At 39.7% G+C, this 144,179-nt stretch overlaps 3 protein-coding genes across 4 annotated transcripts in view; 1 reads left to right on the top strand and 2 right to left on the bottom strand.

Moving 5' to 3' along the window:
• Positions 1–27,956: 27,956 nt before the first annotated feature.
• On the bottom strand, positions 27,957–43,237 carry pdcd7 (programmed cell death 7). The gene is made up of 5 exons (XM_028472918.1): positions 42,251–43,237; positions 36,040–36,178; positions 33,871–34,101; positions 29,517–29,604; positions 27,957–29,137 (listed from the first exon to the last, which is right to left on the bottom strand). The coding sequence occupies exons 1-5, from the start codon at positions 43,019–43,021 to the stop codon at positions 29,005–29,007; spliced, it is 1,362 nt and encodes a 453-aa protein (XP_028328719.1). The 5' UTR covers positions 43,022–43,237; the 3' UTR covers positions 27,957–29,004.
• A 27,284-nt stretch (positions 43,238–70,521) lies between these two features.
• On the top strand, positions 70,522–138,454 carry spg21 (SPG21 abhydrolase domain containing, maspardin). Of its 2 annotated transcripts, XM_028435903.1 has the most exons (9): positions 70,522–70,662; positions 70,747–70,809; positions 77,760–77,921; positions 97,081–97,161; positions 123,009–123,154; positions 123,251–123,359; positions 136,563–136,670; positions 136,750–136,890; positions 137,596–138,454. In XM_028435903.1, the coding sequence occupies exons 2-9, from the start codon at positions 70,747–70,749 to the stop codon at positions 137,704–137,706; spliced, it is 921 nt and encodes a 306-aa protein (XP_028291704.1). In that variant the 5' UTR covers positions 70,522–70,662; the 3' UTR covers positions 137,707–138,454. The 2 variants fall into 2 exon arrangements, with proteins under 2 accessions (XP_028291704.1, XP_028291714.1); XM_028435913.1 differs by lacking the exon at positions 97,081–97,161.
• Positions 138,455–141,136: 2,682 nt separating this feature from the next.
• The window catches only part of LOC114458646 (uncharacterized), a 4,300-nt gene continuing 1,257 nt past the window's right edge, over positions 141,137–144,179 (bottom strand). The window contains exon 2 of the mRNA XM_028441064.1: positions 141,137–141,432. Coding sequence (XP_028296865.1) covers positions 141,415–141,432 — 18 coding nt within the window. The 3' untranslated portion in view covers positions 141,137–141,414. The remainder of the gene's footprint in view (positions 141,433–144,179) is intronic.

Genomic DNA, 144,179 nt, shown 5'->3' with positions numbered 1-144,179 from the left:
CAGTTTGGGCCCTCTGAAGTGATTTTAAACATTGCAACTTGAAACTTTAAGAGAACAATAAAATTTTTTAGTATAGCCAAAAACAGCTTCAACATGCTGAGAAAACATCATTTTGGGCCCTCTGAAGTGATTTTAAACATTGCAACTTGAAACTTTTAGAGAACAACTAAATTTTTTACTATGGCCAAAAACAGCTTCAACACGCTGAGAAAACATCAGTTTGGGCCCTCTGAAGTAATTTTTAACATTGCAACTTGAAACTTTAGGAGAACAACTACATTTTTTAGTGTGGCCAAAAACAGCTTCAAGACGCTGAGAAAATGTCAGTTTGGGCCCTCTGAAGTGATTTTTAACATTGTAACTTGAAACTTTTAGAGAACAACTAAATTTTTTAGTATGGCCAAAAACAGATTCAACATGCTGAGAAAACGTCAGTTTGGGCCCTCTGAAGTGATTTTTAACATTGCAACTTGAAACTTTAAGAGAACTACTAAATTTTTTAGTATGACCAAAAACAGCTTCAACACGCTTAGAAAACGTCAGTTTGGGCCCTCTGAAGCGATTTTTAACATTGCAACTTGAAACTTTAAGAGAACAACTAAATTTTTTAGTATGGCCAAAAACAGCTTCAACACGCTGAGAAAACATCAGTTTGGGCCCTCTGAAGTGATTTTTAACATTGCAACTTGAAACTTTAAGAGAACAACTAAATTTTTTAGTATGGCCAAAAACAGCTTCAACACGCTGAGAAAACATCAGTTTGGGCCCTCTGAAGTGATTTTTAACATTGCAACTAGAAACTTTAAGAGAACAATAAAAAATTTTAGTATAGCCAAAAACAGCTTCAACATGCTGAGAAAACATCATTTTGGGCCCTCTGAAGTGATTTCAAACAATGCAACTTGAAACTTTTAGAGAACAACTAAATTTTTTAGCATGGCCACAAACAGCTTTAACACGCTGAGAAAACGTCAGTTTGGGCCCTCTGAAGTGATTTTTAACATTGCAACTTGAAACTTTAAGAGAACTACTAAATTTTTTAGTGTTGCCAAAAAAAGCTTCAACACACTGAGAAAACGTCAGTTTTTTGCCCTCTGAAGTGATTTTAAACATTGCAACTTAAAACTTTAAGAGAACTACTAAATTTTTTAGTATGGCCAAAAACAGCTTCAACACGCTGAGAAAACATCAGTTTGGGCCCTCTGAAGTGATTTTAAACATTGCAACTTGAAACTTTAAGAGAACAACTAAATTTTTTAGTATGGCCAAAAACAGCTTCAACACGCTGAGAAAACGTCAGTTTGGGCCCTCTGAAGTGATTTTTAACATTGCAACTTGAAACTTTAAGAGAAGCTCTAAATTTTTAACTATGGCCTAAAACAGCTTCAACACGCTGAGAAAACGTCAGTTTGGGCCCTCTGAAGTGATTTTTAACATTGCAACTTGGAACTTTAAGAGAACAACTAAATTTTCAACTATGGCCTAAAACAGCTTCAACACGCTGAGAAAACGTCAGTTTGGGCCCTCTGAAGTGATTTTTAACATTGCAACTTGAAACTTTAAGAGAAACTCTAAATTTTTAACTATGGCCTAAAACAGCTTCAACACGCTGAGAAAACGTCAGTTTGGGCCCTCTGAAGTGATTTTTAACATTGCAACTTGAAACTTTAAGAGAAACTCTAAATTTTTAACTATGGCCAAAAACAGCTTCAACACGCTGAGAAAACGTCAGTTTGGGCCCTCTGAAGTGATTTTTAACATTGCAACTTGAAACTTTAAGAGAAACTCTAAATTTTTAACTATGGCCTAAAACAGCTTCAACACGCTGAGAAAACATCAGTTTGGGCCCTCTGAAGTGATTTTTAACATTGCAACTTGAAACTTTAAGAGAACAACTAAAATTTTAAGTATGGCCTAAAACAGCTTCAACACGCTGAGAAAACGTCAGTTTGGGCCCTCTGAAGTGATTTTTAACATTGCAACTTGAAACTTTTAGAGAACAACTAAATTTTTTAGTATGGCCAAAAACAGCTTCAACACGCTGAGAAAACGTCAGTTTGGGCTCTCTGAAGTGATTTTTAACATTGCAACTTGAAACTTTAAGAGAACGACTAAATTTTTTAGTATGGCCAAAAACAGCTTCAACACGCTGAGAAAACGTCAGTTTGGGCTCTCTGAAGAGATTTTTTACAATGCAACTTGAAAATTTAAGAGAACAACTAAATTTTTTAGTGTGACCAAAAACAACTTCAACACGTTGAGAAAACGTCAGTTTGGGTTCTATGAAGCGATTTTTAACATTGCAACTTGAAACGTTAAGAGAACCACTAAATTTTTTAGTATGGCCAAAAACAGCTTCAACACGCTTAGAAAACGTCAGTTTGGGCCCTCTGAAGTGATTTTTAACATTGCAACTTGAAACTTTAAGAGAACAACTAAATTTTTTAGTATGGCCAAAAACAGCTTCAACACGCTGAGAAAACATCAGTTTGGGCCCTCTGAAGTGATTTTTAACATTGCAACTTGAAACTTTAAGAGAACAACTAAATTTTTTAGTATGGCCAAAAACAGCTTCAACACGCTGAGAAAACATCAGTTTGGGCCCTCTGAAGTGATTTTTAACATTGCAACTAGAAACTTTAAGAGAACAATAAAAAATTTTAGTATAGCCAAAAACAGCTTCAACATGCTGAGAAAACATCATTTTGGGCCCTCTGAAGTGATTTCAAACAATGCAACTTGAAACTTTTAGAGAACAACTAAATTTTTTAGCATGGCCACAAACAGCTTTAACACGCTGAGAAAACGTCAGTTTGGGCCCTCTGAAGTGATTTTTAACATTGCAACTTGAAACTTTAAGAGAACTACTAAATTTTTTAGTGTTGCCAAAAAAAGCTTCAACACGCTGAGAAAACGTCAATTTTGTTCCCTCTGAAGTGATTTTTAACATTGCAACTTAAAACTTTAAGAGAACAACTAAATTTTTTAGTATGGCCAAAAACAGCTTCAACACGCTGAGAAAACATCAGTTTGGGCCCTCTGAAGTGATTTTAAACATTGCAACTTGAAACTTTAAGAGAACAACTAAATTTTTTCGTGTGGCCAAAAACAGCTTCAACACGCTGAGAAAACGTCAGTTTGGGCCCTCTGAAGTGATTTTTAACATTGCAACTTGAAACTTTAGGAGAACAACTACATTTTTTAGTGTGGCCAAAAACAGCTTCAAGACGCTGAGAAAACGTCAGTTTGGGCCCTCTGAAGTGATTTTTAACATTGCAACTTGAAACTTTTAGAGAACAACTAAATTTTTTAGTATGACCAAAAAAAGCTTTAACATGCTGAGAAAACGTCAGTTTGGGCCCTCTGAAGTGATTTTAAACATTGCAACTTGAAACTTTAAGAGAACAACTAAATTTTTTAGTATGGCCAAAAATAGCTTCAACACGCTGAGAAAACGTCAGTTTGGGCCCTCTTGAAGTAATTTTTAACATTGCAACTTGAAACTTTAGGAGAATAACTACATTTTTTAGTGTGGCCAAAAACAGCTTCAAGACGCTGAGAAAACGTCAGTTTGGGCCCTCTGAAGTGATTTTTAACATTGTAACTTGAAACTTTTAGAGAACAACTAAATTTTTTAGTATGGCCAAAAACAGATTCAACATGCTGAGAAAACGTCAGTTTGGGCCCTCTGAAGTGATTTTTAACATTGCAACTTGAAACTTTAAGAGAACAATAAAATTTTTTAGTATAGCCAAAAACAGCTTCAACATGCTGAGAAAACATCATTTTGGGCCCTCTGAAGTGATTTTAAACATTGCAACTTGAAACTTTTAGAGAACAACTAAATTTTTTACTATGGCCAAAAACAGCTTCAACACGCTGAGAAAACATCAGTTTGGGCCCTCTGAAGTAATTTTTAACATTGCAACTTGAAACTTTAGGAGAACAACTACATTTTTTAGTGTGGCCAAAAACAGCTTCAAGACGCTGAGAAAATGTCAGTTTGGGCCCTCTGAAGTGATTTTTAACATTGTAACTTGAAACTTTTAGAGAACAACTAAATTTTTTAGTATGGCCAAAAACAGATTCAACATGCTGAGAAAACGTCAGTTTGGGCCCTCTGAAGTGATTTTTAACATTGCAACTTGAAACTTTAAGAGAACTACTAAATTTTTTAGTGTTGCCAAAAACAGCTTCAACACGCTGAGAAAATGTCAGTTTAGGCCCTCTGAAGTGATTTTTAACATTGCAACTTGAAACTTTAAGAGAACAACTAAATTTTTTAGTATGGCCAAAAACAGCTTCAACACGCTGAGAAAACGTCAGTTTGGGCTCTCTGAAGTGATTTTTAACATTGCAACTTGAAACTTTTAGAGAACAACTAAATTTTTTAGTATGGCCAAAAACAGCTTCAACACGCTGAGAAAAAGTCAGTTTGGGCCCTCTGAAGTGATTTTAAACATTGCAACTTGAAACTTTTAGAGAACAACTAAATTTTTTAGTATGGCCAAAAACAGATTCAACATGCTGAGAAAACGTCAGTTTGGGCCCTCTGAAGTGATTTTAAACATTGCAACTTGAAACTTTTAGAGAACAACTAAATTTTTTAGTATGGCCAAAAACAGCTTCAACACGCTGAGAAAACTTCATTTTAGGCCCTCTGAAGTGATTTTTAACATTGCAACTTAAAACTTTAAGAGAATAACTAAATTTTTTAGTGTGGCCAAAAACAGCTTCAACACGCTGACAAAACGTCAGTTTGGGCCCTCTGAAGTGATTTTTAACATTGCAACTTGAAACTTTAGGAGAACAACTACATTTTTTAGTGTGGCCAAAAACAGCTTCAAGACGCTGAGAAAACGTCAGTTTGGGCCCTCTGAAGTGATTTTTTACATTGCAACTTGAAACTTTTAGAGAACAACTAAATTTTTTAGTATGACCAAAAAAAGCTTCAACATGCTGAGAAAACGTCAGTTTGGGCCCTCTGAAGTAATTTTAAACATTGCAACTTGAAACTTTAAGAGAACAACTAAATTTTTTAGTATGGCCAAAAACAGCTTCAACACGCTGAGAAAACGTCAGTTTGGGCCCTCTGAAGTAATTTTTAACATTGCAACTTGAAACTTTAGGAGAACAACTACATTTTTTAGTGTGGCCAAAAACAGCTTCAAGACGCTGAGAAAACGTCAGTTTGGGCCCTCTGAAGTGATTTTTAACATTGCAACTTGAAACTTTAAGAGAACTACTAAATTTTTTAGTGTTGCCAAAAACAGCTTCAACACGCTGAGAAAACGTCATTTTAGGCCCTCTGAAGTGATTTTTAACATTGCAACTTAAAACTTTAAGAGAACAACTAAATTTTTTAGTGTGGCCAAAAACAGCTTCAACACGCTGAGAAAACGTCAGTTTGGGCCCTCTGAAGTGATTTTTAACATTGCAACTTGAAACTTTAGGAGAACAACTACATTTTTTAGTGTGGCCAAAAACAGCTTCAAGACGCTGAGAAAACGTCAGTTTGGGCCCTCTGAAGTGATTTTTAACATTGCAACTTGAAACTTTTAGAGAACAACTAAATTTTTTAGTATGACCAAAAAAAGCTTCAACATGCTGAGAAAACGTCAGTTTGGGCCCTCTGAAGTGATTTTAAACATTGGAACTTGAAACTTTTAGAGAACAACTAAATTTTTTACTATGGCCAAAAACAGCTTCAACATGCTGAGAAAACGTCATTTTGGGCCCTCTGAAGTGATTTTTAACATTGCAACTTGAAACTTTTAGAGAACAACTACATTTTTTAGTATGACCAAAAAAAGCTTCAACATGCTGAGAAAACATCAGTTTGGGCCCTCTGAAGTGATTTTAAACATTGCAACTTGAAACTTTAAGAGAACAACTAAATTTTTTAGTATGGCCAAAAACAGCTTCAACACGGTGAGAAAACGTCAGTTTGGGCCCTCTGAAGTAATTTTTAACATTGCAACTTGAAACTTTAGGAGAACAACTACATTTTTTAGTGTGGCCAAAAACAGCTTCAAGACGCTGAGAAAACGTCAGTTTGGGCCCTCTGAAGTGATTTTTAACATTGCAACTTGAAACTTTAAGAGAACTACTAAATTTTTTAGTGTTGCCAAAAACAGCTTCAACACGCTGAGAAAACGTCAGTTTGGGCCCTCTGAAGTGATTTTAATCATTGCATCTTGAAACTTTTAGAGAACAACTAAATTTTTTAGTATGGCCAAAAACAGCTTCAACACGCTGAGAAAACGTCAGTTTGGGCCCTCTGAAGTGATTTTTAACATTGCAACTTGAAACTTTAAGAGAACAACTTTATTTTTTACTATGGGCTAAAACAGCTTCAAGACGCTGAGAAATCATTAGTTTGGGCCCTCTGAAGAGATTTTTTACAATGCAACTTGAAACTTTAAGAGAACAACTAAATTTTTTAGTGTGACCAAAAACAACTTCAACACGTTGAGAAAACGTCAGTTTGGGTTTCATGAAGCGATTTTTAACATTGCAATTTGAAACGTTAAGAGAACCACTAAATTTTTTAGTATGACCAAAAACAGCTTCAACACGCTGAGAAAACGTCAGCTTGGGCCCTCTGAAGCGATTTTTAACATTGCAACTTGAAACTTTAAGAGAACAACTAAATTTTTTAGTATAGCCAAAAACAGCTTCAACACGCTGAGAAAACGTCATTTTGGGCCCTCTGAAGTGATTTTTAACATTGCAACTTAAAACTTTAAGAGAACAACTAAATTTTTTAGTGTGGCCAAAAACAGCTTCAACACGCTGAGAAAACGTCAGTTTGGGCCCTCTGAAGTGATTTTTAACATTGCAACTTGAAACTTTTAGAGAACAACTAAATTTTTTAGTATGACCAAAAAAAGCTTCAACATGCTGAGAAAACGTCAGTTTGGGCCCTCTGAAGTGATTTTAAACATTGCAACTTGAAACTTTTAGAGAACAACTACATTTTTTACTATGGCCAAAAACAGCTTCAACATGCTGAGAAAACATCAGTTTGGGCCCTCTGAAGTAATTTTTAACATTGCAACTTGAAACTTTAAGAGAACAACTAAATTTTTTAGTATGGCCAAAAACAGATTCAACATGCTGAGAAAACGTCAGTTTGGGCCCTCTGAAGTGATTTTTAACATTGCAACTTGAAACTTTAAGAGAACTACTAAATTTTTTAGTGTTGCCAAAAACAGCTTCAACACGCTGAGAAAACGTCATTTTGGGCCCTCTGAAGTGATTTTTAACATTGCAACTTGAAACTTTAAGAGAACAACTAAATTTTTTAGTATGGCCAAAAACAGCTTCAACACGCTGAGAAAACGTCAGTTTGGGCCCTCTGAAGTAATTTTTAACATTGCAACTTGAAACTTTAGGAGAAGAACTACATTTTTTAGTGTGGCCAAAAACAGCTTCAAGACGCTGAGAAAACGTCAGTTTGGGCCCTCTGAAGTGATTTTTAACATTGCAACTTGAAACTTTAAGAGAACTACTAAATTTTTTAGTGTTGCCAAAAACAGCTTCAACACGCTGAGAAAACGTCAGTTTGGGCCCTCTGAAGTGATTTTAATCATTGCAACTTGAAACTTTTAGAGAACAACTAAATTTTTTAGTATGGCCAAAAACAGCTTCAACACGCTGAGAAAACGTCAGTTTGGGCCCTCTGAAGTGATTTTTAACATTGCAACTTGAAACTTTAAGAGAACAACTTTATTTTTTACTATGGGCTAAAACAGCTTCAAGACGCTGAGAAATCATCAGTTTGGGCCCTCTGAAGAGATTTTTTACAATGCAACTTGAAACTTTAAGAGAACAACTAAATTTTTTAGTGTGACCAAAAACAACTTCAACACGTTGAGAAAACGTCAGTTTGGGTTTCATGAAGCGATTTTTAACATTGCAATTTGAAACGTTAAGAGAACCACTAAATTTTTTAGTATGACCAAAAACAGCTTCAACACGATGAGAAAACGTCAGTTTGGGCCCTCTGAAGTGATTTTTAACATTGCAACTTAAAACTTTAAGAGAACAACTAAATTTTTTAGTGTGGCCAAAAACAGCTTCAACACGCTGAGAAAACGTCAGTTTGGGCCCTCTGAAGTGATTTTTAACATTGCAACTTGAAACTTTTAGAGAACAACTAAATTTTTTAGTATGACCAAAAAAAGCTTCAACATGCTGAGAAAACGTCAGTTTGGGCCCTCTGAAGTAATTTTAAACATTGCAACTTGAAACTTTAAGAGAACAACTAAATTTTTTAGTATGGCCAAAAACAGCTTCAACACGCTGAGAAAACGTCAGTTTGGGCCCTCTGAAGTGATTTTTAACATTGCAACTTGAAACTTTAAGAGAACAACTAAATTTTTTAGTATGGCCAAAAACAGCTTCAACACGCTGAGAAAACGTCAGTTTGGGCTCTCTGAAGTGATTTTTAACATTGCAACTTGAAACTTTTAGAGAACAACTAAATTTTTTAGTATGGCCAAAAACAGCTTCAACACGCTGAGAAAAAGTAAGTTTGGGCCCTCTGAAGTAATTTTAAACATTGCAACTTAAAACTTTAAGAGAACAACTAAATTTTTTAGTGTGGCCAAAAACAGCTTCAACACGCTGAGAAAACGTCAGTTTGGGCCCTCTGAAGTGATTTTTAACATTGCAACTTGAAACTTTTAGAGAACAACTAAATTTTTTACTATGACCAAAAAAAGCTTCAACATGCTGAGAAAACGTCAGTTTGGGCCCTCTGAAGTAATTTTAAACATTGCAACTTGAAACTTTAAGAGAACAACTAAATTTTTTAGTATGGCCAAAAACAGCTTCAACACGCTGAGAAAACGTCAGTTTGGGCCCTCTGAAGTAATTTTTAACATTGCAACTTGAAATTTTAGGAGAACAACTACATTTTTTAGTGTGGCCAAAAACAGCTTCAAGACGCTGAGAAAACGTCAGTTTGGGCCCTCTGAAGTGATTTTTAACATTGTAACTTGAAACTTTTAGAGAACAACTAAATTTTTTAGTATGGCCAAAAACAGCTTCAACACGCTGAGAAAACGTCAGTTTGGGCCCTCTGAAGTGATTTTTAACATTGCAACTTGAAACTTTAAGAGAACAACTAAATTTTTTAGTATGGCCAAAAACAGCTTCAACACGCTGAGAAAACGTCAGTTTGGGCTCTCTGAAGTGATTTTTAACATTGCAACTTGAAACTTTTAGAGAACAACTAAATTTTTTAGTATGGCCAAAAACAGCTTCAACACGCTGAGAAAAAGTAAGTTTGGGCCCTCTGAAGTAATTTTAAACATTGCAACTTGAAACTTTTAGAGAACAACTAAATTTTTTAGTATGGCCAAAAACAGCTTCAACACGCTGAGAAAACGTCAGTTTGGGCCCTCTGAAGTGATTTTTAACATTGCAACTTGAAACTTTAAGAGAACAACTTTATTTTTTACTATGGGCTAAAACAGCTTCAAGACGCTGAGAAATCATCAGTTTGGGCCCTCTGCAGAGATTCTTTACAATGCAACTTGAAACTTTAAGAGAACAACTAAATTTTTTAGTGTGACCAAAAACAACTTCAACACGTTGAGAAAACGTCAGTTTGGGTTTCATGAAGCGATTTTTAACATTGCAACTTGAAACTTTAAGAGAACAACTAAATTTTTTAGTATAGCCAAAAACAGCTTTTACAGGCTGAGAAAAAATCAGTTTGGGCCCTCTGAAGTGATTTTTAGCATTGCAGCTTGAAACTTTAAAAAAACAACTTAATTCTCTATTAAGGCCTAAAACAGCTTTTACAGGCTGAGAAAACATCAGTTTGGGAGACTTGAATTGATTTTTAGAATTGCAGCCGGAAACTTTAGGAGAACAACTTAATTTGAATGCAGCGTGTGTGCGGAAAAAGGAAAAAGATTTAAAAAAAGAAGATGATGTTTACAAACAAGTAACTACGGTTGCATGATTTTTTTTGGTTTGGAGTTGGTTGTTTCAAATTGAGTTATTCAAAGTGAAGAGTTTTGGTCTGTTTGAATAGAAATTGTTTCTGAAATGAGGTTTGCATGGAGCACTGGTTTGTTTGGCTTTGTTAGATTATTCAAAAAGAAAAAAATTACCCTCCAAACACTGCCTTTTTCAAAACGGTGTTGATGTTGTTCAAATCATTGTGCTATTGTTATTTTTAAGATTTCTGTACTTTAATCTAGATATATCTTCCATTTATGTATCTATATTAGGATAACTACTTAACATCAGAAAGATGAATACATAAATTGTGAGAATAAAATAGTCATGGACAGATTCAATGAAAATGTGGTTAAATTATGAATTGCTTTGATACCTAATGAGAAGAATGATGGTCTGATGATTTGGGATGAGCTTGTATTCTGGGTGAGTATGTTTGTGGGTGGATTTGAAGTAAGTGGGGGTGTTTAGTGACTGCTACAGGGGGTAATGAAAAGAAATGAGCTGAGGAAGTTTATGTAACAGAGATGTGGATAGGCTAACTGGTGATGAAAACAACCTGCCATGAAGAAAGTTGGAATACTCTAAAATTGTATATATTCACAAATCACAATTTGTAAAAATAAATAAATTACCAAATAAATAAATATATCACAAAAGGCTAAAGATTGCAGCAAAAGGGAAATGTTGTTAAAACCCAGAGATTAGTATTTTAGTAGGTTGTTCGCTGCATGAGTGTAAAAACAAATAAAAATTCTGTCCTTTGACCTGAAATTTAGTAAATTTTAAAAGCTGTGTGCATAAAATGTAGAAATGTCCCTTTATTCTTTCCATTCTTTTCCTCAATCTATATTAACATACTAACCTCTTCACTGATACTGTTGGAAAGAAAAAGAACGTTTGGTTTACATGTTTAAATGTTTCAAATGTTTAAAAGTTAAATTTTTGGAGGTTTGACACCTCCAACAAAATGTCCACCAGAGAAATCACTGAGCACCTGAAAGGCTCTGGGGAGGACTTGAGTATATTGAATGATATCAGGAGCTGCTCAATGGAACAGCTCGTCTGTGGAAGTTGTATTTGTGTCTGTGGTGTTGTGTTTTTGTTTTTACTATCTGGAAGCATACCCAGAAAAGCAGGAACAGAAAAGGAGGAGCCAAGAGCGCCAAACCCGTGAGTACGAGAAGAGACACTTGAAGACTGTAAGAACAGGTGATTTACATTATGTGAAAGACACGACCACCACATTTAGATTGTTTGTGATGTTATAAGTTGTTCTGAAAATGACAATGAGTTACCTAGAAAATTATTTGTACATGTAATATACACAATGATGGAATATCTGACATCACTTAGTGGTAACTTGTGGGAGTTCTGGTTTTAGATAGATATATTATTTTACTGTAAATCAGACATAACATCAGAAATGCACTGCAGAATGAAATTATGTTGCATTTAGCCCCAACAAAAAGTGGTTGGATAAGTAAGAATAAAAGGAATAAAAAGGATTTAAAATAACACCAGGTGTCACGGCAAATTTGCGGTTGACCTAATTTGGAGACATGATTTATTGCTCTGGTTGAATGATGGAGTCCAGTCGAAGCGTGATGATTTTATAAAAAAAAGGATTTATTATAAACTAAATGAAAAAGAGTACAAAAGAAGAAGTGTCCCATCCTGTTGGGAGTAAAGGCGGCCAGGTACTAAGCAGGATGGTTCAAAAGGTCTTGTGTCTGGCTCAGGATATACATGACTGACCAACAGTTTCACAGTTTTAGCTTTACATAGACATGAGAAAAAGTCCCAACCCTGAAAGAAAGAAAAGGATGGAGTCAGATGCTCCCAACAGTGGAAACGTTGGAGGATAGGTTGGCGCCACTGTTATCTGTCCTTGATAGTGTGTGTGCGTGTATATCTGCATGTGAGTTTGAGTTTGGCCTTCAGCAGAGACTGTGAGTTGCACTGTGGATACAATACGATCTGTACTGTTTAATCTAACATGACTCTATTAAAAAGTGCAAAGAGTAATGCAGTCATCATGTGTTAAAACATGACAAATTGTACACATGAACACACATTTGACGATATGATGATGAATATAATAATTGCCATAACATTCCCCACTTTTGGTCGCCATCAACGACCAAATCAAGAAACAAAATTATTATATTCTAGTAGAATAACCTTGGATCCACCTTTGCTGTCTGTCAGGGTAAACCATTAGCATCTTTATTGTCATACATTGGATATATTCTTCTTTTGTGAGACAGAGACATATCTGAGAGATTAAGAAAAATGTGGAAATAAGCCTTAAAAACTTCATCATTATTATCAATGGCATGAATCATCAAAAATCAACCTCTACCACTATCTAGATAAGCAAAAATCATCATTTACATCAAGGACATCACTCATGTTCATTGACTGAGTTCGGTGGCCCCGTTGGTGACTGGGGTTACCAATAGCTAAAAGATAAGTGGAACCATGGTTAGATTCACCGCACTTGATTGACGGCATCATGAGTGAAGAACCTTGAGTGTTTTCCGCAACCACAGCAGAAGGGTTTGTGACTGTATTCTTGCAGCCAGGTGTGAGGTTGTCCACCCTCCACCTAGCTATAAGCCTAAAGCAAATGAAGAACAAAATCCCACGTCGGCGGGGTCCTCAGGGCTTGGTCTAGGCTCTTGTTCTAGAGCGCTTTTTCAACAGAGCGTGTGTCTCGTGAAAAAGAAAATCAGCTCTTGTGATCCCACAAGGCAAGCGAACGCTTCTTTGTGCACCGCACCTGAGAAATCAGCTTAGACGGTGTAGTTGTTATTACGCCGCCTCACTCAGTGGCCTTGTCGGTTCCCCCTTCGTTGTTTGGTCAGCCTCCGTCTCAGCATCAGCTGGTGTCGGCAATCAGCTGCTTGGATCCATGTCGCCCGCTGCGCGACCTTCACTGCCGTGTGGGTCGTCAGCTGAACGCGGAAAGGGTCGGTCCACCTCCGGTCGGTCCACCTCCGGTCGGTCCACCTTCGGTCGGTCCACCTCCGGTCGGCATTGTAGATGATCACGAAGTCATTAGGCCAAATATCGTGTAGATGATCGAGTGTTGTCAGAGGAAGGGTAGTCTCCACACACCTCGCAACCTCTCTTGGGATCGGTTGGTACCTAAACAGAAGAAAAAAGGGGAAAACAAAACCAAAACAAAACAAAAATAAATAAATAAATAAATAAATAATCAAAGAAATTAAAAAATTTCAAAAGAAATTTAAAAAAAATAAAATAAAATAAAACTAGTTCAAAAAGAAGGGGTGTTAGGGTTAGTTAACTAACTAAATGAATAGTTAGTATTGCTTTGGCACTCAGTTATAGCTTCCAGGAACGCAGAGACAGGCCAGAGGTCAGGATCTGAGAGCTTTTCAGATCCTAAAAGGTGCTGTTGCACAATCACACAATGGTTAGGTGTGGGTTAGTGAGCTTTTAGCCATGCCGAGCTCAAAGTTATCTGTAGCCCATTCACACGTGAGTGGGAAAATATGAGGCTGAAAGAAAAGCAGGAAGTATTAATTTGATTCTCCTTTCCTGGAGCAAGGAGAAGCGTAGCTGGAGTTGCAGTGATTCTCAAACTGTGGTACGTCTACTACCAGTGGTACGCTGATACCTGGTGAGAAGCAACGATTTGAGAACCACTGTTAACAAGGGCATGCAAGTCGGACGGAGAAGGACATGCAAGTCAGACGGAAAAGTGTGGAGCGTGACAACATGTCTTCCCAAGATGAATGCATACAATTGGGAGACATGGAGATGTGAGAAAGCCAAATAAGTTTAACCAAATCAATAAATAATGTTATTTATTTATTTAAATTGTATGTTTTGTTTTTCTTTGCTATCACTTATTTATGAAGGAGAAATCTTATTGTATCCTTTATTTATTCCAAATAATGTTAACACTCCACACCTAATAACATAACCTAATTATTTTATAGAGCTGAATGTGTCAATTCATTTATTTCTAAATTGGTGGCAAAAGTGTCTCCTATTCTGTGTCCGAACCAGAGTTAAGCAAGATTATTGGCCCTTTTAAGGTTAGACAGAATTAAAGTTAAGTTGAGTCGAACAATCATATTGTCTTTTGCTCTCTGCATTTATCTCATTTGTAGGAGTGATGAGCCATAGCACGTAGTTTGGAGAGCTTCCTTAAACGCTCGGAAGTTACTTAACTTTAAACTATCTCATTTATATCAATCAATTATTAAGAATTTCAAGAGGACCCTCTTTTTTTCTCAGGCGACCCAGATTGGGCCACCAACCCAATAATGATTAATTTTACTCTTAAAAATGTCTAAACCCAGTGAAAGTGTTTTGTGGCCCTGCACGCTAGTGCTGGTGGGGGAAGAAAAGGGTCGGAGGGTTTTGAGGTATATAATTTTCCTATAATAAAATATAAATCAAAACTCAGAGAGTCGTTGGCCCTCTCCCTTCCCTTTTTTTTTTTTTTTACACAAGAATACATTTGGATTCTTAAAACCATATGATAAATATCATTGGAAAATCACTTATCTGATCATTTTGGATGTGTCTCCGTTTTCCTCTCTCTTGTGTCCGCCTGCTTTTGTGCCCTCCAGCCTCCTCAACCTCCTCCTCCTCAGCCATAAAGGTCAAAGCCAGGGTCGACTGTACGCTCCTTTTGGAAATTTGAAGATTTGTCCTTACTTTCGCAGTTGGATTGGAAGTCTCTGTAGTCTCTGGAATAGATATTATGTTAGAAAATTCACAATATGTCATATTGTCACGTGTCTATTTCATTCTATTTCCCCTTTGCTTCCCAGTTATAGTTATGGACAATACTTCCCTTTAATTCTCATCCTTCATCAAAAGAGGCAGTGACCAGGCATGACGGCTGTAGGAGGCAGGATCAGAGTCGAAAAGGCGGTGGCATTTTCTGTTTGGAAACACTCAGAAACAGAAAAACAGGAAAACATTAAGACTTAGATGAATCATTTAAAATATCCATTTTCTTTTGTTGGATTTGATTCGTCTCCTTTGAATATACAGCCAGCGACCTGTATATTGGAAAAAGCAACACAATAACAATAACTAAGACGGAGACATAGACAAGTGTACACAACAACGAGTATACACATACAACAACAAAAACATGGACACTGAACATGAACAGTAAGGTCAGTCAAGATCAAAGCAAGTCATTCCACTGAAAGTGGTATTATACATGAAAAATGTCGTTTGGTGTTTTTAAACACCCAGAAAAATAACCTTTAAAACCTGGTAAACCATTTAGAAGGCCCAAAGCCAAAAATCATAATTCCATTAACAAGCAGCAATGAAATCTGAGCACCCCACTACATAATTGGCAAAAACAGGGAGAAGATCTAGTGCCTCAAAACCCAGGAGGAAAGGAAGGTATAACAGAGGAACATGCGTAGTCAAACAGCCATTCATCAATCAATCACTCAATGACACGTCCACTGGCACATTCGGACTCAACGCGTTTCTCTCAGGCATACGTAACGTGTCATCATTCAGTCACTCATGCACCGCACACGTTCATGCCTCAATTTTCACGTCCATGCATTCACAAGGTTTCGCTGCGCAGTGTCTAAGTAGAATACAGGCCTTATCTAAACCCACCAGCGGCGATGGCCAGTCCACCTCCTCTCTCGGGGTCAATGAGCTCTTATTGCCCCCCATGCTTGGCAACCTTTTAGCATTGATTAATTGCTTTTCACTGGTATCCAACCCAAATAGGTAACTTTTTACAACATTCTTCATCTGATTAATAAGAGGTGCACCTTGTTATGGCAAAATTATTAGTTATGCCTAATAATATATTTACTCATATATTTTAATCCTTAAGCCTTGGGTTGTAACTTTCCATTGCGTTATTTTTATTTCTTCAACTTTGCTTCTAGCTCTGGGTCAGGCCGCCTCTTCAAAAGCACTTGATGTCTTCCCAAAACAATACTGAAATCTCACAAGGTCGAGACGCACAGGCACCCTCTGTGTACGCACTCACATGCTTACACACACTCACATAGTCACACATACACACCCCATACACATCCATTCACACACACAAACACATAAACGCACACACCTCCACTCCCATGACAACCAGCAGATACCAGAACTGGTTGTTTTGACCCAAAGAAGAAACTGTGTCTTTTCACTCTCTCCTATCACCTCCACCCTGTACTCTTTATCTCCTGGGGGGAGGAGGGAGGGGGACGAAGGGGGAATATACGTGTTGAGTTAGAACTGTGTTTCACTCTGTCATCGGACGTCCGCCCGGGCGGTCACTAATTTTGTCCATCTTTGTACTCCTTTTTACTTAGTTTTATAATAAACCTTTTTTAATAAAATCATCAATGCCTCGCCTGGACTCCATCACTCAACCAGAGCAATAAATCATGTCTCCAAATGAGGTCAACCGCAAATTTGCCGTGACAACCTCCATTCCACTTCCCCTTTGGGGGACGATTAACTTTGATTATTGCCCATAATTCTCCTCACGGTCCGTTCTGTGCTGATCAGGCACTTTACACTGGCCAGTGGTTCGGAACCCTGTCCGTAATAACACACACAGCTCAACTAAAGAGACGTTAACCACGGAGGAGCTCACTCTACCCAGCTATTAGGGAAAAAAATTAATTATTTTCCTCCAATAACGGGGAGCCTCTAGCACGCCCGCTAGAAACAAGCACAAGACAAACAGACGGTTCAACTAAAAGTCGCATAAAACAACTAAAGGAACCCCTCTCAATGGCTTATATTTCCAGACTTTCAGAGAAAAAAAAATCTGAACAACCGGAGACCACTCAACGTATACCTTCTAACAACCCTCACTCTAAGGGAACGTACAATATTAATATCGTAGACTGAGAAATTTGTTCAGACTGATATTCGGTTAACAAGCATGTATCAAATCAGGTGGACCACTATCCCCTGGCAAGACAGTATGACGCATGTTCAGCGAGTCAAGGATGGTGTCCGGGAGAGAGAAGCATTCCCCAGGAATGCCCCAGAAAGGAAAGACCCCCAAAGAGCAGTTCCCCAAGCAAGGTTTATCCTTTTACTGCACATTAAAAACCTCATGGTAACTAATAGGACAGTTTTCTCAGGAAAAATTTGGTACCCCCCCCCCTCTGTCCAGTGACTTCGGGCCGGCAAGACAGTCCGACGCTGTAAGGAGGAGGCGTGCAAATGAACTACGCTGCTTGTCGCAAGCAGCTTCAAAAGGGTAAGGATATAGATTGTTTACGAGGGAATCGGTCAAAAAAAAAAAAGGAATGTCAAAATGTAAACTTGGTTGAGGCTGCAGTCCTCAATCTCCATCTCAATTTTCCTGAAATTGAGTAAAAACAAAAGGGTAAAAGAAGAATCGTTCAGAAATAACAAAGAAGAAAAATGTGCGAGCTCAAAAAAAATCATGGCCAATAAAAAAAATAAAAAATAAAAACTTCAGCTCCAAAAACTGAGGCAGCACAACAGAGGGCTCTTTCTTCAACGGATGTAACCATATCTTGCATTGTGGGGGGCCTCCCCTCAACAAGAAAATAAAAGGAAAGAAAAGCAAACAAAAACAAAACCATTAGTAAAGCTATTTTCCTCCCTTTTGTTTGTCCTTCTCATAAAGGCAAAAACAGTGTCAATAAATGAGCAACATAATGAATAAAAGCAAAGATAAATGATGGGCACACATGGTCTCATGTGGCAAACAAAAGGGTTCTGTGTGAAGTTATGGTGGTCTTGTGTTTCAGCTCGTAGTTATGAACGTGAGTGTGTGACTATATGTTTGGTCTGTCTGCTTAGAGTGCACCTTCTTTTAAGTGTTTCTCAAAGCTTGTGAGAGAATAAATGAAAACAAAATAATCTAGCGTACAGTCAGAAAACAGAGGGGTTACAATTGTCCAATCGAAGGAGAAGCTTGTTGGCTATTTGCTAGTTGCCCCCCCCCTCGCCAAAGTTCAAGGCGAAAGTGATATAGCATTACCACCAAAGGCTGTGGTGGACTTCATGTGAACATGGCTTGGTATCCTTGTGGCTTTTGAAACGGTGTCTTTTTTTGGTGAAGGTGTTCCAGCAGACGTGTGATCAGAGTCTGCAGTTGCTGCCGCATCGTTCAGGCAGTAATCGTGGCGTTTAACCCGCAACTCATTGGTGGGGGAGTGTCCAACCAACTCCGACGCCCACAGGTTCTCAGTCTTTGATGATGAGGCAGGATGTGTTAATCCCAGCATTGGCCCATTCCATAGACGATGAAGAGTTGACTTGGGACTGAGCAAGTTCTTGTTGCAGCATTGCTTTGCTGAATGGGAGAGTTGAGTCCTTTGATAGTCGATTTCCTTCTGAAGCTTGGTCCTTTGAATGATGTTGACATTTCATTAGCATAAGGGTTGAAGGTGATTTCATTCATTAAGAGCTTTCACTGAAGATGTCGTTTCTTCAGGGAAAACCGCAAAGCCAACAGAAACTAACAATAAAATAACAGAAAAAATTATAATGATGATAACAGCAATATTAAAATAAAATTAAATTAAATACTCTAATCATCTGTGTGTGTGTTTGAGTGTGTGTTGCTCATAGGCATTTTAGAGTCGACCCAAGATATATCAAACATGAAATCAAATTAGATTTAAAATTAAAATAAAAAATAGGGTTTGTGTTGCAATGGGTTTGCACTATTCTGTAGGCAGAGGGAAAGGTGAGAAACCACAATGTTGTGGCACTAACGCTGTTAGTTTTGGGAATCTATGTATTAATAGCAGACCGTATTACAAGTATGTGGTGTCTTAATCATGTGACCTTTCACTAAACTGGCCAATGAGGGGTGCTAAGCCTGGATAAGGTCCAACAATGTGTGTATGTGTAAATCATCTCTCTGTGTGTCTCTCTCTCTCTGTGTGTGTCTATGTCTATCTCTCTGTCTGTGTGTCTCTCTCTCTCTCTCTCTCTCTCTCTTTGTGTGTGTAGGATGTCTGTGTGTGTGTGTGGGCGTGTGTCTCCCCGTGCGAGCAGGGACAACACACGTCGGTGCGTTCAGCAGAGAGAAAGCCAAAACACACAGAAGACAGAGAGCCGATCCAAAATGAAAGCATTAAAGCCAAACAAACAAAGGGAGAAATCCGATTCCATTCACAAATAAAAAATAAAAAACAAAGAATAAAAAAGGTAAAACTCACCGAAAGCTTGCCAGTTTCATGATCTGAGTTCACATCATACCAACACTGTATATGCGCATGCATATATTATTTGTTTATTGGATTCTTCTCATTTTCTATAAATAGTACTATCTTATCCAATAATATTTTCATCTGTCTGTTTGATCCCCATTATTAGTGTTTTACTCCCTGTGGTCTTCACGACAGTTTATTGGATTAGGTTAGGGTTGGGTTTTAATCTATTTTGATATCGGTACAGAGGTGAACTCGGTACATGGCACCGGGGTGTTTCGAAAACTTTGGTTGCCTGTCTATCCTATGGTCAGGACCTCACAGGCTGTCCGTGGAGATGCCTGAACAAAATCAAAGTAAATAATGACCGGCCATCCTAGATGCCTGAACAAAAACATCCGGAGCCTGAAGAAAAATATAGGGAACTTATAATATTTAAAAGCAAAGAACTTTAACCATTTGAGCCTTTCCCATGGCAGTCTATTCACTGCGTCGAAACACAGAACAGGTGAAGGAGGAGAGAACCTGCAGATTAAATGAATACAATATTTGACTGGTTACCTGTCTATCAACACAGAGCGAATATACATATATATATGTATATTACAAAATATATACATATATACAGTATATACATATTTACAAAAAAAAAAAAGCATATTCACCTTATTAGTCCGAATTGGTGTTTGATGATCAACTGATGATTCGTGGTCCAGTCTCTGTCCAGGAGGCAGACCACCGCGGGGCAGACTCGGAGTCCCATGCCAAAACCTGGCATTGGGTTTTAAGCGCGTCCGCTCTCCGGTACCGGTCCGCGGCAGAAGCCCCCCAGAGCAGAAGATGGATCCTGTTCGTGATCGCCAATTTGTCCCTGCAAATTTGCGGTTGACCTCATTTGGAGACATGATTTATTGCTCTGGTTGAATGATGGAGTCCAGTCGAAGCATGATGATTTTATAAAAAAAGGATTTATTATAAACCAAATGAAAAAGAGTACAAAAGAAGAAGTGTCCCATCCTGTTGGGAGTAAAGGCGGCCAGGTACTAAGCAGGATGGTTCAATAGGTCTTGTGTCCGGCTCAGAATATACATGACTGACCAACAGTTTCACAGTTTTAGCTTTATACAGATATGAGAAAAAGTCCCAACCCTGAAAGAAAGAAAGAAAAGGAGGGAGTCAGATGCTCCCAACAGTGGAAACGTTGGAGGATAGGTTGGCGCCACTGTTATCTGTCCTTGATAGTGTGTGTGCGTGTATATCTGCATGTGAGTTTGAGTTTGGCCTTCAGCAGAGACTGAGTCGCACTGTGGATACAATACGATCTGTACTGTTTAATCTAACATAACTCTGTTCAAAAGTCATCATGTATTGAAACATGACAAATTGTACACATGAACACACATTTGACAATATGATGATGAATATAATAATTGCCCTAACACAGGTTAGGAAGTTTATGAATAACGTCCAATTATTAGGAGGCGTAAACAGTAAATCCACTTCTTTAATGAACTTAGACATATGTAAACCCCTTTGGGACCAAATTTGTGTTTTTTCTATGAAAACACAAATAGATGATTGTATGAAGACATTTGACACTAATAAAGGTTCATAGACGACTATGGCTGAAATAAAAACAGGTTACAAATATTGTGAGGTGAAACACTACATGTTTTTTTGGTCCTCCAAATGGGAGGCCACCTGTGTATTTTTCTCTTTAAGTCTCCCCATAAAGGTTTATGTAGTGGGTTCAAGAGGGAGAAGGGGTGGAAGAAGAAGAGGTAGAAGGTCACCACCTATTGTGGAGAATCTCAGCCACTGATCCCATCTACATTGAGTCAATAGTCATCTCCAGGGGGCTGGATGATTAGAAATTAGTAGATCTAATCACGGAAGGTTTGGACACCACCATCTAAGGTAAACTGGACAAATTATGTTTGAAAATGGAAAATTTGAATAGTGGTGGGTTTATATCCCTCCACTCAGGGGGGATTAGGAGTCTTATGACAGCCTTAGAAGGCTAGTAAATCTAAAGAACTATGGGACATAACATGCCCTAGAAGTTGATTACAGAATAAAAGATATAAGATCATCATATGATAAAGACATAATGAGTTTATGATTTTGTACCTATCAGTGTTGTTTAATTAGAAGAAGGTTAATATTTTAGAAAATTATCTGTTATTGCAGTTAATTAAAGAATATTTACTGCTGGTTTAAAGCAAGACAAATTATTCATTAAACATATTATTCATTCATTAATTTGTATCTGTGTGTCTGATTTGTTGGATGAGTGTATAAGGGTTGTTTATTGTGGACTGAGTTTCTTAATGTTGTCCTTGTGATGATCATTGTCTTTCTGCTTGTTTGTTTTTGTGATGTTAATGAGATAAAAAAGAAAATAATTGTAAATAAGGCAGATGAGAAACAGAATAATTAGGAGATATGATGATGTCAGCATAGAAATGGATTAATGGATTAAACAGAAAAAGAACAAAACAACACCCAGTTAACTACAAATTGCTAGAGGATCAAAATGAAAAATAAAAAAGGGATCTTTGTACATTTCCAGAAAAGGGAGAGCTAATTTTATGAGTTAACAGTTAATTTTGTTTGAAAACAGTTTAATTATGATCAAATTAGGTGTAAATGGTTGTGACATTTAATAGAAGACAGCAAAAGGCATTTAATTTATTAGATGAAAAATTATTGGAATTAAAAATACTATTGAGAACAGATAAAGTCATCACTTCTTAATAAAAGTTCTAGAATAAATAATGACTAACATATGGGGTGCCAAGTGTAAAAAAATTAGTATAATAGTTTCAGCTAACACATTTTTATTATTTATCTCACTTTTCTCATATTTAGCACATTTTCCTACATTTAACACAACATTTAACCACATATATAGAGGTAAAAAAGCATTAAATCTAAATGGTATATGTTATATCTAAATGTTAAATCTATATCTAAATGTTAAATCTAAATCTAAATGTTTAAATCTTAATCTAAATATTAAATCTAAATATTTAAATCTAAATCATATATGTTAAATCTAAATGTTTAAATCTAAATCTAAATGTTATATATCATATTTAAATGCTTAATCTTATATCTAAATGTTAAATGTTAAATGTTAAATCTAAATCTAAATGTTATATATCATATTTAAATGCTTAATCTTATATCTAAATGTTAAATCTAAATCTAAATGTTAAATGTTAAATCTAAATCTAAATGTTAAATGTTAAATCTAAATCTAAATGTGGCACTTAAATGTTTTGCACATATTCTAATTGACCCTGCCCCTTGTAACCTCAACCAATACACAAGCAGAGACACACAAAGCCGCTCCCACCCACCTCTTCACCGATGCTAGCCTGGGTGATATGGATATATTTATCCTTCTCTTGTCCAAATGCTGAGGCGGCGATCGGAATCTGCTACTACTTTCTCTCTGGTCTCCTTATACTCATAAACATGTTCATAAATGATTCCTTACCCCTTTAGCACCGAAAGAATATCTTTAATATTACATGAATATCTGTAAAAGCCCCGTTTTTCTATTAGCTCTGTCTGCTAGCATAGCATCTCTTCTTCACTGCACAGAATAGCTGTATCCCAACCGACCACTGGGTTACCAGCACCCTCTGCTGGTCCAAACAATTATCTGACATAAATACAGTGCAGACTGTTTTTTTTTTTTTTTTTTTTTTTTTTAAGTCTAATTGTTAAGGCACAAAACTTTTCAGTTGCACTTTTAAAAAGAAAAAGAACTATTATGCAGTTGTTTACTATAGAACCAGAATTTTAATTAATAGGCTTCTTCTTCATTTGTATTATTCCTTTATTTATTTATTTCAAGATTTATTTTTAGTTAAATTGCATTGTTTTGAATAGTTTATCAAAGGATTCTTTTGACAATGAAAACTAAAAGGAAAATAGTACAGTATTTTCTAGTTTTTTTTCCCCCAAAAAATGAAGGAATATTTTTAAATCATCATTTGTCTACAGTCCCATTTTGTAAAATAAATTGTGAGAGAATCGTATCGTGAACCCAGTATCGTGAATCGAATCGTAGGAGTTGAGTGAATCGTTACATACCTACTCCAAGAGAAAGTAAAGCTGGATTCATAAATAAGAAAAATTTAACTAAAGACCTTTCTAAACAATGTGTCTTCACCTAACGCTTAAATGATGCAATTGAAATATGTTTTTAAGAGAGAGAGATAGTCCACCTGCATTTTAGACAATGGAATTCTTTATCAATTACAGTTCTTTTTATTGACATATAAGCTTAATTTCATACATAAGGAAGGGCAATTTCAATTTTACACAGAAGTCGTTTGCTGTGCGGTGTATTGTGTAGAACAGTGTTTCCCAACCTTTCTTGTCTTGTGTACCCCTTGAGACTTTTTGTCATACCATGAGTACCCCCTCACTCATACGTGTTCATGATTCTCCAAAAGTAGAACATAACACAACTGAATATTCAACGCAAGTCATTTTATTTCATCTTCTTAAATTGAACAATTAATATTCAGGCTTTATCTTCTTATTTAACTCAAATTAAACATACAATTATGTTGCCTTCAAGGCAAAAGAAATTATAAATATAAGAATGAAATCATAGTTTGTATTATTAATACTAATACTTTATGATTATATTGCTATTAAAGAAAAAATAAAAAGAATAAATAAAAATGACAATATAAATAAATAAATACAAAACAAATAATTAACCTGCCTGTGTTATGTATAACTTTTACTACAAAAGAGCTTCTTTGAAAATGTCCCCTTTAAATAGGCATTTAAATTTTAAAAACAAGTCATAGCGCACACGTACCATTTTATTGACAGACTTATGAAATGACTGAGAACATTTTTTGTTATCTTGGAAATAAATTCGGAATTTTTCCACGTACCCCCTGCAATGTGCTCACGTACCCCTGGTTGGGAATCACTGGTGTAGAACACAGAGCTGTGTGAAGAGTATAAGATTAGTGAATACTATGGTGTGTAAGTTAAAATGAAGACATAACAGAATAAATGACAGTGGAATGTGACAATAATTTGGGGGTACAGAAATTAAGATAAATTACACAATAGACCTAAGTGATTGTTTGTCAAACGCAAAAAGTTTCAGATACAGGAATGTAACTTTACTATTAACTAAAATTTAATATATATTTTGGGCAAGTTTACACCTGAATTGGTAGAGAGTTTATCGATAGAATAACCAGTCGTAAGAGGACTGTTTGAAGATAAGCAGATGAACTTCAATACATCGAATAATGGACACTAAGAAGTTTCTGGCTGAAAACTGACCACTCTTTGCCCTGCTGTTCAAAGGAGGCCTAACACTGGGAGATCAGACAATAAAACCACCTGTGAACGCTGTGCGGTTGGACTCTATGAAACCCCACGTCATTGTGCTAAAGAGGAAATAAAGGGGAGCAAAGCAACTGAGAGTAAAATGACTTGGTTGTAACCTGACATACAAGCCTGTGTTGAGTAGAGACTTTGTGCTGCTGGAAAGTCCTTCTCAGTGATCCTATACGATACAACTGTAATCCCACTGTATCGCTGTGCTACAGTTCTACAATGGTGTCTTGCTGCCGTGTTTTCATTCACTTTGAAAACAGCTGTGTATTCTCATTGAGAAATTCATGCCAATTCAATTGTATTACTTGATCAAACCTGTTTATAAATAGATTACGAACACACGACTTTAGGCTCAACTACTAAAATATGAAATGTGTTTATGGTTTCTATCCTAAGTGAATCCTGGATTACATCCTAAAATACCTCAGAAAGAGGCTGCACGGTAGGATTTCTGTGTAAATTTTTTCTCTGGAATTTTTTTTTTTTCTGTAAATATAAGGTTACTAATGGATAGTTGAGTTTAAAATATGAATTTAAAGTTTCATTGACACAATGAATTGTGGCTGTGAACAGGTCAAGGATTGGATAAGAAGTGTTTCTGATAAACAAAGACAACATTTAGACTATACTGCACATGCAGTAAATAAGTGGGTGATAGTGAGTAGAGACAATTTGACAATGAAAAAAACAAAACAAAAATAAATAAATAAATAAACAGAGAGGAGCCAATCAGATAGACTAATAAATTAGAATAATGTCACCAAAATATAGATTAAATTTTCTGGTTACAGTGGAGAGTATATGTGTTCACATGAGATGATCTTATTTGGTTTAATGTAAAGAGTTTAAATTCGCAGATTAGATAATCTGATCCTATTTTACACGGCCAGGTGTGAGATTTGAGTATTGCTCTAATTACAGTGGTAGTATCATTATCAGTAGAAAGAAAATGAGTTTAAAACTCTTAGGAAAGACAGATTGTTTAAATTTGCAGTTTGTCTGCTCTGTATTCTATAGTTTGTGATTTGTGACTATTTTTTCATTGGACCGTGGTCTGCGTACCTTGGGTTGACACAAGTGAAGATAAAATAAAATATATTTAAAAAATAAAATATAAAATAGCTAGATGGGAGATAACTAAATAAAGGATAATGATAAGTAAAATGGTAATTGAGGAGAAAAAGGGGATTTTAATGTTATAGTGTTACAAGGTTGACTGACAGGATTTTTTCCCTTTGTGTTTTACTCTTTTAAGTTAATTGGATACGGAAGTTTTGGGAAATAGGAGGAAACTATAGGAGCGACAGTTCTGGAAATTTGAGTTAGGTCTGTTTACATTTAACCAAATTAAGCTTTGGATAAATTACAAATACTTTTTGTTTGAAAAGCTATAAAATAAGAACATTTATATTGAATACTTGATGAAACGGCAGTGATGTTGGGTTTGTTCAGATTCTTTTGAGTTAAGGCTTTGGCTCTGAACTGTTTTGTGTGTGTGTATGGATGATCACTTATGGATGATTGTCTGCAATCAAAGGGGGGAATTGGAAATAGAAATAGGAATAGGTCTTCAGGAAATAAAAATGTTTGTGCTTGATACTGGTTGGAAATTTTTTACTTTTCAGGACCAGTATTGGAGGTGGCTGAGTTAGAAAATTCTAACTGCCTCGATAGACGGGAACGTCAAAAACCCTTAATTGCTTTCACGAATGGGAACGTTGACGGCACTGGAGGGGAACACCCAAGGGATCGCAGACACTCACTTGATGCTTGGAGGATGAACAGGAATCGCAGAACCAAAATAGTGTGATGGACCACAATGATGCTGTCAAGCAAAGGATCTTCACTAAAATTGATGGCGCTTGAAACATACACGTGCACATACACGTGTCCTATATGATTGGAATTTGCTCATTGCAATTTAACCTGCACCACTGATGAATATTCTATATCCTACACTGGATATCTTTCTAGCAAGATGTATTACTGAGACTCAATATTATTGTCTTGCATTTTCTCGGAGTGTGGTATGCAGTTGGGTGACCCTTTCTTTAGGTAATAACAACCGACTAAAAATCTAGTTAAATAAATCTGTGGACTTAAAGGAGTTAAAGACTGATAGTACAAGATCAAATAAGATGTTAATAAGATAATACTATTTTCCCATCTCGATCGTTTAATGGGTTTACTAAAATTGACTAAGATAATCTGATATTTGGAGGGGTATTTTACTCCTTGACTTTGAAAATTTTACAGTATGGATGAGTGTGAACGTGGTCAGGGGGTGCCATAATGTTTGAGACAGTTTACAAGATGCTTTGTTTTTTTCGAGACTAGTTTTGTCTCGAAAAGGGGGGAATGCTTGAACACATTTTCACAATTAAACCTAGCCAGCACAGTTGCTAGAGTGTTATATTGACTTAGGAAAGAGAAGTTCTTTGGTCCCAGAATAGCTGCAGCTGTACATCATAAAAACATTCAATTTCAGCTCCGGTACTTTGATATATAGGAGTTTTACCACCTTTAGGGTCCACAGTAAGCATTTGTTGCTTCCTTTCTTTTGTCCCATAGCTAAAGCCTTAGACACCACATGTTGGTTTCAGGTTTCTCGTCAGATCATATGTGTTTGCTTGGCTTTTTTGCCTTAGAGTAGCGTTTGGCTTTGCTGCTCTCAGACCTTACCATGGAGGGTCTAATTCGGACACCCATCTTTACTTATTACGTATTAATAAAATGCTATGTTTATATCAAAGATTGTCTGTGGTGATTTCTTCACATCAACATTTAGATAAAGGGAAACCCACCACATCACCCTTCTTTAAGCAGAATGCTGATATAGTTATGAGGGGTCCAGCTGCAGATCACTCCATGCAGGGTCCGAGTAAAAGCCAGAATATTTGCCTCGTAGATCCTGGTTTTGCTTTGCTAGCCACCAGCGCCTCCTTTCCTCTGATAACTTGTGAGATTGTTCTCCCTGATTTGTTATGATTTTTGGCAATCTATAAAATTCCAAATGCGTTTAACCAATTGGTACAGACAAAAACACAGCAATAGTTCACCATTTCGTCTCGAAATTTAGGATTTTCTTGTCTGTGTGCCGTTTGTAAACCTGCTGCTTTATCTCTAAAATGGCGACTTCCGGGTTGATGACTAGATGGATGACGTGACGTGAAAACCCTCTATATATGTTATTGTGACATGGATTATTCTGACTGCTCCTTTTTAATTCTTTATGTCATATAAAGATATATGAGAACATAATTAATGTCACCCAAGTGCAAATTCCCCTCAAGGATCAATGGTTTACTGAATATGATCAGGTTTTTTGATAAGTGTAAGCTAGGATGGGAAGGGGCAGGAGGTGCAAAGGTCCCCGGTACCATTTCATCATAAAAAAAACAAAAACAATAATAATGCATGGTGATCTAACCTGACACCTTGAACAAAGAGGATCAGAATTAGATGTTTTATTTGCAAAGTAGTTTTAAGACAGCAAAAACAAAGAAACAAGCTGGCAACGACGACATGTCTACATACTGACATTTATCAGGTGAGAAAACAAGTTTATAAAAGCAAAGAATCTCTGTCTGTCTCTGTGTGCGCTAAATCAATGTCCTAAAAGAAGAAGTAGGTGAAACAACGTAACTTTTAAAAGTTGCACACAAATAATTGTATTTAATTGGCTGGAATCCAACAAGTTCATTTTGTCTTTTTTTAATATGTGAAGGTTTAATTTATTCAAACTTCTTTTCAGGAAATTTACTTACACATCAATTAGTAGATGCTTTGACGCATATATAAATGATATAGTTAATAAGAAATGCTTTGTTCAGGTTTCTATATTAATTTTGTTTTGGTTCAGCAGTAGTGATCAAACTGCACTTTGATCATATGGTGGTTTAACGTTGTCGCTGCTGACTTTAATGTAACTGAACATTGAATTAAAATATACTGTAACTACACAAATCAGTCAGTGGAAAAAAAATGTGTTATATCAGAAATATTGTGTGTATTTGCCAGAAAACTTGATAGTGTAAAAAAGAATACAATAAAAACTATGTTTATCATAACAACCATGAAAATTTAGAGCAAATTACTAAGATTACAAGATGACGGATTGATGCAGAGTGTTAATCAGATCAAGAGTTCACACAGTGAAGCTTGGCCAGGAATTCTTGGCCATTGTAACATTCAAGTAAAAAAAAAAAAACCACCGTTTCTTCAGGCTGGATTTTTTCAGCATAACTATATTTGGTGATAAGTGTTATGGGATGACTTATTGGTGATATATAAATAAAGATGAATTGAATAAAGAGTTTATAAGCTGTTATTGTATGATTTATATCATTAAACACAACACAGAATCTGTATTTGTTACAAGTTCCTATTTAATTATTACAATGTTTTGAATGTATATTGTGTAAACTTTTTAAAGATTTCACCCAGGAACAAACAAGACCGCTCAGAGTGTGTCAGCATTTTGTAGGGCAGATGCCCAGGCTGGGTGTGATGGTGCTTCTGGCAGGACCCAGCTCTGAGGAACTGAGGAGCCATCAGGATGATCTGCAGGTACAGCATGCATGTCCCACTTTCTCCTAAAAAGGAAACATCACATATGCATAGTATGGAACGATTGCAATTTTATTCTATAACTAAATTACACCTCAGAGATTGAAAACCTACTAAAAAGCTCTGATCAGTACATGATACTTTATGATGCTCAACTGTCCACCCAAAGTGAGGTTGAGCTTAGAAGATTGGTGTAAAATAAGCTTTCCAGGTTAGCTAAACGTGTTTGTAAAACAATATAGACAAATATCACTATCAATACCCTGACAAGTTAGATAAGAAATCATTTGCAATAAAATAAATTAAAAGAACCATCCATTTTATACACCACCATTTTCTTCTTTTATTTATTTTTAAAATGATCACTGCCTTAAGCAAAGAGGTGTAAAGTGAAGAGAAACAAACCTGATTTCTATGAGAACGTGAAGAGAATGTTGCCCCTGTGTGTAGTACTGTGTGAAAAGCTGCAGGACACAGTCAGCAGGGCACTCATCTGCCAGAGAAACATAAAACGACTTTCAGTTTTAGTACTTTGAATACCACAATTATTGAAAGAAATAGATAAAGGTAATATTCGATTTTCACAACATCTCTATTGTTTTGAACGTTAAACCTTTATTCAAAAAATGAAGGTAGATGAACAAAGGATGCTTAACATCACAGTCATGCCATTTCTGAAGCAATGATCTGACCCTGCTGCACGGAAATTTTGGAGAGGTGGGAAAACAACGATGCATGTGGCGAGGTGGTGAATTGAAGCCCGAGTCATCTCATACATTTAATTTACATTTTACAAAGTTGACTCAGTTTTTATTTATTTATGCCATTACAGTCACAGTGACCACCAAATAAATACTATTTTTCTGGCCTCCCTCACAGACATCTTTCTTATTCTGAAATTCCTTTTCCATGCAATTTCTGCCACGAACGATCATAGAATCCCATTGGTCAGATGCAAAAACTATTCATGAGCTCCTTTGAATTGACTATTTATGGTAGAATGTGGGTGTGTCGAGGTTGAATGAATTAAATATGTTAAGGTTTATTTTTTCAGGAAATTTGATCTCATGACCTGTTTCGACTGCCAATTGTCAGTCTTCCTCACAGGCATCTACATCTGTACGAGTTCTTATTAAGGCATTAAAGCATGTACTGATTGCTTTCTTGTGTTCTTATGAGTTCTTTGGGGGCGTGGCCAGCCTGAGAGAACTCTCCGATTGGCCACGCCCCCCGTCGCCCGATGGTCTCTGGAGAAGAGAGTCCCAAGTTCCCAGGTATGGAAGAGTAAAAAGGTACCCTCATCCCTGTTGATGTTAAAGCTCTGTTCAGAGCATTTAAGTTTAGTGTTTCAATTTGTTTTTGAGGTAACACAGTCATGTTAATAAAATCCTACTTTAAGAGTAACGAAACCCCAAACCCACTTTTTTCAGCTGGATACACATGTATTTGAGCATTAAGTAGTGCTGTTTATTAATCTTTGTCCCACTCTTCACATTTTAGTAATTTTTTTGGAATTTTGCATATTTATTTGTAAATGTCAGATATACTGGCCACTAAGGGTTGAAAGCCGGCTATTACAATTGTTTTTTGCTATTGGTTGAAATGGATTCTTTGGGGGGGAATACCTTTGTCCCTTGATACCCAAAGTGCCCTTTAGTCAAAGTGATTTGTTTGTGTGTGTTTAAGCATGTGTAAGCCAAAATAATAATAAATTAAATAATAATTTAGATCTACCTTGGTTAATCACATGATCCACATCATGCCCTCACTCTGCCTTCACTGCTATGACGTGCCCAGACCATAGACATGCCCTGCTGCTCATCGCTAAACTGCTGGGGGGTATTGCAATGATAATAAAAAATATTAAAACCAAAAGTCAACGGACAAATTAAATGACTATAATATTTGGGTGAAGAAACATGAATAAAAACCATGGACATTCTGTAAAACACTCATTTCACACAGCACTGACAGCAGAGCCACAACAGGAATAAGTTTATCCTGGTTGTTAACCTGCTCTGCAGCAAGTTAGCAGAAGAGGTTAAATCACCATGGTTACTTATCCTGGATAAACTTGGCCGGCTTTCGTTCAACCGACTTGGTTATAAGTTCATCAAAGATAGCCGGTTATTCCAGGCTTTATCACCTATCCTGGTTTTGTCCAATATCCCCCAGGAGATGGCCACTGCTAGTCTGAGGTTAGAAAACAAAAATAAAGCTGTGAAATTAAAATAAAGACGAATCAGAATTAATTCATTTTTGTCATCCGATTTGATTAAAACTGAAAAGAAAGGATTCCAGGAAGAGTAGCCACAGTTAAACATTCCAGTGTCTAATAATGATCTAAATTCAACTTAATATATTATCTACTTCATATGTCCTAAATTAATGCACAGCTTGAATTATGGGTTTGTGGATATAGGCTTTATCTTCACCTCTCCTTTATTCAACTGGTTATATTGCAAGGTACAGTATGTTTCTGTATTGTGTTTGAAATCTGTGCTCCATGTGACCCTTTTAACTTTAAGCATCTGCCCCTCCAAAGGTGTCTGCGCGCCCCTGCCTGTGTCATCACTTTCACTGTTTGCCCCGCCCCTCCTATAAAAGCTGAAAGGAGGGAGGAGGGTTTCCTCCAATCACAGCCCTCAGTGAGCATTGATTGACATGCCTAAATTAGTAAGTAAACTGTATTCCGTGTAAAACAGCCGCTGTAGTGGTAATGTATTTCACTCTGTGCTTCTATAAAGAGCAGACGTGTGTACATCTTAGCGCGAGGTGGTGGGAGAGCAGGGCTGTTTTCCCCTGAGTGGGCTGTGTGTAAGCTTCACGTCTTGATTGTGTGTGTCTGCGGTTGTATTGACACATCTCAGCTTATGAACTCGCTGTGTGTGTGTGTATACAGACATATCATTGTGTGCATTACCGTCTGTCTCAATGCCACAAAGACCCTTTTATTAATCACTAGCAGCACATCATCTACATTTTGTGCCACTTTTGACTTTTTCCTTCATGAAGGCTGAAATGTGACACAATTACTGTATGTACTCTGAGTTGCTGAAAGTAGTTTTCAAACCACATTCAGGGAGTGGTCCCTTCAAGAAAATCACAACCCGGAAGGATCACGTGAGAGGTGTGTAAACAGCCCCGTGAGCTGCTACGGAGCTACTCACAGCAAATTATTTACAGAAGAGAAATACATGCAATGTTTCCTCAAACATCTCCCATTGCTTCCAACACGTAGAACTGATGGAGTATCATCTGCAGTGAGCCTTTGAGAGGCAGCCGCTGGCATAGAGAAAGCAGCACAGCTCATCAAAATATATGTCCGTGCACTGGGAGGAAGGGGGAGGTAGTGTTAGCGGAGAGTACTTCTCCTCTGATTGAGCTCTGATTAATTCTTCGGTGTGTCTGTAGTGCTGATATGAGTCAGTACTAGCAAATGGTGTGATATGGCAGAGAAAAAAAAAACCTCTGGATGTGCGGTGTATGGGCACACAGGCATACAGTATGGCACAGATAAGGCACAGTAAGGGATAAAATGTGCACTACAGAGGGTTCTGTGATTTCTCTTACTGAATGGTTGAGTAAGCTGATATTGTAAAGTGCATTGAGACTACTTTGGTGGGGATTAAGAGCTATATAAATCAAGTCAATTTATCACATTATACAAATTTCACTTAATGGTTTTTTTTTACAATAATATGCATATCCATAGCCTCATTATGAGGCTACAAAAGTAAAAATGTATGATTCCTCTATCCCTTGTTTGCTCCAAATTTTGTGAAATCTGTGCTCAGACATGCTTAGAGTGTGATCCATTCATTGAGTCATAAGAGGAGTAACTCCTCCTTTGTCAGAACCTCCCTCTGTCCCTGCCACAGGAAGGCGAGCTCCACCCACCCTCACTATTTGCTTTGCGGTTAAACAGACATGATGAAGGCAGGACGAGCCACGCTAAAGTTTATTTTTACTCCCCTCAGCTAAGCTGATCAGGACCCAGTAGTTGGATTTAATTTTTGCTGGTTGTGTACCAAAACTACTTCTGAGACCAATGTGAAATGGTATGAAAAGCAGTATAATATGGGACTTTTATCACTAGGGATGCTTATTTTTAATGAGCGACGCTGATTAAAGATTAATAACAAATTAACCGTTAAGATTTCAATGTTCTATTGAGAATCTGTGCATCAATAAAGATCAATTTAAAACAGGGTTATTTTGGCTTTGATGCTGCCGTGCCTCTGTCTGCAGTCACAACACTTAATTGGTTACATGCAGAGCCACAGCTCGGGTAACAGTCAATCAGCCATGAAAGCCGCATGCAGCGCTGAGTCTGAGTACAAACACGGCGGAGCAGAAGAGGAAAGGAGAAAGCTCCGGAAAAACTCTCCCAAAATTGAAAGCCCTTTTCCCTCTCTATAGGACTGTTTGATTTATTCTGCTGGTATTCAACATAATTTCTACAAGCTCCCGATTTCTAGAAAAAAAAAAGGGATCAGTCCCTAAAATAATGCATATTTTTGAAACAGCCAGAAGGACAACAAAGGGCAATTTTTGGTTGCACCATTGGTATAATGTAAAGCCACTAAGACTGAAGACTGTTGTGCCAGTGTAGTGACCTAAATATAGTAGAGCATGGTGCTTGATTATTTTCTGCATCTACTGTAAATCAGGGAAAAGAACAGTCAGTTTTTGTTAAAAAGCAAAACACAAAAGGCTTTTGAACAGCTGTTATACATTGTATATAAATTCTGGTTACCTCCAAAGAGCATTGAGTTAACTTTGCGTTTTTGCTCCAACTGTTTCCAAGTCTCTTTCTTCAATCTCCTCTGCCACTCTCTCCTCCTCTCCTCTTCCTGCTCTCCTTCTAGCATCACCATCAAAGCCTTTTCCTCTGTGGCATATATTCCTGTCCTCCTCTTCAACACACTTTTGAGCTGCTCAAGTCCATTGCTGAATGCATCATCACACTGTAATGCAGAGACTATACCTGGTGTGAAATACAAGAAAAGACAATTTGAAAATAAAAGAATCTGATGGCTACCTCAGATTACAATAAACCTTTTTATCTGACTTTTTAACGTGGTTTAGTCTTAGGTTAACAAATTACCATGGCTTTTCAGCAAGACAACGTAGACACTTTGACCTAACCCCCCCTTTTGATGCAAAGCCCATAGCAAAATGAAAAAAAGCCCTCCCGTTGTCACTTTAAAAGTACCCTTGGCTTTTGCTATTAAATTGTCTCAGGCAATAACTCCTGCTGAACCCTCTCTGTACTAGTCATGTTTAAAATATTAATTATGTTTACATCTTACCATCAAACCAGAGACGTGCACAAGCACCTTCTTGAAGGATTAGTCCTTAACATACAAGTGGCCAGATGTGCATAGTAGGCTACAGTTGATACTAGGGATGTAAAGATTAATCGTGAGGCAGTTAAAATTTAAAGATTCAAAGGTGTCACGGTTCACATCAATACTCTGAAATTGAATCGCAGTACTTAAAAAAAAAAAATATATATATATATATTTTTTTTTTTTTTTTTTTTTTACAGCTAAGGGTGCTATCTGTTTAGAATTTGAAATTCAGGATGCACCACTGTGTTTTAAATCAGAAGTGTGGAAGCATTTTTGGCTTCCCCAAGACAAAACGATAGAGGTGAGAAAGAAAGAACGTGAAATCCAAGGTAAGAGGGGCACAGAGAGGAAAGGGAAAACAAGAGAGAGAGAATGAAAGCCATAGTTTGTTTATTTATATTATTTCTTTGATATGGGATTTGTTTTAAAGTTCAATTGTCTAGGCACAAAATACATTTTCAGTTGCACTTTGAAAAAGAAAAGGAACTATTATGCAGTTTTGCATAGTTTACAGTAGAGACAGAATTTAAATCAGTAAGTGTCTTCTTGTACTATTTCTTTATTTATTTCAATCAGGATTTATTTTTAATTGAATTGCATTGTTTTGCATAGTTTATCAAAAGATGATTTTGACAATGAAAGATAAAAGAAACTATTACAGAATCTTATTTTCAAAGAAAAAAATGAATATTTTTCAGTCATCATTTGTCTACAGTCTAATTTTGTAAAATAAATCATGAGAGAATCGTATTGTGAACCCAGTATCATGAATCGAATCAGGAGTTGAGTGAATCGTTACATCCCTAGTTGATACTTAGGGCAGTGTTTTGCATTAGCTCCCGCTTGGCCGCCACAAGCCAGTTATCCCTGTGGTAACTTTTCTGACACCTCATGCTTTAAACCCAAAAAATCAGGTGCTTAACGCATCTCCCGAACAACTAGGTTTTCTCTATTCCTGGCTGCTTTACTTTTGAAGAAAATTGTCTGAAAAAACCGTTTTGATGATGGAAAAAAAAATAATCACGGCAGAAGAATGAACTTTGTTTTAGATTTATTGGTAAAATGTTTAACGTGAAAATGTTTATACATTTCTTAATTTTTTTTTCACAATAAATGGTTTATATTCTTCAATGACCAACAGTGTTTTTCACCCACCTGCAAGTATGATATTTTGAGAAAACATTTAACACTTGAACCATGCACCTTGCTTTTCTGGAACATACATGGGTGTCTTCAATTGAACCAGTAAATATTATTAAACAAATCTTCATCCAACAGTATAGGGATTAATGGAGTGATTTAACAAAACGGTTGTCATTACGCGGTAAATTGATTTGCACATCATTTTGGAAAACATTTGTTTTCATAATGACAGGCTTTTAAGTAAAACTTTGTTTCATTAAATACACTTATTTAAAAGTGAGAGTGAATACACTTTAACAATTGTAAATTTAATCACAAACAACCGAAAAGTAAACAAAGTGTGAAAATGTATCCAATAAAAGTTGGTCAAGTACTAGCATCAAATGCTGAAAATGTCTTCTGCTGAGCATGATCATTCTGTGACGCACCTTTTCGGGAGGCTGCCTCTTTTCTGAGCTTGCGCAGTTTCTCTAAAGATCTCAGGACATCCTGCATCCTCTTCACGTCTGCTTGCTTCTTCCTTACCTCACACAGAACAGAATCAGCAGCCTGTTTGATCTCTTTTTCCTGCCAAACAAAAAAAAAGTATCTTACAATTTTTTTTATTTCAACAATCTTATTGAGAGAATACTTTTTATGTCCTTCAAGATTACCAGCAATTGGTGATGTGCTGTTAAAAAAAACAGTAGCAAGTTGGCATGAGAAACAAAGAAAAAGCACAAAAACGAAAGTTACGTATGTAACTACGGTTCTATGAATCCCGGATGACCGCCAGAGGCGGTGCTTTAGCACTGGATATCTACGTCTCACATATGCACTGGTCGAGCACCTCTACCAACAAAGTCACCTGTGACCCCCAAGTGACCCGCCGGAGTCTATAAGTTCCGGTGTCACCGGTGGATCTTTTCCTCAGGAATCTTTTCCTGAAACCTGATTCCGAGTGACTGAACGCTCTAGCAGTCATCCGGGATTCATAGAACCGTAGTCACATACATAACTTTTGTTCTATTTCATCCCTACTGACCGCCAGAGGCAGTGCTTTAGCACTGGATGAGCAAGGTCAACAGTGTCATGAGGAATCCAGACACCTACCTAACATAGTGGATGTTGAGGGATTGATGGCCAAGACCGCTTCAAAAGGAGGCGGCGTAGCCACGTTGACCCTGTAGAATCTGGTGAAGGTGCTGGGCGAGGTCCATGAGGCTGCAGCACAAACCACTTCAATGGGTACTCCCTTCAGGGAAGTCCACAAAGTAGATACACTCCTCATTGAGTGACATCTCACCCTGGATGGTGGAGGGAGAGCACCAGCCGTGTAGGCATGTGTAATGGCGTTCACCACCCAATGGGATAGCCTCTGTTTTGACAGGGCCCTGCCCTGCCTAGGGCCGCCGTAGCAGACAAACGGTTGGCCACATCGGCGAATGCTCAATGTAGTGTTAATGTAAGTCTCCAGGGCCCGAACTGGACACAGCAGTTCTGACACCCGTTCTGACGCTGGCACTAAGTGTGCCAACGGGATCGGCTGATTAACGTAAGAGGATGACAACACCTTTGGGAGAAAGGCCATGTACGGCCACAATGTGACCCCACCCCCTTCAGGGTGCCACCTCAAATGTGTCCTCCACTGAAAGGGCATGTAGCTCTCCAAGCCGAGACAATGTCTCGGAGAAACATGGTTTTCACCGACACCCACTTGATCTTCACTTGTGCCAAGTGTTCGAAGGGATGTCGACAGGGACATTTATTAACAGCTGCACAATATGTGCACTCAGAAATCCATCTAAATGAGCTTTACATGTTCTTCTGAGAAGTAAAAGCAGCGACTCCTAAAACTAGTATTTTGATAAATAATAAGCTATAAGATATACTAGGGCTGCAACAAACGATTATTTTAGTAATCGATTAATCTACCTTTTTATAATCGATTAATCGGATTAACGGGGAACATTTTTAAAAATGGGAATAAAGGGAAACATGTTTTTTTTTTTTCCTTCCATCTTTTTATTTAACATCATAGTTAAAAAGACAACAGTACAAAAAGTGCACAACATGTTCTCATTTGAAATGTCCCAGAACAAATCATAAATTAAAAAAATTTAAAGAAGTGAATAAAAAATAGGTATTTTGTTGCTTAAAGGGACCTGAAATTTTAGAGGAACAACAAAAAACATTAAATCCAAATCAAAAAAATGTTACCAGGACTTGTTTTATAACGTTTCCAAACTTCGCAATAAGGTACATAACAAAAAAAAAAAAAAAAAAAAAAAAATACAAAAAGTGCACAACATTTTCTCAATTGAAATGTCCCAGAGCTGATGAGATATAAAATCATAAAACAGTTTTGAATGGCTTTGCTTTATCAAACATCTGTAATAACATAAAAACACACAAATAAATGCTATATATAAAAAAGGTTTTAATAAGTGCATAAAAAAAATAGGTATTTTTGTTGCATAAAGGGACCTGAGATTTAAGAGCAATAACAAATGAACATTAAATCCAAATCAAAAACTGTTACCAAGACTTCTTTTATATAACATCTCTAAACTTAAAATGTGTAAAATATGTAATGGTAGTTGCACAACACAATGACACGCAGACTTGTCCCACACATTATCACTTACAGGTGAAGGTTCTCCTGCTTGACATCTCTGCCTGCCAAGCCTCCTCCAGAGCACTTTGGAGCAGCTGGAACCACCTTTCACACTTAAAACCTAACAAAGTTTCGTCACCTACCTTAGGTGACACTGTCTCAGGTGCTGCATCATTGCGGTCGTACTCCCGTGCCATACCAAGTCCGACTTGCAAATGTTGCAATTTACCTGCGTCTTTTTATCGTTTAACGTAAAGTGCTCCCACACTTTCGACACTGTTTTTATACGTTTTCTCTGCTTCCGCCATCGTCCCGTGCTCCTCTTCTCCTCTCCTTCTCTTGCTCCGCGCCGTCTCCATGACAGTGACGTCACAGTTCCACAACATGACATATCGATGACGCAATTTGTTGCATTTGATAATCTATTATTATCGATTAGTTGTTGCAGCATTAATATATACATATATATTGATATATGAAATATTATAGTTTTCTATATCACCAAAATAGAACATTTGATAGATCTTGAATCTCGATATATCGCCCAGCCTAATTCCTAAATTATAAAACATCCTAAATAAAAACATAAATGGGTATATGAAGTAGGAATGTGCAATAGGGCTGGGCGATATATCGAATATACTCGATATATCGCAGCTTGTAGTCTGTGCGGTGTTGAAAATGACCATACCGTTAAACTCGCGGACTTTTTTTTTTTTTTTGATTTTTTTTTTTTTTAATTTCTTAGTGGCATTATGCAAAAAAAGGTGCTGTAATGCACTGGCAACACACAAAAACGAAGTTTTACCACTTCCTTGCAGGACATGAAGTTTTCTGACTCGTCTGTTCCGAACATAATCCAATAAAAAATGAAGAAAAGAGAGGCAAGCGTAGGATGAATCAATCTGACTCTTTAATCCACAAAAAATAGAAAAACTAAAATAAAAGTTCCAAAATCAAAGTGTCCTTATATTTAAAGCTCAGTCTCAAAGTCCCAAAAATAATAAATCCTTACGTAAAGACCACACTGACGTCCGACCGCGACAATGACGTTTCCGATGGCGATGACGTCATTGACGGTGATGACGTCACTGACGGTGGCACTGGCGCTGACAATGCTGACCACTTTGACTGTTTAGGTTGACGGTTTGAACAGTTTTTACGGTCAGAAGCACTGTTGCTCCTCGTCCTGCTTCACTAAACTGCTGTCCTTTGACCGCATGGACTTCACCAGCCTGTGTTTTCCTTCACTTTTCGACACTAACCCACACTTTACGGTAGAAATCCAGGTTTACAGCAGCAAGTCAAAACCAATGGAGCACAGAAACTCTGATCATTTAAAAACGTCAACATGAATCAATATTTAAACAATATTACCTTTAAAACTATTTCAAAATTACCTATTCCAAACATATTAATATTTAAACATAAAAAATACTGACATAATAATGATATGGCTCTAACAGGTGCACTTAAATTTAGTGTTGTTTTGAAATGCCATCTTAATGACAACATGCACAAAAGGGCACTATTTGTTTTAAAATATTGTAGTGGCATTATGTACAAAAAGTGCACTTTAATTTTGTGTTTTGAAATGCCATGTGAGTTGCATCCTGCACTAATGTCTTGTTTTGAAATGTCTCTGTGACAATTTTGCACAGAACGTGCACTTTCTGTTGACAATTTTATGTTTGAGCCACTCACTGTTTAATAAATACAGTTATGTCAACTTTGACTTAGTTGTGATACCCCCTTTTTTGCATGAAAGTTTAAAATTGGCATATATTAATGCAGTATGATCAAGAATGTTTTAATGTAGACATATAGAATCATCATACTGGTGTGATTTTGTGCATCAAAGTGTTAATTCAAGGGTAATGCAAAATATCGAGATATATATCGTGTATCGTGACATGGCCTAAAAATATCGCGGTATTTATAAAAGGCCATATCGCCCAGCCCTAATGTGCGATATTTTATCGTTTATGATTTATCGTCAAAAACATGCTCACCGGTAAGAATATGTCATCCCACTATATAAATGATAAATTCCCATGTCGGAAATTAGGGAGGGCCACGAGCCACTTGTCCCTCAATTTAGCCAAGAATGCCCAAAGAAAACAGTTCCACAGCCAAAAACTGCCCTTTGTCAACTTATTATTCTCTGGAGCGGGTTGTTGTTTACGGAAGCTCTGCCGTGCACCGCCACCGTCTCCCTCACACATCACCGTCTGTGTGTGTGAGGTGCTCGTCTCAGCAATCTGAAGCTACTGTGCTGCGATACAACACGAACCGCTACTTGGTTAAAACCAGATAACCCTCCAATAAAGGGAACCAATCCAAGTTCCTCTGTCAGATCCACCCAAAGTTCCACAAACGTGGGTACAGAGATGAACCTGCAGCAACTATTATGAACTCAAAACTGAACTAAAGATAACTATGCTAAGCTAACACACCGACTGGGCTAAGAGCTAGTGCTAACCACTCCATATAAGGAATAATAGACCAAGTAAAAAGAACATGTCTTACTGTCATAAAGCCACATAGAGCCACTGATTTGTTTATGGCCAGATTTAATACTTGTATGGAAGGATAAAAGCTAACATGTCACACGTTGTGACATAAATGTTAAGCATAAATACTAATACTAATAATACTAATACTATTCATCCGTCTCAAATTGTGAAATGCAATATTTTTTAATTATATTTCACATGTTCACAGACAAAGCAGGTCCCATTAGACTAATGTAACTATTGAGATTATTACACCTAATTATACTGAATGTTTAGGTCTGGTTTAATTTTAGAAAATCAGAGAGTTCTTTATCAATCGTAACTTTATGTATCTCATTATCAGATAAATGAAACAAGATTCATTAGCAGTAAAAACACTAATGGAGTTATTGTGCTTTTCATGTGCTTTTTTGTGAAAATTATTTTATTTCAAGTGAGGAAATTAAAGAATCACATGCAATAATATAAATAGTAATCCACATGCACAACTATATTCCATGAAATATCAGCTCATGAACTCAGTGAGTCAGCAGATATTGTAGCCTTTTTAAATGAGTCTAGTGTTGATGTATTAACATTTATTTGTGTTTGTAAGTTGGGAATTTTTTTATTTATAGTTTTTATTTATCGTGATTTTTATCTTTATTGTGATAAATACCAGAAATTAACGGGATTTTTTTTTTTTGTCAATATCGCCCATCCCTAATATGAAGCACATGTGTTTATTTAATATACTTGCATTTCATATACAAGGCAACACATTGCATATTTACTGCTAATTTCACTTTGCTTGTCTTTAAGTTAGACATTAACATTTTATTTTCATTATATATTTTCTTTTAATTTTTCATGCTCACTCATGTGGTTCTCTGGTATTCACTAATGACTTATTCGACACATTTGTTGCAGACTATACATTCTTTGACACTTTTTGAAAGCAGTGTATATTTGTGGAGCTTGTGATTGGCTGATTTTTCATCGTGACTTACGTCGTTCCTTCTCCCGTGGTAGACGTTAAAATCTCAGTTACAAATCTTACAGAACGTGTAAGTGTGTCCCATACAACTGCTCTTTTGGAATGTAAACTCTCTGTCCCATTTCACAATGTATTTACACCAGTTCTTTGTTTTTTTCACTGGAACGTCTTTCTTCTGAGTCGTTTCCGGGTTTGTTGCAGCTGTCGGCACTAATCTCGCGAGAACTGCCACCCAGGCCATTTCAGGTGACAGTTATCGAGGCTAGTGGCGGTGTTTATTTAGTAAGGAATCTTCTAAATATTATTACATTAAAATACAGGATATTTACGGAAAAATAATAATACGGGAAGATGGCGGGAAACAGGGGTAAAATAGGAGAGTTTCCCGGCCAAAACGGGATACTTGACAGATATGCCGTACGGTAACCGTACAAATAGACACTTTCTAAAAGTTATCTGCACATTCCTGCTCCTACCGTTTTGTGAATGGGACAGGTATTTCTGGTATGTAAGTACAAACAAAAAGCCAAAGGTACACGGAATTTTTTTACCTTGATTAACTCTTCCACTTGCTGCATCTGCTTCATCCTCCGTTCATCAATGGCTGCTTCTCTATCAGAACGCTGCTTCATTTCCTCCTCTGACGGAGCTCTGTGGCGCCGGTACATCCGTCGACCGGCCCGGGAGACTTTAGCTTTCAACTGCACTGAACACTTGACCCTCTCTTTTAACTCCCTCTTCATATGCAATGCCGTCAGATACGAGTCTTGCCAACCGCTGTCAATGTGTACATTTCCTTTTAGAGTGTGACTAATGTCATTAAGTTTATAAAAGACATCAGCTGCGTGAAACACAGCGTCTTTATGGGTTTGAATTGATAGTCTAGTTAACGGTGCACAGAACTGTTTTCTTCTGCTCTGTGACAGCCGTCGGACCCACCAGATGTCTTTCTGCTTCTGTAGATCCATTTCGTGCCCCGTGCTAACGCGTGAATGAGCCCCGTTGTTTTCCCGCACATCCTCATCCGGTCTTTGGTTGCATCCTATCATGGATGCTCTGTCGTGCTGAGTGTTCGCAAACCTACCGCTGCCAAGGGCAGAGGGCATTCCGACAGAAAAGTGTCCAGGTGGTAGACAGCCGAAGCGAGACGATGTGTTGGAACTGCTCCAATTGTATGATTCAATGGGTGGGGGGTCAGTGAATCCAAACGGATGGTCGCTCCATACCGGAGGGATCCACGGCAGGAAGCCGTCCTGTGATGGTCTGACCCAGGAGTTCGACACAGAGACGTCCTTCTGGCTATTTTGAAACGGGTTATTCATGCTGTTGACCCTAAAGAATAATTCGATCTAAAAACCGTGGCTGTGAGGATGAGGTCTCTTGAACCAGAACCGAATGATCCAGGAAAATTTCCAGCACGGCTCGTACTAATGACGTAGTGAGGGACGTTTCGAGTTCTTCTTCTTCTTTATTTTCAGCAGAGTGGACGCCACAAGGCGTATTACTGCCCTCCAATGGTCTTTGGTTTACCTACTCGATCCTTTTATACGTTACAGTGTCATGCAGTAATTGCAGCGCAGCCTTCGAGATCATCTGGTGGTTCTGACCAAATCAATAAAACAGAAAAAACCTAAACTCCTTATCCAGACAAGCTTGAAGACGCTGCCTTTCTGTGCTGATTGCATTCTACAACAAAACAGTCTTAGGCCGACTAGGGCATCTCCCCTTCCACCATCTGTAAGTATGTATATATCTATATTCTTTATACATTTTATATATATTTTTTTGATTTATTTTTCTATTATTGTATTGTTTATTTTATCTCCTTCATTGCACTATTTTTCAGGTGTCTTTTGGGTATTAGTGTTTTGCCTTCTTTTTTTCTTGCACTTTATCTGATCTAGAATGGCAGTAAAATTTCCCACTGCAGGATCAATAAAGCTGATCTACTCTACACTGTAAAACTTTTTACTGTAAAAATTACAGTATTATACTGGCAGCAGTGATCCAGTATCATATTGTAATATTCTACAGTATCTTACTCTATTTATAATTACAGTATTATACTGGCAGTGGTGATCCAGTAAAATACTGTAATATACAGTAATTTGACATACTTAGAATTTGCTTTGATGGAGCCGCCCTCCTTATTTTTTCCGGCACTTTTTGGTCCAGCTGCAAGTTCCCATGATGCAACGCTGTTTACAGTAAACTGCTGTAAATTAAAGTTAAGTGTGGAGGTGCTGTAATTTATTATTTTTGTTCCCAAGGTGCTATGTGTTTACAGTAATATATTGTATTACAAGAATACAATATATTACTGTTCAAATTTTAATCAAATTTTACAGCAAAGGCTTTGTTATGGCAAAAATTATTAGTTATGTTTATTAATATATTTACTCATATATTTACTCATACACCATATTCTTTAAGCCTTAGGTTGTAACTTTCCATTGTGTGCTCTTCATGTCTTCAACTTTGCTTCTAGCTCTAGGTCAGGTCATCTTCCCCTCAACACATGAATCACCAAGGTCAGACTCAGGGGCACCCTCTGTGCACGCACTCACATGCCTACACACACTCACATAATCACACATACACACCCAATACACATCCATTCATACACACAAACACCATACACGCACACACCTCCAGCACAGCTGACAATCAGGAGATACCAGAGAACTGGTTGTTTTGACCTAAGAAGAAACTGTCTCTTTTCACTCTCTTCCCTCACCCTCTCCTCTCTGTCCTCTTTATCTCCCGGGGGGAGGAGGGAGGGGGACTGAGGGGGAATATACGTGATGAGTTAGAACTGTGCCACTCGATCATCGGACGTCCGCCCGGGCGGTCACTAATTTTTGTCCATCTTTGTACTCTTTTTTTATTTAGTTTTATAATAAACTTTTTTTTATAAAATCATCAATGCCGCGACTGGACTCCATCATTCAACCAGAGCAATAAATCATGTCTCCAAATGAGGTCAACCGCAAATTTGACGTGACAGCTTACAGTGTACTCTATTTTAGGAACATGTGTAAGAACTGATAGATGTGCGGCAGTTAGTTTGTTTAAATAATGGAAATGGGACAAGGATTGACATACGCTCTAATAAATGGTCAAGTATTGATCTTACTCTAATTTCCAATAGTTTGGTGAAATCTTGTGAATGGGGTGTCAAAGACAGTTCAAGTATTGGAAGCGACCATTTTCCAATTATATGCTCTGTAAACGTCGAGATAAATATACAAGAAAGACCGAGTCATAAGAAGTGGACTTTTAAAAAAGCAGATTGGGGAAAATTTACAGAAATATGCAGTGAGTCAGTAAAATTGATCTCAGGTGAAGGGAATATTGAGGAATGTGCATCAGAAATTTCAAATTTAATACAAAATGCTGCATTATAGTATACCAATTAACCTTTGCTCTTTGCAATATTCGTTGAACGTCTTGCAGCAGCTGTACATTAGAACTCTGTTATTAAAGGAATCCACTCATCTATCTCAGAACACAAAATAAATCTTTATCCGGATTATATTTTACTCTATTTGGAAGAACTCCAATCCTCATTAGAAGAAGTATTTAATCTAATAAACAGCTTCTCTAAACTATCATACTATTCCATTAACTGGTCAAAATTGTCAATCCTCCCTTTAACAAAAAAATAATGGAACCCAGTAAGCCAAAGCCCACAATACCCCACCCTCACAAATACAATTAAATATCTAGGCTGAAATATATTGCCAAACTTAAATGAATGAATTAAACTGAACCTAGATCCACTGTTGGATAAAGTCACAGATGATCTGCGAAGATAGAACAGTCTCCCGATCTCACTCCTTGGCAGATTAGCTTCAGTTAAAATGAAAATCTTACCAAAAACAAACTATCTGTTCTCTATGATCCCATTGAAACCACCAACGCAATGGCTCCAAAGATTAGATTCTGCAATTGCAAAATTCTATGCGAGGAATAAAAAACCTAAAACAAGTCTTTCAACCCTCCAGAAAAATAAAAGCGAGGGTGGTTTAGAAGCCCCTAATTTCATGCATTATTGCTTAGCAAACCAAATATTGTATTTAACAGAATGGTTAAAACCAAAAGATTACAACAACACCTGGCTAGAAATAGAACAATTAGACTGAAAACATATTAAACTCTCTGATCTCCCTTTTATCACTACGACCCTCAAATGTCACAACTGCTTTAAAAACCCACTGGTTGCCTCCACCCTGACTCCCTGGACATTACGAATGTTCAATTAAAAACTAGCATGTTGTCTCCAATCTGGCACAACCCCGACTTTAGAAATAAAAAAACACTGCTCTATCTGAAAACATGGGAAGAAAGTGGAATCACTCATCTCCAAGACCTCTTCGAAAATACCAAGCTCAGGATGTATAACAATCTAACCCAAACATTCAATATGAATAAAACATTTTTTTTTTTACAGTACTTACAAGTAACAGAAACAGTCAAGAAAAACACTCCCGTAGATCCAATTATCTTACAACCTCCAGAACTGGCTATATATATGAAGAAAATCTCAACAAAAATTTAAAAAAAACTCACAAATATACAGAGCACTCTCGAACACTAATTCTAATCACTTACCAAACGCTAAATGGGAAGCTGAACTTTCAATCACCACGAACACCGATTTCTGGACAGAAATTTGTTGTAATACTTTTAGGATGACAAAAAACACAAACCTACAGCTAATTCAATACAAAGTCCTCCACAGATCCCACATTACCCAACAGAAAATGTATAAAATGGGCTTCTCCGCAACAGACAGCTGCTCTCAGTGCACCCAGGGAACTATTGATTCTTATTCACATGCCTAATGGCTTTGTTCAACAGTTTTGGTTTTTAATTACTGAAAAACTGTCCTCCATTTTGGACTGCAGGATTCCTCTCTGTCCAAATCTATGTCTGATAGGAGACCTGACGAAGCTTGATCTTCCAGCAAACCAATCACAATCCGTCCTTGCGACACTCACCATAGCGAAAAAAAACAATATTAGTGAATTGGAAAGATAAAAAATCCTTAAACCAATGGCAAAATCTCCTCATAGAATATATTTCCATGGAAAAGATGTCGGCTCTCAGAAAACCTGACCCTGGGCTGATTGATTTTGCTCTCCTGCCCCCTCCGTACACGTCTGGGTGGCCCGTGGGGCTGGGGGCTTGCGTATTTCTCTGCCGCTCTTTCCCCTTGCTCTCTGTCCCCCTGTCCCGTCGTCCTCCCCTCCTCCCCTTCCTTTGCTCTTGCGCCTGCTCTCCTGTTGGGTTGGGCGTTGGGGGGCCCCTGTCCGCCCAGGGTGCTGGGGGGGGCTGTGGCTTTCGCCTGGGGGGCGGGCGGGGCTGCGCCGGGTGGGTTAGCTTGGGGGTGGGCCCGTCGGGGGGCCTGGGGTGGTGGGGTTTGTGGCTCCTGGCCGGGGGGTCCGGGGTGGGGGTGGCTACTGCTCGGGGGCGGCGCTTACATCCTGGGTCGCTGGGTGGCGAGGTGTTGCTGTGGGTTGCTCCGCCTGCCCGTCTGGGCGTTTTGACTTTGTTCCCTGGAGCGCATCGTTGCCGGAGATATCGCTAGCGCGGTGGGCCGGGGGCCCAACTCCCCCCCTCCCCCTCCTTGGCTCACTTGGGGGACCGCGTGGGCCGGTGTGTGGCGTGTTCCGGAGGTGAGATGGGGGAGCGCGATGGGGCCCCGCCCATGTGGGGGCCTCCCCTGGAGTTGTGCTGGGTGGGTGTGTGGGGGCGCGGCTTGTGGTTCTTGCCCTGGCGGATCCGCGTCTGGGGTGGTTGGTCTGCTGGCTGGGTGCGTCGGGCACCGTGGGCACTGTGCCGGGGCTGGGGGGTCCCGGGGGTGGGTCTTTGGGTGGGGCATATTGGGGCGCATTCTCCTGCCTTCTGCCCTTGAACTGGCTGCGGCTTGGTGTGGCGCCGCGCTGCCTTTGGTGGGGTGGGGTGGGGCTGGTGTGTGTGCGTGTGTGCGTGCGTGCGTGCGTGCGATAAGAAACACTTTTAAATTTTATTATACCACAATTAAAAGGGTAAAAACTTTCACCGAAGCCTGATATCCAACTCAGTCCAACAGTCTCAACAGGGAAAAATAATAAAAAAAAATCCTCTGAGGGAAAAATAATGAGTAGATCAGAGTTTCCAAAAGCCCTGGGTTTTGAGGAACAAAAGGTTTTTTTCCACACCGATTCAGTTCCGCAGCTCGTTTAAAATATGTGGGCAGAATTCCAAAACCGGTAGATTATGGAGTTGATAAAATGAATCAATCGCAACTTGAAGAGTTTACAGAATGGCACAAAACTAAGTTTGACTTTAAAAGGAAGGCGATAACATACTGCAGAAATGATGTTGACATTCTAGCAGAGGGATGTATTCGTTTCAGAAATCAATTCATTACGGATACCGGGATCGATCCTTTCAGCTAAGTGACGATTGCTTCAGCATGCATGACTGTTTTTAGAACTAAATTCTTGCAAGATCAAACGTTGGCAATTCCCTCGCCGGACAATTATTTGAAACAAACAAAACATTTCTCCCAAGCAGGCATTCAGTGGTTGGAATTTATCTCAGCGCGTGATAATGTACATATTCAGCACGCTCTGAGAGAAGGAGAAAAAAAAACGGCTCCTTCACTGTTGATGGTTATGCAAATGACACGGCTTATTAATTTCTTGGCTGCTTCTATCACGGATGTAAAAAATGCTTCGCTTCTGACAGCGTCAATCGGCTAATTGGTGAAACGTTCGAATCATTACACTGCAAAACGTTCGAAAGAATAAAAAAATTATCAGCCATTTACGACACTGAGGTCATTTACATATGGGAGCAAGAATGGGAAAATATGAAAAAACATTGTGCAGCTACGCATGCTTTCATGCAAACTGATCATGAACACAGACCCCTAGAGCCACGTGATGCGTTATACGGAGGCAGGACAAATGCCATTAGAATGAGTTATAACGCAGAGGAGGATGAGAACGTGCATTATGTGGATGTGACCTTGCTTTACCCCTATGTAAATTGCAACTCATCATATCCACTCGGTCACCCCACAATAATTACGCATGATTTTGACTCGATTGAGGCTTATTTTGGATTTGTGCATTGTGTTGTGTATCCTCCACGCTGTCTATTTTTTCCGGTGCTTCCTTATAAACTTAAAGCTTTGCAAAAGCTGTGCTGATGAGAACAACCAGAATGAAGAGTGCAGACACAGCACAGATGAAAGGGCCCTGACAGGGACCTGGCCTACACCAGAGTTGCAAAAAGCAATCAAGTTAGGCTATAAAATAGGCCGGATCTTTGAAGTATGGCATTTTGATAAATCAAGCGATGACATTTTCACACGTTCACACCTTTCTGAAAAATAAAACAGGAGGCGTCTGGGTACCCCGCAGATGTCAAAGACGAGTAGGACAAAATCACCTTTGTAGCAGATTACAAATTAAATCAAGGCGTCGAATTGGATCCTGAAAAAATTGTACACAACCCTGCTAAGAGACAGGTTGCCAAATTGTGCTTAAACAGTTTTTGGGGTAAATTTGCCCAAAGGAACCACTTGAAGCAGACGTCGCTGGTGAAGGATGAAAATGAATTTTTCACCATTTTGTTTTCAGGACTTAAGCGCGTCTCATATTTCACGTTCTTGAACGATGATGTGGCATTAATTCATTGGGAACACACGAAAAATTCTATCATCCCACCTTCTCAATCAAACAATGTTTTCATCGCCGCATTCACCGCATCTTACGCCCGCTTGAAGCTGTACAACTACCTGGAACAACTACAAGACAGAGTTTTATACACAGACACAGACAGCATCATTTATGTACAGAAAAAAGGCCAAAGCAAACTGAGCCTGGGCAATTATTTGGGTGATTTGACGGATGAATTAAATGGAGACACAATTCAGAGATTCGTCTCCGCAGGTGCAAAGACGTACGTGTATCATACACGTTTGCATAAAAAAGCTTTTTTGAAAGCAAAGGGAATTTCACAAAGCAGAGCTGCGTGTGAAGGTGTCAATTTTGACAGCCTCTCAGGATTGGTTCTTTGTTATTTAATGGGCAAACAACAAGAGCAAATTAAAACACCCCAGGGGACCATTTGAAGGGTTAAAAATGGTTTCCATTTGAGAAATGTTTCATTTAAAAAAAAAAATGTGTAGTGTATGATAAAAGGCGTCTTTTTAGTGACGGAAAAACTTTGCCCTTTGGTTATTAAAAAAAAAAGGAGAAATATGGAAGAAATGAAATTCGATCCGCGATTAAAATTGTCTTTTTCTTGCTTATTAGCAGGGCCGAGCGGATCAGGGAAAACACATTTTGTGAAAAGTCTGTTGGAAACTTGTAAACGTGATGTCTAACAAGCCTGATAATATTGTATGGATTTTTACATCCTATCAGCCTATGTATGATGATTTGAAAAGAATCAATAAAAGCATTCGATTTGTGGAAGGCCTGCCTGAATCATTTGATGATGTTTTGCTTTTCCCTCCTGAGAAGACGCACCTCATCGTATTAGACAATTTAATTTTTCAGGCCTCTGATCACCCGGATGTGGTAAAAATTTTTACACAATACAGACACCACAGAAATATGTCTGTGTTTATGTTAACGCAAAACATTTTTCATAAAGGGAAACATTCCAGAATGATGAGTTTAAATAGCAATTATGTGGTTTTATTTAAAAATCCTAGGGATAAATTGCAAATAAAAATTTTAGGGTCTCAAATTTTTCCGTCACTGCAGTTTTATTTTTTAGAGAGTTATGAAGATGCTGTATTTGGACCTCACAGCTATTTATTGGTCAATCTAACTCTACAATGTCCAGAACGTTTCAGGCTGAGAACTGGGTTACTTCAAAGTGAAAGAGCTGCTATATATATTCCAAAGAACAAAAGGAGATAATGTCTGCACGATTGAGATGAAACGCGTCGTTGCTTAAAGAACTATATAAAAGCAATGCGGAAAAGAGGAATCACATAATTTCTCACGGATCTTCAGACCTTATACAAACTATCTGCGAAATTGCCCTGAATGTATTAAAGGGGAATATTTCTTTGAACGCTAAACAATTAAAGAAATTAAAAACGCAGCGAACCAACCTCAGGAAGTTGGCTGACAAGAAGCTGGATATTAAAAAAAACGACGTCTCCTCACTAAACAGACGAGTGGATTTATTCTTCCCTTATTATCGGTCGCCGTGCCTATTGTATCGCAATTAATAGGTGGATTAATTAACAGAGGATGAATAATTCTCAGAAACTATACATTATTCCATCCTATTTGCATAAACAGCACGAAGCTGTCGTAAAAGCCGAAGGTGATTTAGAGATTTGTTAGAGTACGATATTTGCCACTGTGTTATTTTGGTAGGCACTACTTTCTTATGCGTAAGATTATGCACTGTTTAAAATAATAAAGGGCGGAGCCTCCCTGCACTGTGAGTTTATACCAGAGCGGGGCATTGCGGCTACCAGCCAAGAGAGTAACATGTCTCCTGTTTATTGTGTACTTGGTGATTAAGTTAGTACTCCTGCAAAGATGTCAACCGAAGCCACGGACCCGAGGGGGGGGTCAGGTGTCTCCTGTGCTCCTAACCGGACACCCGCTGCAGATGAGCCAACAGGTTATGGGCCCAGGCAAGTCCCAAGTACACCGATGCACGGACGTGGACTGCCGCCGAGGTTTGACGGAGACGAAGCCCGCTACCACATATGGGAGGCAAGGTTTTTAGCGTATTTAAAAACCATAGGCCTCAAAGAAGTTATCCTGGGAACTGAGTTAGCAGCAGGAGCTAATGCGCAAGAAGCTGTGGAGGTCGGTAGGAAAAATGAACTGGCATATGCAGAACTGTGCAGTTGTTTAGATGATAAAACGCTAATGCTAATCCTCTACAAAGCACCAGATGATGGCAAGAAAAGCCTAGGAATATTGAGGCGCCATTTTGAGTCGGAAGAAAAGCCGCGAATCGCCGGGCTGTACACCGAGCTAACCAATGTGCTAATGGCTGACGGGGAAGAACTAGCGGACTATTTAGCCCGTGTTGAGAAGATAGTAGCCGCATTAAACAGAGCTAAAGAGACCCTCAGTGATGCCCTACTGATGGTGATGGTGTTAAAAGGACTCACAGACCCATTCTCGGTGCATGTTACTCAGACAAGGGAAGCACTAACCTTCACGGAGTTCAAGGCTAGACTGAAAAGTTTCGAATGCACACTGCTAAACTACAAGGCGTCCAAACCACAGTTTAAAGGAAAAGAGAAGAGATACTTCAATGGAGAATGCTTTATTTGTGAAAAAGTGGGACATAAAGCAAAAGACTAGAAACAAAGACAAGAAAACACACAGGAGAGTTTCTAATACACAAAGCAGCAACAAGGTGGCCACCATTACAGACACTGGACAAGACTTTTCTCGCGGTAGAGAAAAGCATAAACCCGCGAAAGAAGAAGAGGAGACATTTGTGCTCCGAGTGAGTGAATGGAAATCCCATGGCAAGCCGCAGCAGGGTCTACTCTTGGACAGCGGTGCCTCTGCCCACATCATGACCAATGAGGGAGCCTTCATCAGATTCGACGAGACATTCCGGCCCAAGAATCACGTCATGCAGCTGGCGGATGGGACACGGATCACCGGCAGCGTCCTAAAGAAGGGGGACGCGCAGATTGAACTGAATGACTGCAACGGGAGAGTGGTGAGTGTCAAACTCACAGATACCCTCCTGATTCCCGGTTACCCACAGAACATCCTGTCTGTGGAGGCAGCAGCTACAAAAGGAGCAAAGTTCAACTTTGAGAAGGACAACAACAAAATGATCCTTCCTGATGGCACAACATGTAAAATAAAGGTAAAGGACAGATTGTATTATCTGGATACTGTAACAGAGAATGATGTAAACAATGAGGACTCCTGTAGTGCATCTTTTGATCTAAAAACTTGGCATGAGGTGATGGGTCATTGCAACTAAGATGATACAGTAAAACTCAAAACGGTTGTAGATGGTATGAAAATCAAAGATAAAACATGCAGACCTAATCAATGTGAAATTTGTCTACAGGGTAAATTTTCCCAAAGCAGGAACAGACAAAGTAATGTAAGGGCCAAAGAGCCATTAGAGCTGGTGCACACAGACCTGGGTGGGCCTATTGCCCCAGAGTCATTTGAAGGGTATAAAGGTATGCAATCACTTTCACTGATGATTTCTCTGGTGCTATTTATGTGTACTTCCTTAGGAACAAAAACAAAACAGTTGAGGCAACTAAGCAGTTCTTGGCGGACACAACACCTTATGGTAAAGTAAAACGTCTGAGATCAGACAATGGGACAGAGTTTGTTTCAGAAGAGTACCAGTCGTTACTGAGAGACAATGCTATAAAACATGAGAGGTCAGCGCCTTATTCCCCCCATCAAAATGGGACAGCGGAGAGGAACTGGCGTACACTATTCGAAATGGTCAGATGCATGCTGATTGAATCAGGTTTATCTAAAGAGTTGTGGCCTTATGCAGCCAGAACAGCTGCAGTCATAAGGAACAGGTGTTACTGTAAGAGAACAGGGGAGACGCCCTATTTCCCTTTCACTGGAAAAAGACCAAACTTGGCTAAAATTGAGAAGTTTGGTTCTGAGTGTATGGTGTATGGTGTATGAGCAAAACAAGAAAAAGCTAGACCCAAAAGGCAAAAAGGGAATCTATGTTGGTTTTGATCGACATTCACCTGCTTATTTGGTTTATTTTCCAGAGACAAACAAGGTTTAGAAACACAGGCTGGTCCACTTCATAACAAAGAGTGTGACTGAAAGTCATTCACAGACCGACACGGACCGACCAGAGGACCACCACGTAGAATGGGTAACAACACCAAGTCAAACTAGTCAGCCACTGACCGAACAAATAGAGCAGAGAGTCACAGACACTGAGTAAGACACAAATTCGGACATTGACACAGAACTTACCACTGACACACAGACTTCACGTACAATGGTTAGAGTCAGAAAGAAACCTAAATACTTGGAGGACTATGAATGTGCAGTACAGAGCAGTGAGTTAACTATTGACTATTGTTACCGAGCTACAGTTGGGCTGCCACAGACCTATAAGGAGGCTATGACATCACCAATATCTGAAAAGTGGAAAAAGGCAATGAAAGATGAAATGGCTTCATTTAAAGAGAACAACACCTACTCACTTGTACCGTTACCAGAGGGTAGACAGACAGTGGGGGGAAGGTGGGTATATGCTCTCAAAGAGGATGATAAAGGAAATGAGACATACAAAGCCAGGTATGTAGCAAAGGGTTATAGTCAGGTAGAGGGACTTGACTATTCTGAGACGTTCTCTCCAACAGCCAACTTAACGTCACTACGTGTGCTGATGCAGCTGGCTGCACAGCATGACATGACACTAAACCAGATGGACGTTAAGGCCGCATACTTACATGCGGCTATTGATTGCGAAATATACATGGACCAACCCGAAGGTTTTCAGGTTAAACCCAAAAATGGTACACAATTTGTGTGTAAGTTAAACAAATCAATCTATGGACTTAAACAGTCTGGCAGAAATTGGAACATGATGCTCCATGAATTTCTGATTGAGAATGAGTTTGTACAGAGCCAAGCAGACCATTGTATCTACACTAAACTGTCTGACAAAGAAAAAGTGATTTTGTTAGTGTGGGTCGATGATATAGTTTTGGCTGCAAGTAATGAAATGTGTCTAAGAGAGGTCAAGGAGAAACTGAAAAGTAAGTTTAAAATGAAAGACCTTGGACATCTCACTCATTTTATTGGGATTGATTTCATACAAAACGAGGGTACTGTCAAATTGGACCAGTCCAGGTATATTAACAAAATACTGGAAAGGTTTGGCATGGCTGAGTGTAAAGCCAGAGCCACTCCTAGTGAAATCAAATGTGATCTGATTCCAGAAGGGGACCAAACTGACCAAAGAACGTACAGAGGAATGCTGGGCAGCCTAATCTATATCATAACCTGTACTAGGCCTGATATCGGCTGGATTGTGAGTAGACTGTCACAGTACATGTCGGATCCCAGAGAGAAACACATGACTGCTTTAAAGCATGTGTACAGGTACTTACAAGGAACTAAGGACTATGAGTTGTGTTATAACAAGTGTAACACTAAGCTAGAACTGATGGGATATTCTGATGCTGACTGGGCCAACGATGCTGAGGACAGAAAGAGCACTACAGGTTATTGCTTTAGCCTAAGTCAGGATGGTGCTATTGTTTCATGGAAAACAAAGAAACAACAAACCGTTGCACTGTCAACATGTGAAGCGGAATATGTAGCATTGGCAGCTACTGTTCAAGAAGCACTCTATCTGACTCAAATACTAAAGGACATGGACCACAGTTTTGAGCAGACAACAACACTGTTTGAGGACAACCAAGGGACTATATGCCTTGTGAAGAACCCTGTGAATCGACAAAGGAGCAAACATTTGGAGATCAAGTATCACTTTATCAGGTCCAATGTATTGCAGAACAAAATTGTTTTGGTGTATTGTCCAACTGAAAATATGGTCGCAGATGTGTTCACAAAATCTGCTACAAGGGCCAAAATTGAAAAGTTTTGTTCTTATATGTTTGGCAACTAGTATTATGGTCAAAGTGAGTGGCACCATCGAGTGAGGGTGTTAGAGTACGATATTTGCCACTGTGTTATGATATTTCGGTTAATGCAACCTCCCAATTACCTTCTAAATCTAGGCAATTTGAGAGAGCTACTCTAAAATCAGAGGTCTTATTTTCTTTAAAGTACTCGGCGCTGGCATTTGATGGGAGCGTCACATAAAAACCGTCCTGACATGATTAGAAATGACTCGTATTTGTTTTAAACCTTTCTTAAATCGTCCAGGTTAACCCAGCTATTAAACTTTTTGGGCCAATTCAGCCATTTTACCAAAACCTGTCTCTCGCTTCTAAATGTGCGTCGTTTCAAAATTTTGTCCAATTTATAATACTGAGGCCTAGTGACTTTTTGTAATTCCTCCTCATAAAATGATCCTTTGAGGGCCTCGCCATCATAGTCTTCCAGTTTATAGACTGGAGGATGACGGGGGAGACATTCCGTGATTGTAAAAACCTCATCTGAAAAGCCTTGTTTGTATTTCTTTTCAAATAAACCTCTCAATCTAGAAATTCTAACAGAGTCGCCCAATTTAAATCTAAATTTAATCACCCCAAAGCATGATTTACTGTATAAGTTACTGAAAACCTGTGCCGCGTTATCAGTGGTGACCTGCTTTGGGGCCATCCTTATACTGCTGTGATAAGACCCGTTATAACTTTTGATTAAATCTTGTAATATGTCTATGTACCTCCTGGTATTTTTAGCTGTAAAAAATCTCCACATCCTCGATTTTAGCGTACGATTAAAGTGTTCTACCACTGACGCTTTAACATCGCTTGAGGTTGAAAAATGTGTTATAGAGTGCTTTTTCATTAAACGCCCAAATATTTTATTGAAAAACTCTCTACCGTCGTCTGTCTGCAACTTTTTAGGAATTACTGTCTTTTAAAATTGATTAAAAAGCTCGGCACACCTCGGCTGCTGATTTGGATTTTATTGCACGTGCAAAAGCTTTTTTTGAGAAAACATCTATAACAGTCAGGATATATTTATTCCCATTATTAAAATCTGATAGATATTGCATATCTCAAAGATCTGCTAGGAATTGATTCAGTGGGTTTAAAACTATAACCCTGTTTCGTTTAAAATGTAACCTTGCAGGTTTATGTAGTGTGTAAGTGTCTTGTTTTGAAAGGAATTTTTTTACTTTGTCTAATCTTTCATTTTTAACACCGGAGAATAGTTTCTTAACACCTCCATAGCTAGCAGGGTCTGTTATATTATAATAATGTCTTTTCAACGCAGTCATGCTTACGAGTCAAAAGTGATGCGAAAAATGATTGCTCAAAGGTTTGAAAACCAATTTATATAAATAAAAAAAGAAACACTTGAGTACATTTGAACAGATTTTATTTATTTTTTTGGCACACACATGATTATAACCAAAAAGAAAAAAGTTTATTTCATTACACACGATTATAACTAACGAAAAAAGTTTATTTCATTACACACATGATTATAACTCAAGAAAAAAGTTTATTTCATTACACACATGATTATATCTAAAAAGAAAAAGTTTATTACACACATGATTATAATTTAAAAGAAAAACACAAATATATTTTTTTACAAGAATTATAAAAGTTTTAATCAAGTAGATAAATTTCAATCAGAATGGGGGTGGGGTTGGGGATCATTCTTCTTCGCCATCATTCTTGAACATCGTAGCCTTTCCAGATTTTGTACGCCTTTTTCAGAAACAGAAACTTTGCAGCCTCGCTCAGTTCTTCATCTGGATCTGTGTTGTCAGCCACCTTGTTAAGATTTTTCTCATCCATCAGATTGAAAATGAGAGTTTAGGCAATGTTTTTGATTCTCACAGGGTCCTTCCCATCCAGCATTGTATCATTCTGTAGTTTTGTATGGCAGGGATGAAACCGGAAAACCTCTTCCCGAGTTTGGGATAGTTTATTAACAGAAAATAATTTTTTTTAATTTTATTTATTCAGTTTATTTCTGACATGGTTACATTCACTTTTTTTTTTTTTTTTTTTTTTTTTTTTTTTTTTTTTACATTTTTTGTACATGCCGAAAAAGGAGACGAGAGAAGCAGTTTGCTTATCTGGGTCCCGTCCCCTGTTTTACCATCGCAAATTTACATGGGTTTACATGTCTAAACCCGATGTCTGGAATCCTCCATCGGTTCCAGACATTCGTGCTGTCGTTGACTCCCGTGCGAAATTCTGCAACCGTTACAGCTCTCATCTCTGAATTTTTTGATGAGTCGGCGCAGCAGATGCACCAAAACAGGTTTTATTTCATTAATAAAAGTAATGGGAATTAGTCCATCGGTTTGATCCCCTGAAACTGTCAGTAGTTTTCCAGGCACGTCTGGTGCATGTCCGATGAATTCCGAAGGCGGTGGTATGAAGGGCGATATGGTTTCTTAGGCCATAGATCAGGGATAAGGCTTCGAGAGCCCATGATCATGGGTAGTCCGGCTTCAAATGTGAATCGGTCTACTTATATCTTCATGGAGGAGGCGGAGCTTATTCGACAGTTTCTGAAAAGTTTGTCGCTGTATCCTGTATGTTCCTCGATCAGTTTCTCTTTAAATGCGTTGTTGGGAATGATGATTTTTCGGTTTCATCGTCAAACCATCGACCAATTCTAGTTTGATTTTCTCCTCGCCATCTTGTTCACGAAAGAGTGAGAGGAAGAGGAACCATTTCACGCTGGGCCGAGTCTTTGTCCTCCAGATGGCTCTGACCATTTCCCCTTCAGAACACTGTCCAGCAGAAGTCTCTCCAATAACACTCTCGTTAATAAATCTTCTTGATTTCCTTCTTTTCTGCAGCTTTTCGGGTGATAGAGGTTCTGGGTGAGTGGCCCAATTGATGGCGAGCCAATCCTCCTCCGTCAAAGAGATGATATTGTTTAATGCCTCCGTAGGATCGTCGTGGTCGATGACGTATAGCGCCAGTTGACAATTCTCATGTCTAAACGGTTATCCCCATCGTTTTGTCGTTCCATGAATCGGCCATTCACCATGAAAGCCATCACTCGGACCCGGCCATTGCATTCGTTCAATGGTTAACATCTTGCTCAACCTGGAAGATGCTGAGGATTCTCTGAAATCACATAACACCACATGAACCGCTTTCCCTGCTGGGTCAGGCATCAGCACCTCTTCCTCCTCATCACATGGAACTGCGTTTAGAAACTTTGACTATTTTCTCGGGTCCCCGCGGATGATGTCTTTATTTTCGCCGAAATTCAAACTGCGTTTGGCGTGCGGCATTTTCTCTCTTTAGATTTGGAAAAAATCTCGGGATGTACTGCAGCATTTCTTTGACTATATATGCCTTGAGCGTTGCACGCACACACACACACACAGGGGTAACACGGAGGAGGGGCAGAGAGAGAGAGAGAGAGAGCCCTCCTCCTGCATCACAGCATTGGAGGGCGGAGTCGGGGCGAGACTTGGAAAAATAGCCAGTCTGTCGTAGGGTGCAGTCGGACTCTGAAGAATTTTTCTCTTTTCACTTTTGTATTCATTTTCTTTTCTTTTCTTTTCTTTTTTGATATATGCTGAACTTTTTACGGAAATATACAAGTGAAACATCAAGCAGTTGTATACAATAAAGTTTATTTATATACACATTCCATAAGCACACTTTTAAACAAAGTTTAATTTTTATTACATACAAGTCCTAAAAGAAACCACACTCAATAATTATACATGTAAAGGACCCTAACATGCCCGGGCATGCCTGGACATGTCTAAGACACTGTTCAATGTCAATGTCATTAATATTTTTTATATCTATGAATATTAAAATTATTAATATTTCAGTTTTAATAAAAAATATGATGGGCGGGGCTTAACTGTGTGGGTAGGGGAATTGGGCGGGGCTTATGGGTAATAAATCAAGTTGATTGACATTTTGACATAAAGTATTCTTTATCTTTTTTAAGGGGACGAGATCTCTCGAGAGTTATGGGTAAAATTAAGGAAGCAATAAGTAAAACGGAACATTGGTCATATGATTGAGGATTCAAACTTTCTACAAGCAAGTCCTGTTACATGATCCTCACAAGAAAAAAAGGAACACATATATTTAAATATCTGGGCATTTGGTTAGGAGAGAAGTTCCTATGGAAGACGCATGTGGAGAAGATGGAATTGAAATGTAAAAGAGTTGTTAATTTAATGAGAGTGATATTGGGGCAAGAATGGGGAGCAGATAAACAGGCATTGTTATAGAGCTCTGATGAGATCAACAATAGACTATGGTTGTTTTGATTAAGGTGCAGCTGGCAAAAAACACCTGGATAAGATTGATAGAGTAGTAAATAAAGCATTTAGGATTTGTACTGGGGCAATGAGGTCAACACCAATCAAGGCACTACAGGTATAACTAGGAGAAGTTTCATTAGTATAAGAAGAGATAAACTTACACTTACATATTGGAGCTGTTTACGTGGGTGTGGTAATGAAAACAGTGCTAAGAGTGTAATTCAGGAGTGTTTGGAATATAGTAAATTTCAAGGTCATGGAATTGGGTGGATAACAAAGGCTAAATCACAGGAACATGGACTGGAAAGCATTAGGTTCAATACCCTTACGCCTATTGGTAATGCAAAAATTTTTTCCAAAATCTGGCACTTTGTAAATTGTTTTGTGTCAACACAATAAAACTTGAATCTTTCTTTACCTGACCACCTTTTTTCTTTATGGCAAACTTCTTTATGGTGAAACATTACTTATGGCATAGCTGAAAAATTTAAATATTGTATTGATGTATTCGATTAAAACTGCCCTATTGAGTGCTCCACTGCTCGGTCTTCTTATTTCTTCTAGCCAATCTTTAGTAGTGATATGTTATTGTACTGAAGTGTTCTATTATTGTCTTGCATCCATGGCCAAGGATAAAAATTAGTTAAAATTGAGAGAAAAAAAAATTGTACTACTACTATTTATTATTTTTGACATAGAGTATTTTAAATAAGATCAGAATGCCTTTGTACAACAAGATTATTTGGCTTCACCTTAATGTGCACACAGCTAAAAAGAAAAATCTGAAACATTTAAAAAACTAACTCTAATTAAGGTATGATGGACTATGTATGGTAGGACTTATTTACAGGTAGCAGCATAGTAAATTATTAATAAATATTGCAGAGAAATAAAAAGTGTGAAAAGTAAAGCTATCGCAGGAATAGGAAATGTAAATATTGCACAGAAGTAAAACTATGGCATAATTATGAATATTGTACAGTATGAAGTAAAACTATAGCCGAACTATAATTATTGCACATAGAATTAAGTAAAACTAAAGCAGAATTATAAATATTGCACAGTATGAAGTAAAATTATAGCAGAAATTTAAAATATAAGTGTTACACAGTATGAAACAAACTATAGCAGAAATATAAATATTGCGAAGTATGTAATAGACTATTGCAGAAATATAAAAGTGTAAATATTGCACAGAACAAAATGTAAACTATTTCAGAAGATAAAAGTATAAATATTGCACAGTATGAAATGTGTGGTAAGGGTGGGACGATCAATGCATGTCCAGGTTCAGTGTGGTTATGGCTCTGGGGAAGAAGCTCTCCTTGAATCTGCATGAAGATTACTCTTTGAAAAAAAAATTATACCAATGTTTTTAAAGCCCAAAAATGTTATTAAAAGATTTTTAACACATCAAACAGTTATTAATATACAGATGTACAAAAAGTGATATATACACATGCCAGTGGCGGATGCTAAGGGAACCTCAGCTTCCCCTAAAATCAGTGGTCAAATATGTAGTGTTGTGTGTACATTTCATTGACTAAATATATGACAGAACACATGTATGTTTAGTTCAGAATCAGCTTCTTATAACAGGAAACTGACAGTGACAGCGTGACGTTCTTCATTCATTACCGCAGCGTCACAGTGTTAATAAACAGTGGTGAAGTTCAGCTTCAATTGACTTCAATGGGAGAGGATTTAGTGGTTGATCCACTGCAGTCAAACTAGACGCTCATTGGATAAATGTTCGGTTATGACGCGCTTAGTCCCGCCCATCGGACGCCGGGATTCACAGGAGGTCTATGGAGCAGTGGGCTGGATCTGTCTGTTCCGGACGCTGGAATAATGGATGATGATTGGATGATCTGTCTCAGGCTAATTCAATTTTGATTGACAGCGAAATGAGCCAATCAGAGAGTATGACGTTGTAAGCACACAGGCGGGTTTTTCAAATATTTCAGTCCATTGCTCTGTGTTGACACGGAGACTTTGCTGATCCTCTCATAGCGAATTTGTCTTTGTTTTCATCAACTTCTGACAAACCTAGTGTCTGTTTTTGGTGTTTGTGGAGACTGTTACTGCTTGTGTTGTGAGACTTTTGACCAAACACTCACACTCCAGCGCGCAGCAGCTGCGCGCGTGCGTGTGCGCGCGCGCGTGTGTGTGATAATCTACAAATAGTTGTTGACAACAAAATGTGAATTCTACTAGAATTCACATTTAAATAAACAGATACATTTTCTGAAGTAGGCAGAAAATGAGCTTCCCCTGCATGAAAGACCAGCAGCCGCCACTGACACATGCAAACAGTAATCCTAGGTAGTATAAACATATAAACTATTTCCGCAGGGCTGCCTCTTGTTCCCTGCACAGAGCAGCATTATGGAGCACCTGCTTACAGAGCCTCTGTGCACGATCCTCCACATCAGATGTGTGTATCTGGTGCATCAGCGCAATGACATCATCCTCTCTTTCAGTTGACTGGAAGACGGAAAAAGTTTATTAAAGCACTCATTTTGGACTTGGATTACTTTCAATAAACATGTCTCTGGTATGAGTGGCATTGCCAAGAACAGTCTACAATGGAAGGGGCTGCACCTACCTCTGGGTGTGCCAGACAATGAAGGTGAAGCACATGGGGGCGTTGCTGGGCAATCGGAGTGTGGTGATGGTGTTGACTCGGTGGTACCCTCACTTGTTTGAAAATCACCTTTGAAAAGAATTATGAATACATTTAATTGCCAAATAGTTTATGAGAAATCCATGTACCCTTCACTCTTTGCTTATTTATTTATTTTTTTTAAAAAAACTCTAACTTCATTGGTATATGTGGTTACACACCTCTGCAATTTAACCCATCCCCTGGGGGGCAGTCAGCAGCCATTTTGCAGCGCCTGGGGTGCAATTCGGGGTTAAGGGACTTGCTCAAGATTCCACGCAGGTGGGGCTTGAACCCGGAACCCTCTGATTACAAGGCAAGTGTCCTTAACCACTAGGCAGCCACTCCCCTGCAAACCTTATCAAAATAGAAGGACAAAAACAGAAATACTGAAAAATCAAAAACCACATGAACAACATTTTGAAATTCAATCTTGTTCTGTTTGTGTGATATTTAGATATTCATCACACCACAGTGGGGACACAGACTGACTTTTACTACTGGATAAAAAACAGAAGCAATAAAAGTCACATTACTCTACAACAATGGCACACAGTACAATAACGCTAAATTCATGTTTTGGCTTTTTTATATTGTGCGTGTGCTTTTAAAAAAGCCAGCAAATAAAGAAAGAAAAGAGAGGACTCGTTTTTTACTCACCGTCGTCCACCATGGAATTCAACCGCTCCACAGTTGATTCCACACCTCCTTCCCTACATTTGTTTGCAGGTCTGTGGCCATAAATAGCGTCCATTTGGTCGAACCACTTCCACTTCTTGCGGTTCGCTCCACTCCGACCGTTGTGGTCTTTAATGGAGCGGTAGTCGCTCTTGAGTTCTTTTAACTTCTGTGGTCACGCATTTGCACAGAAAGCTGCAGGTACACTCGCTTGTTGCGAACACAGCCATCCAGCTCATTCTGAATGCATGCGGTCATCAGCAAGCAACGTGAGGAAAGTCTGAACCTCATTCAGACTCCACGCAGTGAACTTTCTTGTAGCCATCCTCAAGTTTTGCAAACAACAATAATGGCAGCCAGCTTTTTTTCTCTCTCTATGCGTGTGTTGATGACGCAACTGAGAGGATTCTCTGAACCAGTCAGTGTCAGCTTTGTGCCTACGTCACATTTTCCTACCCGGGGGATTTTTTCGGAATGGCTACGAAGCAGGTACTGAAAAAAGTACCTCCAGGTACCACGGAACAGGTACTTTTTCTCAGTGGAAATGGAAAAAAGGAGAGTAGAGTAGAGTAGAGTCGATACCGCCAGTGGAAACACGCCATAAAAGTTTTGGATGGACAATAGCTGCATATGGGATGCAACCTCTGTCTGCATTTATCAGAAGCATTATTTCAGTCTGCCAATCCTGATTGGCTGGTGAGGCACATCAGTCCACTAGGGACCCTCCCACATCCTATAAAAGGAGGACACGGACAGACACTCACCATTCAAAATAAGCACCTCTTCTCCTCGTTAGAGCAAGAAGGGTGGTCTGGTGAGAAATATTATGCATATTACTCAGAACCTGCATTATATACATAACCTAAAGTTCTGTTTCATTATATTTTGTGAGATGTCTCACTATGGCAGTGGTTGAAGTGTATTAAAGCATTTAATGTTTGATATTAAAGGTTTGTTTCTCTTTTAGAGTAAAGAATTGACTCTATCAATCATCAATCAATCAATCAATCAATCAATCTTTTATTTGTATAGCGCCAAATCATAACCAATGGTATCTCAAGACACTTTACAGTAGAGCAGTCTTAAGGACGGACTCTTCATTTTATGGATACACACAAATGCATATATACGTATATGCACATACATATGTATCCCACACCCAACATGAATTCATCATGGCGGCAAGGAAAACCTTCTGTTAAGCAGCAGGAACCTTGTGTGGATCCCATTCCTATGATGAACAGCCATCCACGTTATGCTGTGTTGGGTGTGTGCAGAGGAAAGGGTGGAGACAGAGTTGTTGAGACTCTGTAACTCCACACTGAGGATCCCACGGACCTGCAAGACAAAAGCCAGAAGGAGTACAGGAGCAAACACACAAGGGAAGAAGCAGACATAGAAGGAGTGTTTGAGAGAGGAATGGGACCCTCTCCGGTCCCTCTCTAACCTAAATGACCTCTCTCTTAACGCCCTCTCCAACCGAGCATGCCAGACCCCCCCACCGGCAGTCTATGCCTATTGCATCTTAACTATGAGCTATGAGCTGGTTCCTAACTAAAAGCTTTACCAAAGAGGAATGTTTTGAGCCTAACCTTAAAGGTAGAGAGGGTGTCTGCCCCCCGAACCGTGGTTGGTAGATGGTTCCAGAGAAGTGGGGCCTGATAACTGAAAGCTCTTCCTCCTATACTACTTTTAGAGACAAATGGAACAACGAGTAGTCCAGCATTTTGAGAGCGTAGTGTTCTGGGGGGATTGTATGGCACTACAAGCTCCTTGAGATAGACTGGTGCCTGTCCATTTAGGGCTTTATAAGTGAGAAGAAGAATCTTGAATTCTATTCTATATTTTATGGGAAGCCAATGCAGAGAGGCTAATACAGGAGTAATGTGATCTCTTCTCCTAGTTTTAGTCAGTACACGTGCTGCAGCATTTTGAACCAGCTGAAGTGTCTTAAGCGACTTGCTCGGGCAGCCTGCTAAAAGAGAATTACAATAATCCAGTTGAGAGGTAACAAAAGCATGGACTAGCTTTTCGGCGTCGCCCTGAGACAGGATAGATCTGATTTTAGCAATGTTACGGAGATGAAAGAAGGCAGTTCTTGAAGTTTGCTTTATGTGAGAGTTGAAGGATAAATCCTGATCAAATAGAACCCCAAGGTTTCCAACAGTTGTGCTTCGTGCCAGAGTAATGCCATCTAGGGCAGTTAGGCTAGCATAGGTTTCTCTAAGGTGTCGTGGGCCCAGTACAATGACCTCAGTCTTGTCTGAGTTAAGAAGAAGAAAATTTCTTCTCTAGCAAAAATGCATATGAGTGACATTATGTGTATGAACAAAAGGCCAAAGTAGTAATACCATGATGTTTTCCACAACCCTGTTACAGGATGTGCACAGTTTTCGAGACCTATATGGAAGACCTTTAGTGCATAGATGATTCTGTAAACAGGATACCAGATGTATGACGTGCATTCTTTAAGTTTGTATACACTATCTGCTGGTGCCAGACAGACTTGTATTCCAGTCCAAGTTTCCATTTGATTAACACTAGAAGTCCCATTGAGGGGTCATTTGATCTTTATAACTATAAAGTGTCCTTGGGCAAGACACTGAACCCTAAGTTGCTCCCAGTGGTTGACTAGCGCCTTGCATGGCAGTCCTGTCCCACTGGTGTGTGAATGTGAGAGTTATTGGGTGAATGAGCTGATATGTAAAGCGCTTTGAGACTGCTTCAGTGTGGTGATAAAGCGCTATATGAAATCAAGTCCATTTTTTTAAGTCCATTTTGACCTGAAGGTTTTCACCTAACACCTTCTCCTAAGCTGCAAACAAACGCTTTTGTTATGTAAACAAGGCACCACAGGAGGGGGAGCCACTTTTTTTTCAGTTCTTGCTGAGGTTTATTGATGAGGAGTGTGTGACATGAGAAATATACAAAAGAACAACTGAGATTTGTTTTTTGTTTGTTTTTATCATAGTTTAGGAAAACAGGAAAATAGTACAAAATACAAGTAATAAAACAAATATTTACAATTTTAAAAAGTATGCATTATTAGGTGTGTGTGTGTGTGTGTGTGTGTGTGTGTGTGTGTGTGTGTGTGTGTGTGCGTGTGCGTGTGCGTGTGTGTGTCATTTCAGCACTCGCTCCCTAACTCAGCATTGGTCGGAACATACCTGGCACTGCCATGGTATGTTCTTTCTACATTTGCCACATGTGTATTTGTAGCAGTCAACACATCGTACAGAGGCACAATTTTTCTTGCATCGATGGTTGACCTGACACTTAGCCCTTTTCCCAGGACCAGGTGTGGGAGGTTGTTGAAGAAGAAGTTGCTCTTTGCATGCCTTCTTCGCACCCACATGAGAGTTAGACAACTTTGTTGCAAGCTCCAACAGGAAGTCTATCTGTCTCTCCTGTCTCCCGGTGCATGTTTGATAAAGCACATATGCATTCAGTGCTGCCATGTCAATCATGTTGTAGAATACTGCGACTGGCCATCGCCATGTTCCTGTGCGCACACTGTACTCCCGCACCATCTGGTCCATCACATCTACGCCGCACTTTGTTGTGTTGTATTGGGTGATGGTGTTTGGCTTCCTTTTGGTGGTATCCTCAGTCTCAACCATGCTGTGCATGCTCCTGAGAACGTAGACAGTCTTCTTCCGTTTGGGCGCATACACTGTCAGCATGGCACCAGTGGTTGAAAACACCTAATAAATAAGATAAATTGTTTTCACAGCACACACAATGACACACAGGTGTTGATGAAAAAAAGACCTGCAACATACCTGAGTGGTGAATTGAATGCGGTTCGTTTGTCTAGTTGACAGAGGACTTTCCCTGCAAATCTTGTTAACTGTGCCAAGGATGGTGGTTTTCAGGCTAAGCAGTCGTTGTGCAAGTGACAGCGATGTGAAGAAATTGTTGGTGGTGACAGTTCGGCCCTTGTTCGTGATTGGTTCCATCAGCCTCATCACTACACTCTCTGACAGCCTCTCCCCACTAGGACGACTGGGGTCCTTGCCAAGATATGGGAGGATATTGCAGATGTACTTGGATTTCAAGTCGCAAGCCACCCAAAATTTGATCCTAAATTTGTCAGGTTTTGTTACAATGTACTGCAGGAAACAGCAGCGAGTCTTTGACGGGAAAAGCTGTTCATCAATAGTGATGTGTCAACCAGGGTTGTAGGATGTGATGTAGTTGGTGACAAATGAAACCCCACACATCGGAAATTGCAGCAAACTTATCGATCTCCGCTCGCTCACTGCGCGTGAACATGTCATCAAAGCGTAGGTGTTGCATGATGTCTTGGAAGCGGTTTCGGGACTTAGTTGCAATGATCCGTGGGTTTCCCAGGTTTGATGACCAGCTGAAATGAATTCTCATTTTAGAGCAAGCTATAAGCTATTTCTATAAATATGCAAATTCGGACCATTTCACATCTGGCCGGTGACCCTACATGACAATGTGAGAAATGGTCTATCGAGTCCTCTGCTTGTTATACATGAACGATCCTCTCAAAACTCCCCTGTTTGTACGCCTCTTTTTGTGCCACAGTCAGACGATTGAGCAACAAACAAGTGAAATCTGCATTACAGTTGATGATAATCATATCCGATGTGAGAAGCAGTATTATAGCTAGAGCTCCTTTGCTTCCTACTCTTGTATTTTCTCTATTTACTTTTATTGTTGATAGTTTTTCTTTTAACAACTGTAAAGTGTTTTTGAAATGTGCTTATAAATAAAATGTATTGTTATTATTGATAGTAAAGCTAGATTTTTGAGTGTGAAAAGCACAGTATGAGTTCTCACTTTGAAAAGGAAAATTTACAAGGCTCACCATTCTCTAACCAGGTCCATGATTATTTTTATTAAGATTATATTTTACAAATTTGAAGGAAGTGCACAAGATGGACAGGCCGATAAGTGAAACAGCACTGTTTAGTTGATTGATCACTGTCGAAAAGCCAGGAAAAACCTGATTTTTTTAGCTTGTGTGTAGCATTTCCTTTAGCAGCTAACTCATCATTTCTACTTTGGAGACCAAATGCAGAAATACTGAACCAGAGCGAAAGTGTGAAAAGGCTTGCAAGGTGTGAAAAATTCCTCTCCCCTCCCTGACTGCGCATGTGCAAACACATAAAAACACGCTATGGGAACAGAGGCGGAGCAGCAACGTGCCTTTGAGAAGGGGTGTGGCCTCCTCCTGCCTTACAGCGGTTAGGAAATAGCGATGTTTTATGGAAAGCACAAAATGCTGACACTTTCAAACTTATAGGTATTGTAGGCTATCGGAAATTGAAAAATAAATAATTGATAATTATATTATAATTAAAACAAATAATCAAAATATCAATTCACCCTTGGGTACCCTGACTGCATGTCACTGTGGCTTATCGAGGGTGTGAGGCAGGGAAGAAAGCTAAGAAAGTATGGAGAATCAAAGTATCACAGGGAATAATCTTATGCAGAGGCAGTGAGGAAGGTGGGGACAATCAGACAAGAATCTGAAAAATTGTATTGAAAAGCAGTCTGCCTGAAAATGCACCACACCGCTATATCTGAAAGGCTAGGAAAGTTGTAGGTCCATGAAACACACTCTGGTTATGTAGAGTATTTCCAGCTCCTGCTATATACACACATGGGGTGAATTTAAAAAGTTTACCCCACAAAAAAAGTCTCTATCACCCGAAATCATCATAAATAAAACTGCAGCATGGGGATTCAATCCTAGGTTGATTATGTGTCTAAATAAAATGTCAAGAAGTACATTATTATTATTATTATTATTATTATTATTATTATTATTATTAATAATAATTATATACTGTTACTGTATAATTTCTGTTCGCTCAGAATGTGCCGGAGCTCTTGCTCTAATTTTCCCATAAATATCCAAATATCTCACAACAAGAACAAGATTTTGCCATTAAAGACTTTGAATTTGAAAACCAAAAAAACGCAGCTTATCCGGGTAACGTATTAAGTCTATTGTGAAGTTTGCCTCCACTTGGAGGCTCTGTCACTTGATACCAGCGACAACTGCCTGTTTCTAGCCGTATTGCATGAGATACAAGTATTAAAAAGATTGCATTCATGTATTCCAAAAGTCCAATAGTATCCAGCTGCAGCCCCAGAGCAGAAACCCCTCATGGGACACAAGCCTCTGGCTGGGCGGATGTGCCCCTGGCTGGACGGAAGTGCCCCTGACATGACAGCGGAAGCTATTTTCAATGCGACAAACCTCGAATTTAGCCAGGAAGTTAAACCTCAAACGTAGCTAGGAAGTAGAGGCAGTAGCGGTTAGGGTTATGTTGGGTTATATTCTTTACATGTGCTCTGGTCCGTTCCCTAGAAGATCAACACTGCCGACCAGAGCCGACATGCACTCCGGTCCCGTCCGGAGCTGACAACCTGCCCAATTCTTTAATGCTGGAGGAAGGCACACATTTATAATCATACACTTATAATGAAGATGAAGTCAAGGAATGGATTTAACACCATTGATTACAGATATTATTTATGAGTGAGTGAGATACTATTCGGTGCCGGCTCTGAGTTCCTTTACCATGCGGGGATCCAGATGAAGAGAGCGAGCTTTGTCTTTCTCCCTGGCTTTATCTCCTTAGCCCCTCCTCTTCCATTGGGTGTAGTGTGTAAACATTGTCCCTAAATATCCCTCAGTTATGTTAGGGTTAGTCAAAAAGAAAGGTAAGTATTGCAAAGCTGCCAGAACAGTGGATTGGGTTACTGGTATTCTACGTCACCTCCGTCCAGCCAGGGGCACATCCGCCTAGCAAGAGGCTTGTGTCCCGTCAGGGGCTTTCGCTCTGGGGCTGCAGCTAGATACTACCCCAAAAGTCCTGTGCACAGAGACAGCCAATAGAGTGTCCCGGTTTGATGACACATGCATGTGATGTTAACACAGACACACGGATTGTATTACACACACAAATAATTTTACATATTGCAATTCTACACACACAGATTGACATACGCACACACAAATAGTTTTGTTACAATAATGGCCCCATTGCATTCTATGGCACACCTGTACATTGCAAATGGCTACTTGCTTGTTGTGGAGAGAGAATCCTATGTTAAATGCCATTGGTGAAAAGGCTTGTCATTCAAACAATACTGAAAAATGGGGAAGCTCCACCCACCGCAGGACGTTTGTCAAAATGATTAAATCAAAAAAAAAAAAAAGGAAAAAAAGGAGCTTCAAAACTTTTTTCACTTCAATCAAAAAAAAAAGTTTTTAAATGCAATATTTTGGGCATACAAACAATTTTTTTCTTTGATTTGAAATGTTTTTTTTTAATGAAATAATTAAAGACTTGATTGGCGTAAACTTTATATGATTGAATTTTTTTTTTTTTATTGAAATTATTTTCATTTTAATTGATTTTTTAATTGAATAATAAAGACACTGTTTTAGTTTTTTTTAATAAAGTTTGGAAAACAAACTAGCATTCTGGTCCACACTCCATACCAGCTAGTGGCGGTAATGCACCAAGTTGTTGTTTTTCCAACCGCCAATAAATCATCATCATCAGAAGAAGAAGAAGCAAACGAAGAAGAATTTTGTCATGTGACGGGCTATAGTTTGATAGCGGGATAATGTTTCCTCACGTATAACATTTTGTCGGTAACGGTAACTATATCAGCTATAATTTTGTGGAGGCAGTCTACATTTTTGTGGTGAGGCCACTGGAAGCTCCGACATGCCACTGTAAATGACTGTGTTCTCAGTGTGATTATTGTGTCTTGTGACGTACCCCGCAGATGGACCAGATTAAAGGTTCTCCTGACTACAACTGGTTCAGAAGCGCTGTTCCCCTCAAGCGAGTAAGTGCCTATCGGAAAGTACACGATTTATTCGACCTTCTTTGTCTATTGTTGAGCAGTAGTAATCTAAATTCGATACGAAACGAACATTTATAAATAAAGGTGGAAGTTCCGGGTTTTCCTCCTTCAATTAATGCAGATGTTGTACCACGGGCGTAACGTCACATTTTGGGCCCAAGGTACAAACTAGGGCTGAACGGTTTTGGAAAATAATCTAATTGCGATTTTTTTTTCCTCAATATTGCGATTTAATATATACGATTATTTTTTTCAAGGGCCTCTTATCATGTATTTTTCAATGAACACAAGCAATAATTCAATCTGTTTCATAATAAACAATTTCAGATTTATTTAAATTTTAAATCAACATGAAATGTAAATTTTAAAGCACAGATTACAACAATAAAGCAAACAAATCCGTGTCTTTACCTCTTCAACATTAGGGATGGGTATACTACTGTACTACTACTCTTATCGATCCAGTATTTTATTGATACGCTACTTTTTTTTAAATCAATAGAAAAACACAATAACAAAAATATAAAATAAAATAATAATAATGAACATCAATCTGTTTATTTTTGAACATTTTTAACAATATGGCACACAAAATAAATTAAAAATACAAAATAGTTCTAAATAAAACACTATAAATGTATAAATAAAACAGTAAAAAATACCGTATAAATAACCTTTTTATACTAAACCAACTATCTAAACAATGCATATATTCAAATCAAGCATATCAAACAAAACTTAACTGAAAAATTGTGCAAAAGAAGAATTAGTGAGCTGCGCCTCTGATGGCTGCTGCTGCACTGGCTCCTGACAAGAAGGCTAACTATGTTGATTTATCCGTTTTGCCATATTAACTCAACATTTTAGCTGTAAGATAATATATGATCGCAAGTCACTACTCCAACTAAACGTTGCCGGCAACCGAGGTACGGTAGTGGCCGATGTGTGGGGAAACCTACCGCCAAAACAACCCGGGAGCCCACAACGCAGTGGGTTTTCCTGCCAGCACTCTCCGCATGTGGGTTCTTAAGGTGGACTGATGGGCAGCACGGTGGTGTCAATGCTTGACTAAGGCTTGAGGATTAACGTTACCTTAAAAATACCGGTAACAGGACCAATAAGGATGTAGTTTGTCGGTCCAAAAAAAAAAAAAAACGCAGCCTTTGCGATTAGAAAATCGCGTTTTATATCGCGAGAATATCGCAAATGCGATTAATCGTTCAGCCTTAGTACAAACCATCTTGTTGGGCCCCTACTACATTTGTAATAAAATAAACTATTTATTTAGCATTTAACATTTTACGTTAAAATTACATCATTGCCTAATTTGATTAATTGTCCATTTGCATGTAATTGTAATGGATGCTGCAGGAGAGATGAAAAGTTAGTAAAAAAAACACCTTAAATATGTTTAGAACTACAAATGAACTTACTTCTGTTGATTCTTGTTTTTTTATTTTCTTTATTTTGCCATTGAAAGAGGCCATTACGTCACTCTCAAAATAACGTCACTAATCAATCGATCATTATTTGTATAGCGCCAATTCATAACACGTGTTATCGCAAGACACTTCACAGAAAGCAGGTAAAAGACCTTACTGTTTGTCATCTAATTACTTAATGACTTTGATGCTTTAGACCAGAGATAGTCAACTTTTATCACATCGGGGCCATGAAAATTTGTTTGTTTGATCGGAGGGCCACATGATCAACATTCATGTCAGCATTTAGAATAATATGAGCGATCTGAGCATTAATACAGGAAAGATCAAAACATTTTTATAGTAATTTTGTATTTTTCTGTGTACGTTTGTTGTTAACTTACTCGTGAGGCATTTTATGCATTTCTGTAGTCCTTTTGTATATTTTTCCTGTAAAATATATATTTTTTCAGTAACATTGTGTATTTATGCTGCCATTTTGTGTTTTTTTTGAGTAAGTTTTGTGTATTTCTATTGTCAATTTGCTTGTTAGTTAGTACTGTGGGTTTGCAGAGTAATTTTTTGTGTTTTTCTTGTCTTTTTGTGTACTTTTGTTGTCATTTTCTGTAATTTTTTATATTTTTTAAGTAATGTGTATTACTGTTGTTGTTTTGTTCATTTTTGTAGTAGTTTTGTGTGTTTTCGGATGCATTTTCTGTGTTCTTATCTTGTCTTTTACTGTCTTTTCCTGCAATGTTGTATTTTTTTTAATGTATTCTTGCTCTTGTTTTGTGTATTTTTCTGTCATGACCCTCGGGCCGCCAGTTGCCTATGTCTGCTTTAGACCCACATTACATAAATCAATTTGGTCCTGTATTGTTAAATATTAGAAGACCAAATTTAATTAAGACTGTTATGTAGGGTAGAATTGCAAGCTAAAACGTCCGTTAGTTTTAAATAGTGTTTTTGAATTCATTTTTTATTCTTATATATAGGGGTGGGGGTTTGTTGTTTTTGTGTTTAGTTTTCCAAATTTTAGTTTGTTGAACTCAGCACTAAATGTTAAATTCTAATGAACAGAGGAAGCAGCTCAGTGGTGCTGTGTGTGTACTGCTGGATGTAACGTCTAACACTGCACTGCACTTCAGGTGCAGGTGAGCACTGAGCAGCGCGCACATCCTGAAAAGCGATAATGTATTTTAGTTGGGGAGCCTTAACTCTGGTCTGTGACTGTCCCTGAAATGCCTTTCTTTCTCTGTATTCAAAGCTTTCTCATTATTAATCTCTGATCAATAAATAGACCTCTGTACTGTACGGTAAACAGAGGCGATAGATACACAGTTTATGGTACACATTAAACATGTAACAATGATTCTAGTTTAACATTTACCATGATATTTTGTTTAATTTCCTTTTAAAATACTGTATTAAAGCGATATTTAAAGAAAAAAGAAAAGTATAACTGAAGTCCTTTTGACTCCTTTTTCCTTTTGTAGATCTTTGTTGAGTGTTTTAAAGCATCACTAAATGACTTCTTTCAAAATTATGACATGGTTTCATGAGGGTGCGTCTGCAGCTTAAGCCAAGCCTACTGCTTAAACCTGGTCGGGAGCAAGTTTGACCCACGGACTGTTACTATGGTAACTAAGGTGTTTCCTCTTCATGAAACCGCCGTTCCAGTTAGAACCCGACTTAATGGAGCCGGACTCTCAGGTTTAACCTGGACTTAACCCTGAGCTGGGTTTGATGAAATACCCCTCTGTTCGCCTCCTATTTGTCTGATGACAAAAACATGTTCAAACCTTAACAAGTTAAAAACCTTTTCAAAAATATACTTCAGCAGTGTTAAAAACAGGTAACTTAACTGTCTGCTAACAAGTGTTGATCAATATCACTTTGCGCTTATTAAATATTACATTACTGTTTCAGCTTCATGAAGCACATTCATTTTTACCACAGCTATTTTTACCCCTACTGTATAATAGGTTTGATTCCATTTTTGGAAAACTTTAAAAAAAAAATCTACTTTTCAGTCCAATTCACAAATTCAGAATCAGAATCAACTGTATTGACCAAGTAATGTATGAATACACACGAGGAATTTGTCTTGGTGAACTGTGCTCTCTCTCTGATAGTGTAAACATTAAATAATAACAGTCAACTAGAAAAAAATAAATAAAAATAAGAAGTATAAACATAAATATAAACAGTAATTAGACTAATATGTGCAAACTAAATGAAATAACAAGATAATAATAATAATAGTAATAATAATAATAATAATGAAATAAAATAAAATACAATAATAATAATAAGATAATAGTGCAGTAGTGCATTGATGAGTAGTGCAGGTGAACATTTAAATTAAAATATTATGTCCATGAACATTCTCAGTGACAGATTGATCCAGGGTTGTTATGTTTAGTTCCATGGTTATTTCACAGTAACAGAAACAGGTCTGACACTCTTTGACTGTTTAGTGTTGATCAGAGTGACAGCCTCGGGGAAGAAACTGTTTTTATGGCAGGTAGTTTTGGCGTACAGTGATCTGTAGCGTCTGCCGGAGGGGAGGAGTTTAAACAGATTGTGTGCAGGGTGTGAGGGGTCTGCAGTGATGTTACCTGCCCGTTTCCTGACCCTGGACAGGTATAAGTCTTGGATGGAGGGCAGATCAACACCAATGATCTTTTCTGCAGTCCTGATTATCCGTTGTAGTCTGTGTCTGTCTAGTTTGGTTGTAGATCCAAACCAGACAGTGATGGAGGTGCACAGAACAGACTGAATGATGGAGGTGTAGAACATGATCAGCAGCTCCTGGGGCAGGTTGAACTTCCTCAGCTGATGCAGGAAGTACATTCTCTGCTGTGCCTTTTTCCTGGTTGTGTCTATGTGGGAGGCCCACTTCAGGTCCTGTGAGATTGTGGATCCCAGGAACCTGAAGGAGTCCACGGTAGCAACTTTGCTATTCAGAATGGTAAGGGGGGGGAGTGGGGGGGGGGTTCTCCTGAAGTCCACTGTCATCTCCACAGTCTTGAGTGGATTCAGTTCCAGATGGTTCTGACTGCACCAGAGAGCCAGCTGTTCCACCTCCCGTCTGAAGGCAGACTCGTCCCCATAGAAGTGGGGAGAGAACACACCCCTGGGGGGGCGCCAGTGTTGAGTGACCGACCGGGTGCTGGATGAGATGCTTCCCAGCCTTACTTGCTGCTTCCAGTCAGTCAGGAAGTTGGTGAGCCACTGACAGGTGGAGGCCAGCACTGTGAGCTGGGTTAATTTCTGGTGAAGGATGTCCGGGATGATGGTGTTGAACGCAGAGCTGAAATCCACAAACAGGATCCTAGCATAGGTCCCTGGGGAGTCGAGGTGATGCAGGATGTAGTTCAGTCCTATGTTGACTGCATCCTCGGCAGACCTGTTTGCCCGATAGGCAAACTGCAGGGGGTCCAGCAGGGGCCTTGTGATGTCCTTCAGGTGGCTCAATACCAGCCTCTCAAAGGACTTCATGACTACGGACGTCAGAGCAATGGGTCGATAGTCATTGAGTCCTGTGATGGCAGGTTTCTTTGGGACTGGGATGATGCTGGAGCTTTTGAAGCAGGAAGGTACTACACACAGCTCCAGTGATGTATTGAAGATCCGTGTGAAGATGGGGGCCAGCTGCTCAGCACAGGCTTTCAGGCAGGAGGGAGACACTCCGTCTGGTCCTGGAGCCTTTTTGATCTTTTGTTTCTTGAATAGCTGCCACACATCTCTTTCAATGATCTTCAGGGCAGGTGGGGGGTCAGAGGGTGAGGTAGCGGGGGAAGTGGGCGGGGCAGGAAGGGCAGAGTCCAGGTGATGGGCTGATGCTAATGAGCTGGGGGGTGGGTGTGAAAACCTGCAGTAAAAGCTATTCAGGTCTTCAGCCAGTCTATTGTTACCTGCAGGGTGGGGGGAGGGTTTCCTGTAGTTAGTAACCTCACGCAGGCCTTTCCACACTTCTGAAGGGACTTTGTTTGAGAAGCTTTGTTTTAGCTTCTCACTGTAGCACCTCTTGGCTACTCTGATGAATCAATCAATCAATCAATCTTTTATTTGTATAGCGCCAAATCATAACCAATGGTATCTCAAGACACTTTACAGTAGAGCAGTCTTAAGGACGGACTCTTCATTTTATGGATACACACATATGCATATATACGTATATGCACAAACATATGTATCCCACACCCAACATGAATTCATCATGGCGGCAAGGAAAACCTTCTGTTAAGCAGCAGGAACCTTGTGTGGATCCCATTCCTATGATCTCCTTGGTTAGTGTGTACTTAGCCTGCTTAAACAGGACCCAGTCCCTACTCGTGTAGGCTTCCTCCTTAGCCTGACGTAGCATCCTAAGTTGAGGTGTGAACCAGGGTTTGTTGTTGTTGTATGTGTCTGCACACACATGTTCTCACAGAAGCTGATGTAAGATGTCACAGTGTCAGTGAGTTCATCTAGGTTGTCTGATGCAGCTTCAAAAACACTCCAATCAGTGCAGTCAAAGCAGTCCTGTAACTCCTGCTTTGACTCCTCTGTCCACCTCTTTACAGTCCTTACTACAGGTTTAGCAGATTTAAACTTATGCCTGTAGGTCGGGATGAGGTGAATCAGACAGTGATCAGAAAGCCCCAAAGCTGCACGGGGAACAGAGTGATATGAATCCTTTATTACAGTTTAGCAGTGGTCCAGTGTGTTAGCATCCCTGGTCGGGTACTTTATATGTTATTTAGGGAGTTCGTGGGTTAGATTTGCTCTGTTAAAATCCCCAAGAATGATTCGCAAAGAGTCAGGATGTTCTTTTTCCACGTCTGCTATCTGGTCGGCCAGATGCTGTAACGCCTCTGTTACGCAAGCCTGAGGTGGGATGTAAACACCAACCATAACAAACGAGGAGAACTCCCACGGAGAATAAAACGGTTTACAGTTCATGAAAAAACTCTCCAGATTAGGGCTACACGTCTGCTTCAACACTGTGACATCTGAGCACCAACCTTGGTTAATTTAGAAGCATATTCCGCCTCCCCTCGTCTTCCCAGAGAGCTCTTTTACGCGGCCCGCTCTGAGGAGCTGAAAGTCCGGTAGATGTAGAGAGCTGTTCGGGATGAGTTCACTGAGCCAGGTTTCAGTAAAACACAGGGCGGCGGATCTGCAAAAGTCCGAGTTTCTGGTGTTTAGGAGCAGCAGTTCATCCATTTTATTTGCCAGAGAGCGGACATTGAATTGAATTGATAAGAAAAAAAACCCTCAGTAAAATAGTAGTAAATGAATAGAATACAATATTAAAAGTGTTTCTGAATTAAATACAATTTTTAAACATGTTTAGTTATTTGATTTAGATATCATTAATTTAAATAAAGAAATCGTTTTTTTCTTTACAAATCTGAGGTGAGAATATGAAAAGTCTTTTTTTTCTAAGAAATACGGAAGGCTTACATTATTCTTGAATAAATTGTATGAACATGTCTGCTATTTGTTCCATGTCTCCCTCAGATTATTGTTGATGATGATGACAGCAAGGTGTGGTCGCTGTATGATGCTGGTCCAAAGAGTGTCAGGTGTCCCATCATCTTCCTTCCCCCTGTCAGTGGAACAGCTGAGGTTTTCTTCAAGCAGCTGCTGACCCTGACTGGTTCAGGATACAGAGTTATTTCGGTGAGTACATATACTTCACCTGTTGCTGCTTTTGAACCATTGTACCAAAGCAGCTGTTAGTTTAAGTTACTTTAGGTCAGCATGGGCAAATTGTGGCTAATTAGGCATATTCTTCTGACCTGCTCACCAGTGTTGGGTAAGTTACTTTGAAAAAGTAATTCATACAAACTACTAGTTACTTTTCAAAAATGTTATGCACTCTGGGTGGGTGGAGCGGCCCTGAAATGTGGGTGTTCCCATTCAAATCTGGCCTCCGGATGACTTAAGTTATTTTCTTCTTATGCGCTTCTGAACCTGCAATAAGTGCAGCTCCCTTTGGACTCAGTTACAATTTATGCAACACGGCCTCATATTATTGCAAAAGAGACTCTCAGAAAGAATATATCTAAGCTGACACTATCACGCTGTCACAGGGTTCAATATGTTCACATTTACCAGTTTTAGACGGGACAAAATGTGTTACATTTCATTATATTTTATCCATGCCATCCAATCCTTTTCCTGGGAGGGGGTGGGTATTGCGTCGTGGAGCTGATCAGCTGTGAGCACCTGAGTTGCGCCTCGGCTGATTTTTTTACAATTATTAGACCGACAGCAAAATGTATGACGGAGGTGATTCAACGTGAAGATACTTGAATAAATATAAACACCCAATTTGCTGAATGCTTGACAGTGGGTGTGTTAAGAAGTGGGAAGCGGATTAAGGAAGAGAAAGAAAATGCTGTATTACAACTAATAATAATACAAATTATAATAATAATTGCAAAATATGACGTTCTGATTTGTCTGTCCTTCATCTGAGCATCAAACAGGCTGTGAATGTGTAACAGGTAAATGTGACTCAGTAGAAAACGCTTTGGTACTAAGTCCTTTTACCTATACGTCAATCGCCTACCCTGCCACACATACACTTCATGCACTGGTCAGTCACGTGTGTGTGCGCGTGACTGACTGACTGCTAAAGATTTAGATGTAAATGGGTCTGAGGAAGGCATGTTGGAGATTCCACCACACAGAGCTCTGACAGGTAGTGAACAACATGTGGCTGACTCATGTTAGTATAAGCTAATATTTTAGTTATTTTTATATGTATACAGTTTAGGGATATCAAACTATTACATTTTTTAATCGTGAATAATCGCACAATTTTCATAATTAACACATGATTAATCACATATTTTTCATCTGTTCTAATTTAACATTAAAAAGGTATTTTTCAACTTTATAATACTCTTATTGACATAGGAGTGGACCGATATGCTTACATTATGATAATATACAGTGAAGAAAATAAGTATTTGAACACCCTGCTATTTTGCAAGTTCTCCCACTTAGAAATCATGGAGGGGTCTGGAATTTTCATGGAAGGTGCATGTCCACTCTATGAGAGATAACCTAAAAAGAAAAATATAGAAATCACAATCTATGATTTTTTAACAATTTATTCGAATTGCACCTTTAAACATCCAGTTTTCAAAGAGCTTAATAAGGATCTTGAATCAAAGCAGACACATTTTCATTTTGTCATCTAAACTTATCACTTCAAAGCAAATGATAGCACACAATATGATTGTGTCTAACCATCTCACATGGGTAGAAAAGAAAACAAAAGACAAAATCATCCCTTACTACAAAGTAGGCTTAAAATAGGGTATTACAGAAAAGATTAAAACAAAGAAATTGTGCCATTAACAGCTCTCATTGTATTCAGCAAAGTCTGTGTAATCCTGTCTTATCCTTTCTCATCCTATTCCTGACAAAATGAACAAAACCAAAGAGCTACTATAGTAAATGGGTTGTCCACATTACTTCAGTTTCTTAGCACTGTGCCAGTTGCTCAAACACACTAGCATGTTTACATTTTCAGACGACAGGGCAGCTTTCTTTTTCTAAATAACATGCCCAGAGAGTGAAAATAACCTCTCGCATGGTACACATGTAGCAGGTGTTGCCAAGTACTTGTGTGCAAGACGGGCCATCTTGTTTTGAGCCCCTTCATGTTTGGCCCACCACAGTCTTCTAAGTCAATAGTGGGTTCTGCTTTGTAGTGCTCCACATATCTGGCAATGGTGTCCTCTTCATCAGATGAAGAGTCTGGGGCAAGCATCAGAGCTGATTGTTGTGGCTGTGTCGGCAACTCCAACCCCCTATACAAAGCAGTGATAGCACACCACACAGGTTGGCTCATACATTTGAGGTCCTTAAACCGAGGATCCAGTGCTCTCGCAGCCCATCCAAAAGTGATGACAGGACGAGAAGAAAACTGGTCATGGAGGATACCAAGAGGCCGACAGCAACATTGATGGAGCTGCAGGAACTTCTGGCAAGTACTGGCTGTGTAGTACATGTGACAACAATCTCCCGTCTTCATATGTCTTGGCTATGGGGTAGGGTGGCAAGACGGAAGCCTTATCTTACGAAGAAAAACATCTAAGCCCGATGAAACGAAGGTTGAACATTTTGGACATAATTCCAGAAAGTATATTTGGCGCAAAAACAACACTGTGGAAAGCCGATTGAGCATATATTAGATATCTTTGATATCAAAGCTCAGATTCCTATTCTAGTGAGGTCTTTGACTGCACTAGTTTACTAGTAGAACACTGAAACATTTACTAGTTAACTATTAGAGAGGAAAAATTCCTACATGTTAACTAGTAAGGTGCTAAATATCCATGAGTTAACTAGTAACATGTATTTTTGTGTTTACTAGTGAGCCTCAAAATGTTTACTAGTTAACTAGTTAGAGCCAAGATGTCCACGAGATAAACTAGTTTGACTATTTTTATCCTTACTAGTTAGGATACAGAGTTTTTACAAGTTAACTAGTAAAAGCGAAAAGGTTCACTTGTTATACCAGAGATGGCTTTATGAGTCATACTAGTGAGTGTCTAAATGTTCACTAGTTAACTAGTAAGAAAACATATGTCCACTAGTTGCACTTGCATTGTTTTTACGAGTCATACTAGTTAACTAGTGAGACTTAGATGTTTTACTAGTAGACTAATTTGATCTAAAATGTCACTAGTAACACTTGTTGCACAAAATGATAATGAGGAGGGAATAAGTGAAGATTGAGGCTTCCAATAGGTTCTCAAAATAAAAATAAAAAAACATCAAATTAAAAATAATTACTTTATTAGTGAAGTCCAAATGCATTTTACAAGTGTCACTATTGGACATTTGGTCCTTACTAGTTAACTTGTAAAGGTCAACATGCAGTCCACTTGTAGTACTAGTGCTACTAGTGGACTGCATGCTAATGAAGCAGGCGTGACAAGGGTTTTGATTGGTCAGTGTCAAACCAGTGTCTTTGCCAGTTTTAGAGGGCCAGCTCTGAATAATACCTTGAGTTATACCAGCAGTTGGTTTTTTCAGAATTTTATGACCCATGCACATCCGATATTACATTTTTATTTATATTACAGACAGGTATTGATCTCTAGTCCAATTAACCTTGTTTTATTTGTTCTAAAAATCACTCATGATTAATAATTCTTACAGTATTTGTGGGAAATAAAACAATAACATGTCACTGAAACATGCAGGTATATATGTAAAAATGTTAACTTTTTAAATTGTTTTTTTCTTTGTTTTTTTTTTTTTTTTTTTAACAATAGGATCAATTTATTTTTGTGTTATTTCAAATGACATGTTTTCTTGTGAATTGGAAATAAACCAAACAATGTCTTCTTTCAAGTAACATTATAATACAAAATATATATTTTATTTAAAACAAATTAGTTTTCAATTGTTAGCTTATTATGATGACTAGAAAATCAATATTCAACCATGCTCCTTTTTTAATAATATTGTTTCTAAAATATAATTATAATTATCATAGCAGAATTGTAATGGAAACTATTGTTATTGTAAAAACATATTAATTATTACAAATACTGTGAAATAAAATAGTTTTCATTGGAATCTAGCATTTTCTTACACCCGGACACAGCCTACAGCTGAAGCATTTTAATCTTTTTTTTAAACAACATCCACAGTAAGACAGACAGACAGACAGATTGTTATGCATAATTTCACATTCAGAAGTAAAGCTACAGGGGTTCTGTGTGCTTTTTATACTATTTGCACGATCAAATATAACCAGAAGGTGGCGGTAGACATCACGCACTACCATCTGCTAATCGAAGCTACTAATAGTACTAGTAGGAGCCAAAACGCCCACTAGTACTACTAGTAAGAGCCAAAAATGCCACGAGTACTACTAGTAAGAGCCAAAAACGCCATCTAGTGGTCATTTGCAAGTAGTAAGTTTTTTTTTTTTTTTTTTTTTTTACCTTAAAGGTGCAATCTGCAACTCTTATAAAAGTGACTTTTTGTGATGTTTGCTAAAGCTGTCACTATGTAAGGACAGTTTTACATGAAATTAGTAGATTGTGTGAAAAAAAACAGGCTCATTGAGTCTCCCCTGCTGCTCCTGCAGCCTTTGGCAGTTTGCCAGAATGTACTGCGTCCGAGCAAAAAGAACCAGTCAGAGCCAGGATTGTGTTTGATGGACTATCTGACAGCTGTTGCTCACCGGCCCAGCCCCTTTCCCAGAGCTGGAGCTCCGTCTTTTTTACAGTGTATGACCAGGAGGAGTAGAAGATGAAATTGGTGATTTTTCTGCTTGAAAGGTAATTACTGCTGCTTGATTTAGATTATGTTTGATTTGTAATTGTTACACTAGGACTCTATAGTGCATGCGTTTGTGTTTTGCGCAGCAGCCTCTGTTTGGGCACTGTGATGTTGCTGAGGTGTGTGCACATTGAGAGAGAGAAGCGCTGCAGTAATATGCTTTTAACAGTGCATGTTATATTACTGTGATGTTGCTGTCGGACTAACGTTAGCTTGTTAGCTCCTCTGAGGGACAGACTTTGGAAAGTTTGGAGGCAGGGCAAGAGAGCAGCGGGGGGGGATGGTGGCATCTGAAAGTTGCGGACTGCACCTTTAACTAGGAATGGGAATTGATAAGAATTTAGCGATTCCGATTCCATTATCGATAGTGCTTATCGATTCGATTGCTTACCTATTCTCTTATTGATTCTCAGTGGGTGAGGGAATTAAATAATACAAATGGATTTATTTGCTTTAACTCTTCATTATATTATCTTTGTCTCTTTAATTTCCTGAAGGGATATCAGCTCACTTTTAATCCACCAGGTATTGATTGTTTTCACTGGATAATATATACAAAAGTGCTATATAAAATTGATGAATTATTATTATTATTATTACACCATATGACACATTTTGGCTCCAAACATTTGAGAATATTTAGTGCTCCTTTTGAACTTGATCCAAAACTAATTCAAACACAAAACAAATAATTCTTCTGTAAAGCTACAGTTTAGCCTTTGTTTACATTTCTATAAATGGACCTTCAGAGATGCTGTCGTTGTTGTTACATGTGACGTCATCAGCCGTGTGTGTGTGTGCGTGTGCAAGTAACAAGTAATCAGACACGAGAGACAGACTGGTACTGATCATTGACATGCGCACGCACGCACGCACGCACGCGCATGTCAATGATCAGTACCAGTCTGTCTCTCGTGTCTGATTACTTGTTATGAGGACATAAACTATTGATGAGATGTGTGTTCTTGCTGAAGTTTGTTGAACTTTAGCACAAGTGTACAGAACCCGGAAGTGACTAGCATAGCAACAGAGCACAGAGGACAGCACAGCTGCGGGTGGAGGAGGTGGATTCTCCGCAATTGACAGCAAACAACTATATGGTGAAGGAGCTCCAGTTGATGCTAGCATAAACACAATATACAGGACCTGGAGGAGTTTATCGTTATGTATTTGTGACTTAAGAGGAACCGATAAGCGGAATTGTCAGGCAAGCAAACAAACGATTCCTTGGAATTGGATTACTGGGAGCCGGATCTCAGAAAGAACCAGTTTTTGATTCCCATCCCTACCTTTAACATAATAAAATCAGTATTAGGAGTATTAGAGCCATCTTAAAGAAAAATAAATCTACAATTTTGAGGTTAAACTCATATTTACAAGAAGAAACACATAAATCTACGAGAATAAAGTCATGCATACTAAAGTAAAACAAGATGCTCCACGTTTTTCATTTTCGGCGGCTGCTGCTCTTCTGATGTAGACTAAAATAACCGCATTAATCTCTTAAAGGTATGACTTTATTCTCCTAAATTACAAGTTTGAATGAAGAGTTTAATCCAAATTTGTTTGAATTTTTTCTCTTAAACTTGGCTCACTCCAGACCTGTCATGCATTTAATCTAATAAAAATGTTTTTAGTTTACAGTATGTAGAAAAATACAGACTGCAGACTGAGGGTCACAGACTCAACAGACTCATCCGCAAGGCCAGTGACGTTGTGGGGGTCAACGTCGACTCTCTGACAGTGGTGACAGAGAGGATGACCCTGTCCATTGTGAAGGTCATCTTGGTCAATGAGTCCCACCCACTCCATGATGTGCTGGTCAGTCACAGAAGCACCTAAAGCACCAGGTTGATCCAACCACGGTGCTCCACAGAATACCACAGGAAATAATTCCTGCCTGTGGCGATCAAACTGTATAATTCATCACTGTAATCTCACAGCTTGATTGTTGTAAATATCTGTATCATATTTGTACATTCTGTATTATTTTGTAAATATCTATCATATTTGTATATAATGTGTATATTATTATTATTAATCTTACTTTACTTTTTTACTACTGTAATGTGTGTATCTAATCCTTATTTTTAACTGTCTTTTACTTAAGTATACACTTATTTAATGTTTATTCTTTTTTGCCTTTGTTAAACATTTTATTCTTTTGATTTGTGATTTTTCTCAAGTGGCTGTAATTTAAGCAATTAATAAAGGGATTCTGATTCTGATTTGGCACCTTAGTCGTTAACATGTACATATTTTTCCTCTCTACTAGTTCACGTTTCAGTGTTCTACTAGTAAACTAGTGCAGTCAAAGACCTCACTGGAATCGAAAACTGAGCTTTGGTATCAAAGATATCTAATTTATGCTCAATCAGCTTTCCATGCAACACTGCTCATCACCAAAAGAACACCATACCTGCAGTGAAGCATGGTGGTGGCAGCATCATGCTTTGGCGCTGTTTTTCTTCAGCTGGAACCAGGGCCTTAGTCAGGGTAGAGGGAATTATGAACAGTTCCAAATACCAGGCAGTGTTGGCACCAAACCTTCGGGCTTTTGTTAGAAACCTGAAGATGAAGAGGAACTTTATCTTTCATCACGACAATGACCCTAAGCGGACTGCTTTTAACTGTAAATAATATCTATGCAAAGACTAGTTAAACTATTAATGAATAATTATGTATCCGGACACAAAACTTCCTCACACTGTGTGTAATGAACGCTGATCATCCTGTAGCTGTTCACCATCATTAGCATCATTAGTTCACATACACACTGTGTAGCTCTCTGTGTATTACAGATTTTAGAATGTTAGCTGTAAGTTGGACCATGTTTAACTTCTCTGATGAATACAGACATTATTTTCCTGTTTTATTGTCTAGTTCAATTGAAAACAGATGTAGAACCAATGGTTCCAATGCCTAAGCATGCCATTCTACTGTGTAACACAACATGGAAACAAACACAAAAATTACACACATACTCAACGCGACACAAGTGGAAAAGCAACTTACACTGCATCGGACACTTACCTTGTTTGAATGGTGTTGTATTTCTAACTGAAAAATCCTTAAACCTCTTCTTTCTTTCGCTTTCTTTAGAGAAGGGAGTGTATAGGATTTGTGTAGTTTTGTCCAGATGACTGCGTGGCCTGTGACTTCGAAGGGTCATGGCACATGCACAAATTGCAATTGGGAAAGGTCTATTAATGGATACTGACACATGTACCTTGTTTAAAACTATGAAATGGCCACAAAGTGATGAAAAAAAGAAACCCTAAAAAGGGGGGGGGGTGGTCAGATACATTGAAAATCGTGATAATCGTTAATATCGAAATAATTGTTGATTAATTGAATTATAGCACCCTGAATCGTGATCTCATAAGAAGGTTCCTAAGATGGCACACCCCTAGTATGTTGCATGGGTAATTTTCGTGTGACACGCTGACGTCACACAGCAAAGGAACAGGAATGAGTGGGGGGAGCAGAGCTATGGAAGGAGTTCGTTTTCAGCATTGGGATGCTAGAACGATAAAAGTGAGGATAACTGTACTAAAATAATAAAAGAAAAGGTGTTGGGAGATTTTCTAAAGGAGTTAGGGAAAGACCATCACGTTTGTCTGGACAATCAGACACTTCCACTAGGTGAAGTAATAAGCGGCGAAGGTTAGTGATGTCTCCCGCATTGAAAAAACTACAAATTTCTGAAAATGGATTACTAATGGTGCATTTTTTTTTTTTTCTTGTCTGCACATGCTGTCAAAGGTCAACACTACAAGAAGTGCAATCATTATGAGACTTCAATGCATGTTTTGTTATTGCAATGAAATACATTAATTTATTTTATTGCTTAATTGTGACCATCACCAGCCCTCCCTAAGGAAGGGTAAGAAACATTTTATTATATGGAGGATAAAAAAAGGGGGAGCAGTGTTACACTTAGGTGGAGGGGGAGGGGGAAGGGAGCAGGGAGGAGAGACTCAAGGCAGGAAATAGAAAGGGTGGGGAAGAATAGATTATTTTACAGTGAGAGTGAGATGCAAAGTTGTAGTAGAACGTATTGTGCTTATTATGTTGTGTAATAAAGCCAGTCTGGTGACAAGTGTGAAGCTTAGCTATAATGGTGGTGGCTGTGGACAGAGGGAAGGAGTGAGTGGTAATACCTAAAGCTGGTATTTGGGATCAACGTGTCTAAAGTTAAGCCCAGTACGAGTTTTATCCCACATCCCAAGGCGTGCCAGTGCATCGTAGACCAGTGTATGTGCAAAAACCGCTACAGCAAACCCAGGAGCCGCCCCGGGCCCCCAGATGCAACCAGGCCAGCAGAAAGAGTGGGGGCTATCACCCCAACGGCCGAGCAGCCCCCCAGATGCCCCCAAGATCCCAGGCCAAGAAGCAGCCACCGCCCCCCACACACATCCAGGAAAGCCCCAAGGAGTCGAGCACCCAGCGCATGCCGCCACCATCCCCAACCCATAACCCCAGGGCCCCCCGCCACCACCACCCACACCCCCGCATCCAACCCCCCAAGGGGAGGGCCCAGAGAGCCCCCCCATAGATGACCACGCCCATGGCCGCCTAGGGCACCATGGGGACGCTGCAAGTTGCCCCCCAAGCCACCAGCCCTACCCCGCTCAAGGTGGCGCGGTGCCACACCGAACTGCGGCCAGTCCCCGGGCAGACGGTGGGGGAGCACGCCCCGGGACGCCAAACACAAAGATGCACCCACGGGGCTCGGCGCTCCCAGCCAGCAGACCAACCACCCCCGACGCGGATCCGCCAGGACAGGAGCCACAGGCTGCGCCCCCACATACACCCACCCAGCACGACCCCAGGGGAGGCCCCAGCACGGGCGAGGCCCCATAGCTCACCCTTCCCTCCCCCGAGGCAACACACGCCGGCCCATGCGGTCCTCTAAGTATGCCCCGGGGGGCGGGGGCTTTTTCCATGAAAATAAATTCTATGAGGAGATTTCGCCATTGGTTTATGTTTAAGGATTTTTTATCTTTCCAATTCACTAATATTGTTTTCTTTGCTATGGCGAGTGCCGCAAGGATGGATTGCGATTGGTTTGCTAGAAGATCAAGCATAGTCAGGTCTCCTATCAGACATAGATTTGGAGATAGAGGAATCCTGCAGTCCAAAATGGAGGACAGTTTTTCAGTGATTAGAAACCAAAACTGGTGAACTGGGGAACAAAGCCATTCGGCATGTAAATATGAATCAGCTGTTCCCTGGGTGCACTGAGAGCAGATATCTATTGCGAAGAAGCCCATTTTATGCATTTTCTGTTGGGTAATGTGGGATCTGTGGAGAACCTTGTATTGAATTAGCTGAAGATTTGTTTTTAGTCATCTATTAGTATTACAACAAATTTCTGTCCAGAAATCAGTGTTCGTGGTGATTGAGAGTTCAGCTTCCCATCTAGCGATTAGTAAGTGATTAGAGTTAGTATTCAAGAGTGCTCTGTATATTTGAGAGTTTTTTTGATTTTGTTGAGATTCTCTTCATATATAATACCACTTCTGGAGGTTGCAAGGTGATTAGATCTATTGGCGTATTTTTCTTGATTGTTTTGGTTATTTGTAAGTACTGAAGAAATGACCTTTATTTATATTAAATGTTTGGGTTAGATTGTTATATGTCCTGAGCTTATTATTTTCGAAGAGGTTTTGGAGATGAATAATTCCGCTCTCTTCCCATGTTTTTAGATAGAGGGGTGTTTTTCTGTTTCTAAAGTCGGGGTTGTGCCAGATTGGAGACAGCATGCTAGTTTTGAATTGAACATTAGTAATGTCCAGGGCTTTCCACCACGCAGTCAGGGTGGAGGCAATCAGTGGGTTTTTAAAGCTGTTATGACAATTGAGGGTTGCAGTGATAAAAGGGAGATCAGAGAGTTTAATATGTATGCAGTCTATCTGTTCTATTTCTAGCCAGGTGTTGTGGTGTTCTTTTGGTTTTAGCCATTCTGTTAAATATAATGGCTAAAACCTGTTTTCAAAGTAATAATGCATGAAATTAGGGGCTTCTAAACCCCCCACCCCCCAAGGGTTGAAAGGCTTATTTTGGGGTCTGTAATTGCAGAATTTAATCTTTTGAACCATTGCATTGGTGGTTTCAGTGGGATCATAGAGAACAGATAGTTTATTTTAGGTAAGATTTTCATTTTAACTGAGGCTATTCTGCCAAGGAGTGAGATGGGGAGATTGTTCCATCTCCGCAGATCTTCTGTGACTTTATCCAACAGTGGATCGAGGTTCAGTTTAATGAATTCATTTAAGTTTGGTGATATATTTAAGCCTAGATATTTAATTGTATTTGTGGGGGAGGGGTATTGTGGGTTTTGGCTTGCCAGGTTCCATTAATGGAATAATATGATAATTTAGAGAAGCTTTTTATTAGTTTAACAACTACTTAATGAGGATTGGGGTTCTTCCAGATAGAGTAAAATACCATCCGCATAAAGATTAATTTTGTTTTCTGAAATGGATGAGTGGATTCCTTTAATAACAGTATTCTGGCGTACAGGTGCTGCGAGAAGTTCAACGAATATTGCAAAGAACAAAGGTGAGAGTGGACAGCCTTGTCTGGTTTTCTTCTGCAGTGTGAAGCTTTGGGATGTTATTTTGTTTGTGGTTACTGAGGCCTTAGGTTTAGTGTACAGGGTGGAGATCCATTGTCCAAAGCCAAATTTGCCAAGGACAGCAAGGAGGAATGACCAGTTGACCTGGAAGTGAGTGCTTTGGAAATAATTTTTATGTCTGTGTTAATAAGTGAGATTTGTAGGAGGATAAGGGTAGTTAATAATGGGTTATATGAATGAGAATATTAATTTTGATTATTAATATTAGCTCAACAAATTACTGGGTGCCACCTCTTAAAAAGAGGAAATATGTCTAAGTTTTTCTTTAGACTAAATAAAGTACTAAATCAGGGAAGTGAATTCTAACAGCAAATCTACACCATCATCACAGCTTTAATGAATCAGAGGAATCAAAGATTACAGTTTAACCTTTTATTTGCGTAATTCAGTAAGAAACGAGAACAATAAGGTGATTAAACCATGATGAAATGCATTTCAAAGCTAATAAAAGTGAGGATTACATGTAGTAAAATGAATCACAATTCTAAAAGAATGCTAATCTAGACTAACTATTGCACAATCAAAGAATAAAATCCTAAAGAGAGCTCATAAAACAAAGAGGGAATGACAGACAAGGGAGAACAGACAAACATATATGTGGTGGATTGTGAGTGGAACTGGAGTGTAGGTATGTGTTTGAATGAGGATTTATTGTAGTTTAAGTGAGTCAGTTCTGCTAGTCCATTGTTCACTGGTCCATACCTTAAGATGCGGTCCGGGTTGGACCTGGAGAATTTCTGGGTTTGCAGGAACAACGTCCGTGTGGCAGTATAGCTGCGCTGGCGTGCCGCCGTTGGGTTCTGTTTCGTTAAACAGCAGGGTTTCTATTGGCCGATCCACAACCCCTTCGGGGATGATCGCAGCCGTTTTCAGACTAAGAGGGACCACGGTTTGGTCCACAATTCAGATGTTGAAAGGTCGGCTTTCAGGCACGCTCTTTTGCGTCTTAGGCTTTTGCTGCGAGCAAGGTTCTTAAAAAGTCTAACTGATGCAACTACAAATAAAAGAAAATTGAAATGAAAGACTGGAAACATGAGGGAACACGTGTGAGCATGAACGCCGGCGTCCAAAACTAAAGTTTTGGGTAGGGCGTCTTTTTTTAAAAAGAATTTGGAGATGCCTTTTGGAGGAGGTGTCTTGGTTGATCATTGTGAGATCATATCGGTGATTGGTCAATGTCTCTGTTTTCAGCTTGTGGGTGTGTCTCAAATGGTAAATGGACTTGATTTTATATAGCGCTTTATCACCACACTGAAGCAGTCTCAAAGCGCTTTACATATCAGCGCATTCACCCATTCACTCTCACATTCACACACCAGTGGGACAGGACTGCCATGCAAGGCGCTAGTCGACCACTGGGAGCAACTTAGGGTTCAGTGTCTTGCCCAAGGACACTTCGACACATAGTCAGGTACTGGGATCGAACCCCCAACCTCTCGATCAGAAGACGACCCACTACCACCTGAGCCACGGTCGCCCGGTCTCAAGTGTGGGCGTGGAGTGGAATGACATACTGTAGACAACAGAGGGAGTTCCTAAACATATAAGAATGCCTAATAATTAATTCCACATATTTCAAAACATCTTTTCAACATCATATCTCAATATATCATCTATTATGAAACAGTAAGATACCAGACACGACTGAAAAATAGCATAGTTAGTACTTAATAAACCTGAATGTCTAAATTCATGTTAAGGAATTTTCTTTACCATATGGTTAACTGTCAGTACCTTGAACTAAGCTTTGTGATGTTTTCTAGTATTTCAAGCACCTTTTAAATGATAAAAAAATTTAAAATAACATTCTGTTGGTTATTGAATTACATGAAAAGAGTGGCATAGGACAGACACTATTTGCAATTTCAGTTTCTGCAGGAACCATTCCAATAGTCCTTTCTTTTGTGACTTTTCAAACAAGTACATGTTCTTTGTTCTCATTTGAGCAGGAAACAAAAAGCTGGTATTATTCCAATGTTCTGTGTGACCACTGGTTTGGGTTCTGGAGGTGACAAAATCTGCAGGGGGTTGGAGCCCAGAGTTTGAAAACTTAGCATGTAAACATTGACTGATTGTTTCCTTTTGATGGTAATGTAACAGAGAGGTGATAACAGGAGCAAAACTGTTCTTGGATTCTCCTGTGCCTTTGTTCGGACAGGAATTGGGACAAGATCCCCCTGTGGTGCAAGTTTGCGTTTCACAGTGGGGGCAGACCCTCTGACTCCATTGACTGGTGAAACTAGTGTCCTAGGTCAGAGTTCAACTTGGAGGATTTGGTTCCCTACAGATTGGATGGTAGCTTGGGGTTTTTGTCTGGTTTAAGTAATAATTTAATGTTTGCTGTATTCATGTGGCCTCCTACGTAACCTTTATTTTTAATCTCTGTCACTACTCTAATAAAAAAGTGGAGCCAGCATTGACGAGAAATGTTTTAGGAATTCAGCAGGGAACCCATCTTGACCAGGTGCTTTGCCTGTTGACATGCTATCCAAAGCATTTTGTAGTTCTTGTAAGGTTAATGGTGAGTCTAAGGTGGTTTTCTGATCTATGGTGAGCTGTGGTAGGTTTAAGTTATTAAGGAAAGGTTTTAAAAATCCACACACGTGAAATAATTTGAATGTCACAAATGATGAGAAAAAATGTATAGACTGATATTTACACATAAAATTACAGCTGCAAACTTGTAATCCAACATTTATTCACATGTTTTTTTAATTACTTGCGCAAATGATCGTTTACAACCTCAATTCTCCGGTTACAACTTCTCGAATCTGCCGCTACAGATGCACAAACTGAGTTTTGCAACACATTTTGCGAGACGTCTGTAGCAAAACTGATTCATGCTCGTAGAAATGGCCCCTCCCCTCTCCGCTCCCCCATGTGTGGGATTGACCAATCAGAAGTGAGGATTTGGAGACAGAGGGCTGTGTCTTTTTAGCGCAGCTGCCGGTGATATGACCGAAACAAAGCCATTTTTCTTTACTGTAAAGGCAGGATGCTGAAATGTGCCTCCACAGATTGTTAGAAAAAGGTTCTTTTATGAACAAAAATTGTCACGAGAGTGCTTCTTTTTGTTTATATTTAGGTTAATGCTATGTGGAGATGAGGATCGAGAGCTGACAGCTGATGGAGTGGCCAAGCGGTTAATGTATTTTACAAAATCTACAATCTGTATAATGTGACGAAGCAATAAAACAATGAACATGTATGTGAACTGTCTCATAAAAATTAAGATTTACTTCAGTTTTTCTGTGCGCTGTATTTGGCAACTTTCTACTTTTTTTACATCGCTACAATACAGTAGAATGATTGTCAAAGTGAGGAATGTTAACAGACCGGAGATCTCTTCTCTGTCACACACATGCTTACCAGTGTTGCTGCTGCTGGCTCTATAGTCCAGAATAGAGATCGCATTGTGTCTGTGTACTTATTAACCCACTTTCAAATAAGCTCTTGTTTTAAAACAGTCATCTGAAAAGTGCCTGAAACAAACATAGCAGATCTTTTTGGGACAAGGGCCGCTTCACAAGATAAATTCAACGATTGGCTCCTGACACGCCCACCGCTCGTAAGTAGACCAAAAGTGCGTAGACTGTCAATGAAGGCGTTCTGAAGCAAAGGAGGCGGACTGGGAAATATCATTTTTTTGGGGCTGTTTAGAAAACTCCACGTTTAGAACGTGGAGTTTTCTCAACCCTTGTAAATTTAATTGAAATCCGTGAAAATGATAAAGCGTACTTTTAATTTGAAACGCCTTTGTTTAGGGATGTAACGATTAATCGTAAGGCAGTTAAAAATCGATTCATAGGTATCACGGTTGATATCGATTTTCTGAAAATTGAATCGCAGTACTTTTTTTAACCAGCAGAGGGCGCTATCCATAAGTGTAGGCGGCGGGCGGAGTCTGCTAATACTTTCTTTCTGGCCGCCTTCTACTCCTAAATATGTTAATAAATGATTCATTACCCCTTTAGCACCGAAAGAAAATCTGTAATATTACTTGAATATCTGTAAAAGTCACGTCTTTCTATTAGCTCTGTCTGCTAGCATAGCTTCTCTTCTTCACTGCAAGATATCTGCATGCCAACCGACCACTGGGTTACCAGCGCCCTCTGCTGGTCCAAACAAATATGACGTAAATCATTGCAATCACGTTTTTTTTTTTTTTTTTAAAGTCCAATTGTTAAGGCACAAAATACATTTTCAGTTGCACTTTTAAAAAGAAAAAGAACTATTATGCAGTTTTGCATTGTTTATGATAGAACCAGAATTTAAATTAATCGGCTTCATTTTCATTTGTATTATTCCTTTATTTATTTAATTCAAGATTTATTTTTAGTTAAATTGCATTGTTTTGAATAGTTTATCAAGGAATTATTTTGACAATGAAAAATAAAAGGAAAATAGTATCGTATTTTCTAGTTTTTTTCCCAAAAAAAACATTTGTCTACAGTCCCATTTTGTAAAATAAATCGTGAGAGAATCGTATCGTGAACCCAGTATCGTGAATCGTATCGTATCGGGAGTTGAGTGAATCGTTACATCCCTACCTTTGTTGATAAACAATGTAACAGGTTGATTTGATCAGATTAATTATCATATATTGCAGTGTGAGGACCGACCACATTCTTCTGTCTGAGTCGCAGTTAAAATCTCTCCCTTTTTCCCCTCGTACTAACAATAGATTAACGTTTGTTTGTGTGGAAAGCCTGATTTTATTAATTTCTTCCATTCCTGCATTCAAAAATGATCAGCACATCAGTCAACATCTGTCATCAATTCGGTACCTGCTCTAAAGCGTGACCAAGTGTGACGTGCTTGAGGTTTGAGGAAATAACCCAGTAGAGCGTCCTGCTTTATTACAGAGGAGACAGATGTTTGCAGTGAAACAGAACCATTGGCTTCCTACATAATGCGCAGTTTTAATTAAAAATTGTTTAATGCTTTATGGAGCTGATGTGAGTGAGTCCACACTGAAGCTGAGCCTCATTTAAATATGTGTGGGAACAGTTTCTTGTCCATCCTCTCATGCTCATTTCACCAACCTCCACATATGACAGCTTGTTTCACTTATTATGTACTTTGTAGTGGATCAAACTGTGGCGTTATGTTGGACATAGTATGAAAATAGTTGGACATCACTGTGACCAACGTGGACAGAAATCTGTATCTGTCAGAGTTAAATGTAACCCAATTTTGTCTCGTCTAGAACTGTTAAGTGTGAACATATTGAACACTGTGACAGCGTGATGGTGTAAACAGTCTGACAGTGTCAGTTTGTGTAGACTTTTTTCTGAGAGTCTCTTTTGCAATATTACAAGTCCGTGTGGCTTAAAATGTAACTAAGTCCAAACTTCTAGTGCAATATAATGTTTCACCTTATCGGGGCGCTGCACTTATTCCAGGTTTAGAAGCATGTAAGAGGAAAAAAACTTAAGCAGATGGGAGAATATGCGCAAAGCCAGATTTGAATGGGAACACCCACATTTCAGGGCCACTCCACCCAGAGTGCGTAACTGGGATGCCACCCTGAGGCATACCTGTGCAATAATCATGCTGTCAAATCAACATCTTGATATGCCACACCTGTGACGTGGGATGGATTATCAAAGGAGAAGTGCTGACTAACACACATTTAGACAGATTTGTGAACAATATGTGAGAAATACTGTAGGTCTTTTGTGTATAAATAAAATGTTTTAGATCTTTACGTTCAACTCATGAAAAATGGGAGCAAAAACAAGTTATAGTTTTGTTTAGTGTATTTTTGATGTTTAAGATATTACTTTACTGTGACTTGCTTCCCTGGGGGTTATTTCAGGTAGGGGTTCAACAAACTTTGGGTCTATCCCTGAACTCTGAGTTGACTTACTCTGAGATGGGAAAATCTGAGTGTCCAATTCCTGAAAAGCTGATCTGCATTAGTTCAATCACCTCTGAGTATGTTTACCTTGAGTTGCGCATGTGCACAAGCAATATAAAAGCCAGAAGCCCCGATAGCATTAGTCACCATGACACAGAAGGAAAACACGGTGTAACAGTTTCTGTGTAACTGTAACACTGCTGCAGCCGTGAAAGAAAAAGAAACTTCATGGAAGAAAATTGCTACCTGAGTCAAGTAGTCAACGCATAAGGTTGAATAAGATTGTATTATGCCATTATGAATGTAAATAGGAATAAAATCAGATTTTTATTTAGGTGCAATCCAACAGGGGAGAGATGAGCTTGTAAGCGTCTAAAGAATAAAATATGAAATCCTTGTTCAAAAAGGTAAGACATATTTTGTTATGATTGTACCTTACTTTGATTTAAATTTAAGTAAACATTAATTCAGTGGCCCTTACAAAATGTTGTATTACCATGTCATCTCACTTAATAACCCACTTAGTAGAATTACACTTTATATCATTTTTTTTTGTACGTAGCTATTGAAGTCATTTAAAATGTGACAATGTGTACACAAACACTCAATCAAATACCCATTTAAAAAAAAAAACTGAGGCTCTGCCAATAAAAAAGAAAGCACAGGTCCAGAAAATGGGTAGAGGGAACCTACCCCACCTCTGACAGAGGCTGAACAGCCCTCAGCCAAAACCATGACCGACCCTCATCTGAGCCCACCACCCCACATTTAAAACTATATCAAATCCCACCCACATGTGCAATGCATGTAATTTGCTGTGGGCACATGTCCGCATTGTGTAAGGTGTGTTAGATTGAGATAATTTATACACTGATGAAAAGTGATTGCGTTTGAATTGATATTCCTGTGGAAAATGACAGGAAATCTAATCTGGGAGGGTGATTCACTCGTGACATTTTAAATCAGTTGGGCTTCAGTATCAATGGGAATTGGAATAAATGAGCAACAGCTTTCTTCATTTGGGTGAAATCGCGGAGAAACATAGGGTTTCTTCAAATAAACCTGCCAGCGAGCAGGTTCGGTTAATATGCTGACTGACTTTTTTTTTTTTTTTCCTGGTTTCACACTGCTTTCTCTGTTTAGGGAAATCAGTTTCTAACTGGCAGTTTTTTTTCCCCTCACCCCTCCTCTCCTCCTGTTGTTGATCCCTTTTTCACCTAAATATGTGGGCGCCGCAAATGGCTGCTCCGGTGTGTTGATGTGTCTTCTTTCACTGCAACTACCAAGTCAAATTCCTCGTATTGTTCTAAACTGTACCTGGTCAATAAAGCTGATTCTGATTCTGATTCTGATTCTGACTCAGAGTTTCAGTTACCTCTCTTAACGGAATGGATATCTCAGAGTTTCCCTCATTTTGGGGTTAACTTACTCTCTGAGTTTTCACATAACCTGCTCTCTGGAATACCCCCAGTACGGTAAAGTAAAAAAGTTTCAAGACAAAACCCATCAGCTTTATTTTATTCTAGCTGCTAGACTAAATGAAGCTGATGGGTTATTCTGTCTTGAAACTTTAGTGCTATTATTATTTGGGATGTTCCGAACTTTTTCACTTCCGATACAATACCGATATTGTAGCCTTGAGTATTGGTCGATTCCGATATCGATACGATATCTGCACGATTCATACATACTTTTACTTATTTTGTAGTGTGGAATGTTAGAAAAGGCTTGATCAAGTGATGTTACTCATACAGAGAACAATAGTCAGCAATTCATGTTCACTTCATTTATTTTTTACTGTCAGTATATGGTGGGAAAAACTGAGGGCAGGGACAAAAACAACAAAAACTTAGTGCTTGTATCGGAGATTTTAGATGCAGTCCGATAAAATCCAATATTCGCTTTGTGGCTGATATCGGAACGATATCCGATATCAATATCAGATCGGGACACTCATAATTATTATGCTAGACTTTAGCATAATTGATAATTACATTGCTTATGTCCTTTCTTAGCTGCAGTATCCTGTTTATTGGGATCTTATGGAGTTCTGTGACGGCTTTAGAAAGCTTCTGGATCACTTACATCTGGATAAGGTAAGTCAAGGTTTATAATACAGGTTCAAACAAAGCAATAAGATAAGATGGACTTTTATTTGTCCGACAGAGGGAACATTTGTTTTGTACAGCAATAGAAGACTAAAGGATAGTCACAATTCACACAATTAATATAAATTAATAAAACTTGAATAACAAGGATATATATATATATATATATATATATATATATATATATATATATATATATATATATATATATATATACACACACACACAAAACAGCGTTAAATAAATACAATATAAACATATTATTTAAAGAATTGGCAGTGATATGGACAGAGGCTTGTGTGTCGATGTGGTCATTGGAGTCCTGTTTGTTGTGAAATCCAACAGGAAGGAATGATTTGTGGTACTGCATTTTCGCACACTTTGGGTAGAGCAATCAGCTGCTAAAAGAGCTCTCCAGTTCTGTCAGTGTGCCCCATAGATGGCACACTGAAGGAACAGTCCATCATGAAGCTAGCATCCTTCACTCTCCCATCTCCTTCACTGAACTAAGAGGGCGTCCCAGGACAGTGCTGGCCTTTCTGATCAGTCTGTCCAGCCGCTTCCTGTCTGCAACACCTGGGAGACCTGAGCGTGTTAGTAAAAACAAGTTTGCGAAACCTCAGAGTTATATTTGATAGACATGTCTCTAGTGCAACATTCGAGTTAGTTATTAAAGAACTGTTTCTTTCAACTGTGTAATATCGCCAAGCTGAGACAGATGTCCTCACAAAAAGAGCAGGAGACTATTATTTATGCTTTTGTGTCGTTGCGGTTGGACTGTTGTAACAGCCTGTTCACCTGCCTAAATAAGAAGCTGACCCGCCTACAGCGTGTACAAAATTCTGCAGCAAGGCTCCTGACCCTCACCAACAGGAGAGACCATATTACTCCTGTATTGAAGTCTTTCCATTGGCTCCCTGTTGCCTTCAGAGTGAACTTTAAGGGTGTACTCACACTGGCAACCAAGGCTGTTCCTAACCAGCTCTGTGCATGTGTGAAACCATGGGGGGCCATTGTCTGGCCTGCGTAGGTGTGAACTGCACCGCAGGGGGTTTAACGGCCCGATGGTCCTGCGCATGCACAACTCGACCCGCGCGCAAAATGTGATGACGTTGGTACCGCGCGACGCTTTACGGCACATAAACATCCGCATTCCGCAATGATAGCGGTGTCAGAAGTGCTCGTTAGTCAATGAAAAGTTCAGAGTTGGCGTTACCTGATATATATGAACAACACCACAGAGAACTCATGGAGGAAGAGGACAACATGACTTCTCTTTGTTCAGCCAACAGCGGGACAGTAACGGAGTGTAGCAGCTCATCATCAGGTCCGGGTATTTCCGAGGGTATAAATATACATATAAACACATATTACTGGTATATTAACCCATATAAACCAGAAAATATGGAAATGGGACATTTTACTGCTGCAAATGTGTAACATATTACTGGTATTTTGTGGACAGGACACATGTAGTTGGCTATTATATAACCCAGAAAAAAATGGAAATTGGACATTGTACTGCTGCTAATGTATAAATAATATAAATATATATATATATGGTGTTTCAGTGTTCTAGGACACATACTCACAAACTCTGTAGAATGAAAACAAACAGTGTCTTGGGGAGCAAAGTGTAGTGTATTAATTTATTCATCTAAATGTAACCAAAAACAGAACGTCACAAATACAAGCCCAAATAAATGTAATGTCTGAAAGAAAGGGTAATAATTTTCCAAACAAAAATCAATAAGCCAGAAATAAAGTGCAACCTTTTGCAAAATGTAACATGAACCTTAAAGACAAAACATTTAAACATTGGAAGTACAAGGATGGGAATATTATGACAGCAGAACCTGGAACAAGACTGCAAATTGTTGCAACTATTTATTTATTTTTAATCTTATTTTAGTTCTCTTCTTAGGTCGTGTCGTGTTAGTGCACATGTGGCAATACCAATTTTCAGTGTGTGGAGTTCCTGTTAGCCTTGCACAACTATAATGAATTGCTCAGAAATCTACATGTGTCCTGTTCTCAAAATACCAGTAATATGTTACACATTTGTAGCCGTAAAATGTCCCATTTCTATATTTTTTGGTTTATATGGGTTAATATACCAGTAATGTGTTTATATGCATGTTTATACCCTCAAAATTACCATGGAATTTTGGGTTTTACTCGGACCCCTCATCACTTCTCTGCAGATGAAGACCCTCCGCTGCACCTCAGTACTTTAACAACTCACTAATTTCATAGATTAAATACACAATTTCTACCTTTGTTTTTCTGTTTGCATGTCATTTGCTTTGTATTTAATAAAATGGTTTCTCCAACAGTTAAATCTACACATTTATACTGTATAATGCACATACAGGATGATGTGTAACAATAATCAGTAAAATTAGCTATAAACACATTTTGTAGAACTAAATATAAGGTTATGCTGTGAACAGAAAGAAAGGCAGACGAGCCAGATAATTCTAAACTTTAGATTATAATACAATCATAACTTTTAATCATAAATATGACTCTTCTCAAAACAACAAACTTTGATATCTTTGTCACACAATATCTAAGCTTCCAGTGAATAATTTACAAGAAAAAAAAAAAAAAAGTTCACTGATGGTGACATTGAGATCTCAATGACACCATCAGTGAACTTTTTTTTTATATGTAAATTATTCACTGGATGCTTCTCTGGTGGCATGTGCAGTGGTTGTTGTTATTATTATTATTGTATGAAGCCAACATTACTGCAGCTCTGCACATCATTGTTGTCCTGTTAAAGTATTTTTATACAAAGACTTAAAAACAATCTGAAATTAGTGCTGACTCAAGTAAATCACCTTTATTATGCATTATAACAATCTGTTCCTTAAGTCTCTAAATTATTGAAACAATTAAAAACATCTCCTAAAAAATAAAATTACAGAAAATTAAATAATCATTTAATATACATTTCAATAAAAAAGTGCATCCCATGTTCCCATGTTGACTCTGAGCTTCATTCTGTCTGTTGTCTGTAGAAGTGATGGGTCTAGACCAGATGATGGAAACTTGGATCAGCTCATGGTTTTAATGTCCAGGGAGGGTCGTGTCCACTCTGCATGGACTTAAAGACGAAGAATTAAAAGAAGAGTTAGATAATGTCATGTTCATCAAAAGGAAAACTCAAAGTGATGGAGATAAATATGCTCAGATGGACACAGACACACAAAGTTTAAACAAACACACAAGTACTCTGTCCTAAATTGTCTCACACATTAAAAGCATCTATTTGCACTTATATTAATGTACACAAAGACTAGCTCCACAAAATCAGGACGACATTTATTGATCCAGAAATTAAACTGATCTTACCTTTATAGGCTCATTTTCCTCCTTTGTTTTCAAATCCATTTGAACCTCTATCCATAGTGGTTTTTATCGTCGGAGAGAGTCTTTCATTTTCAATAAATCCACCGTTATTTGGTCTGTTTTAATCTCTTTCTTTCTCACTCACTTGGTTCTCTGTGTTCCTTGTGTCGATTTCGTCAAAACAAAGCGGCATCTTCAATGTTTCTGTTACGTGTGAGTAAAATTACCGCAATGTACCGACACTGGCTGTAAAGAGCAACTTATTATCTTTCATAAACTGGTGGAATTTCTCCGATAGAACAAATATGAGCAGAGTTACGGTCATTTAAATTAACGTGATGCGTTCAGGGGCCCTGGGAAACCCAGTCCGTGAAAAGAGCACGTGTCTGGGTAAATCTTGGTTTATAGTTACCCTACGCAACAGAAAATATGAAATTAACAGAATGTACTGTCAACAACAAACCCAGAGTCGCTTAATGGTGACGTAACGCCAAACGTGTGTCATAAATTAACGTGATGATGTGTTTCTCTGTGGGAACCGAGTTGAGCTGGTGATCCCGTCCGTTCTACCGTGCCAGAAAAGGGACAGGGAGGGGGAGATTCCCGCTGTGAGCTTGGAACGGCCCCAGTTGCCAGTGTGAGTACACCCTAAAATTCTGGGCCATTGCACCCCATCTCTGGAATGAACTTCTCCCTTGACTCTGGAGACTTTTAAAAAGCAGCTAAAGACTTCCTTTTTAAACAGGCTTTCCAGAGCTACTAGAGCTGCTTTTATAATTTTGTTTTTTATTGTTTTGAATTTTATTGTGTTCACTGTAAAGGACTTTGACTTCTGTCTGTGAAAAACGCTATTTAAATAAAGTTTACTTACTTACTTAAAATGTAAAGTATACCTTAAACTTTTGCCAATGCGCTGCAGTATTTATGAAGTAATGTGATGAAGTATCCTCAGTGTAATTGGCTGAAGGCATACTAAACACAGACAAGGGACAACATTTAGTAATTAAATTGCCTCAACCTTACGGACAACTAAGGCTGAGAAACAGCATATTGACACATGGGTAGGCCACATTTTATTGACCTAAATGTAAACCATTGTCCTAATCAATTAGCAGACATAAGATTTTAGGCTTTGGAAGGATGCAATTTCATTATTAGGCATTGGTTAAGTTAGTTATTGAGAATTTAATTCAAACCTCAGCTGGAGTCTGTTCCTATACAGCAGGGTGCACACATTTTTTGGCTTGCGAGCTACTTCTACCACGGACAGCTCTTCAGGATCTACTGTGTTGGGGATTTATAATTGTAAATAATTCGATTTTCAATATATATTATATTACAAATATTATGATTATATTGTTATCAATATTACAATTATCAATTAATTATTAAGTAGCTGGATAATATTTAGTCAAGGCAAATGTGTTTGTATAGCCCATTTCATACACAAGGCAATTCAATGTGCTTTACATGATTAAAAATTGCAACAGAAAACATTAAACAATCAATAATCTCCCTCTCAATCATACGCAGTAGAGAAAAAGAGAGCCTTTAACTTTGATTTAAAAATTTGTATCACTTTTTTGAAAATGAAGAAAAATAATTCTTCATTATTAATGAAGAATAATACAATGTAGAAAAATAATTTGTAAAATATACAAAGTAAAATGTGGCCTAGGGCTGGGCGATATATCGAATATACTCGATATAGCGCAGCTTGTAGTCTGTGCGGTGTTGAAAATGACCATACCGTTAAACTCGCGGACTTTTTTTTTTTTTTTTTTTTTTTGAAATGTCATCTTAATGACAACATGCACAAAAGGGCACTATTTGTTTTAAAATATTGTAGTGGCATTATGTACAAAAAGTGCACTTTAATTTTGTGTTTTGAAATGCCATGTGAGTTGCATCCTGCACTAATGTCTTGTTTTGAAATGTCTCTGTGACAATTTTGCACAGAACGTGCACTTTCTGTTGACAATTTTATGTTTGAGCCACTCACTGTTTAATAAATACAGTTATGTCAACTTTGACTTAGTTGTGATATCCCCTTTTTTGCATGAAAGTTTAAAATTGGCATATATTAATGCAGTATGATCAAGAATGTTTTAATGTAGACATAGAGAATCATCATACTGGTGTGATTTTGTGCATCAAAGTGTTAATTCAAGGGTAATGCAAAATATCGAGATATATATCGTGTATCGTGACATGGCCTAAAAATATCGCGGTATTTATAAAATGCCATATCGCCCAGCCCTAATGTGGCCTTTCCATTTCATCATGGCAGAGCCAAAACTGTGTGTTGGTCAGCAGTTTGTTTTCAGCAGTATCTCAGATCACTTCTCATCAAAGACCCACATTAAAAACCACATTTTGTGGTGCCAGTAAATAGCACGATGAGCGTTTCAGTATTTGTTGCTTACTTTTTTCTTTAGAAGAACTTCAATGGCTTCCACACAGGAAGATGCTGATAATAAATGTACCTGGTCGGGTCAGTGTGAGCATCTTTGGGCTGGAGGAGGCTCTTCTACTTATTATTAGAGGTTGTAAATGAACAGAATTGATGTCAAAAGCTGAATTGTCAGATTTAATTTCTGGGTCAGGGTGACTGTGCCGTTCTCATTCATTTATGAGATCTTCCACAGTGTTTTTTATGAGCTCCTTTAATTACAGTTTTCACACTGCCAAAAAGCACATCTTTGTTTTGCTTTACCTCAGATGTGAGGATCTCGGAAAGTTTATTTTTTTGCCAATGTTTGTTTGACCTCAGTGGGCGAGGCCTCAAACATGGAATATTTTAATGAAGTGTAACTAACCCCCAGACCTTTGCTGACCTGCCACTAGGGGTAAAATAAAACAAAATACCTAGATTATGGGCATTGCTCCGAGGGCAGATAAGACATGCCCAGTGACAGCAGCGCGGCCCCACAGCGCTGCACAGTGAATGCACAGCTGAGCTGTGTGAAGCTCACCCACGCGCACACAACCCTTCAGACACTATTGCATACATGGGCAAAGAGGCCTGGAAAAACCCCCTCATACACACAAAATGGGAAGATTTATACACAGCAACAAAAAGTGCAAGCACATCACACGCAGACAGACAGATACACACACAATGTGACTGTACACACATAGCTTGATTAACCCACTGATTAGACCAGAATCAGTTCTTTATAGAAGCACAGAGTCGAACATCATCGTAGCTGAGCACTGTCTTCCTGGAACTGTCAATCAATGCTCACTGAGGGCTGAGAAAGCAGCAAACCCTCCTCCCAGCTTTTATAGGAGGGGTAGAACCAACAGTGACAGTTAAGCCTGATATAACGCGTCACTTTGCAATTGGCCGCCATGCCGCTAGGGGGTTGTGGCTGAGTGAGTGTGTGTGTGGTTTAGGGCTGTCAACGAATATTCTAAATTCGAATATATATTCGAATCGTAAAAAATATAAAAATTCGAATGTGAAAATTAATATTTGAATATTACTAAAAACATTATATATATATTATGGGAAAAACACGCCCATGGTAGGTTTTTATATAGTTCAATGGGTAGCAGGCGCAGCTGTCTGCTGTGCTGGCGCTGCTTGAGGGGTCAGAGACAGGTCGCAGGAGTGACGTCAGGTCCCGACAGTGCATATGGAAGATTGCAGAAAGTGCAGAGCCCAACTCGACTGCAGTCGTGAAAGTGATTTTAACCCCAATACATCTAAAAAGCCATGTCTGGAAGTACTTTGGATTTTGGTCGGTAGAAGGTAACTTTGTGGAGCCGCGCGATGAAGTAGTATGCAAGCTATGTAAGTTAGCATACCATTCAACCACTAGCAACATGAGGTTATATCTCGAAAATGTGCATCCAAAGGAGCTTGGCATGATGTGTGGAACTACATCTAAACAGCCACGTCTTGACACTTATTTTTCACCGCCCACCACAAGCGCATTGTCTGCGACACGACAAGAGGCCATCACGCGGAAATGAACATTGTCCATTTGTAAGGACATGAGACCGATCAGTGTCGTGGATGGGGCAGGCTATGGGGAGTTTTGTCAAGAAATCGAACCGAGGTACCACATCCCGAGCTGTGGAACAGTCACCAATAGAATATAACAGCACCTCAGACAAGATAAAGGAATCAATCAAAGACAAAACAGGTGGCTCTTGCCACGGACGGGTGTACATCCCTAGCAACAGCATTCTATGTTACAGCAACGGCCCATTTGATTAATGATGACTGGGAAATGCTTAACAATGTGCTATAAACAAAAAAGCTTAAGCTAAGCCACACTGCAGAGAATGTAGGCGAATGCATTCAAGAGATCTTGGAATTTTTTGGCATAGAAAGGGCATCTGTAATTTTCATCACAACAGACAATGCCACTAATTATGTCAATGCAGTGGAGAGACATCTTCAAACATTGAATATACCATGTGTGGCGCACACAATAAACTTGGCTGTGCGTAAAGGGCTCGGGATCAGAGCCATTGAAATCTCCGTTAGTAGGTTGAAAGTGGCGACCTCACATTTCAACAAATCTTCCGCCGACAGCTACCTCCTCCAGCAAAAACAACAACTTTTGGGATTAAAAAATGAGAAGCTGATTATCGACTCCGACGCGATGGAACAGCACTTGTGAAATGATCTGCCGTGCAATGGAGCAGCAAGCAGTGGTGTCTGCTGTCATCTTTGACAAAAAACTGTCAAGAATGGAGCTGACCACAAGCGAATGGTCCCTAATGGAAAAGGTAAGCATAGTGTATGAAATGTACAGTAATAGGCTGGACAAATGCAAAACTGTCCTAATATATATTTTTAACAAAGCGAGTTACCTGGATCCACGTTTTCATTGCCTCGTTCATTTGAAAGAGGAGCAGAGACGGCAGGTGCTGGTGGCTATTCTGGAGGAGATGAAACAAGTGAATGTGGCAAAAGGCACAGGCAATGAGGCCGCTAGAGAAAACTTATCAACTATGGGGTGTCTCTTCTGAGACACGTATTGCACGGACAGCCCAGACGAGGAAGACATCAGCCTGCTGCTTCAAAAAGAGATGTTGATGTATGAACAAGAATCTCCAATTCCTGCGCTACAAAATCCTCTCATTTGGTGGAAAACTCTGGGAGATACCCTCACGTCAAGTGTTTTAACTTGAATAAAAAAAAAACAAGTAGTTAATGTCTTTTTGTATTAATTTATCCTGTTATTGACCTAATGCACGTTATTGATAACATGCGCCACCAGATATATAATTTTTTGTCAATAAAAAAAAAAAGGAAAAAGATTTTTTTTTAATAATCCGAATGTGTGTGTGTGTGGGGGGGGGGGGGGGGGGGGGTTAAGAGGGAATATTCGAACGTCATTTTTGAGCAGTTTTGACCGCCCTAGTGTGGTTTCAGAGGAGCACTAAAAAGTCCTTCTCTATCTTCCGGTCACAGTAAATAATGATTTGTTTTTAAGCATTTTAAAATGTGATTTATTTTGGGATTATTACTTACCTACCTAACAATGTGTGTATTGTTGGACACAAACATGCCTCATGTATTAATCTTCTGTGAAAACGGGTTTAAATCTGAGTTCACATTAAAATGTATTTACATTTTTACATAAAGAGTACCTGTAGTGAATATATATATATTTATATATAATACAACTGTATGTGCACCTTTTTAAAAAACAAAACAAAAAACGTCAAAAGGACTTTTTAGAACGATTTTATACCTTCAGTATGAACTATGAAGAGTCGCCCTTTTGATCAGTTTATGACGCACTTGCGTTGATTCTTGTTAGCTGTTGCTAGGCAACAGTGTTCCGTTGGTCTACAATTTCTAAACAATGGTGGAACATAAAGCCAGTGGTTGCTATAACAACAAGAGAAAAACCCCACAGAAACATTTCTTGTGCGTCTCTAAGTCAAATAACAACACTAAGTCAGAGTTAGCCAGACATTTACTCCATAATATTAGCACAGGATACACACTTAAAATGTTTCAGTTTGGACAAAATTAGGTGCAAGGATAGTTTCAAGTCCAGCTGCTATGAGAGAGATCTGTGTGCTAAGCTATTGGGCACAAAGCCAAAGTTACATCTGAAATCAGAATTTCTTCTCTGAAAGTCTCAATGCAGCTCGTAAACATACTTGTTCAGAGCACAACTACATTCCTGCTTACAGGGGGTACTATGGGCGGCTGTCATGTCACTAATAGCATCCCCAACGGATTGTTTTCTCTTATATCCTTGTGGCTAAATGATGAGCTATCAGGAGAACTTACCTGTTTGTTAGGGCGCTGTCAGGTGCTGCTTTTCTGCGCATCCTCCGTGCATGAACAGATATCCTTTCGCACAGCTTTCATTGCAGTTGCTAGCCATATTTGTGCATTTTCAACACCTAACTACACAGCCTAGTTAGGCTAATTCTACATGCTGAGTTGGCGTAGGGCCGCATACAAGACGCATGTAGTTGCTGAGAAAGGTGATATTTAATCCTCTCATAACTTACAACCTGCATGGTGAAGTTATATCACTGAAGGAGAGCTTACACACAGATGCTTAGTGCCAAGAGCCAGCAGAAAAACTATACTTCCCACAATGTAAACACACCTGTTACGCCTTTATCTCCGACAATGCACCGTTTATTTAAAGCAACAGGCCGGGCCGATCAACAAAAGTGCATCATATCCTGTCTAAGCTCTCCTAGTTATTACCCAAAGGTATAAAATTGTTCTAAAAAATCCTTTTAATGTGTTTCTTTTATGAAAAGGTGCACATATTTTGTTTATTGGTAATATATTAAGTATTTTCACAACAGGTACCCTTTACATAACTGAAAATTATGTTGCTTTTAATATTGTGCCTTCACTGTGGACCCACATCAATATGCGTATCGGAGAAACGGGTCAACAGAAGACGCTATTTCCTCTGTGGTCCACACTATACGCATACACTTGGGGAGCAAGGGGTTTTATGTAGAGTTGTCACAATACCAAAATGAGTAACCCCGATACTATACCAGACAAAGCATCACGGTTCCGGGTAATATCGAGATACTGAAGCTTTTTTATTATTATTATTATATTTATGATCTGAAATGTATTTGTACAAGTTAGAAATGCTAATTAGTGTTGTTTGGTGCATGATAAGAGTACATGAACAAAAGCATATGAGCAATAAAAAAACTCGGAAATGAAATTAGAATTTATATGGTTGAAATTTAAAAAGAATATCATTACGTTTCCTTTGCACATTAATTTATGTTTAACTAATATAAATAATCAACTTAGGATAAGAAATTCACTGTCTTTAAAAAAAAAAAAAAATTCCCTGAAAAAACTATATTTGTATGCATCTTCTGGGTGACGTCACTGGTGTTTTATGAGATTGGATGTGATCCCTCCTTTGTATGTATATAATTTGTAAATATTGTTTGAACATTGTAAATATCTCTGTAAATTAAAAAACAAAACGAAAACAAAAAAGATCGCTCTGAGTCCGTGCGGAAAACAAACAAAAAAGTGTTCCCTCCTTTGGCTCCTATAGCTTGGTGGCAGCGCCTGCACAGTGGATCTCCTATTGCTTTACTGTCTCTGCCTCGTTTAAAGCCAAAATAGTTCCAAATGGGACTTTTGGAGTTTGGTTTTTTGAGCAAAATTAGTGATGCCGCTCGGGCCCGGTGCTTTTGTCATGCGTTGTCTCGTGTCTGTGACTGTAAGCTGTGCACGCGTCCAGGCAAGACAGAACTTTAGCTTGTTGTTTGTTTTGAAGTGAGTTTCTGTCGAAGCGGAGCTGTCTTCAGTTCCTTCATGCCGGTGTAGTAAACACGAACAGCCAATCAGCTAACCCAGGCACAAAATGCCTTTGCGATCGACCAGTCGATCACGATCGACATATTGTGCAACCCTGGTATACGACAAAGCTGTTAACTGCCTTCATTCTCTTCCACATTGTTTTTCATAAGCTCCTTTACTTACAGTTTTCATACCGCCAAAAAGCACTTCTTTGTTTTGCTTCACCTCAGATGTGAGGATCTCAGAAAATTTATTTTCTTGCCAATGTTTGTTTGACCTCAGTGTGTGGAAACAGCCTATCATATCTCTGGACGTTACCAGTGACAGGCAAACAGCCAATCATTCCACAGCTCTGGAGTTCGGTTGCCATGTTGGTATGTTTTCAAGTGAGGAGCGCGCAGTAAGCTTAGACTGTGCAGCGAGAAGCCGGGAGGAGAGTAGAGGTAGCCGCTATGTAGTGTAAACTTGCACCGGTAGAATCGTAATCCACGGTAGTATCGTCGTGTAGAATTTTTAGTATAGTGGGAACCGTAAGAATTTGGCACTGCGGGGTACCGTGGGTATAGTGACTATTGTGCAACTATAGTCATCAATATCAATGTTTGTGTGCCAGGGTGCCATCTAGAAAATTGGTGTTATAGTCTTCTAGATCACTTTTGAGCTATTAATTAATACCTTTCCCTTTCTGGTGGGTTCTTATCGCTAATTAGAGTTCTAATAAAAATCGTAATGTTAATAAAAACCACAGGTAAACACATTATACACATTTTATACAGATTTAATGTACATATGCTGAGTTGGAGATATGAGGTGTGTAGATGCTTTGAATGGGTTTTTCTTACAATGTAAGAGGGAGTGGGGAAAAATAGGGGTAAAGTAATAAAAATTGATAAAACTAAATGGAAAAATAACAGGTTGATGATGAATTTAGGTTTTTGATCAAGTGGTTTAGTTTGGTTTTAACAGATGCGGTTGAGGGCATCTACCCTCCTTCACGTCAAGCTGTTGTCTGCAACGGCTCCATTTCGTATAGTCTGCAAGAAGAGGGGGGAAGCATGTTCGACTTCCACCAGGCGGAGTAATTCTTTTCATCCAAATGGCTCAACTTGTGGAGACTTGGGCTTGTTCAAGGTCCTGGTCTTTTCACTTGCTGCAGTCTTTCCCAAAATAAATCTCTGAATCAAATGTGAGAGAGTTAATTTCATAGTTACATGTTGCGAAGTTATAAAAAAGGGTGCTTCAGAAAGGGGAAAAATTGCTTGGGTTATTTTAATTTTTTTTTATTAAAATAAAAGTCAAAGTTGGTCAAATCTGAAATGGCATAAAGCCCAACCTCGTGACCAAGCGATGAGACTGTTCCATTCCTGTGGTTTTCTGGATCAAAGTTGCATCTGTTGGGCTGTGAGAAGGCTGAGAATAGATTGAGAAGACACACTGGGGAACTGACCTGTGAACTTAATTTATATGCTGGGCCAGGATGTGATTTGATTGACTTAACTTCCCATTAGAAATTTAGGTTGTGCAAACTGAATTGGTTAAAGTGAAGGAGGCAGGAGTTCAAAACAAAATGGGGGAAAACAAATGGGAATGGGATGTGGGCAGTGTCATGAAGCTAAAACCATGTGTTTTCAAACAAAGAACCATAAAACAAGATGGTTGTGTGTGTTCATCACAGAAAGATGTTTTTAGGCTCTTAAATAAGGTTTAACTTTGCAATGACATTACAAATATATCATTATATTATAGACAGTGTCCAAATTAAACTCATGAAAAGAACTGTTCCCATCATTACACTTCTTAACTGGGTGATAGTGTTTAAAACACTATCACCCAAAAAGACAAACAAAATAAACACTTTGATCAGTCACGAGGAATATGAATGATTCTCAACACTTTTCTGAAAAGAAAACGTAGTTAGTTGGGATTGCATGTCTTGAATTAATATACGCAAAGTTCTAATCCTGTGACATCCTGCTTGGTTTTTATTTTATTCCTCCTAATAACTACCAATATTAATTTGTTTTGGCTTAAAGATGAGTTTCGAAAGATTGTTTCTGGAGTTTGGTTTTCTTTATGTCAAAGTCCTTTATCCCAGGCCATAATTTGGCCTTTCTTGTGGGGGAAGATCTTGGAAGAATCGGCTCCCAGGGTGAGGGGCTGCTGTTGAGAGGAGGGAGCTGTTCCCTGCTTGTGCTGTTTCTGAGAGCTTTACCGTGGGACATCTCTTCCTTATTTCTCCTACAATTAAATAAATATCTCACCTGTAATCATGCCTCAAAAGTTGGACCCGACAAGAGGTCCAACTTGCCTGAGCCTGTCTAAATCTAAATGAAGCTGCTTTATATTAGAATCAGAATCAACTTTATTGACCAAGTAATGTATTGAATACACACGAGGAATTTGTCTTGGTTAACTGTGCTTTCTCTGATAGTGTAAACATTAAATAATAACAATCAACTAGAATAAATAAAAATAAATAAAAAGTATAACATAAATGTAGGAGAACAAGGGTAGTTAATAATGGGTTATATGAATGAGAATATTAATTATGATTATTAATATTAGCTCAATGAATTACTGGGTGCCACCTCTTTAAAAAGAGGAAATGTGTCTAAGTTTTTCTTTCGACTAAACAAAGTATTAAATCAGGGAAGTGGATTCTAACAGCAAGTCTACACCATCATCACAGCTTTAATGAATCAGAGGAATCAAAGATTAAGTTTAACCTTTTATTTGCATAATCCAGTAAGAAACGAGAACAATGCGGTGATTAAACCATGATGAAATGCATTTCTAAGCTAATAAAGGTGAGGATTACATGAAGTAAAGTGAATCACTATTCTAAACTAATCTAGACTAACTATTGTAAAATCAAAGAATAAAATCATAACAACGAGGGAAGACAGACGGGGAAGACGGACAAACATATATGTGGTGGATTGTGAGTGGAGTGTAAGTATGGGGATGTATTGTAGTTTAAGTGAGTCAGTTCTGCTGGTCCATTGTTCACTGGTCCATACCTTGAGATGTGGTCTGGTTGGACCTGGAGACGTTCTGGGTTTGCAGGAACATCGTCCGTGTGGCAGTATAGCTGCACTGGCGTGCCGCCGCTGAGTTCTGTTTCGTTAAACAGCAGTGATTCTATTGGCCGATCCACAACCCCTTCTGGGATGATCACAGCCGGTTTCAGACTAAGAGGGACCACGGTCCACAATTCAGATGTTGGAAGGTCAGCTTTCAGGCACGCTCTTTTGTGTCTTAGGCTTTCACTGCGAGCAAGGTTCTTAAAAAGTCTAACTGATGCAACTACAAATAAAAGAAAAATGAAATGAAAGACTGGAAACATGAGGGAACACGTGTGAGCTTGAACGCCCGCGTCCAAAACTAAAGTTTTGGGCAGCGCGTCTTTTTTTAAAAGAATTTGGAGACGCTTTTTGGAGGAGGTGTCTTGGTTGATCATTGTGAGATCATATCGGTGATTGGTCAATGTCTCTGCTTTCAGCTTGTGGGTGTGTCTCAAGTGTGGGTGTGTAGTGGAATGACATAGACAACAGAGGGAGTTCCTAAACATAAAAGAATGCCTAATAATTAATTCCACATATTTCAAAACATCTTTTCAACATCATATCTTAATATATCATCTATTATGATACAGTTAGATACCAGACACGGCTGAAAAATAGCATAGTTAGTACTTAATAAACCTGAATGTCAAAATTCTGGTTACGGAATTTTCTTTATCATATGGTTAACATTCAGTACCTTGAACTAAGGTTTGTGATGTTTTCTAGTATTTCAAGCACCTTTTAAATGATAAACATTTTAAAATAGCATTCTGTTGGTTATTGAATTACATGAAAAGAGTGGCATAGGACAGACACTATTTGCAATTTCAATTTCTGCAGGAACCCGTAACAATAATCCTTTCTTTTGTGACTTTCCAGTCAAGCACATGTTCTTTGTTCTCATTTGAGCAGGAGAGCTAGTGTTATTCCAACGTCCTGTGTGACCAGTGGTTTGGGTTCTGGAGGTGACAACATCTGCAGGGGGTCGGAGCCCAGAGTTTGAAAACTTAGCATGTAAACATTGACTGACTGTTTCTTGGATTCTCCTGTTCTTTTGTTCAGACAGGAAGAGGGAGAAGATCCCCCTGTGGGGCACGTTTGCATTTCACAGTAGGTGACAGACTCTCTGACTCCATTGACTGGTGAAACTAGTGTCCTAAGTCAAAGATCAACTTGGAGGGTTTGGTTCCCTACATAAATATAAAGAGTAGTTAGACTAATAATAACAATCAACTAGAAAAAAGAAAAATAAATAAAAAAAGAAGTATAATCATAAATATAAAGAGTAGTTAGACTAATATGTGCAAACTAAATAAAATAACAAGATAATAATAATAATAATAATAATAATAATAATAATAATAATAATGAAATAAAAATACAATAATAATAATAATAAGATAATAGTGCAGTAGTGCATTGATGAGTAGTGCAGGTGAACATTTAAATGAAAATATTATGTCCATGAACATTCTCAGTGACAGGTTGATCCAGGGTTGTTATGTTTAGTTCCATGGTTATTTCACAGTAACAGAAACAGGTCTGACACTCTATGACTGTTTAGTGTTGATCAGAGTGACAGCCTGGGGGAAGAAACTGTTTTTATGGCGGGTAGTTTTGGTGTACAGTGATCTGTAGCGTCTTCCGGAGGGGAGGAGTTTAAACAGGTTGTGTGCAGGGTGTGAGGGGTCTGCAGTGATGCTACCGGCCCGTTTCCTGATCCTGGACAGATATAAGTCTTGGATGGAGGGCAGATTAACACCAATGATCTTTTCTGCAGTCCTGATTATCCTTTGCAGTCTGTGTCTGTCTTGTTTGGTTGTAGATCCAAACCAGACAGTGATGGAGGTGCACAGAACAGACTGAATGATGGAGGTGGAGAACATGATCAGCAGCTCCTGGGGAAGGTTGAACTTTCTCAGCTGACGCAGGAAGTACATCCTCTGCTGTGCCTTTTTCCTGGTTGTGTCTATGTGGGAGGTCCACTTCAGGTCCTGTGAGATTGTGGATCCCAGGAACCTGAAGGAGTCCACGGTGGCCACTTTGCTATTCAGAATTGTAAGGGGGGGAGTGGGGGGGATTTCTCCTGATGTCCACTGTCATCTCCAGAGTCTTGAGCGGGTTCAGTTCCAGATGGTTCTGACTGCACCAGAGAGCCAGCTGTTCCACCTCCCGTCTGAAGGCAGACTCGTCCCCATCCCTGATGAGACCGGTGACGGTGGTGTCGTCTGCAAACTTCAGGAGTTTCACAGAGGGGTCCCCTGAGGTGCAGTCATTGGTGTAGAGGGAGAATAGAAGTGGGGAGAGAACACACCCCTGAGGGGCGCCAGTGCTGAGTGACCGGGTGCTAGATGTGATGCTTCCCAGCCTTACTTGCTGCTTCCTGTCAGTCAGGAAGTTGGTGATCCACTGACAGGTGGAGGCCGGCACTGTGAGCTGGGTGAGTTTCTGGTGAAGGATGTCCGGGATGATGGTGTTGAATGCAGAGCTGAAATCCACAAACAGGATCCTAGCATAGGTCCCTGGGGAGTCGAGGTGATGCAGGATGTAGTTCAGTCCCATGTTGACTGCATCCTCGACCGACCTGTTTGCCCGATAGGCAAACTGCAGGGGGTCCAGCAGGGGCCTTGTGATGTCCTTCAGGTGGCTCAATACCAGCCTCTCAAAGGACTTCATGACTACGGACGCCAGGGCAATGGGTCGATAGTCATTGAGTCCTGTCATGGCAGGTTTCTTTGGGACTGGGATGATGCTGGAGCTTTTGAAGCAGGAAGGTACTACACACAGCTCCAGTGATGTATTGAAGATCCGTGTGAAGATGGGGGCCAGCTGCTCAGCACAGGCTTTCAGGCAGGAGGGAGATACTCCGTCTGGTCCTGGAGCCTTTTTGAGCTTTTGTTTCTTGAATAGCTGGCACACATCTCTTTCGTTGATCTTCAGGGCAGGTGGGGGGTCAGAGGGTGAGGTAGGAGGGGAAGTGGGGGGAGCAGGAAGGGCAGAGTCCAGGTGATGGGCTGATGCTAATGAGCTGGGGGGTGGGTGTGAAAACCTGCAGTAAAAGCTATTCAGGTCTTCAGCCAGTCTATTGTTACCTGCAGGGTGGGGGGAGGGTTTCCTGTAGTTAGTAACCTCACGCAGGCCTTTCCACACTTCTGAAGGGACTTTGTTTGAGAAGCTTTGTTTTAGCTTCTCAGTGTTGCACCTCTTGGCTACTCTGATCTCCTTGGTTAGTGTGTACTTCGCCTGCTTAAACAGGACCCAGTCCCCACTCGTGTAGGCTTCCTCCTTAGCCTGACGCAGCATCCTAAGTTGAGGTGTGAACCAGGGTTTGTTGTTGTTGTATGTGCAGAAAGTCTTGGTCTGCACACACATGTTCTCACAGAAGTTGACGTAAGATGTCACAGTGTCAGTCAGTTCATCGAGGTTGTCTGATGCAGCTTCAAAAACACTCCAATCAGTGCAGTCAAAGCAGTCCTGTAACTCCTGCTTTGACTCCTCTGTCCACCTCTTTACAGTCCTTGTTATTAAGGCCAAACCAGATTAAGTCTGACACTATCTGTGCATGTCCACAACTCAAGAACGAGTTGTTTACAACTTTGACATTTTTTAACATTGATTAACAAATCACCAGGCTGCTCATTTACTGTGCAGTGCCCAGACCCATGTAAAATATAGAAATTAAGACTTAACTCAAACCTGGCTCGTTGGGTCCAGTTGGTTTTGAGCAAAGATCTTCAATTCTAAAATAACGCTGGCAGAAACATTACCTGCTTTGCGGAGGGAACAATGGTCAGAATCAGAAATGTTTTAATGGCCAAGTACAGTTTTTTGGACAGTACAAGGAATTTGTCTTGGTAGTTGGTGCACAAAACAAAGAACATAAAAACAAACCAGCAACAATAATAATAATAATAATGATAAATATAAAGGATGGGGGATAAACAAAGGATAGGTAGTGAATAAAGGATATATATACAGTGCAGCAGATAATGTCATCATGGAGGTGGTGATCGGGTGGTGGTGGTGAAAGGGGGGGGGGTTCAGTGGGTGACTGGGGGTGTGTTCATGTGGATGGTGGCAGAGGGAAAGAAGCTGTTTTTGTCTCTGGAGGTTCTGGTCCTGATGGACCAAAACCTCCTTCCAGAGGGGAGAGATTGAAACAGTTTATGACCGGGGTGGGAGGAGTCAGCCACAATCTTTCCTGCACACCTCAGAATCCTGGAGGCATACAGGCCCTGGAGGGAGGGCAGATTGCAGCCGATGACCTTCTCTGCTGAGTGGATGATGGGAGATGGAACTACTGGAGGGTTTGTGCAAAGAGATCACTCTTTGCATTAACAGAAGACCAAGGAGATGGTGGTGGACTTTAAGCAGAACATGCACCTCCTCTCCCCCTGCACATTGGAGAGGTTCCAGTGGATGTGTTCTCCAGTACTTGTGTGTACACATACAGGTGCTGGTCACATAGTTAGAATATCATAAAAAAGTTGATTTATTTCAGTAATTCCATTGAAAAAGTGAAACTTGTATAATGTATACATTAATTTCACACAGATTGACATATTTCAAGTTTTAATGTTGATGATTATGACTGACAACTAATAAAAACCCCAAATTGAGTATCTCAGAAAATTTGAATATTGTGGAGAGGTTCAATATTGAAGACAGCTAATTAACTCAAACACCTGCAAAGGCCTTTAAATGGTTTCTCAGTTTAGTTCTGTAGGCTACACAATCATGGGGACGACTGCTGACCTGACAGTTGTCTAAAAGACGACCATTGACACCTTGCACAAGGAGGGCAAGACACAAAAGGTCATCGCTGAAGAGGCTGGCTGTTCACAGAGCTTTGTGTCCAAGCACATTAATAGAGAGGCGCAGTGAAGGAACAGATGTGGTAGGAAAAAGTGTACAAGCAATAGGGATAACTGCCCTGGAGAGGATTGTGAAACAAAACTCATTCAAAAATGTGGGGGAGATTCACAAAGAGTGGACTGCAGCTGGAGTCAGTGCTTCAGAAACCACCACGCACAGACGTATGCAAGACATGGGTTTTAGCTGTTGCATTCCTTGTGTGAAGCTACTCTACAAGAGGCAGCGTCAGAAGCGTCTGGCTTATATATATATATATATATATATATATATAATTAACAGTAACAGCAGCAGCCCTGCTAGCAATCAAATCTGTTCATCAGTCTAAACCTCATTTTGTACATCATTACTCTCCAGGAAGTTGTAGAAAATTGTTCAGATTCTGTTAACTGTCAAGTTTTTTTTTTTTTTTTTGAAAAATAGCTTATCCTTTCAAGAGCCAGAAAGAGAGTCATTCCTTTAAGCCACTGAGAGACACCACAAATTGTTGGTTCCTTCCATGAGCGAGCAATGCATTGTTTTGCCTCAAGGAAACATACATTAAGTAAATACTTGACATTTTTTGTGAAAACTTTTTCAGGATATATATTAAGAATGCACAGTTTAGGGTTAAGAGGCAGTTTTTTACTAATAATTTTTCTGCACAGATCCAATACCTTTTTCCAGAAGCACACAACCAATGGACACTCCCACATATAATGAAACAGAGACCCCTTGTGGACACCACATTTAGTACTTGTGTCAGGGGCACTCGGGTTAAAGCAATGCAGCTTGGTGGGAGTGATGTACTGTCTGGTAAGCCGTTTATACTGTAGTAATTTGGAGTGTGTATTAACTGTTTGAGTTTGAACTAGGGAGCAAGCTGCTAACCACTCCTGAACTGTGAAATTGGCCTGTAAATCACTTCTCCAAGCCTGTGAAACATTTTCTGAGGATTCTTTGCACTTGTTTACGAACAGGTTATACAATAAATACACCTGTCCCTTGGACTGAAGATTATTTAAAACTATATTCTAGGGTAGTTAAACATGGAAGCTCTAGGCCATTATTTTGCCTAGACATTATAAAACTCCTGAGTTAAATATATTTGAAAAAATGCTTTTTAAGAATGTTGTAAATTGTTTGAAGTTCCTGAAATTACATTAATTTGTTATCCTTGTAAAGGTCAGACACTTTCGCTGCTCCCTCATCAGCCCAAAATTTAAATCCGGGATCTACCCTGCCTGGTCGAAAATTTGCGTTACCATAAAGTGGTGTAAAATGAGATAGCGGTTTTTCCTCCCCTACATGAGCAAGAACACCGTACCATACCAATATGTGTTCCTCAGGAAGGGGTTCCTCGTTTGTTTGATCAGCTTTTTCCTATCTGCCGAGTACATGTAAAGGTTTAAAGGAATTGTAATTGACTGGGATTCCATAATATCCCACGATAGGGGTTCGTTGTTAACAAAATTGAACATAGCTGCTCTAATCTGAGCTGCCCAGAAGTACCACATCAGATTTGGTAATTGCAGTCCACCTCTATCATGAGGCAAATACAACAAGGAAAGCCTAAGTCTTGGACATTTGCTGTTCCAAATAAAATTGGAGAAGGTTTTTTTTTTAACATTTGAAAAAGGGAGGGTTGAGGGGAGAGAGGTATTGCTTGGAAAAGGTACAGAAACTGTAATTTTTTAAATATTTATGTGCCCAATTAAAGATATTGGTAGTTTGCCCCACCTGTTTATAAGCTGCATTACTGTCTCCACAAGGGGGTTATAATTTGCTTGAATAATTGTGTTAATAGTGGGAGGGATTTTGACACCTAAATAAGTTAGTTCTTGTTTTAATACCACAAATGGGGTTGAAATCGGAGGTTTAAGCCTTTCATTTTCTGCCAAAAACATTATTATAGATTTATTGTTATTTATTTTATATCCCAAAAATGTACTGAAGGTGTGTAAAAAGTCCAGTTATGCGGGTAAAGTTTTTCAAATTTGAGCAAAATAAAATTACATCGTCAGCATAGAGGGCGATTCTATGTTCTATATTGCCTACTTTTATTCCTGATATATTTATATGTTTACAAATAAACATAGCTAGTGGCTCAACAGCCAGAGCAAATTAGAGAGGAGACGGGACAACCCTGTCTTGTTCCTTGTTTGAGCTTAAATGGGGTTGACATGAACCTGTTGGTTGAAATTTCGGCTTCTGGGTTAGAGTAGAGAAGTTACCAGGAAGTTTTAGAGCACTTCATGCTTCCTGCTGCTGACCAATTTTATAGAGATGCAGATTTCATTTTCCAAAAGGACTTGGCACCTGCATACAGTGCCAAAGCTGCCATTACCTGGTTTAAGGACCATGGTATCCCTGTTCTTGATTGGCCAGCAAACTCGCCTGACCTTAACCCCATAGAAAATCTATGGGGTATTGTGAAGAAGAAGAGACGCCAGACCCAACAATGCAGAAGAGCTGAAGGCCACTATCAGAGAAACCTGTGCTCTCATAACACCTGAGCAGTGCCACAGACTGATCGACTCCATGCCATGCCGCACTGATGCAGTAATTCAGGCAAAATGAGCCCCAACTAAGTATTGAGTGCTGTACATGCTCATGCTTTTCATGTTCATACTTTTGCTGAGCAGCTACTTGCTGAGGTGTGCTGCTCTAATGGAATCAGTCCTGACCTCCTTGTAAATGGTGGGTAGCGTCCTGTGCGTCACTGTGCGGCATGGAAGCTGCTCTATGGCAGAGAATAGATCTCTGCAGAGAGTGGTAAAGGTGGCACAGAAGACTGTGAGAGGCAGCATACCCACCACTATGTAAATTAACTCCTCCAGATGCAGGAAGACTGCCTCCTACATCATGAAGGACCCCACCAACCCTGCATACACACTCTTTACCCCTCTCCCTTCAGGCAGATGACTGCAGAGTATCAAGACATCAAGAGCAGGGCCACCAAAACAAGGAACAGCTTCTTTCTTGAATTCTGGAACCCTGCAGATTTAGGGGTCTATTCTCCCATCTGAACTGAAGCATTTTTTTGCTCACCTGCAGTTCCCCATTCTCTCCTGCTCATATTCTTCCGTCTAGGCTGTTGACATGCCCACCACGTGTAAGGAAGCCAAAAAATGTAGTATGTCGATGGAGGAGGTCTGATGGAAAGGAGGTGGTGATGTAATTTGTTTAGGCTGTTTATAAATCCCAGAACATGGAGTTTTCAGAGCGATTGTAAATGTCATTGCAATCCGTGAGAATCACTAAGCGCCCTTTTAATTTGAAACGCCTTCTGATAAACAATGTCACAGGTTGATTTGATCAGATCATTGATCAGATTATTGCAGCGTGACTGAGGATTGGCCGCATTCTGTAAACAGTCACATTTAAAATCTCTCCTTGATCGTCATCATCATCATCATCATCGCTGTAATGCGTGACCGAGTTAAATGTGCTGGAGATATGAGGAAATAACCCGGCCACAGAGTGTCCTGCTTTAATACAGAGGGATGTTTGCAGTGAAACAGAACTATTGGTTTCCATAATACGCAGTTTTAAATATTAATTGTTTAAAGCAATCTCAGCTGAGCCTCATTAAAATATGTGTGGGAACAGTTTCTGGTCCATCCTCATCCACATATCACGGCTTGTTTCACTTTGTAGTGGATCAAACTGTGACTTTATGTTGGACATAGTATGAAAATTGTTGAATCACTGTGACCAACGTGGACATAAGTCTGCGTCTGTCAGAGTTTGAATTAATCGCGCAGCAGCAGCTGAGTGACGCACAAGTGGGGCAGGGCAGCTCGACCCAGAGTGCGTAACTGGGATGAAGGCGCGCAGCGACTGATTTAAGTACAGGGGGAGAATAGCGCGCAGCCAAAAACGTGGCTTTTTGGACTTACACACATGGGAGAATAATCTAACCCTTATACATTTGCACTCACACTTTCACATTCACAATCTGCTGCTGTGATATAAGTGATGTTTGTTTGATACTTGGTTGTGTACACATCTGTTTTTCTATTTTACATATAGATTTATGTAACGGCTTAATGGGGAACTGGAATTTCATGATTTACATGTTAACATGAGCACAAATTACAATTCAAAATCTTTGAATTCAGGCTTATGAAAAGAAACATTGGTACAACACTAGGGAGGCAGATATCTATACTATAATTCAAGGGAGATGTGTGTGTGTGTGTGTGTGTGTGTGTGTGTGTGTGTGTGTGTGTGTGTGTGTGTGTGTGTGTGTGTGTGTGTGTGTGTGTGTGTGTGTGTGTGTGTGTGTGTGTGTGTGTGTGTGTGTGTGTGTGTGGGGAGCAAATATCTTCCCGACTTGGTGCCAGTTCGACCTGAAACTCGCTCGACGGGTTCCAAATACCCCGAGTGTGTGTATCTGTTATTTTGGAGTAATTCGGTCATTTCAAAATGTTTATTTTAATTTTATTTCACTTCTGGACGGCCCCGAAATGAAACGTATTCAACTTTTGACCTCAGGGTATGAGGGGGCGCTAGCGCACCATCTATATCTATTTCACAGCACAGCTCACTTCCGGTGTGTGCCAGAGCTTCTAGGTTACAGTCTGTGTCACGACACCCGTCCATAGGGTGGTAGTGACTGCTGTGTTACACTCTGAGTCAGATCTAAGTGTTTACATGTTGCTACATAGTGAAGGTCACCTGATGATTACTGCAGCTTCACTCACATCACACCTGCCACTACATCTAACTACTGACAATAGATAAGTTTAGTGAAAGTTAGGCAGGTACACGTGGATGGACTGGTACGCATGAATTTAGAATGGTTTCACCCCCCTCCCCCCCAAACACACACACCAAACAACAAAAATATGAAAATGACTCAAAATACACAAAACTAATGATTTATATAAAACATACACAAAAGACAACAGAAATGCAAAAAACTACGCTGAAAAAATACACAAAATGACTCCAGAATCACACTACAAAAAACAATAATAATACAAAAAATACACAAAATGAAAAAAATATAAAAATGAGTAAAAAAAACAACACATTCATCATGCGCATGTCTCATAGAATTAAACCAGGAAAATTGCATACTCTATTTTACTGTGCACCTGCAAATGTAGCCCTTTATAATGCTACAGAGTATGTTGTTGTAATGCTCATAATTGACAACTCTACTTAAGCGCCCAGAGCGCCCACTATATGAATACATACTTCCGACGGGCACTGTACTAGACTTAAAAAAACATACGTTACATTATGAAAATGGCTCAAAATACACAAAACTGAATATTTATACAAAAAATGACTCCTGAATTACACTTCAATAGCAACAAAAACAATAATTATACAAAAATACACAACTCCAAAAAACATACATTACAAAAAAAATGTTAAATAAAAATAACAGCAAACATTTATGCACAAAAACACAACAAAAAGATACACAAATACACATGACTCCAAAAAACATATGTTACAGAAAAATACACCCAACAAAAAAATATAAAAGTGATGATGAAGTCATGCGCATGTCCCATAGAATTAAACCAGGAAAATTGCACCCATATTTTGCACCCGCAAATATACTCCTTATTCTCCCACATGAATACATACTTCCGACGGGCACTGTACTAGTCTTATCAATAAAGCAAGGAATCTCTATCTGTGCGTCTGTGGCTGAAATATCTCTGCAGTTCAGGGACAGACAGAGCTGAGACTTTCAACAAGACTGCTATTTGGTTCAAGGGTGTGCAAGGTTGTAGTTGTTTGGAGGTCCCACCTCCTGAGTAGGGGTGTCTTGCAATGGTTATTTGAGGCACTTGATTTTATGATGGCAGTGTGTAATGACTGCAATATTTATGTATGCACAGGCTTTTTATTTTCATATCTGTTCAGATCAGTGTTTAAACTGACACAATAGGGTTTTTTTTGTGTGCATTATCAGTAACTCAGGGTGATTTTTTCCTTAATGTTCTCAATTACAGTTGTTACAATGCCGTCATTATGTTGTAATAGTTACTTTGAGACTTCTACACAGTAGTTTCAGTGATAAGAAACTTGTTGCACTTTATTTTATGATGGCATTTTCTTTTTTCCGGTGAAAATGTGCAAAAACACTCAATAGGATGTTTTGAAGCAAATAGTTTTGACTCAATTTGTCCTCTGAATGAGTCGATGGACTGGTGATGATGTCATCAGTACTAGCTTTCAACAGTGATGTCATCCCTATGTTCCAATCTTCAGTGATGATGTCATCAGTACTAGCTTTCAACAGTGATGTCATCCCTATGTTCCAATCTTCAGTGATGATGTCATCAGTACTAGCTTTCAACAGTGATGTCATCCCTATGTTCCAATCTTCAGTGATGATGTCATCAGTCCTAGCTCTACAGTGATAATGTCATCAGTTATAACATTAAAACATTGGAACATTAGTCCTACCTCTCCCTCCCACTTTTCTATAGCAATACATACTTCCTACGGGCACTGCACTAGTAACTTCTTAACGCACAATAACCACAACCCTTTTGAACATTCATTGAGATAAGGTTGAGAACTTTTGGGGTTTTTTGTAGATGAAAATGAGTTAATGTTTGAGACAAGTGTTTTGGTTAATATTTTAAAAGGATTTTACAAGAGAATTATCAAGCTCTGAAGCTCTAGGAGCTCTACTCATTCCTGTGAAATAGGCTCTTTAATAAGTTTTGTCATCTGGCAAGCCTGCCTGCCCCCTCTCACTTTTCAGTGAACATCTTTGTTACTGGTCAATATTTCCTCACTTTCAGGTCCATCTCTTTGGAGCATCTTTAGGGGGATTCTTAGCTCAGAAGTTTGCAGAGTGTACACACAAGTCTCCCAGAGTGCATTCGCTAATCCTGTGCAATTCATTCAGTGACACTTCCATCTTCAACCAGGCATGGACAGCAAACAGGTGATTTTCTTTTTTCTTTTTTTTTGTCAGTCTAATTCAGTTGAGAGTTTAAGTAGTTTTATATTTGCAACCTTGATTTTATTTAAATCCCTACAGCTTTTGGTTGATGCCAGCTTTCTTACTAAAGAAGATTGTTTTGGGGAATTTCTCGAAAGGACCTGTGGACCTAAAAATGGCAGATGCAATTGACTTCATGGTTGACAGGGTAAGTACCTTTATTCCTTACTTCAATACAAGGTTTTGTTTATTTTTTATTATGTTTTCAGTTTACATATATATATATATATATGTGAGAAGTGTAGTTGCAGCTGTTCCCCCGTGGTCTCTCTCTTTCTGCGATACAAAGTGTGCGCACGCGCTATGAGCGGTGTCGGGAAAATCACCTCCATGACATAAAAAAAAGAAAATGGAGAACATGAGAAATTTCTTAATAAATAATTTTGTTTTAAAAGAAAAAAAAATTCTGATGCAATGGTTTTTATATTTTTCATGTTACTAGTGAAAAACTAATATACAATAAATAATTCTAAGACACAGCAAGCTACAATGGATTTTCAATATTCGGGAGTGGTGAAATAACCCAAAGTTGGGGTCTAAAATAAAAATGAAATGCCACATATACAAAAAATAGTTTTATATCCCGGGAAAGAGTAATCTTTATACTATAAATTAAAACAGAGATCTGATTTTTTTTCTTACATTCCCACAGTCATTTATGGCTAATTAAAAATAACAATAAACTAATTTTCTGAGGATTTCAAAAGTGTGTCACCCACAAACCAATGCATATATGTGATTAATCATTAGTGATTTGAACAGTCTATGTACAGTGAAACAATACAAAGAAAAACTTATTTCCACAATGAGTACCAAGTAAATTTTCATAAACATAAATATGTGGTAAGTGGAGGCGTTGCATAACATATTAGAATAAAAAAAATAAAAACGACTAAACTGAGTGGAAAGACAGAAAATACCACGTTCAGGTAGGGCTGCACGATTATTTGGATAACATTTTTAATCACGATTATTCATCATGTTAGGAAAAACATCTGTATTTTTATTTAACTACTTTTCAACAAATGAATAGTTTAGAGTGCAAAAGAATAATGATACATACTATATAATTTACCCACATTTTTTTTTTAATTTACTATGGGCTAACTATAAATACACTTACAGAGTGCAACTCTTTGAAAAACAATTACAGCCTCTAAAGAGAAATTAAGAACATTAGGCTTCAGCCTACAGGTTTTGAGTCAGAAAAAGCAGCTTGTTTAACATTTTCAGTCTTGAGTAGAGTTGCCACCCGTCCCATAAAATACAGAGTTGTTCCTTATTTGACCCTTGAACAAATGCTGTTTGTTCCGTATTTGCATAAATGACCAGAACACTGGACATGTCTGTCAGACCATTACACACACACACACACACAAACGATTAATCTGATGATAAATTGTACAATTATCTGGTCTATGTGGCAACAATCTTTTAAATTTGGCTTGGGGCAGTTAAGCTTTTTTGTATTGTGTTAAGGGTGAAATGCTGCCAGACTAGGGATGGGCAATATCGACAAAAAAAAAAAAAAATTATCCCGATAATTTCTTGTATTTATCACGATGACGATAAAAATCACGATAAATAAAAACTATAAATAAAACTAGAACTGCAAGCAGTTATAAAAAGGGGGCCAAGCCCTCCCGCGCGGCTCGGCCCCCAGGTTTCGCGGAGCCCGTGGAAGTACGTCACGAAAGATGACGGACTCGTGGCGAGCGTCAGGACACAGGCCAATGTGCCATTTGCTGTGAACAGGTGGATGTGAAGTTTCGGAAGATGTGATTTGAAGTGTGAAAGTTACAGGCCTAAATGCGTTTGCACCCATTATTGCGCCACCTAGTCGTGCACTTTTTGGTATGGGTGATCTGTGTGCTCTTATATAGTTACCCTGTAAATTTCACAGCCCTCAACACTTACAGTACTTCAGCTGAAATAAAGGTTTGTTTATTGATATGTTATGTAGTAATAAGCCACGCCCCCTTTGAACAATCGCGATTAACTTGGAGATACGGTCCCAGGAGCGACCCAAGATCATACCCACCAAATTTGGTAAAACTTGGTACTGCCATTGAGGAGATATACAAATCTCATATTTGCAGCGCCCCCAAGAGGCTTAATTTATTCAAATTTGGCTCAACCTCCAGAACTGGCTATATATATGAAAAAAATCTCAACAAAATCAAAAAAACTCTCAAAAATATACAGAGCGCTTTCGAACACTAACTGTAATTACTTACCAATCGCGAAGTGGGAGGCCGAACTCTCAATCACCCCGAGCACTGATTTCTGGGCAGAAATTTGTTGTAATACTTTTAAGATGACAAAAAACACAAACCTTCAGCTAATTCAATACAAGGTCCTCCACAGATCCCACATTACCCAACAGAAAATGCATAAAATGGGCTTCTCAGCAACAGACATCTGCTCTCAGTGCACCCAGAATACAGCGGATTCCTATTTACATGCCTTATGGCTTTGCTCCCCAGTTCAACACTTTTGGATTCTAATCACTGAAAAACTGTCCTCCATTTTGGACTACAGAATTCCTTTATCTCCAAATCTTTGTTTGATTGGAGACCTGACAATGCTTCAACCTCCAGCAAACCAATCACAATCAATCCTTGCGGCACTAGCCATAGCAAAAAAAACAATATTACTAAATTGGAAAGACAAAAAATCCTTAAACATAAACCAATGGCAAAATCTCCTCACAGAATTTATTTCCATGGAAAAGATGTCTGCTCTCAGAAAACAAAAAAAAATAACGTGCTTTGAGGAGCGTTGGACTCCTTTAATTGCATTAAATCTAAATTTTTAAAAGCCTGATGATCTAGCCTGCAAGCGACTGCCAGCACCACTCTTTACTAACGCACTAGCCCAACTGTAGGCCGGGGCCGCCTTGGGCCTCTGGGGTGGTCTTGGTCAGGATGGCTGGGGTGGGTTGCCGGGGTGCCTTGTTGCCTCAGCACGGGTGTGCATTCCTTCTGGGTGTTCACGGGGTCCCGGGGCTGTTTGATTTGGCGCCGTTGCCCCTTGCATGCGCATCTGGTTGGTCTCTGGGGCTGGGGCCCTGCGTGCTCCCCTGCCGCTCCTTCCCCTTGCTCCCTGTCCCCCTGTCTCGTCCTCCCCCCCTCCTCCTCCTTTGCTCTTGCGCCCGCCATCCTGTGGGGTTGGGTTTGGGGGGCTCCCGTTGGCCTGGGGCACTGGTGGGGGGGCTGTGGCTCCCGCCTGGGGGACGGGCGGTGCCGTGCCGGGTGGGTTGGCTGGGGGGTGGTCTCGTTGGGGGGCCTGGGGTGGTGGGGTCCTTGGCTCCGGTCCGGGGGGATCCGGGGTGGGGGTGGCTTTGGGGGTGGCTGCTCCCCGGGGTCGGCGATTGCCTCCTGGGTTGCTCCGTCGGCCCTTGCGGGTCCTTGGCTTGGCTCCCTGGGGCGCACCTTTGCTAGGGATGTCGCTTGCGCGACGAGCCAGGCGGGGCCCCCTCGGGGGCTTTTTGTACGACCGCAATGGCCGGGGTGTGGACGTTATGGCTAGGGGGTGGGGTGAGGGGTGCTATGGGGCCTCCCCTGGGGTCGTATTGGGCGGGTGTGCGGGGGCGCGGCGCGTGGTTCCTGGCCCGGTGGATCCGCGTTGGGATTGGCTGGTCTGCTGGCTGGGTGCACCGGGCGCCATTCCGGGGCGGGGGTGCCCCGGGGGCGGATCCTTGGGTTACGTGTCCGGGGAGGTGCTCTCCGGCCATCTGCCCGGGGACCGGCCGCGGCTCGTGGCGGCGCTGCGCAGCCTTGGGCGGGGCGGGGCTGGTGGCCTTGGGCCCGCTGTTGTTCGGGGTGTGCTGGCGTCGGGGGGGGTGTCTCGTGCCGGTGCGTGGGTCGTCGGGGATTGCCTCCGTGGGGGGGGGGGCTCTATTGGCGCCGTTGGTGTGGGGGGGCGGTTCCGGGCTGGGGGTGCTTCGGTACTCTGGCTTGCCGGTCCGTGGCTGGCGGGATGGCCCTGCTTGGCGGGGGATGGCGTCCTCTCTCGTCGGGGGGGCCGGGGCCGCCTCCCGGTGGAGAGTGTTGTATCGTGGCGCCGGGTGGGCCTGTGCTGGCCCTGGTGCGGGCATGGGCCTCCCCCCTGCTCGGCCGCTCCCCTTGGTGGCGGGGTGGCGTTGCTCCGGGGCGGCGGGGGTCGCCCCCTGGGGCGCCGGGGGATGTTGTTGGTGCCTGGCTGTGCCCGGGGGTGGGGGGTGTCGCCGTGCTCCGCGGGGCCGGCGCGGTCTGGGGGGTGCCGTGGGGGGGGGTCTCCGGCTGTGCTGTTCAGGGGCCCGCAGTGCCACTTGCCCGTCTGCGCCATCTACCCTCTCGCGTGGCCCGCCACGCGGACGGGCCCGGCTCACACTGGACAGGCCTCCTACATGTTCACTTCACCCCACTCCCAGCTGGTCTGGCTCACTCACAAAATGCACCACACACCAATACCCAACCCTTGGGGGGCTGGATGGTGGGGCTGGGGGTGGAGGGGGCCGCCACCTGTGTTACTATGTAGTGGCGTGGGGGCGGCCCTCCCACCTCTAGTTGCCCTACTAATCCCTCCAATTTTAATTGCATCTCAACATGTCACCCCCCGGAGGGTGTATCATCATTTACACCCTCCGGCCTATTACACCACATACACATAAATCCACAGAGGCTGGAGGGGGAGCACCGCTCCCCTCCATCCCCCTTCTTTTAATTACACCCCATACATTCACCAAACACACACATTCACACAGGGGATCGGGAAGTGCCTCTCCATTGGGGAATGGAGAGGCACCATAACAGGGTGGTGGGTTGGTACACATATTTGGGCCTCTCCGGTGGGGGCCTGGCCCCTCTGTTGGTGGCTGGGCCACTGCATAGAGTAAAAGCACATCAAGATGGTGCGGTCGGGCGTGGCGGTGGGTCTCGGGGGGGCTTTGCCGGGGTCTCTCCTTGCGGGGTCTTTCCGGGCTGTGTCGGCCGGGTGGGGCGCGGGGGTGCCTCTCCCCCTGGGTGTGGCTTGGTGCTTGCTTTGTCTCCTGGTGGCCTTGGGGGCGGGCCCCGCGGTGTGCGGGCCCGGGGCGGCCTGCCTCGCCGGTTTGGGGGGTGGGTGTGCTGGGGGGGTGCTGGTGTCCTCACCGGGGTTGGGGCAGGGTTGTTTGGCGCCTCGGGATGATGCTGTTTACTGGGGGGGCGGCGTTAGCTGTTCCGATGGTTGAGGTTGCTTTCGGCCGCCTGGTGGGTATGTCCTGCCATCTGCGGACTGGTGGGTGGGTCCGGGGCATCTTTGGCTGGGGGCTGCTGTCCCGCGCTGGATGTGTGCCGTTGGGGTGCCTCCGTCCCCGCGGTGGGGGTCGCCGGTTGCTCGCGGGCCGGCGGGGGGCGCTGCCCCGTGGCTTGCGCTGTCCGGGGGGCGGCGGGCCCTGGGCTGCTGGCCTTGTGCTGTCTGGGGCTGTGCGGTCCTGCTGGGCTGTGGCCGGGACCTGGGCTGGGGTGGGGGGCGCGTCCCGGGGGGCTTGGCCCGGGGGCTTGCCCTTGGGGGGTCCTGGTCCCTGGAGGTGCTCCTGGGGCCCGGGGTGCTTGGCCGGCTGGCCGGGCCGGTCCTGGCGGGGGTCTTCTGGGGCGGGTGGCGCGTGCCGCGCCCTTGCATACCTTCTGGTGCGGCCCCTGCTTGGGCAGTCCCCCGTGAGGCAGAGTGTCGGGGTTAGATTAGGGGGCCACATCCCGGCGGGGCGGTCTGGCTTGGCCTCTGGAGGGGGCCCTGGCTTTAAAGAACTGAAGCTCGTGGCGCGGGCGGCATCAGCATCTGGGGCGCCCGGGGGGGCTAGGTTTTGGTGCCTGGGGACCGGCGGGGGGACTCCCAGCGGCCCCCTGGTGCCTTATGCGGCTTGGGGTGTGGTCGTTCGCCCTGGGCGGGCTGCTCCTGGTGCTGCATCCATTCCGGGTCCTCCTGGCCTGGGGTCGGGTCCTTGCTGGCTCTGGGCTCACCGGCGGGGGCCCGCCGGCTGCCCGTTCGGCGTGGCTCTGGTCGTCTGCTGGGCGTGGGCCTTGGCTCCTCCGCTGGGGTCTCGGGCGGGGGGCTCTCTGGGCCTTCCCCTCGGGGGGCTGGGCGCGGGGGTGTGGGTGGTGGTGGGGGGGTGGGGGGCCTGGGGGTTGGAGTCGGTGGCGTGGTGCGCTGGGTCCTTGGCTCCTTGGGGGCTTTTCGGGTGTGTATGGGGGGGGCAATGGCAGCCTCTCGGCTTGGGACCTTGGGGGCGTTCGGGGGGCTGCTTGGCCGTGGGGTGGTCGCCGGGGGCCCCTAGATCTCTCGCTCTTTCTGCTGGCCCGACTGCTTCTTCGGGCCCGGGGGCGGCTTATGGGTTTTGCAGTAGCGGCTCTTGGAATCACATTTGTCATGGACGCACTGGCCTCGGGCTGTGGGATAACACTCATACTGGGCTCAACCATAGACACGTTGTTCCCAAATACCTGTTTTATGTAACTTCCACTCACTTCCTCCTCTGCTCACAGCCACCACCATTATTCCTAAGCCGCACACTGGTCACCAGACTGGCTTGATAACACAACAATAAGCACAATATACACAACCACAATTTCACATCACATCACTTGAAACTTATTGATTATTCCCCACCCATTCGTTTTCCTATCTTGTATCCCTCCTCCCTGTTAACTCCCCCCCCCCCACCCCCCTCACCCTGGTGTAACACTGCCCTCTCTCTTTTTTACATCCTCCCTTTAATAAAGTATTTACCCTTCCCTAGGGAGGGCTGGTGATGGTCACAATTATGCAATGAAATAAATTCATTTATTCAATTGCAATAATAAAATATGCATTGCTGTTAAAAGATTGCACTTCTTGTAGTGTTAACCTTCAACAGCATGTGCAAACAAGGTAGAAAAAAAAAAAAAAAAAAAAAAAAATTTGGCTCATACCCCCACAGTCACATGCCAACCAAGGATCTCAGATTTGGAGGTGTTAGCAATTATTTTTACCGAGATATGCAACAGTTATGCATTTTTATAGCAAGCTAGAAAGATTTACTCAGTAATTATTTGCGCATTTTTTGAACCAACAAAATTATTTTGTCAACTGTAGATCAGGTCCAACTGAAGACTCTACGTGCCAAGTTTCATGCCGATTGGACAAAACCCCAAGGAGTAATTTGAAAAAGTAGGTTTTTGATATGGAGTGATTAAAAAAAGAGCAGTGTGCTGTGAGAGTGGGCGTGACCCTTGTCAGAAAATGCGTCTCTATGTAGGGAACATGTTAATATGAATTTTATGAAGATGTGAATCAAATTGTGAAAGTTAAAGGCCAAAATGTTTTTGCAATTATAGCGCCACCTAGTGGCGCAATTTTTGGATGGGTGGTCTGTGTGGTCTTCTATATCTACCCTGTAAATTTCACTGCCCTCAACATAATAATTCAACAGAAATAAATGTTTGTTTATTTATATGTTATGATGTAATAAGCTACGCCCACTTTGACCAATCGCAAAGATCTTTGAGATATCACCTCAGGAGGGACCCAAGATCAGACCCTCCAAATTTGGTAACAATTGGTCGTGCGAATTAAGAGATATAAATATTCGTTATTTGTAGCGCCCCCTAGTGGCCTACATCATTCAAATTTGGCGCATACACTCACAGTCACATGCCAACTAAGGATCTCAGATTTGGTGTTGTTAGCATTTATTTTGACCGAGATATGCGCCAGTTTGCATTTTTATAGCTAGCTAGAAAACTTTACTCGCTAATAATTTGCGCATAATTTACCCGAACAAACTCATAGGGTTAACTGGAGATTACGTCCCACTGAAGACTCTACGTGCCAAGTTTCACGCTGATTGGACAAAACCCCAAGGAGGAGTTCGAAAAAGTAGGTTTTCCAGTTTTTGCGATTTTGCTCCGAGAAAAGTTCAGGCGGAAATGGGCGTGGCCTAGCCCAGGTGATTCAGTCCTATTCAAGGAATCTGTGGATATGAAGTTTTTAAATTTGAAACGAACGGTGTGGGAGATATTGGCCAAAACGCGTTGACCTTTGTTATAGCGCCACCTGCTGGCGAACATATGTGAATTTTTGCGTCCAAGGAACACATGGTGGTCTGGACCCAACCCCCAAAGGGCACCGCCCTACCATGCACGGTTTAGCCTGCAGCACCACTTTTACCGGGGGAAACATAATAAATATAATATATAGTATATAATAATAATAATAATAAAAATCTTTGCGATTACAATAGGGTTCCTAGCACCGCTGGTCCTAGGAACTGCGTATGCTTACATACGCGGTTCCCTAGCCCCGCGGGCTTGGCCCCCTAATAATAATCGGAATGATTACAATAGGGTTCCTAGCACCGCTGGTCCTAGGAGCCGCGTATGCTTACATACGCGGTTCCCTGGCCCCGCGGGCTTGGCCCCCTAACTAGAACTTCAAGCAGTTATGAAAGGGGGGCAAGCCTTCCCGCGCGACTCGGCCCCCGGGTTTCGCGTAGCCCTTGGAAGTACGTCATGAAGGATGACGGGCTCGTGGCGAGCGTCAGGACACAGGCCAACGTGCCGTTTGCTGTGAACAGGTGGATATGAAGTTTTGGAAGATGTGATTTAAAGTCTGAAAGTTACAGGCCAAAATGCATTTGCACCCATTATAGCGCCACCTAGTGGTGCATTCTCTGGTATGGGTGATCTCTGTGCTCTTCTATAGTTACCCAGTAAATTTCACAGCCCTCAACGTATTACTTAAGCTCAAATAAGGGTTTGTTTATTCATATGTTATGTAGTAATAAGCCACCCCACTTTGACCAATAGCCCAATAACTTTGAGATACGGTCCCAGGAGCGAACCAAGGTCATACCCACCAAATTTGGTGAAAATCGGTTGTGCCATTTAGGAGATATAAATTTCTCATAATTGCAGTGCCCCCTAGAGGCCTAATTTTTTTTAAATATGGCTCATACCCCCACTGTCTCATGGCAACCAAGGATCTAAGAATTGGTGGCGTTAGCAATTATTTTGACCAAGATATGCAACAGTTTGTGTTTTTATAGCTCGCTAGAAAACTTTACTCGTTAATATTTAGCGCATATTTTGCCCGAACAATTTTTTTTGCTAAACTGTAGATCAGGTCCAAATGAAGACTCTACGTGCCAAGTTTCATGCCGATTGGACAAAACCCCAAGGAGTTATTTGAAAAAGTAGGTTTTTGATATGGAGTGACTTACAAAGAGCAGTGTGCTGTGGGAATGGGCGTGACCTATGTCAGAAAATGCGTCTCTATGTAGGGAACATGTTAATATGATATTTTATGAAGATGTGATTCAAATTGTGAAAGTTAAAGGCCAAAATGTTTTTGCAATTATAGCGCCACCTAGTGGCGCAATTTTGGTATGGGTGGTCTGTGTGGTCTTCTATATCTACCCTGTAAATTTCACTGCCCTCAACATAATAATTCAGCAGAAATAAATGTTTGTTTATTTATGTTATGATGTCATTAGCTACGCCCACTTTGACCAATCGTGAATTACTTTGAGATATCGCCTCAGGAGGGACCCAACATCATACCCTCCAAATTTGGTAAAAATTGGTCTTGCCATTTAAGAGATATAAATATTGGTTATTTGTTGCGTCCCCTAGTGGTCTCCATCATTCAATTTTGGCGCATACCCTCACAGTCACATGCCAACTAAGGATCTCAGATTTGGTATTGTTAGCATTTAATTTGACCGAGATATGCGCCAGTTTGCATTTTCATAGCTTGCTAGAAAATTTTACTTGCTAATAATTTGCACATAATTTACCCGAACAAACTCATAGGGTTACCTGGAGATTATGTCCAACTGAAGACTCTACGTGCCAAGTTTCACGCTGGTTGGACAAAACCCCAAGGAGGAGTTTGAAAAAGTAGGTTTTCCAGTTTTTGCGATTTTGCTCCGAGAAAAGTTGAGGCGGAGATGGGCGTGGCCTAGACCAGGTGATTCATTGCTATTCAACGAATCTGTGGATGTGAAGGTTTTAAATATGCAACAAACGGTGTGGGAGTTATTGGCCAAGACGCATTGACCTTTGTTATAGCGCCACCTGCACCGCTGGTCCTAGGAATTGCGTATGCTTACATACGCGGTTTCCTGGCCCCGTGGGCTTGCCCCCCTAATAGAAAAAATTCCCAACTTAGTGTAAACAGGTTCCTTAGAAACACAAATAAATGTGAATACATCAACACTAGACACATTTAAAAAGGCTACAATAACCGCTGACTCAAACAGCTCATGAGCTGTTATTTTATGGAATATATTTGCGCATGTGGATCACTATTAGTGTTTTTGTATGTTATTCATTTATTTCCTCACTTGAAATATTAAAAGCACAAATAACTTCAATAGTGTTTTTACTGCTGATGAAATATAGTTAAAAAATATTGCGTTTCACAAATTGGAATGAATGAATAATGACATTAGTTATTATGTTAATATTTATTTCACACAAAGTGCGACATGTTTAGCTTTTATTCTTCCACACAACTATTAAATCTGACCATAAAGAAATCGGTGGCTCTCTGTGGCTTTATGACAGTAAGACGTGTTCTTTTTACTTGGTCTATTTTTCCTTATATGGAGTGGTTAGCGTTAGCACTTAGCTCAGTCAGTGTGTCGGTGTGTTAGCTTAGCATAGTTAGCTTTAGTTGAGTTTCCAGTTCATAATCGTTATTACGGGTTCATCTCTGTCCCCGTGGTTGTGGGACTTTGGGTGGATCTGACGGAGGAACTTGGATTGGTTCCCTTTGTTGGATGGTTATCTGGTTTTAACCAAGTAGGGGTCCGTGTTGTATCCCAGCATAATAGCTTTTAATAGCCGTGACGAACACCTCACACACTCACAGACGGCGGTGTGTGCGGGAGGCGGTTGCAGTGCACACTGTGCAGATCTTCCGTGAACAACGTTCCGCTCCAGAGAATAATACGTTTTTGACAACAAACAGGGGCAGTTTTGGCCCGTGGAACATGGTTGTTTTGGGGCATTCTTGGCTAATTTCAGACATGGGAATTTATCGTTTATATCGAGGGATGACAAATTCTTACCGGTGAGAATGTTTTTGACGATAAATCATAAACGATAAAATACACACATTCCTATCCCAGACTAGGGATGTGCGATATAGACTAAAACATTTATGCCGATAATTTCTGGTATTTATCAAAATAAATAAAACATGCCCCAACTTAAAGTGTAAACAGGTTCTTTACAAACACAAATTAAATGTAACGCCATCGTCATAGGCTGTTTCTCGCTACTTGCACGCTGGAGGCTAGATCCATGCCACACATCTGCCTTCCACAAATGGATGTCATCTTTAGATACTGTATTACCAACCAAGGAAATTGTTGGTCGACCAAGACTATGGCACACGTAGCGATTAGTCGATCAATAAAAAAAAAAAAAAAAAATGAGCAGGTGCAGAGAGGACGAGGAGAAAGAAAAAGAGAGACAAATATTTTGTTTTGGCTTTTTGTGGAGCTGATTTGCTTTTAAACACAGACCATTTATGATATGAACCTTATTCAAGCTTTGACCAGAACCCGACAAAGCAACAGTGAAACATACAGGTCTGACAGACATTAGATATTTATATCCGTGCCCGACCTGAAACCGACAATTAAAACCTATTTTTTCCTCAGTGACAGCTGAAGCGCAACACGTTCTTTTTTTTTTTTTTGCAGCGCAGCACACACTCACACCGTTGTTGATCGACCAATGAAAATCTTGGTCGACCAATTAGTCGACTAAACGACCAAAGTTGGCAGCCCTAGAAAACACGCAGATGCTTTTCAGGTATGTAGGGCACTATAGCTTCCACGTTAAGTAATCATTTAATTGACCAATAACTCTTCACGCACTCCAAAATACACAGCCGAGCAGTTCCCGCTTAACTTTTGTGTCTGTGAAGCTACACCCATTTCTGCTGAAGTGCTGCAAACAGGGTAACTACAGTTAATTCATGTTCGTCTCTAAAACACATTGTTTTCATTTCGTGGTCCATCTCATCTTCTGTTTAGCATTAGCGCTAAGATAAACCTAAATACGTCCAAACTGCAGACACGTGGTGTCTGCACGTGCTTGTCTTGTATCCAGACAAGCACCTGCTGGCTGCGGTGTTTGCTTGCATTATCACAATATCCTGTTTTGGCCTGGTTGTTCCAGTAATTTGAATTTTGAATTTGAATTTGAATTAATTCTGTGGACATGCATTAATGGAGAGATGTCAGAGTGGGGCTGCTTTTACAATGAAGGGAGCGCACCAGAGCAGTGTTGGGGTTAGGTGCCTTGCTCAAGGGCACCTCGACAGTGCTCGAGAAGTGCCCTGGCACCTCTCCAGCTACCAGAACAACTTCCGCATTTTGGTCCGCATTGGGACTTGAAAAATTTTTGGTGGCCGAATTTTTGGTGGATCACTACTACCCACTGTTGCAGAAAAAAGCTTTTTAGCATTGACATGGAATATTTCACAACATTTTCATGGATGAAACCCACATGCTTGACTCTGCTGCTCACCCCACAAATGAAATCCTAACAAATCTAGCACAATTTAAAAAGAAATGGATATCAACATGTATTGCCAAGAAGAATTGTTAAAACTAGGGAACAATCTTGAAAGAATTTTTGTCTGTTACCCACAAAAAGTAAGAAAATTGGTGTCTTCATTTCAACTGGCCCCGCGACCCTGATAAACGGGAATAAGCGGGTATGAAGATGGATGGATGGATGGATTTCAACTGGTTGTATCACATGTCAAAATAACATCCACAGCAAACTCAAGGTTTTCCAGCATAATGTGACCAAAGGCATCTGACTTCCTTCTCAGCCTATGCTACACAACACCAGCTGGAGACGGAACAATAATAATAATGCATACATTTTATATAGCGCTTTATCATAGACACTCAGTCGCTTTACAGAATTAAGGCATTATTCTTTCACTCTAAACTTAGTGGTGATAAACTACTATTGTAGCCACAACTGCCCTGGGGCAGACTGACGGAAGCGAGGCTGACATAGGGCGCCATCACCCCCTCCGACCACCACCAACACTCACTCACACACTACATTCATACAAAATCTATATTTGATATTTTACTACTTGATTATCTTCAAATCTTTTAATTTTGGCTTCTTACTAATTATTTTTTGAAAAAGAAAAAGACATTATCTGCATAATATATAAATGGAAGTCAAACTTTGCTTGTGGGCCTTCTCACATTCAATAAATTAATTTATACATTCACTGTAGCATGAGCTGTTGTATTTTTTTAATACCATCTCTTTGTTGAGCCCACGGTAATAAGATTTTCTTTGTTTTTTAGTTGGAGAGTCTAAACCAAAGTGAGTTAGCATCACGGCTTACACTCAACTGTCAAAATTCTTACGTGGAACCCCACAAAATAAAAGAAGTTGCTGTGACCATCATTGATGTAAGTATTCAGTTCATGATTGTGAGAAAATGGACCAGAATATTGTTTTTTCGAAGTAACACATTAGTTTTATGTTCAGGTCTTTGATCAAAGTGCCTTATCATTGGAGGCCAAGGAGGAGATGTACAAACTATATCCTAATGCCAGAAGAGCTCACCTAAAAACTGGTGGAAACTTTCCATACCTGTGCAGAAGTGCTGAGGTCAACCTCTATGTTCAGGTAAGCATAATTTTATATCATTTTTGTTATAATTGTTTTTACAGTTCTAGTTGTGACCAATTGATCAGAAATTTTGCTTGCATGTTGACACATGTAAATTCATCCAGAATGAAAAATGGCAGTTCTAGTCACAAGGAACAAATGGATAGGTTTGAAAGGATAAAAGCCTAAAAACTCCTTAAAAAATGAATGGTGACTATCTTTGTCTTGTTTGTGTACACCTATTGCCTTCAGGTTAAGCTAAGTGTGACTCGAGTTTCAATGCTGTCCCCACGTCTGTAAAAAACAAAAACACTTAAGGAACCTTCCACTATTTTTACAGGTTTAGCCTTAAAGCTTCTAAATGTATTATTTAAAAGATATTTACTGTCGTGGGACTAAAGTTCCTTTTTAAGAAATGAAGCCACATTGAGTTTGCTTCATTTACATTGGTAATCAAGTACAAATGGATAAAATGTGGCAGATTCTCCCTCAGAAGCCTAAAACTGACTATTTTCAATGACAATGTGTTGTCATTGAAAATATATCCAGATATATGATCTTTATAGAAATATATCTTTTTTTTTTTTTTGGATGAAAATTGAATACAGGTCCCAAAGACCCGGACACCATATACAAGTTAATTATCGTAATAATGCGTTGACATACCCACTATTAGTTTGGTAGCCATTGTCAATTAATTAATTGTTGGTTGGTTTTGTATAGATTCACCTACGCCAGTTCCACGGGACAAGATATGCGGCCATATGTCCAACAATGATGAACTCTGAGGAACTGAAGGTTAACGAGTCCTCTGATTTGGAACCTGCTCTATAAAATCCAAGGAATGGACTTGCTCTCTACACAACATATGTATATTATCTTTCTTGTTCCTTTTCACTGACACGTGATGTATAAGTTTAGAAGCCCCAACAGCAAATTGTCAAAGAAATTTCATATTTTTATTAAATCAAAATTGTATTTTAATGATTGTCTAAAATGTAATTGTATATTTCGGCTTGGTTTAAATCTTGCCTTTTGTGGAATGAAGTATTGCTCCTACAATCTGCCTAATCTTTGTTCATGTGTAGGTCATACATTTTGGTCTATGATGGTAGTTGTTTTTCAGTGTCCTGCAATTACGAAGATGACTTTGTTGTTAAAGAGAGATGTGTGTTTCTTTGTGTTCCTTTTTGTACATTTTTACTCTGAAATTTCACTGGTTCACTTGTGTGTTTTAACCTTTAAATTGTTATGAGAAAAAGTAGATGAAAATTAGTCCTACCTGGATGATATATCTTTTCACACCACTTCAGGTTGTCATTGCTTTCCTTAACGGCCCATATTTTTCTACTGATGTGATGGACCCAGGTGCATAAAACTAATCTCAAAGTATTTGAAAATAAACTTTCCCCATAATTTCATTCAAATGGAAACAGCCTCAAGATACTGTACATCTTACAACACAGCTACTGGCAAAGGCTAGCATAGTTAGCATAAGTTCTTACAGCTTATGTGTTTCATTTCAGATCATAGAAGTGAAATTAAGAAGTTTGTTTAATAAATAATTTCTTTTTCAGTGTTATTGTTTAAGAACCCAGTGTGTGGTGGTGGTGGTGGTGTGTGTGTGTGTGGGGGGGGGGCTTCTGTCAGTCTGCCCCAGGGAAGCTGTGGCTACAATAGTAGCTTACCACAACGTGTATAGAGGAAAGGAATAATGCACATCAATATAAAAGTACTTTGATTGTCTATGAAAAGCGCTATATAAAATCCAATGCATTATTTATTATTGTCATGCTCACCAAGGAACTCTTTTACCATAGCTCTATATGTTTTCTGCCTCTTAACAACACATCAGAAGCATCATGATTTCACCTTCAGTTTGTCAGTGCACGTTTCACAGTGAACTTCTGCAATTCATCTCGACTATCGGTTTATCTATGTGATAAAGATCATTATGTGATAGTAGGAATAAAGCAGCACGCGCAGAAATGTTTGCTTCACCTGTCTATATCTCTTGCTGTATGGCACTCGGCTCTCCCTGTGTATGGCGGCAGCCTTGGAGCTCACGTCTCGCAACTCCAGTATCACAGACTGATCTGAAAAACTGAATTTCACATGAAACCTAACGTGTTTTTCTATTTCCATTTATTTTTTGAGTTGCTTCATCCCAATTGTTCTTTGTTCTGCTGTTTGCCAGCGTCTCATCTTCAATATCTATACTTATTCTATGTAAGGTTGCTGTAGCCTATTAGACATAGAGGGTAAGACAGTGTAATTCCCTATTTTGTCAGGATGCCAGACTATAACAGGGCTTGACTGAGACATTGAGGGGTCACCAGCGGGACTTGAACCCCTGATACCTGCTCTGAGAGGCAGCAATGCTCCCCAGTGTACCACACAGTGGGATGGTTGTGATTTCTGGTGCATTGCATTGCTATGGTTGTATTATAGTGAGTTATTAAGCCTACAATTTCAATGGTCATTAAAGGAAGAAACAATACAGGTTGACCTTTAACTGAATTTTAGTTCAATGTAAAATTATTTTTCCACTTTTTAAACTTTTCCACTACAAGACATTTGAACCCAAATGCACTACATTGTGCTGCTGTTCAGCATTCCATTAAAAAAAAAAAAATCAATAAATGGCTAACTACATCTGTTCTTCCTTCATTCATTGAAATATGAAATGGTTTGATTTGCCTGAAAAAAAATTAAATCTAAATACCCTCTGCTTTTTGAAAGATACACTTGCTGAGGTGGAGGAGTTCAAGTACCTCGGGATCTTGTTCACGAGTGAGGGAAGGATGGAGCGAGAGATCGACAGGCGGATTGGTGCGGCGTCTGCAGTGATGCGGAGTCTGCACCAGTCCGTCATTGTAAAGAGGGAGCTGAGCCAAAAAGCGAAGCTCTCTATTTACAGGTCGGTCTACGTTCCAACCCTCACCTATGGTCATGAACTTTGGGTCATGACCGAAAGAACAAGATCACGGGTACAAGCGGCCGAAATGAGTTTCCTCCGTAGGGTGGCTGGGCTCTCCCTTAGAGATAGGGTGAGAAGCTCAGTCATTCGGGAGGGGCTCAAAGTAGAGTCGCTGCTCCTCCGCATCGAGAAGAGCCAGATGAGGTGGCTCGGGCACCTAATTAGGAACGCCTCACTAGGGAGGCGTTCAGGGCACGTCCCTCCGGAAGGAGGCCCCGGGGAAGACCCAGGACACGCTGGAGAGACTATGTCTCTCGGCTGGCCTGGGGACGTCTCGGGGTCCCCCCGGAAGAGCTGGAGGAAGTGGCCGGGGAGAGGGAAGTCTGGGCCTCCCTACTGAGGATGCTGCCCCCGCGACCCGGAAACGGCTAAGCGGGAGAAGATGGATGGATAGACACTTGCTGAGCAAAGTGCGCTCTTTTTGGGAGTCAACATATGGCCGCCCTTCCCTTTATCTTTGGGATTTTATTTGGTGTCCTTGTGTGCAACCATTGCATTGTTTGTTAATGCTCAATGGGAAGTTACTGAAAGGATCAAAGGTTGCAGATACCTACCCACCTTATGTGTGAAGAAGACTCAAGCTGAATGAAGAAGCAACCCCCATAGGCTGATGAAGAGGACAAAAGGAGAGGGGCAGATATTCATTACTCTGAAGCAACGTTGTGTGATGGAAGGAGACTCCTGATCATGGATATAACCCTATATGTATCAGTATCTTTGTGTAATCTCTTTCTTTTATTGTTTAAATCGTGTCATCTGTTTAATCTAGGTGATAATGTCGTGTCTCCCCAGGTGATGATGTGGATGATTTTTATTTATTTATTTATTCAGTTCATTTCCGACATGGTTGCAATCACAAAATTTCGCTTTGACATTCAGAGCAAAATCACATCGTTTTTTTTTTTTTTTTTTGTCTTTTTACATGCCGGAAGGGAAGACAATCTAGATCCGTTCCCTGGTTTGAACACAGATAACATTCTTATCTTCTTCATACCACAATTTTATCATTTGTTTTTTTTCTTTTTTTTTTTCCCTTTTTTGTGTGATGTGTTCTCGTCTGTAGTCAATGTTCCTGTTGTTTCTCCTCCTCACTGTCCTTTTTATCCGTATCTCCTCGGGCTTTCTTTTCCAGTCGTTGTTTACGTTCCTCCAACTCTCCAAATGAAAAGTTCTTCTTTTTTCGAAGTACCTTCATATCCTCGGAAAGTCGCCTCAGCATACGATACATCAGAAAGGCACATACACATACCCCCATCATTAGCAGGCCAAAGATCATGACCCCTAGCAGATAGATGTCCTCCACATCTTCCACTGACAGCAGGGAGAGACAGAGCATCTGGCTTCTCCCCCGTGCATCCATGACATATCCACTTGGGTATGTGTCCTTTGGACAAGCTGGTTCGTGCTGTAGTGATCGCCTCGTCGTGAAGATTGAGTCGATGGCGCTCAATGACCAGTTGATGAGTTCCATGTCGTCGCTGTGTTCTTCGATGAAGAGTTGTCTTGGGACCTGTATACGTGTAGGAATATCCTCCGCGTCTTCTCCTTAAATCTTGTCAAATTTACAGATTGTTGTGTCTCTGCATCAAGGACACAGAGGTTCATGGCTCTGTACACAGTATTATGTTTCCCAACGTTCGATTTGACCCTGTCTAGTCCAAACACATTATGTCTGAAGTCATAGGAATTTTGATTGTATGTGAAACGTTTTTGTATTTGATGTGGTAGTTTTTTAAATGAAGCCCTAAATGCGTGTATTTGTGTTGTAGTGTATTATTTCTTGCAGTTTTAGGTATTTTGCCTTCTCAAATAATTTGTTTTGTGTGCGCGTTGTGTGGTGCTTTATGTAAAATTCTTATAGCTTTTTTTGTTGTTTAAATAATGGTTCAAGATACATTTTGTAGTTATTTCCCCATATTTCGGAGCAGTAATTTAAATGCGATGGTATGAGTGAAGAATAGATTGTTTTAAGTGATTTGGTATGTAGAATTTGTTGAAGCTTCCATAGGATGTAACTGCTTTTAGCAACTTTGTTTTTAACTATTTGTATATGTTTTTTCCACGTCACTTGTCGTCCATCCACACTCCTAGTACCCTATATTCTTTTACTTGTTCTATTATTTCCATGTTTAGTTTCAGTCTTATATCTCCTATTATTTTTTTCTTTCCAAAATTGATGAATTTTGTTTTGCTGACGTTTATGGCTAGTTTATTTACCATGTCTGGATTTTTGATAACTCTTCATTTGTTGACTCTATTAAAGTTTTAATGTCTTTACCTGAGCATAGGATGGTTGTATCGTCTGCAAACAACATTAGTTTGAGGCAATTTGAGACTTTGAAAATGTCGTTTATGTATAAAATGAACAGTTTTGGCCCTAAAATTGAACCCTGTGGAACACCACATTGTATGGTTGGCATTTTGATGTGTGTTCTTCGAAGTCAACATACTGTCTCCTATTTGTCATATAGCTTTTAATCCATTTCAAGGTGTTGTGCTTTATTCCGTAATTTTGAAGTTTTTGTTCTAGAATATCATGATTAATTGTGTCAAAGGCTTTTTTAGGTCCAGAAAAATTCCAAATACAAATAGTTTTTTTTTCTAATGCTTCTCTTATATTCTCCGTGGTGTCAATTATAGCCAATGCTGTTGATCGTCCTTTTCTAAACCCATATTGTCCTTCATGTAGTATATTATTGTCTTCTATAAATTTGTTGAGTCTTTTCATGAAGAGTTTTTCCAGAATTTTCGATAATTGTGGTAATATTGATATAGGTCGATAATTAGTGAAATTCCATTTCTCTCCACCCTTGTAAATCGGTCTGATTTTTGCAATTTTCATTTTGTCTGGGAAAACACCATTCTTGAATGAAAGATTACTTATATGTGTTAGTGGCGGGGTTATTTCAACTGTTATGGTTTTTATGAGACTCATAGTTAGATTATTAACGTCTCTGCATTTTTTTGAAGTACAGGTTGTAATTATTCTATCCACCTCTGCTTCTGTTACTTCTTCAAGTATGAAATACTTATCAATGTCTTTCTTCTCATTGTCAAAATGGTTCCATTTAAGTGTTGGTTGTTGATTGATCCCTTTTTCTGTGTCTTTTCCAATATTTATGAAAAACCTGTTGAGTTCTTGTGCTATTATGTTTTTATTGTATTCTTTTACGTTGTTTATTATAAAGTGGTCTGCATTTTTTTCTTCGCTTTTACGCATGGTTATGGAGTTTATAATTCCCCACAATTTTTTTGTTTTTGTTTTTATTCTCTTTTAATTGTTTTTCATAATATTCTCTTTTTTTTCTCTTAGTAAATTATTGACTTTGTTTCTGTATTTTTTATAACATACTTCTGCTTTCAATGTTTTTTCTGTAATATATTTTTTATATAATGTGTTTTTCTTTTTGCATACGTTGGCTATTTTCTTTTTAATCCATGGTACATTGTTTGTTTTACTTTTGATTGTTATTTGTTTCAAAGGGCAGCATTTATCGTATATTGTTGTTATTGTGTCTGTAAATGTGTCATATGCTACGTTCACGTCTTCTCCCACGTCTCTCTTTTTATCTGTTGTTTAAAGTTTTCTAGTTGTTTTTCTCCTTCCAGTCTTCTGTATGTCAATGAGTTATGATTTTCAAGGTTCATCTTCTTGTTAGTGTTAAGTATCGTAAATATTGGTAAATGATCAGAGATGTCATTTATTAATATACCACTCGTTAGATCTGAGTTTTGTATGTTTGTGAAGATGTTGTCTGTCAGTGTAGAGCTGTGTTTATTAATTCTGGTTGGTTTCGTTATGAGAGGTTTTAATCCATTTGTGTACATGTAATTAGTAAAGTCTTCAATGTGTGTATTTTTTAAAAGGATTAAAATGTTTATGTTGAAGTCTCCACATATCAGTAATCTCTTAAATTTAGTTTTTTCTATCATTTTAGTTAGTTTCTCATTAAATATGTCTATTTTACAGTCAGGTGCATGATACAAACAACAGATTATTATCTTCTGTCCCTCTGGACTTGTAATTTTGACAGTTATACATTCCATCACTCCTTCCACGGTTAAACTCATCGATTCTATAATCTCCATCTCAATATTTTGTTTTATGAATAGTGCCACCCCACCTCCTGGCTTATGTAATCTGTTTTTATAGCCAAATTTATAGCCTTTTATCATAAACTCCATGTCTTTTTTTTCTTTAAGCCAAGTTTCTGACAGTGCTATTATGTCAAACCTATACAATGTAGAGATGTAATCCTTAATGTCTTCAAAATTTGCATACATACTTCGACAATTACAATGAATAAGTGACAGACCTTTTTCCTTT

The sequence above is a fragment of the Gouania willdenowi genome, chromosome 3 (assembly GCF_900634775.1).
Source record: "Gouania willdenowi chromosome 3, fGouWil2.1, whole genome shotgun sequence".
Classification (NCBI taxonomy): Eukaryota; Metazoa; Chordata; class Actinopteri; order Blenniiformes; family Gobiesocidae; genus Gouania; species Gouania willdenowi.
The sequence above is the reverse complement of the archived record's forward strand: the minus strand, read 5'-3'. Positions and strand labels throughout refer to the sequence as shown.

Bases quoted from the DNA above. Each gene is read 5' to 3' on its own strand.
- spg21 (XM_028435903.1), top strand. From the start codon at position 70,747: ATGGACCAGATTAAAGGTTCTCCTGACTACAACTGGTTCAGAAGCGCT. The intron at 70,810-77,759 runs GTAAGTGCCTAT...TGTCTCCCTCAG, and splicing joins GCGCTGTTCCCCTCAAGCGA to ATTATTGTTGATGATGATGA. The intron at 123,155-123,250 runs GTGATTTTCTTT...AAATCCCTACAG, and splicing joins CAGGCATGGACAGCAAACAG to CTTTTGGTTGATGCCAGCTT.
- pdcd7 (XM_028472918.1), bottom strand. From the start codon at position 43,021: ATGAATAACCCGTTTCAAAATAGCCAGAAGGACGTCTCTGTGTCGAAC. The intron at 36,179-42,250 runs GTAAAAAAATTC...TTTGTTTGGCAG, and splicing joins AAGTGGAAGAGTTAATCAAG to GAAAAAGAGATCAAACAGGC. The intron at 34,102-36,039 runs GTGCGTCACAGA...ATTTCACACCAG, and splicing joins AGAGGCAGCCTCCCGAAAAG to GTATAGTCTCTGCATTACAG.